Source organism: Vigna umbellata, chromosome 3 (genome assembly GCF_029865625.1).
Source record: "Vigna umbellata cultivar VRB3 chromosome 3, Vumbellata_1.0, whole genome shotgun sequence".
Taxonomy (NCBI): domain Eukaryota; kingdom Viridiplantae; phylum Streptophyta; class Magnoliopsida; order Fabales; family Fabaceae; genus Vigna; species Vigna umbellata.
In genome coordinates, this window is record NC_142167.1 from 45,301,484 (window position 1) to 45,445,662 (window position 144,179).

Consider the following 144,179-nt stretch of genomic DNA (forward strand, 5'->3'; position numbering starts at 1 on the left):
TATTTCAAAATGGATAAATGGATTATTTCAATCTATAATGTTATAACCTGAATTAAAATTATTTATCCATTTTCTATCCCTAGGGACTATAATCGGGTATCTGGGTAAATGCTGTCAGTTCCCTCCCGTTGTATATATTTTTTGAAGTTGTGGTGTTTTACAAATTTATGGATTCATTTATCTTTCATGCTAACATGGCAATAAAAGGCGTTGTCTAGGAATTCCAGACTTGTCCTTTTGTTAGACAGTAGGTCCCTTTGTAGACTTCAGTCAACGGCCATATCCCATCTTTGTTGAAGAAACCTAATGATCAAGTAAAGATTAATTGAATAATATTATAAGTAGCAAGCATTTTGTGCATAATTCGTTTCAATTCTTGGTTGTTTGTAGAACACTTATTGTAATGAACAATAATCCAAAATATGCACAGATTACTTCCTGCATGAGTTATGTCATATCTGTTGGTTTTGTTAATCAATTATTGTGTGATATCTTCATCTTTGGTATTCTGAAATTATAATTTCCATATTTTCCTAACGGATAGGTTCTTTGGTTTTCTATTTCAGAGTTACACGGAACTAACTGGGACTGCGTGGACTTATTTGTACTTCATTAGCTTCTACTTAGTTACTGTTTTGCTGCTTTTGAACTTGGTATGGTTTACTCTGTCCTTATCTGATACCTTGTCAGTTTTATGGAATACGAATTATATCCAGGAATGAGAACATTGAGAAGTTACAATGTTTCTCGTATGGACATGCACAATTGAAATTCTTTACAATAGTTTATTTAACAGAAAGCATTAACAAGGAGTCATTTTTTGTTGAGATCACAGATTAACTATAAATTTGACCAATGAGGCTTTAGACAACCCTTATTGCATGAGATAGTCTTTAGAATTGAGTTAGGCTGAGGATGACATATCATAGATCTTATGTTAGGCCATCTCATCATTTCAAAAATCAACCATGACTTTCTTGGTATTGATCTAGGCACTCCTCATCACAAGAGTTTACCTTTAGAATTGAGTTAGGTCTTAACTCTTATGTGGTTATACTTCAATTAGTGTAATGTATCCATATCCGTCTCCAATATATATGTGACGATACTCTAGGATACTTACGTTTTTATGAAGTATCCAAAGTTATGAAGCTCAAATATTTTTATAGTAACGAAGATTTATAATTTTTATTTTGGCAATATCTAAGAATTGTGATTTAATTTGGATCTCAGGATTGAAATTATATATTTATCATGTTTGAAGATTTTATTTATTTTTAAATATGTATTTGTCACATCTTATTTTTAAAATAAGTGTATATGACGTGTATCGTATCCATCATAGAGTCTAAGTCAAACTAAAAACTGTTAATATTATTATGATTAATTAAAGGAAATACCATTGCTTAAATTGTAGCATATTAACACATTATTTATGCTTAATAAGTTGGAAATGATTTTTCCTTCCCTGCATTTCAGGTTATTGCTTTTGTCTTGGAGGCATTCTTTGCTGAAATGGATCTTGAGTCTTCGGAAAGTTCTGAAGGAACGGACAAGGTTTGTATTTAACAGTGAACTCTTACCAATAAGGAATTATAAATGGCTAAGTCTTTTAAGCAGTTGTGTTTAAGTGTTGACTAATAAATGATAAGTATTTCAGTTAAACGATAAATTGTAAACAGCTGCACCAAATTTTGTAGAGTGATTCATATCAAATGCAATGATTGCAAACAAATAATGCAACTTTTGCCATTCTGTTATTTTAAATCAGTGGTTGGCTACTACTTATTAGTTACTGCTTCTGGAAAATGGCAAACAAACTTATTTGGCATTGTTATTTCTGATCACAAATAATTCCAATGCTAATAAGTAATGGTACTCACTCGATCACAGACTCCTCTGTCTGCCACATGAAAACAAAGTCTCCCTGCAACTTTTTTTTTTAATAGCCGTAATTATCCACACGCCCTACTGTATGCGACAATCATTATCCTAATTTTATCAATGCATCTGTGTAGTAGATGTTTTACTAATTTTAGTGCGTAATGGGTATCATTGAAACTTGATATGAACCTAACACATTTTTATGAGTGATAATAATAAAAAATACATAGACCCCTCATTTTATCAAAGCACCCCAGCAATACTCACTTTAAGTTTTTATATTTATTATTTTTCAGGTTTTTGTTTCTTAGTGTTTTTAGTCACTTAAAAAATAATAAAATTGGAGGGTTAGATGGATGTTGAAACTATGTTGGGTATTTATCCATCTTTTTCCAGTTTTTATTTACCCTCACTTTGGGAGTTGCTTATTACTTGATTCTGAAGTAAACGTCCGCATTACAAACTTTCACAGCTCCATAGATAACTTTGTAACGTCTCTTATTGAATGTAAAAGTGGCTTTCGATTTCTACATGATTTTGTTCTCTTTCTGATGGGATTTGAGAACCAAAGTTTAGTAACGATCCACTGATTGATTGATATAATTATTATTTTGAGTATGACAGGAAATAACTCATTTTGTATTGGTGATTCTGTATTCTCTTAGAAACTAAATGATGGTAGTTATTGGGAGAAAATAACCGATGGCTATTATTCACTAGGATTGTATCTTAATAATAAAAGTATGTTGTTATTTGCTGTTTGTGGGTGAGGCACTATTTGCAGGAGACTTTTGTCTTTAAGACAGCAAGTATACTGCTGTATTGTATGTGATTTCTGTGTTTAGTATTATATTTTATCGAATTACTAATTGGTGTTTTTCATCAGTTACTGATTGTTGTATATTTTTCATCTATATACAGGATGTTGAAGGAGATAAATACCGAAAACGGTCTATTGGGTATGTATAGCTTTCAATTTTTTTGTGGATTCAAAGCACAAAATAAGATGCTCTTTTATATTAATAAGAATTCTGGGAGAACGACACCACAAAAGCTAGTTATTGTAGTTGGAGAATCCAAGGTCTTATAAAGCCCATACTAGAATCCTATAATTCCATGCGACTCTATGTCCCATACGTTGTAATTGGATCCTAACTACCCACCAGACTACACTTCCCTGATCCCGAGGCAGGCTAGCAGTGCGCTTGACCTTTGACTAGCCCTGAGTGAACCCTGCTAATCCGATGTCATCATTTGTGCCTCTTGTTTTTAGCTCTGAGACGTGATGAAAGATTTTGATACCAATTGATAAAAACCTTGGAATAACTACAAAACAAAAGCTACCTTTTGTAGTTTGAGAGCTCAGGGCCTTATACCCCACTAGAATTCCATACTTCCAATGTGGGAATCCTAGACCTCGAAATTAGATCTTTACGTGTATTGAACCAACTCATCCTAAACGCTCTAAGTTGTAAGATGAAGGCATGAGAATAGTTTCATATTCAAAACATGCTTCCTGAAACAAAATCCCTTTGGCTTGAAATGTATATATACACAGGCTCATTATACCTTATGCTTAAATTTAGTTAATTTTGAGGAATGAAACGATAATGATTGAATTTCTTACCACTTAATCACGATCTAATACCTTGTAAAAGACTAATTGAACTTAGAAGCAGATGTTATTTGAAGGTATATTGATGGTGATCTTATACTCTTAACATTATTGCTGCAGCACTAAAACACGAAGCCAGAGGGTTGATACTCTTCTTCATCATATGTTGAGTGCCGAGTTGTGCCAAAATCAGCCTTCCAATACAGCAACTTGATAAAATCTGTCACTGGTAAAAAAATTAAACTTCACAAAATACTTTGAGATTTCAGTATTTCATTTGCTTGGAATAGTTCATTATTAGCCTCTAGTAGATTATCCTCCAATTGAGTGTACGTATTTTTGTTCTTTTTGGAGCATTCCTTTATGTTTTCTGGTTCTTCTATGCAATTTTATATTGTATTTTGCCTCTCCGTAATACTAAATTATCCTCTCTTGGTTTCTCTTTTTTATTAAAACAAACTTTTAAAATGTTTTCCAAGCTGAACTGCTGAAGTATATACTGCAACATGCATGGAGTTTACAAAACGTATGATTTTAGGTGAAGCAAGAAAGCTGCCACGTGTGCTATTTGTGAGTGTGATCATGTTTACGGATTTAGATGTTGACGGTGTCCTTCACGGTTGGGGTAAAACAATAGAGTAAAATAAAGGAAAGAACAAAGATTGAAAAAACATCTGTGTTTAAGATTGCAAGACGCACAACACGCCTTTGTTATTGATTAAATATAGTAATTAGTCCTTCATATATATACAACATCTACCATAGTCACGGAAAATGTTGTCATAACATCAAAACCAATCTCAAGTTATACGTCCAAATAGTTGCTCATTTTATGCGGAGAATCCTATGATTTTGTTGATACTCCCAATATCAACTCAATTGTTGATAACTACAGTAGCTTACATAAATGTGAATCTGTAATCTTTAACTTTTACTTTTGGTACTAAAATATTCAGGTGAATTTGATCTTTGGACTCATGTGATATTTATTGATACAGAATATACAAAGAAGCGCACCTCATTCTGATCTTTCATGTGTTTTATATCATTGCTGTACTCTACGATAGAACCAGAAAGCACGGACGAAGATAGAAAGAATTGCAAACGTGCAGTAATTTGTAGGTAAGGTAGAACTTGATTTTCCCTGATTGGTGGAAAAGGTACTTGAACAATTTGTTAATGAGCATGTGCTAAAGTGTGCTGAATAGGACTAAATCATAATGTAGCCAGATGCTATGTTCCAACGGGCTAGATATCTGTCTTATATGGCAACCTTTTATTTTTTAATTTAATCTACCTGCCTTTGATTTTTGTATTTGTAATATTAATACAGGTTTAGTAGGATTGCAAACTTGTATTTAACCGTTCAAGAAAATAGTACAGCGTGTGCTTGGATTAGATTTGACCTTTTTAGAGTGAGAAAGTAAGTGCTTGTTTATTTCAATGTTCGTTGAAATTTTAAAATGCAGACATTTTTCCCTTTTTCATCACCTTACGCGTTTGCGCACATGCAAAAGTTAATCCGTGTGTTCTCAGAAGAAAAAAAACAGCACAGGATTTGAGTCTTAGAATGCTTGTTTGCGAATGAAAACTCCTTCAGCTACATGTCAAACCTTATCTCAAGTTTCATGCAATACAATGTATGTGTAATTAATTAAAATGGAATATTTAAGTTTTTCTATAATATTTCATATTATTGACATTCATTTTTTTATTGTTAAAGTACCAAAATGGAGTACTTTACTAAATGATTTTAGTAAGTTTCTATGATGTTTTTAATGGCCTATTGTTTACTAAATTGTTAACTGGAGTGAGTAATGTTTTTAAGAAAAAATAGGCATTTTTAAAGTTGATATTATTTAATACATACTAATTCAGAAAATAATTATCTCAAATATAAACTGAGAATTCATGAAGCACATACCTTTGCAAGTGAGAGAGTTCTGCAAGTGAGAGAATTCATGTTCATGTGGGTGAAAGAATCACTTATGAAACCGATTCTAGGCGAGTGATCTAATCGATTATGGATTGATTCTCTGTTTGGTTTATATATATATAATAATTATATATTAATTTATTAAAAAGAATTATTTATCAATTAAATTATTCATAAACCTTATTTCTAAATTTATTTATTCATTAATTCATCCTCTCAAAAGAATACATACAGATAGAAAAGCGGGTGTCAACTGTGTTTGGATCCGCTGATTTGAATTGATTTCAAAATGTTGATTTGCAATTGAGTATAAAGTCTTTGTACTCACTGAAGTGAGGATATCCCTAGGGAAAGCTACGTCATTGTTTTTGAATTTACTTATACCATCCTCACAATTTAACATTTCTATGCATTCTCTGCTTGTTTTTGGATTGGGTCGAGTTTTTGAAGTTTGAAGGACAAAAGTGATGAAGAAGAAGCTAGGGATTGATTCTCCAAGGAAGGAATCAATTATGGGAGTTGAAAAACTGCAAAATGGCTAAGGTGAATCGATTCGCCTCTCCCCTGAAAACCAAAGAATCGATTTTGCAATGTGCTCAAAATCACGTAATAGATTCGATCAGAGAATTGATTCTCCCCTTTTTCACATGCTTCCAGGATCTCTTACTCGCGGTGCTAGTGACTCGGTGATGTTTCTAGTTTCATGCTCATGGTAAAGTCTTATAGAAGAGCTATGCTGGAAGAAAATTGTATGCTGCAATCATGCTTGGTGCCGTAAACGTGCATGGTTATATGTATGGTGAAGAACAGGTTGCTAAACACGAACCTAGGAGCAGAGGAAGAGAAAACATAGAAAAACTGTAAAAGAAAACTTTATGTATATTGCATATACGTTTATTACAGGAGAGCAAGATGTATATATATATATAAGAGAAAAAAGAAACGAAAAACAAAAAGAAGAATAGAAAAACAGAAGCAACAAAAGGTGGTTATAGAGACTGTGAATCAGATTTTAATGTGGTCTGACAGCCCCCTCAAGCTTCGTAGATGTTGATGATGCCAAGCTTGGATGTGATATTGTAAAAATTTGATGGAGGAAGTGGCTCTGATACCACGAAAAATGTATAAGCCAACATGTGATTCAACTGAACCAATCTTGTTGTGTGTTATGGAGTCCTGTAGAAAACATGTTGTGTTAGTAAAGATTATGTGAATGTTATTATGTGCAACTAATTTGATATAGAAATAAGATTATAACAAAAATCTGGAATGAAAAGGACATCTTTCAAAAAGATTTTATCACAAATTTGGACACTCCGTTTTATGGTGGCTTTTGTTATTTTGAGATTAGGTAGGTTGATGGTGACAGGATTAATTTTTTCATAAGAATGTAAATGACCAAGAGAAGAAGCAACATGATCAGTGGCACGAGAATCCGGGATCCAAGAAGCAATACATTTATCAGTATTAAAATTGAAAATACTTTTACCGGTGTCAGGGGGTTAGAAACTGTGGCACTGATTTGGGAATCTGAAATTACCTCTCTGTTAAGTTTGATGAGAGCTGATATTGTTGTTGTGTCAGACGCACTTCAAGATCTGAAGCTTCTCCTGGACTATCATTTCTTAATTCTTGGCTTCTGGATAGGAGACTTTTTCCATTGTGAAATTTATGTTCAGGGGGAAAATCGTGCTTTCTATAGTAAACATCAATGGTGTGACCATTTTTGCCACAATGAGGAACATGATTTTTTATTTGCTCTGGATTTCTGCTGGTAGGGAAGTCATGCTTTTTAAAGCAAACTGAGTTAGTGTGTCTAGTTTTTCCACAATGAGAACACGTTATAGTATGGACAACAACAACATTTTTTATTTCTAGATTATTAAGAAAGTCATTATCCATTCTTGTTGCATAGCATAGGAAAATATCTTTGAAATAGGGTGAATGAGATCCCTTAGAAGAATGTGAGATTGAATATTGTTGTACTATTTGTTCAAGCCACGAAGAAATTATAGGGCGCGATCTTCATGCTTTTTTTGGACAATGGTTGACAACATCTTACAAGAACATTTTATTTCACAAGTGGTCGAAAGGTTTCTAGTTTATCCCATATAATACGAAGGTTGGTAAAAAAACTTTGTAACAATGTGGTCTCCTTGTCTTAAGGAAGGAGCCTTGTTTTGCAGTTCTGAGATACACAGTAAATCGCCTTGGAAGAATCTAGATTTCAGATCATCCCAGATGGCTTGGCCATTCTCAATCCATAGGATGTTGACGTATATCAAGTGAAACAGAGTGAACTAACCATCTTGTTACACCTTTTCCAGGAATTGTAAGACCTTGGATGGTTCAACCATGGACCCATCAATGAACTGCACTTTGTTTTTGGCGCTCAAGGCGGTGGACATGGACTTCTCCATTCATGATAGTTGTTGGATTCAAGAAGAGGAGATACAAGAAATATAGCAGAACTCTCACTAGGATAAAGGTACAAAAAAGACTTGAGGAGTTGTTATATTCTTGAGACATGATGCAATAAACTGAAAGATAACAAAAGAAAAGAAACAGAAAGAAAAGAGAAAAGAAGTCAGAGTTTAGCACAAGAGAGCTCTTCAAAAGAAGAGTTCTGATATCATCGTAAGCCATGCTGGAAGGAAATTGTATGTGCAATCATACTTGGTACCGTAAACGTGTATGGCTATATGTATGGTGAAGAACAGACTGTTAAACACTGTTAAACACGAACCTAGGAGTAGAGGAAGAGAAAACGTAGAAAAAATGTAAAAGAAAACTTTTTGTATATTGCATATATATTTATTACATGAGAGGAAAATATATATAGAGAGAGAGAGAGGAGAAAGAAGAAAGGAAAAACGAAAAAGGAAAACAAAAAAACAGAAGCAACAGAAGGTGATGGTTATGGAGGTTGTCGCGTTCTGACAAAGTCCATAGTAATATGGCTTGATGGTGCCGTTACTGGTTTGGTATGGAGGTGCGGCATAACGGTGCCTTGTAAGATGGGTTCTAATAGGAGTAGTTGGATGGTTCTAATATCAGGAGATGAGATAATAATAATATATTCATAATAAAAAATTATATTTTTGTAATTTTAAATAATAACTGTAATTTCATTTTAGCATAATTTTAACTATTTATATCTAAATTTATATCACACTTATTTTTAAAAAATAAAATAGTAATCATATAATTTTTTATCCATTAAAATATCTTTTAATCACATCATATACAAATATTTAAAAACTTTCATCTCAAACCACATTATTTCTTTTTAATATAAACAATCCACTCTCACCTTCTTTTCTTTTCAAATCATCTTAAATTCACCCCATGAAAATAAATAATAAAGAAAAGTTAATAAATATGTGATTTTGAATTTTTATTTTTTATGTAATGCATTTATGTTAACTGAAGACATTTAAGTTTGAAGATAATTATAGATAGGAAAAGTTCTTATCATGTAAAAAGAAAAAAAAAAGAGAAATGAGTTGTTTAACGTTATACGGTTTAGTTTTTAAAACTTTCACTTTTTAATAAATTTATAGTCCATTCTCACTTAAGATACTTAAATTCGCCTTTTATGAACTAAAAAGTGAGGAAAAATATCAATTTGATGAAAACCCAAAATACATAACATAAACCATGAAAAAACACCAAAAAAAAGTGAACAATATACAAGTGTTTTTCATTTCACAAATGAGTATTTAAATAAATGTTTTGGATATAGAAATGTAAATTGTTCTAAATTGTAACGTATTTGTAGATATAGAAATATGTTTTGGATTGTATAACCCATAAATGTATTTTAAATTGTATAATAATTCAAAAAATTATTTTAAATTATATAATATGAAATATATATTCAGTGTTAAAAAAATATTTTAGATTACGGATTAATTTTTTAAATTGTAACTTATACAATCCAAAAAGAATATTAAACCGAATAATAAAGTGGATAATTTAATATTTACGAAGGTGCAAAAGAAAAGTATGAAAGTGCAAAAAGAAATTACCCAAACTAATGGGCCAGCAAATATAAGGCCCACGAACTAAAGGCTTTGTTCGGAAACCCATAACGAAAAAGGTACCAAACTTTCAACCGCCAAATTGTCCCGCGAAGGAATGTTCCCGCCATCGCAACCTTCTCTTTCTCATTTCGTATTTAACAAACACACCCATTTCTACAATTCTCGCCATCACTATTTTTTCCTCTTCTTATTTCAAATTAGGTTAAACTCAATCGCCAATTTCTCAATTCATTTTCTCACAAAATGATATCTCTTGGCCCTAGCAAGTTCTACGGAACCAGTCTCCCCCGCCCTCGCATTTACACCGACGTCAAGTTTAACGATCACCGTGTGGATCCACCCACTACTGTCAGCGAACCGTTACTATCTTGGGCCGAAGAAGCCCACTGGTCCATGGGTGGCCTCAGCTTCAAGCGCCTCCGTCTACAGGGCAAAATCGAGGGCAACGTCCAAAGACTCCGCTCCCAGCGCGAAAAGGCACAATCACAAAGCCCAATACCTCCGGCCCACTCTGGATCCAAGAGAGACGCTTCTCCTGCGCCACCACCGGCTCCGTTAGTGGCGAAACGTCGGAGGTGCTTGGATCTGATCGAGGAGGAAGTTTGTGAAGGTCGGAAGAATCGGTTAGTGAGGAAGCTTGGTGATGATTTTGATAGGGTGGCGTCTTTGGAGATCGAGAGTTCTAATACGGTGTCGTTTAAAACTCCGAGTCGGAAATTGGTTAAGGGTGGCGAAACTGTGAAGAAGACGGTGGCTGAATCGGCGGAGAAATCAAATACCAAAGCAAAAAAGAGTAGCGATGGAAGTGCGAAGAGTCCTAGGGTTAGAACATCACCCAGATTTGCTAGGCGTGTACCCAATTAGCTTTGTTTTTAATTTAATATTTTTATGAGGATCAAGATGCAAATTTATGTAAATCCTTCGCATTTCAGTTGCTGAGAAAATGTAAATATGATTTCAAGACTCTGTTATAAATTTTTGGAATATTCTTTTTTAATCTTTTCTTATAAAGAACGATTGTTTTTCAAAGAAAAAAGAAATTATATAAAACTTTTGAACATTTATTTAAATTTTTGTATTGACATGCGAAAGGTATTTAACAGGTTTTTGTACGTGGGAAACTATGATTTGGATTTAAATTCACAATTACATTATCATAATATTTATTTTAAAATTTTATTATAATAATTATAAAGTCCAATTGTACATTATTTTATAGTTTATATATAGTTATAAAATCTAAATGTGAATATAACCTTTTTAACTCATTTATAACATATAAATCAAGAAATATTATGTAATAAATTTATTAAGGCTTTGATTATGATCTAATAATTACATATTTTGATCTATATATATATATATATATTGGTTAATTGAATTGAATACAATATATATATATATATATATATATATATATATTTTGTTGAGCTTTTTAGTCATACTACTGACATTGTTATATGATGCAATGAGAAAAGACACGATTTTTGTTTTACTCTACAGCTCGCAATATTTCCTTTACTTACCGTATATTACATTTGTTAGTTTGTTAGGATGGTTATTTAACTTTTCTAGCATCATCTCTTGTATTTACTTTGTTGTATAAATTGAACAACACACACTCTTTTAGTATTGGGTTGAATAATCAGGATTGAGGTTTTCTCTTACTAAATTTCATTCCTACTTTTTATTCTTGGTCATGGTATCATTCCTAACACCTACTGCTTTTTTTGTCAAGCTTTTTTTTTTTTCTTCAGTATTTGACAGTGGCTTTCCTTAGCCAAAACGTACCCAGACACTGGATCACCTAATGAATCCAGCCAACCTCAATACCTACATCCTGGTGAAAATCCAACATTAGTGTTGGTTACGCCTCTTCTCACGGAGAACAATTTTCACCAATAGGAATGTGACATGGTTGTTGCATTGGAAACCAAAAACAAGGAGAGGTTCATTCATGCCACTCTTTCTTGTCCGCCTCTCACAGATCCCCTCCACGAGGCTTGGCAATGGTGATTTCCTGGCTCACTCGCTCCATGACTCCTTCGATCAAGCAATCAGTGATGTGGATGGATACAACGTCAGAGATTTGGAGGGATCTCTGTTGAAGATCTAGAGCAAGGAAAGCATGGATCAAGGTTAGTGATTTTCTTATCTTAATTATGTAATTATGTTTGACGTTGTGAGAATCATAAATTCTTAAGATCCTAAATCAAATGAAGAAACTTACATATCGTATCAGAGCCATAGTTACTAGATTTATGATTCTCCTGGAACGAAGAAATTTGATTCATATTTTTTTTCGTAAAAAATGATGAATGGGGATTTTACATCTTAAACTAATTGAAATAAACAAACCTGATTGAAATTAACAAGTCTTCCGCCGCTGTCTTTCAAATGTCATGAAACTTAGTTTATGTGAATAGTATTTTGGGTAGAAGATGATGAATAGTATTCTGGATGTTTGAAACCTTACGGGAATGCAAATTGAAGTCATGCCAAAATGTTAATTATTAAAGTTTAACTTTATGAATATATGTATTAAAAAATTGTAAGAATGGGACAAACATTGTCTGCACACATAAATGAAAGGCAACTTTCTTGTTTTATATGAATTAATGGTGCAAACTTTGCATTTCTCACGTGGCACACTATAATAAATTATTTGTGCAAATGAAGGAGAATTAAAGTCATTGAATGTTTAGAATTGAAGAAGTTTTTATCACCGTTATGAAATTTTATCTACTTAAATTGAAATTAGGTTTTTCAATTTTAATTATGACACATAATAAATTTTATGTGAATAAATGTATATTGTTAAATTAAAATTAACAAGGATGTTATGTATGATTAATAACGAATTAAAGGTTATTATTATTATTATTATTTGAAATTAATTATGGTAAATTTTGTTAGTCACCAAAATCGACCATAGAGGTCTTAGTGGTTGAAGTTTCGCAAGACAAGGGGGACTTGAGGGTTGACATACGTGCTCTAATGAAGAAACAAGAAGAGGGGGAAAATAAGCATGACAAATTCTAAGAGGATAGCTCGTTACGTCCTTATCGGAGAGGACTTCTATAGGCAAGGTTTCTCCACTCCTCGTTTAAAATGCATTTCAAGGGCGAAGCGGAGTATGTTTTGAATGAGTTGAATGACAGAATTTGCGACCTACATTTTGGAAGACGACCTCTCAAGGTTCGAACCTTGCGAGCAAGGTACGTTTGGCCAACTCTTGAAAAGGACTGTGACACGTTCGTCAAAAGGTGCAAGACCTGTCAAGAGCATGACAATAACACCAACTTGCCGCTCGTAGAGCTACATAATGTTGTTTTCCCTTGGTCGTTCGCTCAATGAGGGATGGACATTGTTGGACCTTTCCTTGTCAACTAGGCCCAGAAAAAGTTTCTCCTTGTCGCTGTGGATTATTTCACTAAGTGGATAGAATCCAAACCGTTAGCCACCATAACAGCTTAGTAGCCACCATAACATCGCATGGTAATAACTGATAATAGATGCCAGTCCATTGACAAAAGGTTGGAGGAGTTCTACAAAGGCTTAGGCATAAAGCATGTCACCAGCTCTGTCGAGCACCCGCAAATGAACGATCAGGCTGAGGTGACCAACAAAGCCATTGTGGCTGAGCTGAAACAACGTCTTGGTGATGTAAAGGGCACTTGGGTGGACGAGCTCCCGGATGTACTAGGGGGATACTAATGCTCACCGCACGACACAACAGGAGAAACCTCGTCCAACCTTACATATAATTAAGACAAACATCATGATACTGGTAGAGGTAGGCGAACCTTCCCTCATAAGACATTTGAAGGACCTGAGCCTCAATAACGAGCAACTCTGGGCAGAGCTTGATACTCTATTGGAAAGGAGGGAAATAGCGGTCGTCAAGGAAAAAGCACATAAAAGATTAGTTGCCCAAAGATATATCACCAAAGTCAAACCGCGCAACTTTTTTTCAGGAAGGGGATTTAGTCTGGAGGAAAACATGTGAAGCCATGAAGAACCAAACGCATGAAAAATTGATTGCCAATTGGGAAGGACCTTTTCGAGTGACTGAAGATGTGAAGAACGGAGTGTATAGAATCGAGCACCCGAATGGGAAGACAATTCCAAACACTTAGAATGCCTCACGCTTGAAGTTTTATTTCAGTTGAAGCCTCATGTAAAAGAGCTCTCATAATCAATAAAATCAGAGGTTTTTCATCACATTTTTTTGTTTTTGTTCGCGTGAAAAAACGTTTGAGACAAACCTAGGAAACATTCTAAGTGAACTCCTAGTTCAAACTGAGCGACGAGGAACGTTCTTAGTGGACTCTCGTTGACTCAGTACAGACCTAGGGAACGTTCTAAGTGAACTCATATTTCAAATCGAACAACGAAGAACGTTCTTAATGAACCCTTGATGACTCAATGCAAACTTAAGGAATATTCCTAAGTGAACTCCTAGTTTTGATCGAACGATGAGAGACTCTTTCAATAAATTAGCGAGCGTAAGCTAAAGGAAGATAACTTAGAAAAAATAAATGTTGAAAGAAAAAAAGAAGTATGCAAAAGACAAGTTGCATTAACAAGGTATATGTCAACAGTCAGTACGTATTGAGCAACCGGTGGGCAAACAACTCCTAACAATTCCTAACGATTGTTTACTGACTTATCGCCATCAAAAAACACATGCATGACAAAAAGAAAAAAAACTTTGAATGAAAAACCTAATCTAACACATTCAGAACTTCTTCAGCCACACCCGCGCCCGTGACTTCTATCACCTCTGCCTTTCTTCTTCCTTCCCCGCCTCCTGACCGCTCGCGCCTATAGCCGCCTCGACCTCTAGGTATTCATCCGGGATTTAATTGATTGGCACCATCTCACCCTTGTAAATATCCTTTATGTATTAAAGCTTAATACTTCAGTAGAGACGTTCAACAAAAAATGGACTTATCTAAGGGCCTTCTTAAAATCGAGGCGGTGTTCTTCGTAGATAGCCTTGTTCATCTCCTTCACCTCCTCAACCAAAACTTCTGCTCGAGTGGTCAGAGCATCCTTCTCGACAGTAATCTTCCTACTGGCTTCCTAAAGGACAACTCAGTTAATCGCGCCTTCAGTAAGCGGTTCTCCTCCGCTATTGTTTTGCTGCTTAAGAGAACGCATAGCATCGACGGTGTCCGTCATGATTTGCCGAGCCTTAACAAGAAATTGAGCAGACTCTTCATGTTTAGCCTCATAACTCAAATGGATTGAGACAGTCTCTTGCAACTTCAACTTTAGCTCGTTGTTCGTCTCTTTGGCCTCGGTTAGTCGCGTTTGAAACTTTAAAACCTTTGAAAGAAAGGGAAAAAAGCTCGAACAAAATCTTGGTGTGTTTTGATATCAAAGACACCCAATCACGTTTGGCAACGGGTTGACTTCGGAAGTAGTGTAAGAAAGTCGCAGAAGTACGCACAAGGTCGAGGGTTTGGAAAATTACCGAGAAGGCTTGCATATAGGCCCAACTGTTCGGGTGCAACTAGGATGGAGCGATGTTGAGGACCCTCAACACATTCATCTGGAACGAGCTGAATGGAAGTCGCACGAACATCTCGTGAAAGAGATATCCATAGGCGAAGAAGTCGTTCTGACTATCTCCCTTCCCGTGAAAAACTCGTTTATTCCCTTTGCATGTTATTAGCTTAAATAAAGAGCCGAACTCTATCGATTTTAGCACGTAATTTCGCTTGACCTAGTCTTCTAGTTGGGTCTTTCTACGGAAGCATGTGGAGAACTCGCTCACGTCGTGCAACGCCCAGTCATAACCCATTATGGCTGGAAGCGTCCCTCCCTAACCCTCATCCTCCTCGACACCCTCAATTATCACCCCGTCATAAACAAAATTTCGCTAACCGCTCTACACAACCTCCTTATTTTCATTTACACTGGTCGCGCTATCAACCAAACCCTCATCCAGCTCGGTTGACTCAGCAAAAGAGGAAGAAGACTTTGGCGCCGCCGAGGATGAAGCACCATCGTCATAGCCTCGTCTACCCCTCCCTGAACATTCCTTAGACGAAGACAAGTTTAGGTAACCATTACTACTTGCGTAAGAATAAGTCGAACAGTTGAAGAGAGATTAAGCTAAAAAAGGTGAAAATGACATGAAAGGCTCACCATATTTATATTTATAGGCGAAGAATCCTGATCCTCACGCTACCCGCGTCGTCAGATCAAATACCCGATTTAAATGACATTAATATATATACACATGTTTTCAATATCTAGAAGTATTTTTATGTTTATATTTACCGCGTGCTTACTTCGTATTCGCTCCCTAACTTTAGGGTAGTGACATTAATTTACTTCCATGACTTTAAAATTAATTTCCTTTTAAAAATATTAAAGAAAAGTTATTTACTTTTGTAATCATATAGTTTCAAGGAAACGTTTTAAATGATATAGAAGTGTAAATTATTTTTTTCATATGTTTATGGACCGTGTGAGTCATAATTCCATGATGTAAAATCGAAATTTATTACTCTAAGAAAGGAAAACAGGACTACTTACTAGGAACTTTATCTAAACATGCTTAAATGCAAAATTTTAAACCATTAGTAACTAAATGATTTTGGAGTTTTGCTAAGAGATTAAAAAAAATCATATTTTTATTCAGGACTTTGATTAACATTTTCTTAAAAACTATATCACATGAACAACTAAAATTTATGATATATATATGATTATATCAATTTCAAAAAATACAAAATTATATAATATTTTCAGTTAATGATAAATAATTTATAACATAATAGATTATTTTTAAGTATGGATAATAGTTTTTAAGAATGCTAAATTTAGTTTATATTTAGAAATAAAAAATGAAAATAATACATCCCTAGCATGATCATTAATACAATCGTGCTATTAAAGTTACAGAGATTGAACTCCAATTGTTTGGTAATCTATTGTTATTGTAATTGGAAAAACTGAAGTTTAATTTTGCTTTAGAATTTAAAAACACGTTTTGCTTTTCTACCAAAGAACAATTCAAATCCCCGCTTAATTTTACAGATTCTATGTTTATTTTTTTTGGGTTAATTTTTATGGTTCTGTGTTTTCCCATCGTGATCTGTGATCTGTGTTTAATTGGATAACTATACTATTATTTAAGTCTAAGAGTGTTAGTAAGAACAAATAAGAGAAAAAAATATTTATATTTTTATTTTGAAAAATTACTATTAAATAATAGATATTTAAATATGCTTTAACGACAACGAACGAAGCTGTTTCGTTCGGACAAAGCCCAAGCCCATCTAGCGAAAAGGCCCAAAATTTTAGACGTTGGAGCGCGAACTTGTCCCGCCAAGGGTTGTGTTCCCGCCATGAACACCTCCTCTCTCGCGTTCCCTATTTAACAAACCTAACCCTTTTATCTTCTTCGCGCCACCACCACCGTCTTCATCTTCCTCTATCTCCGATCACAATGGTTGTTTCTCTCGGCCCCGGCAAGTTCTACGGCACCAGCCTCCCCCGTCCTCGCATCTACACCGACGTCAAGTTCAACGACCACCGCGTCGACCCCCCGGTCCCCGTCACCGATCCACTCATGTCTTGGGCCCAAGAGGCCCACTGGTCCATGGGCGGCCTTAGCTTCAAGCGCCTGCGCCTCCAGGGCAAAATCGAAGGCAACGTCCAAAGACTCCGCTCCCAGCGCGAGAAGGCCCAGGCCCAAAGTCCAACCCCGGCCCATTCCGTCCTCGCCCCATCGGAAAGATCTTCCTCGCCTTCCCCTCCACCGGCCCCGGTGGTGACCAAACGCCGAAGATACATGGATCTCATCGTAGACGAAGAGGAAGAAGAAGAAGAACCAGAAGAGATTGAGCCTCCCCGAACCCGTGTTCGGAAGAGCCGCTTAGTCAAGAAGCTCGGCGATGATTTCGATAGGGTTGCTCAGGAGAACGATGAATCCGATACGATGCCATTGAAGACTCTGACTCGATCTAGGAGATTGGTCAAGAGCACTGAAAAGAGAACAGTGGTTGAAACGGCGCAGAAATCAAAACCTAATGGAAAGAAGAGCACCAGTGAAACTGAGAGCCCTAGGGTTAGAAATTCACCAAGATTGGCTAAGCGTCTATCATATTAGATCCATGTTGTAATTAGAAGAACATTGTTTTTTTATTTTTGTTTTCTTTTCCGCATTATATTTTGTTCATGATGCTCTCTTTTCGCGTGCAAAAAAATGGGTTTTGTCCAAATTCCAAGGTTTAGGATTTGTTCAACAAAATGAAAGTAGATGCCAATGTTTTCATTAATCTCCGCATACAATCCACGGATATTTTGATAATTTAATTTGATTCAGTTACATACAAAGTAATTCTTTTTCCTTGATATCTACATTGTAGATTTTGGTTTTTCTGTATGACACAATTTGAATTATACTTTGTTCAAGCTATAACATGTATTCAACTAATCACTCCTCTCCAGAATTTGGTGATGAAAAGCTGAAACCAGAATAATAATATTGTACAAGACCTCATCCACGACAATCTGTACGGATTTCTATTCCATAATTTTGAACATTGTTTTCCACTGTTTTTGTTAACAATGTTCTTTGAAACTTACATCCAGTTGAGTCCATCCCTTTGCATTGGCCAATCTGCAAGACTGTTCAACAAATACAGAAGCAGTAGATGAACTTTCCCATGGCACCATCCCATATTCATCAGAAAATTCCTTCATACCACTGACCAGGAATTGCCAAACCAAAGCCCCCGCTCCAGATCTGTTTCTCTTGGCAGACTTATAAATTATGTCTAGGACAGCTCTGTGCATTTTTTCCCTGTCTGACACCGAAAAGTTCTGATTTTCTTCTGATAATCCAAATTCAGAGAATAAGACGGGCTTCTTCAAAACTTTGTCACCATCTTCGATGTGGGAAAGCATCCACTTGGAAACAAATTTAAGTTGGTCTTCGAATATTTGCTCATGAAACCTGTGAAAAGGCAATGCACATTAAAACATGAAATAACCACAATCGAAGTTTGGATATACGTGCTTTAAAGGGTGTAAACATAAATTTCAACAGAACTTGCTGTAACAGTTGATCTCCCAGACATAAGAATCTCTTAGATAACCTTGAGACATTCCTTCTGCAGGTTTATTTTTCTTACAACACTAAGCAAACTCAACTAAAGAGCATAGTTTTCAGGAAATGCTTACCAATGATCAGGATAGATATGAACAGAGGCGAAATCAATATTTGATATTTTGGAGTTCCGAATAAAATCAGACCCAAGTCTGGATGCCCAAAGCTCAGGATTGACAGTTGAACTTTTTGGATCATTTGGACCATAAAATCCTTCCAGACCCACAGTCAACAGATGGTTCGTGTCTATCAATTTGACAAAACTTGACATTTCGTCTATCCATCCCTGCAATTCTACCACAATTAAGTGTATACTTAAATATCAAAATATAACTGAAAGAACGCTATCCTTTTCTATAAATTCTACTACAATTATAGTTGCTGCTATGTGAAACTGCAGGTTCACTGCAGGTTCAGGTTGTGGAATCAGCCTCTTGCAAAGGTAAGTTAAGGCCTTCTTATGATAGATCTATAATTGGTCTAACCTTCCAGAGAGAGTAAAAGGGGCTAAAAATTGAATATAGAATCCTTCTTATCAGAGTTTGTCAAATTCAGCCACCGTGTTAAAAATAATTTGATATTGCCACCATACTTTTTCCATTACTAATTCAAGGTGCTAAAGCACAGGTGAAGAACTTACTTGTAGAGTGTCACCAGAAGGATCAGACATGCAACGAGGTTCATTAATCAATTCCCAACCAAAAATGGTGGGGTCATTTCTATACTCAATGCCGGTAATACTATTCTTCCTTGTCAAGACAGTCTGCAAAAAAATATTAAAGGAAACAATTAATTGAGCTAAGACAGATTCAAGGGTTGCAGACCTGCAAAAAATCATGGCAACTACACAAAAGTAAATGTTAGATGTACAATTTAGAAGGTAAAGGAAGATACAATTTTGATCCAGGGAAGCAGGAGATACAAGCTTCATATAAAGTCATGAATCATGGCTGTAGATGAAGCCTCAGAAATAAGGTTATTTATTTGTTATATATATTAAAAAAAATAAAACTTATGATTGGTGGGAAATGGATCTCCTACAATATGAAAAAGAACTGCACAATCTCACAATTCATTCTACCTTTCCCTTACTTTATATATTAAAATTATCAGATATTAAAATCAAGAAACGGCTGAGAACTCATGCAGTTTTTTTTTTTCAGAATTGAGGAGAATCTTAATCCAATTCTACCAATGAGAACCTTTATAGGATGGAAAAATGAGACAGTTAATTGGTAAAATGGTACAACAACATTGTCACAAACCAATTATTCCAAAGCTTAAGCTATGCTATGAAGACACGTGAAAGTTTCATTAGTTTATGTTATATTATACTCTAAACCCCTCGTGCAAGCTCTGTTTCTCTACGTTGATTTGATACCGTGTCATAAACAAATTAGTCAAAAGCTTAAACTATTTGATGAGGACATATTTTATTGCTTTAAAGTTTACATTTATGTTTCTAACAACTTTTAAGTAAAATACTATTTTTCTTCTTTTTAATCAAACTACTGACTCAGAAATTCTATAAATGTTAATTTAACAAGTGGCAATAGTCACTCTCCTTTGTTTATTCTAAAATGCAGGATGCAGGGGGAAATGAAATCAAAAGAAAAGAAAAGAAAGATAGAGATGTGATACCTTGATGTAGTTTTTGAAATAAGTTCTGATAGAAGGATCAAAGAAGAAAGAATCGTTGGAGGAGCTTAAGCCTACCCCTTCTTGCCATGCCCATTTCACATACTGACTCTTCCCACCATATGCTTGCAAATTATTCACTAAGCTAAGAAGGAGCCTAATTCCATGTTGCCTTGCTTCTGCTATCACATAATCCAAGGCCTGTCACCAATCACCCATCAATCCTCACCATGATTTTCATTCACAAATAAAACTACTACTAATCACATGAGCATAAGGAGTTACCGACACAAAGCATTTTCATTTCATCAGGCATAAAGGAAGGACACATTCAACCATCATAACCTTTTAATTGTGGTATGTCCCAATAAATTATTTGTTGTCAAAAGTCAGAAACACCACGGACACCATTTTTGGGACAATTGCAGAAGTGATTGGTTGATTATGAATGGCAAAAGGGTAAAGAAAAATAACACGTATATCACATTGAGTCATCTTCGCAATGAACGTAATTTCAGCAGCATCAAAGAAAAAAAAAGCATTTTTCATTTGATTCTGCTTTATACTAACCACAGAAACACCAAGCACCAGGAAAAAAATGGTATCTCCATTAACAGAACGATAATATTCAGGTCTAAAGACAAAAACTATGTCATGATTCGTTTCATATTTTACGACTATCGCAACCCAATATAATTCCCTCGATACAATTTGAACCAAAGCGAATCCCCAGTTTTGCAAACACCGACATACACAATTGTGTCGGTATCCGACCTGAAGCTTAAAAAACGGCACACTGAAACACAATTATCAAAATTGTCGTAGCAACAAGTTACATAATTAAAAAACAAGGAGGAACATAAACAATTACCTGAAAAGCTTGTTCATCAAAATGACCAGGGGAAGTTTGAAGGGCATTGTAGTCTCCATCGTTGAATGCCCAAGTTCGACACACAGTGAGACCCATCTTAGCACCGGTTTTCATCATTTCTCGAACCTTGGATCTCGAATAAACATCCACCGACTGAACCATTAACCAGTAAGAGTTCCACCCGTTTACGTAAAACGCTTTTCCATCCAACACAAATTGCGTCCCGTTTCTCTCCACAAAGCTCAATTCTGGCCCTTCCTCCAAAAAGCTGAACCTTATGCCCCCAAAAGACATGTAAACGAAAACCACAAACGATGCAAAACCCAGAATGGGATAAAACAGGCTATTCCCAAACACCATTATCTGGTGGCGAAATTCAACCGATTGAGGAGGTTCCCGGGGTACCCTTTTGTCCCTTTGATCAAAGGGTCACTAATTCAGTGACACTTGATGAAGATTGCTGAACCTCACACCCCACTAGTTAGTTTGGTTGTTCTTCACACCCCAAATGGTTAAAATGTCTAGATCTCTCTGTATGAACTGACAACAGTGTGAATGGCTTGAAAGGTATTAACTTTAATGAGTTGCAAAAACAAAACTGAACCCAATGGGAATGCGCAATGAAACTTTAGTGCGTTTTTAATTTGCCGTAATTTGGGGATTTATATAGGGTGAGCTGCGCATGAAATGATGAAATGTTATGGTTATGGTTGTGCTCCCAGTTCAACCCCATAGAAGGAAAGGAACTTGAAAGATAATCACATGTTTATCTTCTTTGAAATATAGTCCAAGTTAACAGCGATGATTAGGTTGAAAATAAACTAGAGTGTGAAGAACGGTGAGTGTGTGGTGAAATGTTTTGCACCGAGTGAAGGAACCTAACGACACTATGTTATGGACCCAACCTTCATTCGGTATCAGTTACATCAACATTAAGGAGAAGCTCCATGCTAATGTCACGTAATGCTCAAGTATTTACCATGTTAATCAATGCAGTCCATAGAATGAACTCAGCAGGGTAAAATACAAAAAAACAAAAATTGTCTCAACTCTCTTTCTTCCCTTGTGTTTATTAAAAGTTTATTTTAGTTTTAATTAAATTTAAGTTGATATAAATATGATTATTTTCAGTTGAGTTTTAATTAAATATTTTTATATTAAATACGTAAAAATTTTATATTTTTTAATTTAATATTTATTGTTTAATTTATTATTTTTTATTATGAATTGTTATTTTATTCGAACGTATTATATATATATATATATATATATATATATATATATATATAATATCTCATTTAATAATATAAAAATAAGATAAAATAAAATAGATAATGAAAATATATAGTATCAATATAATTATCCCAAAATAATAATTATGATATTAAAATATATACAAATAAACTAACGAGAATTAAAGTCTTTAAATATTAATTCTTATATAAAGAAATTACTACAAGTTTTGAAAAGTATAGTCACTTTTCTTCACAGGCATATCACTCGGTAGGTGATAATTGTAAAAAAGACGAACAAAGTACAAAAAAAATAAATTAGTGTATAAAAGAGTTATTTCATATACAAAATAACTTGTTATAGATATAATTTAAACACAAATAAATAATGCATAATCACATAAGACAAATGATTTTAAATTCAATTATTTGAATATATATAGAGACGTGCACTTGTGGTGATCTCTATGTTTTGGAGAGTCATAGTCAAAGAGGTTATCACCCTACCACATACAAGAATAACCTTATCCAACTTTCACCACATAACTCATTCTCTATTTGAGTGTGTATGATTATTAGAGTATTAGGATACTGATTTATTTAGTCTCACACATCAATGCATACACTAAAAGTATCGCTAAAAAGAATTTCTCCTTAAAATTCCTTAAACACCATCATCATCATACATTCATAACACAATTTCACATCAGTTAGATAACAATCAAAATCATAAATATAAATAAGATTCATCATAGATCTATCTCAAACAGTCAAAGAAGAAAACAAAGTCAATAACAAAATCGACACGTAGCGATGACGCTCAACATTAAACCTCTCGCAAAAAGTGGCATTCAACGACATTTTTGACACTCACTGTCCTAGAGTTAAAAGGCTCCAAACCTGCAGTATGAAGTTAGCGCTCAAGAGAACCTTGCAACCACTCAACGCTAAAACATTCACATAACATGATGCTCAACGATACAATCTAGCACTCAATAGTATGGAGTTATAAGGATCAGAGACCTAAACAACGAGACTAGCGTTCAACATAGTTTGCTACCACTCAACATTGCATCAAAAACCAAAATTTTTGTGCAGTGATTGAGAGAATTTAAACCTATATATCCAATTGATAAATTTGGTACTCCTCTTTTAGTATTTTGGGTTAAAACAATTTTTCATGAGATAGAGTTTCTACCAAATGTTCAATTGTTCAAATTTCAATTATCTAATTCACACACCCAAACAATCAAAAACACTTAACATAAATTATCAACTAACTCATATAAGATCAAATAGGTCACACACACCAAAATAGATTAATTAAAAACCAAAGTCATTCCCAACACTCAAAATTGAAAAAAAACACACAAATCATCAAAATTAGTAAAACTCACAACACATATTGACACTAGCTTTTATTACCTTGACAAAACAAACTCAGAGCTTTAAGATAACAACCACACCTTCCAACTCACAGAATATTCTATGTACACATAGGAACATCATAAACATGATTAAACCGTACCATTATGATCAAGGATAAGTACAAGCTCACACATAAGGTTAAAACCTCACATACAACAAGAGAAAGGTTACATGCAAGCCAAATTTGAACCAAGAGAAAATCGAGCAGAAAACGATTAACACAATTGAAGAAATTAGTCGGATAGAATAAAAGTTCACCAAGATGATCACTCAAACAGTTTTTTATCTCCAAACAAATGAACAACAGGTAAGAAATCCTTAAAAGAAGTCAAAGAACTCTAAAAAAAAGTGATTTTTAAAGAGATGGTGTATTTTAAAATAATGAAACTCATTTATAAAACTTTCTATTTACATAATCCTTTTTAATATTAACATAACTGAATTTCATTATCTTTAAACCATTATCAATTCTAAAATATTTTCTAGGTCCTCATATATATATATATATATATATATATATATATATATATATATATATATATATATATATATATATATATATATATATATATATATATATATATATAATTTTGTAATTAATATAAAATAATAATATTATTATTGAGTAAATTTTATTATTTTTATTAAAATTGTATTGAAGAAACAAGTATCTTTGCAATATGTATTAAACTTTTAATTTTAAGCTCTAATAATTTTTTATATTTTCTTGGTATTCTTAAAATGAAAAAACCTTTTTCATTTCTTATATAAAAAAGTTGTTTTTGATCTCTTTGGTTTATTTACACGATTGAAATGATAAGTTGACCATTAAGTTATCATATTAATAATTGAGTAGGATGAGATATGTATTATTTTAAAATTATTTTTAAACCTAATAATTATCACATGTATAGAATTTTTGTTTTGTTTTTTTGTGATATTTTATTTTATCTTATTTGAAATTCACAATCAAATAAAAAAATGTTAAAAGAAAACAAGGATGTAAATCTTAAAGGAAGAGAGCAACTGTGTTTTGTATTATGTTGATTTTTTTAAAATAGAAAAAAAATATAACAAGTGCATGTGTCTTAGTTTTTATGTAATATATGACTCTTTCATAATGTTATGAGTGAACAATGAGATTGAGTCAAAAAAGACTATGTTGTGTAATAGACATTTTATTCTCAATATAAATTATTGACTTGAACAAATGATAATGTTATATGTAAAATGTTTTAATTTCCCTATTTTACTCTATGTATTTTGTTGTGTAATAATTTCCACGTACTATGATTATATGTTATACATAAACATAAAATAATACATGTGTTGATAATAAACCTAAAAAAATTTAGAATGTGATAATATTGTGTATATATGTAAATATTATTGTATCTTTCAGATCCTCTAAAATGCATTGTCTTTTTATTTTTATTTTTTTAAAATTTGACTTACTTTTTAGAAGATATTCATTTAAAGGAGATTAATGTAATAGCTTTTGGCTAGTTCAATATTAAACTAGTGAATATGATTAATCAATGAATACATTTTGGGTTTGTTATCTAGAAGAGAAAACATAATAGATTGGAGTATTTAAGTTTCAACCATAATAAATATAGGTTTTGTACAGAGTTTTATAGAACAATAGCCCACCAATCCAACAAACATGTGTTGCATTTATAACTTTTCTTCAAAACTTTCTTCACATTTATCACCTTCCATTTTACTTTCAAGTAAAAATCTAATTATCGTTTATATTCAGCAAAACTAAGTACTTAGTATTTTTAGAGTGGTTTAAGATCTCATTAGTTGAAGATTAAAATCTCTTATTCAACAAAAATTATTTCAATATTTTGGAAAATATATTCTAGGATATTTGTTTTTCTCATGTATCTTGGATATAGATTATTTTAAGTCTTATTTTATAGATTGAAAATATTTCAAAAAGGTAATTAATTTTTGTAATAGAAAAACTCAATTTATTAATTTGAAATAAACTATATAGTTGAGCTTTTGTGATGCTGATGAAGTCATGATACCAAATTCATAGCTATCTTTTTAAAAGTACATGATTGATATGATGAATTTTCTCCAATTTTCCTTTTTGGAATGACTCTCAAATATTCAATTTGAACACTATTTCGCTTATTGCTTAAAAGGAAAAAGACAAGTATGAAGTAAAGTGTGCACAAAAAGCTTTCATAGATATGAATAATTGGTTGAAAGTTTTGGAGTATAGGCTAATGCTGAAATGTTTTTGAACCACTTATTTAAATATTTGATGAGTTTCTGTGCTAGAAACTATGATTGTGTACCTAAACCCAAAAATACGTGTTAAAGTTTTGAATAATTTATTATTATTATTATTATTATTATTATCATTTAAAGTATATTTAATATAAAAATAAAATGTATATGCGATTTTTTGAAAATAAAGAAATAAAAATTATAATCATCCGAATGTATATGGTTATTTTTAAAAACTAATAGGATAAATTAAAAATTAGAAATCCTAACTTATGAGTCATATTTTACTTCTAATAACCTATTAAATAAAAACTGGCAAACTTATATTTTTTGAAAAGAGAAAAACTTTCAAATCAAAGTCTTGGTAGCTTAATATTCTTATTAAATAAGCTACTTGACTAGCTTCTAAAATACCAAACTTTCATATCATATATGAAACTTTTGTAAATTAAAAGGAACAAGTCTCCCTTTAAATCTTCGTCAATCTATCTTCTTTAATGAAATAAACAAGAAAATTTGTATTGTGTCTTATTTGTAGATTAAAGAAAGAAGTGATTAAACATGAAATAAAAATTGATTGCATCACAAGAAGCGTTAGAAAAAAATATTACAAAAAAGGATAATTAGAAAGCATATTTTAACTTTAAAAAAAATCGGGTTTTATAGATTAAAAGAAATCAGTGCATACAAATTCAATTAGCTGTCCAGGGAGAAACCCAATTGATTGCAACTAATAGTTCTAAACATGTTTAGTATTATAACTTATTGATTACTGATTTGGATTAATCTCTTCAAGTTAGCATGCACAAAACCAATAAATAAGAATTTGAATTTAGGATTTAAGATTTAACGTTTAGAATAATGTGAAGGTGATTACTTAAACCAATACAAATATAATAATTAATTACCAAAATAAGTTAGTAACTAGCATGATGAATAAATAAATAAATAAATTTTCCTTTTATTTCTGTTGCAATCATGATTAGGTTCTAATAATTATAAACATTTAACTAGCATATTTATAGTGGTAAAATTTGAGGGTGATTACTTGTAATATGGTTGAGTTCAAAAGTGATTACAGGATAGTAAAATAAAGGGTTGGAAGAAAAAAAAATCGAAGTTATAAAAAAAATACATCTCACTAACTTAGGAGATAATGTTTTTTTTTCTTTTTGAATCAAAATGAAAACTCAAACAATTATTCTTAATTAACCCTTTTTCATTCATAATATGATGCGTTTGTTTAGAAAAAAAAGTCACTTTTTCTAATATTATTTAAAGATTTTTTAAAACAAGCTAAAAATAAACTCAAAATAACTTATTTTAATTTACAAAAATAAGTTGAGCTAAAAGTCATTATTATTATTAGAAACTAGTGAAAACACATTATTGTATTATTTTTTTATGGTAAAAAATAAAATTATTATTATTTTAATTATAAAAATAAAATTAATTAATTTTTATAATTTTATTGCAAATAATGTATTTTTAAATATTTGTATTATTATAATAATTATTTTAGTTTTAAAATAGTTAAAATTTAGGGAAATAAGTCACTTTAAAAGAATGGTTACATAAAAAAAATATCAAAATAAATTTGATTAAAATAATTATTTTAATTTAAACAATACTTAAAAGATAATATTAGAAACCAATATATACCTCAAAATAGTGATTTTTTTTATAATAATATAGATATTTAATTAAATAACTTAAATGTTTATAATAATTAATTATTAATATATTTTTTAAAAGTATAGGTGTTTCTCTCCCACAACATATTTCTTATTCTATTTTTCTGCATAGTTTATGTTGCTTTCTCTCTTTTTCAAATATCCTTAGTCATTGTATTTTTCTTTATTTTATATATTTTTTTCATTAAGAAATGATTAACTTGTATAGGGGACTTTACCTGATTATTTTTAGTTGAGTCTTCCCTCCTAATTACGGTTTTTCATTCACAAGACATGAACCTTAAGCCTTTTTTAAGGACCAAAATTAGTACCTTTGGATTGGAACCAACAAATCCGTGATTCATTCTCATTATTCTATCATCATTTATTTCAAACTTATTCTCACATTCTGTCAATTGTTTTTATCTTTTTTTTTTTACTTTATTTTATCATTGGTTATTCCAAACTTTTATTCAGCTTTTATTTTTAATGGTTCTTTCACATAGTTGTGTACATGGCGCGTATTGATATGAAATTGCAACATTGAAGTGTGTTATTGTGGCATGTATTAATGACATAGTTGATTATATATATATATATATATATATATATATATATATATATATATATATATATATATATATATATATATATATATATATATATATCACCTAAGTTAGCACACGTTATTTCATCTTTTTTTTATATCTATCTTGTAATTACGTCACTTAGTCAGTGGAGTTGAAAATTTAATTCCTTGCTCAATCGTCCTGTCCTCCTAAGTTTTAGTCTTCAAATTGTTTGTAAAAAGACCTTTTAGTCGTTCGGTTTGCTGGATACCTGCAAAAAAATACTTTGACACTCAAATCAACAAATTTACTCAATAATTTAGTAATAAAACTGGGTTATGAAAAAAAAAATATCTTTTACCTCCTTCTGATTAAAGCAAACCCATTAATTTCCCATGAACGGTCTTTATTATTATTCTTAATCACATGACTTTTATTGCTCTATTAATTACCCATTAAATATTCTTAATTATTGGTTGACCGACTGTCCGGTTCGTTGACCAACTTGGCGGTCATAAAGTACACAGACCCCAAGCCCAAACAACCTCTTCACTTAAAGAGGGGTGCATGGATTATCATGAATATCAAAAGACCGTTCGTGTTGGGGTGGAGATGATTGTCTTCGTGCCAAGCGTTCATGGGAGCTATCGGTGATTGCAATTATAATGGCAGTTATAAAGAAGTGGAACCAGTGTGAGTGGAACACATGAATTTTCGGGATTCGTGTAGCCAGTAAAACGAAAGGTTGCGTGTCTTGGATCGTTGGATTAGGGTAGCATCAATGGCCGAGATTTGCTTGCGAAAACTGCTTTTTCGGCTATAAATAAAGGGTGGGGGTTGCTGTCATTTTCACGTCTGCACTTTTTCTCTCTTCTACAACCGAGCATTGGAATCTTTCTTTTCTTTCAAAGGTAATAATGTCGTAAGCAAAACTCTTGTCCTCTGAGGAGTCCATAGGGAGGGAAAGTAAGGGGTATGCTGATGATGCGACAGAGTTGTCATCATTAGTTGGTCTCCCATTCTAGGGTCGACCGAGCGGGAAGCAGCTTCAGTTGACAACGGAGTGACCATGCACATAATAACAAAGTTGCTCCGATTGTAGAGGGTGTGATTCCGACCGAAGAAGAGTTGGAGGTTGTTATAGAAATAGACACGACTAGGGAATGAGATGGGACATTGGCCCACCCTTGTCCATGCCAGGTTATAATTGGGCTCCTCATGAAGTAGGGCTTTATGTTCCCTACTTTTGTACCAATTTGTCTTTGGAGGAGTTGAAGGACCAAGTGGACTTGGTGACGGGGGCTAATGATGTTGCATGCTTTAAGTTGGCCGTTTGCAAAAGAAATAAGTGTGCTTGGCACGGGAGAAAGGGTTATGCGACTGATTTTTCTATGTGTATTCTACCCTCTTTTGTGACTTGGGCATTTGGTTGCCCTTTTCAGACTTCCAGATAGGCGTTCTACGTGAATTGAATGTAGTGCCCACCCAACTTCATCCAAACGGGTGGACATTTATGCAAACGTTTACGGTCATGTGCAAAGCCCTCGCTCTCACTCCAACTCCCGCCTCCTTCTTGTATTTCTTCTATGCCAACGCGCACCCGAACAAGTCGTGGGTATCACTTGTGTCGGTGAAAGAACAAATGTTATTTACCCTTTTTAACATGTCGTACAAATAGTTCAAAAGGAACCTTTTTAAAGTTGCAATAAGTGAGGTTGGTCGATCACGATTTTACATGAATGATGGTCGGTCCAAATTTCCTTTCTATTAGATCGAACATCCTAAGAGAGTAATATCTTGGACGAAATCTGTGATGACTCCAGGTGAAATGGAGACGATCGACCAACTCAATCAGCTACCTTGAAAGGCTTCCTCCTACACGCTCATTAGTTATATAGGCTTAGACGCTCTATGTACACGCTCATTCATGTAAAATTGTGACTTCGGCATTTGGTTGCCCTTTTCAGACTTCCAGATAGGCGTTCTACGTGAATTGAATGTAGTGCCCACCCAACTTCATCCAAACGGGTGGACATTTATGCAAACGTTTACGGTCATGTGCAAAGCCCTCGCTCTCACTCCAACTCCCGCCTCCTTCTTGTATTTCTTCTATGCCAACGCGCACCCGAACAAGTCGTGGGTATCACTTGTGTCGGTGAAAGAACAAATGTTATTTACCCTTTTTAACATGTCGTACAAATAGTTCAAAAGGAACCTTTTTAAAGTTGCAATAAGTGAGGTTGGTCGATCACGATTTTACATGAATGATGGTCGGTCCAAATTTCCTTTCTATTAGATCGAACATCCTAAGAGAGTAATATCTTGGACGAAATCTGTGATGACTCCAGGTGAAATGGAGACGATCGACCAACTCAATCAGCTACCTTGAAAGGCTTCCTCCTACACGCTCATTAGTTATATAGGCTTAGACGCTCTATGTACACGCTCATTCATGTAAAATTGTGACTTCGGCATTTGGTTGCCCTTTTCAGACTTCCAGATAGGCGTTCTACGTGAATTGAATGTAGTGCCCACCCAACTTCATCCAAACGGGTGGACATTTATGCAAACGTTTACGGTCATGTGCAAAGCCCTCGCTCTCACTCCAACTCCCGCCTCCTTCTTGTATTTCTTCTATGCCAACGCGCACCCGAACAAGTCGTGGGTATCACTTGTGTCGGTGAAAGAACAAATGTTATTTACCCTTTTTAACATGTCGTACAAATAGTTCAAAAGGAACCTTTTTAAAGTTGCAATAAGTGAGGTTGGTCGATCACGATTTTACATGAATGATGGTCGGTCCAAATTTCCTTTCTATTAGATCGAACATCCTAAGAGAGTAATATCTTGGACGAAATCTGCGATTACTCCAGGTGAAATGGAGACGATCGACCAACTCAATCAGCTACCTTGAAAGGCTTCCTCCTACACGCTCATCAGTTATATAGGCTCAGACGCTCTATGTACTAGAGTGTTCGGTAAGCCTTTTGTTATGTACTATGTAAGAACTGTCGTTTGTAACTTATCTAATTTTTTTTTTTTGCGTTTCAGATCTCTTGGCTGAAATGGACAAAGGGAAGTCAAACGCCTTCTCCTTGATGGTCGCTGGGTGTAAAGAAGAGCTAAAGAAATATGGTGATGGCCCCTCTGCACGTCCATCTCATAAAAAGAGTAGGAAGAGCGCTCCTGAGGGACCCCTAAAAAGAGTAGGAAGAGCGCTCCTGACATAGTGAGAGTTCACTGAGAACGTTCCTCACCGATCGACCAGCTCTAGGAATTCACTTGGAACGTTCCCTAGACTTAAAGTTTGTATTTGTTAAGTTTTTTGACAGACTTAAATTAATATTTTAAGTCTCCTAAAAAATAACAAGACTTTAATTTTGTATCTGTTAGTCTTCTAACAGACCTAAATCTATGTTTAACCTAAATCACATTTTTTCTAAAACTGGTTCTCGTTCTTCTTCTACTCAAAACACAAAACACTTCTTTCTTCATTTTCTTCCACTATGAGAAATTTCTTCCTTTCTCTATTTTTCTCATGTCCAAACCCAACGAGCTTCTTTCTATGTTGCTAGTCTTGCGCCTCCGACACTTGCTCGCGTCCTCCACCTTCGTATTCGCGTGGAGAGATCTCCTCCATGTCCGATGGGAAGTGTTGTCTGTTGCTCGCAACCTCCACCTTCATCTACGTGCAAGATCTCCCTGCCTCTGCGTCCAAGGGCGCGTGTGTCGTAGCCGCATCTCCTTGCCCCTTCCCATGCTACTGATGTAGCCTCTCGCGTTGTCGCTACCGCTGTTTCCTCTCGCGGTGCCACTATTGTTGTTGTCGTTGCCTCTCGTGCCACCGTGTTCCGTGACTTCCTTTCACTCTTCTTGTCTCCAATTTTGAGTACAAGTTTCTGGTAGTGTTTAGGGTTAAGAATTTTTAAGGTTTTAGGATTTCTTGTGAGTGATTACTAATGACTTCAATTTCTCTTACCCTGAATTTGATTTGATTATGTTGTGAAAAGAATGTGATTGAATTTATGGGTTCTTGTTGTATTCGATTGATTGATTGTGAAGATGAACTGAAGTGGGAAAGTGATTGGTTGTCAAGATGTATTTATATTATACTATATTCCAATTTTATTTTTATTATGCATGAGAACTTGACATATAAGAAAGATTAATTTTGTGGTGGTTGATTGCTGGTTAATTTTTTGGAGAAGTGTTAACGAAGTATATGGTTGAATTTTTAATTTTGGATGGAAAGTCTAAGTCTGTTGATTCACAACAGAGTTAAAATTTAAATTTGTTGCTTAATAACAAATTTAAAATTTAAGTTTGCCGAATCTAAGTCTATTATAAAACAAACTTAAAAAGTTCAAAATAATAAACTTAAAAAGCATATTTTGTACTAGTGTAAATCACACAATCATAACAAAAAAATAACAATACTACAACAAAAACAAAATAATAGGGTAAATTAGAATTATTAAAATTATACTAGTAATTTTCCATTTTGGCCATAATAAAATATCATACATATAATTATATAAGTTTGCTAAAAATTCCACATTATGACCATAATAAAGAATCATACATATTATTTTATTCACACATTAATTAATAGCTTTCACATTCTTTCATACCCGCACCTATTATACTTAGCCTCACCTTTTAAGGGTCCTCACAATCCCATGACCACATCCCATACCAAGGAATATAACAAAGTAAATCACTCATTTGTAGGTTTAACCCTCAATGCCAAATTTATCGATAAAGACCTCTTTCAACTCTCACTCTAAGCATCTTCCTCTATATGAGTCCAATACTTAGTACAATCAAGATAGTCTCATTTTGAACTCTGACATCAATGCACTCCACACAATATCCAAATAGTAGCATTCTCACCTTGGAAATAACTATACTCTCATTCAAATCATACATATCAATCCAAAGAAAATTTCAACTAAAACAAAGTGTATACATCATTCACACATTTAATACTATTTTTTCCATCTATAATTGATTGATGTTTAATAAAAATTTACTTAAAAGTCATACAATAGAAATACACATGCAAAACAGGGTAGTGCTCAACGGACCTTCCCAAGGCCAACAGTCTTGGAGCTCCTGGACTTCAAATTTGAAGTAGCACCCAAGGGTAGTGGCCTAGTGCCAAAACTCATTTATGCTCTCCATTAATAAAGTGTCCCAACTTGGTGCCTAAAACCCTAGACCAGTGAACCTCATTGTACAAAAAGTGTCTAACGTTTTTGGAGTGGTGTTCGACATTACCTCCACCAGAGCTCATTGACTTGGAATTTTAATCCAATGCCCAACGATATTGGTATGACACCCGACACTGTATCAAAACATAATTTCACCAATTTGGTTCAATCAATCCACAAATTAATTCCATTATTCATTCTTAAATATACTTATTCAATTCAAAACATTTATCAATCAATCTTACATTCAATCTCACTCTACCAACTTGATTTGCATGTAATTTTTAACTTCACAAAGAAGGTTAACAATTTACACAAGATTATAATTATACTACATACTAGCTTCCCTTACCTTAGTTGATCCTAAAGCTCTCAAAATACTCTTTCAACAACTCATCCTTATAGGTAAGTCTATTTACACAAAGGAACATTAAATCAACGTTTTGGACATACTATGAAGTTCATAAACACACAAAGAATCAATTTTAGTATAATTAAGTCACATGCAACCAATTATACTCACATACAAGAAAACATATTTGAACCTATATTAAGAGTAGAAAAAGAATTTATTCTATTCACGATTCTTATCAAATAATACTGTAAAATTCTTTGTTGTAAATCCAACAATGGTCTCTATTGAAAAATAGATAAAGAATGAATTAGATCTCTCAAAAAGAAAGAAGAAAAACATTAGGAGAATTTTTTTAAAAGAAATACTAAAAAATTTATAAAAACAAATTCAATAATAAAAAAAATTATATATAATTTAACTTTTATTAATAAAATATTTAAATATTATTTTTTGAAGTCCTCTTAAGGTCTTCACAATTAAAATCCATTTTTTAAAATAACTCATCTATTTTATAAGAAGATTAGAACACTGCAAATGTATATAGTAGAAAAATATTTTGAGAAGCTTTATATTGGTGTGTATTAGACATACAATTATCAAACACATCCTAAACATAGGTTTTTCCTTTTCAAAAACAAATAAATAAAGAACAGGAAGAAAAGCAAACCGACAAACGAAAATAGAATGAGAAATGACAGGAGGTTGTGAATTGAGAAGGGCCCAGACTTATATGGGAAGTCAGAGATCATTCTCAATACATGTCACTTGTTTAGGTATAATTTATTACATATTTAGTGTTTTATTTTCAGTTTGAGGTTGAATGTGGGGTTCCACTTATGCATCATAAACTAATCACGTTACTTCTTCTAAGCAAAATTATGTTGCATTCAATTCATTAATGTCTTTTCTAATAACAACACAAATACACATACAAATAATTTTGCATTCATCAAAACAATAATCATTCAACTTTTTCTCTTACATATTTTCTTAACCTAGATTAATCATATTCATTCACAACCAACCTTTTATTTTATATATATTCGTACTTTTTTTAATATATATATCGTAATTCTTTATTAATAGATGTTGTATTTTTTAAAATAAATTTGATGAATTAAAACTAAATTTCAGTCAAAAGTGGAAAGTTTGATGAAATGTCATTCAACATCAAATCACATGTTAAACGCTACGGCCATTGCTCTTTGGGTGGTACCACTATGTAATAACTAAACTTATAATAAAAATAATATTAAATAATAGATTCAACTATCTAATAATCTAACTTTTCGCTATAATTCTTGTATATTTCATATTTTACTTTCTATCACATCGTTCAAACAATACATTACAGTTTAAGAAGCAAATATATGAGTTAAAACGTAATTTGAGTTGATCGTTTATTGGTTAAATTGGTTTTAATGCTTTGTTTTTAAATAGATTTATTTCTGAAATTTGGTTGATTAAATTTTAAATCATTCGTAAACTAATTCAAGACCTAAAATTTGTAATTAGATCTATCAACGTGAAAAATTGTTAATTAGATTGCTTGTCATGTTTGTTATTTTCCTTTTAATCTTTCATTTTGTTTTTCTTCTCTTTAAGTGAGTTGGAATTTGATAGTTTTCCTTTGAAAATGGAGTGTGGGTCTTATAAATCGAAAATTTAGGAGTAGACTGCGGTGTGTTCCCTAACTCCTTGTATATTTTATTTTGTTGACTTATTGTGAAATTCACATCTATTTATTCCTTCAAAAATAATATTTTGACCAATTGCATAATTATTTATTCAAAAATAACTATAATATTTAAAGACTATGTATAGATATACTTGCATCGTATATTTTCAAGGAAAGCCACTATGTAGTAGAAATATATGGACTTAATTTATTTCAATTTTGTAGGTATTTGGGTCTAATTATATCTGTACTTATATATTAATATGAAGAAGAAGTTTTCAAATTTAGCCTTTGAAAAAGTATTTTTATAGATATTTATTAAACAGAATATTATCGTTTGACTGAATAGTATAGGATAATATATATAAAAATTATAAAAAAATTAATATACAATTCAATTTTTTTTTTATATTTTATCTGTTTTTTACCTAAATATAATTAACTTTAACATAAAAGAAATTTATAATGATAACAAGTGAAAAAATCGATAATCAAGATAATAATAAAGAATAGACCACTTTCAGGTAAGATTGAATCGAAAAGAAAATAAAAAAAATATATATATTTGAAAACATGAAAGAGTATAAAAAGAAATTAAATTCTTATTTTTCTGTTGAAATATAAAATTATATAATTTAAGTAATCAAATTACTTTAATAAATTCTAATTTTTTTTAACATATACGAGTTTAGTGTAAGGTTTCAATTGTGTTGTTGGGTATGTCTTTTTCACTGAATAATCAAATAACGGGAAAAAGAAATATGAAATGTGGTACGTTGGAGTGCACAAGAAAATGCTCAATTTGAAAGTCCATGTTATTATCAATGCTTTTTATTTTATTTTCACACGAATTCTCCAAGTTTTCCATTAAAGGATTTTATTTTCCTGAAGTGTGTCACTTAATCAGGAGAAAAAATAATTTAGGGTTTGGTATCTTTCAAAACAGGTATTGACCAAATCAGGGAAGAAAAAAATAGGAATGAACTTTGGTGTGCTTATTATTCAATAATTTCCCCATCTAGTGCATAGAAACAGGAGAGATGACATTTTTCTTACAAAATTTAAAAAGTAAACGGTGTTTTTGAAAAAAAAAATATAATAATAGTAATAATTTTATATTAAAAAATGTTGGAGCTAAAATTCACATTTTCTAAGTTAAATAGATATCTTAATTTGGATTTATTTTTATACAATCTATTTTTATATTTCCTTTGATTCATCAAGAGCGACTATTTCTTAATCATCTTATTGATTTGATTTTTGAAGATTGACGCAGTAGCCACATTCCATTGTCAAACTTTGTTTGTAGTTCATTGGTTTTCTTTTTAATGGCGAAAGCTTAAAATTCACAAAAGTAAGAATTTGGTGAATTTCAAACTAAGAAGACCAACCTTCGAAACACCGTTGAATTTGAGACAGTGAAAACGACATAAGGCTTGTAAAATGGATTAATTGATTAATAGATTAGGCTGAGTAAGGAAGATTGTTTAGCAGGTAATTAGCAAATTCATTGAACACACTTTAAGCTAACAGTTCAGTCAACTCTTTTTCCTTTTGTTATTTGTTGAACAAAGTATCAAATCTTGTGAGTGTATTGGATAAGAGAATAGAAATTGTACTATATAAAATAGATCAGAGTTAATGGTTATTTATGCACAATTATCAGGTTATACTTTACAAATATATGGTATTAATAATTGATTATTGGGTTTAATAATTGATTATTGGGTTTGATTGCCTAAAAATATATTACACTAATGGTTAATCAATGGACCTGCCAGAAGCCCTACAAATATAGATTGATGTTCATGTAAAATTATCATTTTCTATCCTAATATAAAATATAGATCTATTTATGAAACATATTTGACTTGAGCGTCGGAGTTTCTTCTGTAAGTCAACAACTCATCGGAGTGGATTGTATTATCGGAGATGGTTGAAGATAAAAAAAGAGCAAAATAAAGAAGAACAATCTACCTTCGAACCAATTCAACCGAAACTGGAATAAAAATTTTTTTTTATTTATTGAAACAATACAAACTAGAGACATTAAATATATAGAAATATTTAAGCCATCTAAAAAGCATAAAAACAGAAATTACTGTGAAAAACTGATGTAACAGAAAAAGATGCTGAAGATTTTAATCTTATCTCTATCAAATCTTCTCTTTTTTCTTTATCTCTATTGAACAAAATATCAAATCTTTCTCTTTTTTTTCTTTATTTATGATATTCTTAAGAAATAAAATTTAGTCTAATCTAATATTATAAAACTAATGTTTAAAATGAAGTTTGCATTTATCAATGTATTACATTTGTTATGGTTCAAATATTAATATATTAAAAGATAAACTTTAAATTTACATGTAAAATAAAATATACATCTACTTACGATAAATGTAATTTACCTTTAATAAATATAAAATCTCTACCATAAAGTAATTGGTTGTATAATCCGAATTGATTATCTTATAATGAGGTAATGTTCATATAAAAATTGAGGTAAAAAACTCTAATTTTATTATACTTTGAAAATTGTTTGAACATTAAATGCATATTGATGGGGACACAAAGCATTTGCAAATGTTTAACTTAATTCTAAAAGAAAAAACCTATGATGATATTTACCTGAATCTAAAATTAAAGGAGAAAAGTACAAGTCACTAAAAAAATTCAGATTAAAATTTATGGAATAAATTTAACTTTTGTCAAACAAAAATAAAAAAAGAAAACTTCAAATTCAACAATAACTCTTTGACAGATTAAAAAAATAGAGTAGATTCACATTGAGAAAGGAAAAAGAAGGCACTGCATGTAGTTATAATTAATGTGATAGAAACATAAATGTAGTGTTATTCTTAGTAACATTTTCTTTTTCTTAACATTAACATGGAGAGTTATAAATGAATGAATAAAACAAACAGGGAGGACAAATAAACAGTGTCATTACTTTCAAATTAATATAAGTTATAAACGTGCAACATTTTTGTTAATATGGAGAAAAAAAAACTAGAAAAGGTATACATATAAAAAAGTAAAATTACATAAAAAAAATTAAAAAAAGGGTAAAACAGTCTTATTTTATAAGAGGGGAATAATATAAATTTGGTTTTTCAGTAAGCATGGTCCCACGCGCTTGGAGAATGAGTGAGTTGCATTAATTTGTACATTTTGTTTTGGGCTTACGGAATAAAGCGGACGTCGTTTATTCCTTTGGCGTTTTGTTTGTCCACTCTTTTTCACTCCATTCTGGCTTTCTTTCTTTTTGCTAAACGACACTCAAAATAATGACATCAAAACCTGTGTGCTCCATAGACTAAAAGAAGAAAGGGTAAAATACTCGAAATGTACTACAAGTAACCTTTTTTAAGGATGTATATATATAAATAGAAGTTTTGATTTATTTAATTATGAAATTAGGGACGTTTCTGACATTTGTGGGTTAGTGGACAAGTTTATTAGGAAGAACATGGTAATTAAGTTCAGGGAAGGGTGAAATTAGTAACTTGGGATAATGGGTATATTGAAATCATAAATGGGCTTAGTTTTGGGCTTTAGTAGAAACGAAAGGAAAACAAGGGTTTAGTTTAGTGTGTGAAGGGGTGCATGATGTTGCTTTCTGTACCCCCATAATTTCTTCCAGCACCTAAAAGAAATGACCTACTAACCTTGATTTTAAAAATATTGAAATTCATAACATTAAAAATGAACCAACTCTAGAGCTGTCAAAATGGGCCACCCGGCCCAGCCCACCACGGGTTGGTCACTTAGTGAGCCAACCCAACCCGACTCATTTATTAGCGAACCAGAAAAATTTGAACTCGGCCCGACCCACCACGGATTGGTGGGTAAATGGGTTGGCTCACTAGCTCACTGACTCACTTAATTACAATTTTTTTAAATAAAAAAAAATTAAAAACTTTCTATAATTCAAATCTAAACAAATTTCACTCCCAACATGAGTGTTTAATTAATTTTGAAAATAAGAAACTTAAATAATTTTTTCAAGCAAAACCAAAATAATAAATATTGTTTTATAAAAATAAAATTAAATTAGGTAGGTGGGTTGGTGGGCCAACCCGGCCCACCACGAGTTCAACCCGTATGAGCCAGGTTTAAATGAGCCGGGTTGAAATCTGACCCGCATAAAAAAATACAATTTTTTCAAACCCAACCCGGTTCAAACCCGTGGTGGGCCGAGTTGACCCGCGAATTGTGACTCATTTTGACAGTTGTACCCAACTCCATCTTTGTAAGAGAAGTTGTTGTTGCACCACCACCATCCGTGCAAGACGAATTCACACCATCGAACATCACCTGTCCAAAACCCATCAAACTCTCATATTGTATAACTTTAGAGCATAAGTATTTTTGGGATTTTAATGAGTATGAGGTATAAGAAGAAAATATTAAGGTGCTGGAAGAAATGGCAAAGGGTGCAAATGGAAATTCTGATTTTTTTCTCTCCTTCCTTTACCAAAAACCGCATCACTCTCTTATTTCCTCAATCTTCTTTTTTTCTTTTCATGGGCTACAAGCTACTAAAAAAGAACAGAAGACCATTTTGAGATTGAAACTTGGGTTAAATATGTTTTTAGTCCCTAAACTATTGGCCGTTTCTGGTTTTCGTCCCTCTTTCAAAGTAAGGTACAATTTGGTCCTCATTCTTTTCGAAACGTTCGTTTTAGTCCTCGGAATTTTGGTTTTAGTCCTCATTTGTTGCTAAATGAGGACCAAATTTTTAAACAGTGTTTAGTTTTCGAGGACTAAAACGAATGTTTTGAAAAGAATGAGGACCAAATTGTACCTTACTTTGAAAGAGGGACGAAAACCAGAAACGACCAATAATTTAGGGACTAAAAACATATTTAACCCTTGAAACTTTGGGTAAGTTCTTTCCTTTTTTTTATTCAAAATATTTCATGTATGTATAAGAAGCTTTGAGATGGTAGAGATATTTGAATTATATTATAATTTTGGAATGGTTAATGCTAATGTTTTCTATTAGATGAAATAAGTGCCCAATGTAAATGTTGGATGTGTATGTTGGATGTCTTAGGGTTTTACATAAAATTTAGACGATAATTATATAATTGTCGCCATACATAAAAAGTTATTTAGCTTTTACGTTTTTTTTATTTCTTATTTTAGAAAACGTTTATGTATCTACGTATTAATGAGACACTTGCTAAAACTTTGTGGGAGAAGATTGAATACTTGTATACTTTTAAGTCAAGAAAAAATACATATTATTTTTTGAATTACTTACATAGAGAGTTCTTCCATTTCAGATTACTTGAATGAGTTTCCAAGACTCTTACATCGATTGTTAGGAATGAGTATCAACTTTGATAAGGAAGTCTTAGGACAATGGCTATTGGATATTGTACTTTAGTTTTCGGAGATATTTTGAATTTAAATTACAAACTCACTCCTTAGTGGCATTGTTTAGGTTTTAGAATTTTAATGAAGAGATGAGAAGGAAAACACAATTCTTCATACCAATTTGATATGCTTGTCACATAAAATAGGAGATATCAAGAAAAAAAAGAGTCGGAAAGTGGTAGAAAGAATAACAAGAGTAAGTTTAAATCAAGATACAATATTACAAGATAACTTCATTAGACAAACAATTTAAACTATTATGTAAAGTATCCTTGTTGTCTAAGTCAAGCTACAATACATTAGTTATCCTAAACGAACATTGACTTCATCTTTTGTCTTTCCTTGAAAGTTGAGTAATGTACAAATTAAGCTATCACACACATTTTTCTCTACATGCATTACATCTATGCAATGCCTAACCTTTAACTTTGATCAATATGGAAGATCAAAGTTTTTTTTTCCAAGGACTCGTTGTAGATGACTTCTTGGATGTTTTTCCAAATACATCATGTATTTTACTAACTTTTTCATGAATTTGATGGCCAGTTAGCGAATTGGTGCATCGTTGATGTTCATTGAATACTTTCTTTAACCTTCAATATAGATGATTAGATTGTAAAAATCTTCGATGGCATATATATATATATATTATCTTCCTTTTGTGTTTCAATTAATTAGTTGTAGTGTTTTCTTCACATATAAGACATTCTTTATGACCCTTCTTATTGTACCCTGGAAAATTACTATAAGCTGGGAAGTCATTAATAGTGCAAAATAACATTGCTTGCATCACAAAAGTTTTAGAACCAAATGTCATAGCAGTGCAACGGATTGATTAGCATGTTAACAATAAACTAAGAGGGGGGGGAGGGGTGAATTGGTTCCCTTTCGCAAATGTGTGCCTTTTATAATTTTCTCCAAATTTTATCTTACTTAGCAGATAATTTAATAAATAAAATAGAGTAAGGAAAGAGAGAAAATTACACAGATGATTTTATACTAGTTTGAATCACAAGAATCCTATGTCCACTTGCTAATCCCATGCTCTTTTCTAAGTTACAGCCCGAAATTTGGATTTGGGGAATATACCATGCAAGCTAAGCGTGTTCCAGGTTATTCTATCTCCATTTTTGAGGTAAATAATCGATTATGGTAGTGGTAATTGATTATCTTAAGTAACCTAACATTGAGCGGTGCTTTCTTGTCGTTGGGCGCTATTCCTCTATGGAATAATCAATTACCAAGGCTGGTAATTGATTATCACAAGCCAAAAACTCCAAAACTGATATTTCTCATTATGATAATCGATTATAAAAGGTGGTAATTGATTATCACAGCTTAGAATCTAAAAAATAAGCCTTTTTCTCATGCTCCAAAGATTCAAATCCTTTCACGATTTCTCTAACTTAATTGCATAATGTTCAAAGGTCTAAAATATATACATTTATAGTCAATTTAAAGTCATTTGAGTCTAGTTTCCAACAATCATCTCATTTGGAGTTTTGTACAAAAGGTTATGAGCAAAATAGTCAACAAATGTTAGAGCTGATTGTATGCTACCTAACACTTGTTTTTGGGATTGACACCACTTGGTATGTCTTGATATTGCTTGGATCTTATGTACTTCAATCTGAATAATTATCGTAGGAGATGATTTCCTTTCTAATGAGGATGATTTGGGTGAAGCAGGCAGATGCAACTATGTAATAGTCTTTGGACATTTGGTGAAGGATGACATAATTTGATACTGAAACCACCCAAATGGCTAGTTGTGTGGTGCATAAAAGTTTTGCAAAGGGGATATTTTCTTATTTCCTCAGTTTCCTATGACCCATAGAGTTGTTTCCACAAAGTACACTATTAAGACCTCGGCAAGTGTACCAAATCGTATCAAGTAATAATAAATGATAAGACCAAGTATCGTTTTCCAAGAGACTCACGACACTAAACAATCATGTAATTACTTAATTAATTGAGACTTTGAAGAATAATTTAGGGTTTTTAAATGTAAAAACAAGAAAGTAAATATGAATGCAATTTTGATCAATTGAAGAGAATGGTGATGTTGGTATTATAAGATGAAGATGTTGTTGGGGTTTAGATTTCACCTAATCACTATCATGCATATAAGAATTTTTCTTCTTTATTAATTGTCAATGTCACTTTCTAAATTACTTAGAACTCGATGTCTCGGCGAAAGAAGCATATCCTTAATTACTACACCATAATGTCTTGCATCCCTAATAATTAATTTTGCATTACAAACGGAAGCTTAAGATAACCAAGCGTTCTATCCCTATGTCTAGACAATAGTTTCCTTCGGAGAAATTCCCCAGTTCTAGGTTTCTAGGTATTTGTCAATAACAAAGAAAACAAAAAATCATGTCATGAATGAGTTAAACGTAACAAGCATAGAGCATAGGAGAATAACCCTAATAATTAATGAAAGAAACATATATAAATCGGAATCAATTCAAATACATGAAAGTTTAGAGGTTACATCTTCCCCAACAACAAATGAATTTAGTTCTCCCTTGTCGGGGAGAAACTAGATGTACAATGGTATGAGAATGAAAGATAAACCCTAGAAACCGAAAAGGAGAGCTTCTGCATCCAATTCTGCCTCCAGAGAGTTGAAAGAATATGAATTTGCGTCCCTTCTGTCAAAAGATACCCCTTCTAGGACGTGCAAGTCCTTATATACAGTTGAAGTGGATCATGGACCAACTTCACCAGCGCTCAACGCCTCCACTTAGGGCGCCCAGGCGAGCTTGCGAGAGAAGTGGCGCTCAACGCCCCAGGAAGGGTGCCCAAGCGTGAAACGGTACTCGAAGACTGGCACTCAGCGTCCCTGAAAGGGCACTCAGCGTCCCTGAAAGGGCACTCAGGCGTGAGTGCGAGACACCTGCATTGAGGGCCCCAAAAAAGGGCCCCTAGGCGTGGGTGCGAGACCCTTGCACTGAGGGCCCTAAAAAAGGGCGCCCAGGCGTGGGTGTGAGACCCCTACGCTGAGGGCCTTAGAAAAAGGCACCCAAGCGTTCTGCGACCTTCTACAACCTTCTCTTCTAGTGCTCTTTCTATCCTTTCTGGGTTCCAACTTCTTGATATTTTAACTCCTCTTCCAATTTATCCTAATTTCCTACAAAATCAAGGGAATTTAGTGATAAAATCCTCAAGTATAACCTCAACTCTCTTATTCACACAAATAAGCTAAAAACAAGAGAACAAACAAGTTTCTAAATCAAAAATGGTTCATTTATCATCCAAATTGAATCCAAAATAACGGTGAAATCAACCGTTATTATACACCCTTAAAAAGACTCAAATTCCATATGGTCAATATTTCACCAACTTTATCTATTGCAGGATTATGTAATCTATATCAAGTATTGTTAGAAGTTCCACATCGGCTAGAGATAAGACCAATTTAGAGTATATAAGTGGGTGCAAACCTCACCTTACAAGTCGGTTTTGTGGGGTTGACTTAGGCTTAAAGTTCACTTCTTAACATGGTATCAGAGCCATGGTTAGAGCCTATCTTAGCGATATTTTCGAAGTGTACTTCTTAAGAAGGGAAAATCTGTCTTATTATTTTTGAATAAAAAATCAGAGATATATACAAGAGAGAATACCTATAATTATGCAATTTTATTCCTATAATTACTCTAATATGTTCCTATAATAATGCAACATTATTCTTGTAAATCAGCTATTTTAATATGGATAATAATAACAATATATTCTCTCAATAATCTTGGGATATGATTTATTTTCTAACACTCCCCCTCAAGTTGGAGAGTGAATATCAAGAACTCCCAACTTGAGCTTCATGATAGAGAACACTTCTTTTTCCAGTGGTTTGGTGAACACATGAGCAAGTTGTTCAGCTGAAGGTACATATTTAGTTGCGACTGAGCCATCTTGAATCTTATCACGAATGAAGTGGCAATCCATCTCTATGTGTCTAGTTCTTTCATGGAAAACCGAGTTAGCTGCAATGTGTAAGGTTGCTTTATTGTCACAATACAACAATGCCGATTTAGGATGAAATATTCATAAATCTTTCAACAATGATCATAACTAAGTCAACTCACAACAAGTATCAGTCAATGCTCTATATTCAGCTTTTGCTGAGGATAGAGAAACCATCTTCTACCTCTTTGTTCGCCAAGAGATAAGGGAAGATCCCAAAAAAACACAATAACCTGTAGTTGATTTTTAGGATATTAGGCAACCTCCCCAATCTGAATCACAGAAAGCACGCAAAGATAATTCATTTTGTGAAGGGAAAAATAAACCTTGACCTGGGTTATTTTTTAAATATCGTAGCACATATATTGCAGCTTTCATATGAGGCTTGCATGGAGCGTGCATGAATCTGCTGAGTATGTGTACCACATAGGTGATATCTGGACGGGTAATTGTCAAATAAATTAAGCGACCAACAAATTGCATGTATATTGATGAGTCCTTTAATAATTCCCCTTCATAAGAAAGCTTTATATTTTGTTCCATGGGAAAATCCACGGGCTTAGCTTCAAGATACCCACCATCTTTAACAATTTCCAAAGCGTATTTCCTTTGTGGTATGAAAATACCTTTCTTAGAATGAGATACCTCGATACTCAGAAAAAATTTAAGATCACCCAAATCTTTTATCCGAAAACGATTGGTAGGAGTTGTTTAAGATTGGATATTGCAATAGGGTCATTACCAGTTATGAGAATATCATCAACATAGATCAACAAAGTTGTAAAAGACTTGCCTTTTGTACATGTAAACAATGAGTAATCTGCTTTTGATTGAATAAAACCAACACTTTGAATAGCTTTAGAGAATTTGGCAAACCATTTACGAGAGGCTTGTTTTAATCCATATAAGGACTTGTTGAGGCGACACACAAGATTCTCCCCTTGTCGCTGAAAACCAGGAGGAAGGGACATATAGATTTCTTCAGAAAGATCACCAAGAAGAAAAGCATTAGGGACATCAAGCTGATGAAGAGACCAATGTTGAGCAACAACCAAAGCTAATAAACAACGTAATGTAACCATTTTAGAAGTAGGTGAAAAAGTGTCATGATAATTGTTGATAGGGGCACCACTGTGATAGCTGAACCCAATCCCTGTGATAGTGGTTTTTGATGATGACAACACATTGATAATAAAAACACATGAATATGTATTGTGGAATATGTCATATGTTGTATGTGCTTATGATTATTGTGAAATATGCACATATTGTGATTGTCACATGTGTTGACCATATAATATGTTGATTGTTGCATACTGCTTTAGTAAAGTGATCATATATGTGTATGCATACTGTATTTTTTGGTGATAAGGAAATCATGTGCACAAAAACATATCTGAATGACTAAATCGATTACAGAGGTGTGATAATCAATTCAGGCCATCAGAAAGCTTGTGTTTTTAAACTGAGGCAAAACAACTTGTTTTGAATCAATTACATTAATTAGTAAATCGATTAAAACATGTGTGTTTGCACATATCTGTTTCAAATGTGTTGTGAATTAGAAAGAAAAAGTTTTCAAAAATGTGCTAAGTGTTGAAGATTAATCGATTACATGGATTGTGTATTTAATTAAGTCTGTTATTGATTTGAAAATTGTTTCATGCTTGTTATAACTGTTTTAACGATCATACTTTTAAATGTGTTGACTAAGCATGCGAACAAGTACATAATTTATGTGATACTTTTAAATGTGTTTCAACGGTCATAATTTATGTGATACTTTGTGTTGCTTATTTCGCAACACTAATATAATATAGCATATGAACAAGTGCAATATGTGCCTAAAATGTCTTTCAATATAGTAGTATATTCACTTTTAAACAAGTCATCTATAAATTCTATCAAAATCATATATGAAATTTTTTATATGATAATTAATTATGATTAAGAATGAAGTTGATAATGGGTGCTTTGCAAATTATGAAAAGAAAAGATGCATAAACATTTATACAAAATGCATGAAACATGAACTTTAGTCTTTTACTGTAATGATGATGACTAAAATTTTGTATATAAATTTTACACCAACACAATGTTAAAAAAGAAAAAAAAATAGTTATTTCTCTTGTGCTTCTTTAATTGAGATATATAGTGACTTAAGCATTTGGATGTCGTGGTTTGTGCTTCATTCATATTTTTTTTGAGAGTAGATTGGAAATTTTGGAGGAGTAATTCTATAAAGTTCTATAGTAGGGAACTTCTTTATTAGGGTAATGGAAAGTCACCTTAGGGATCAAAACTCGTGTGAATTTGAATAAATTTAGTAAGATTTGTGAACATAGATTACTTATTTTATTTTAAATAATTACTTTTGAAATTTTTTTATAATTTTATTATTAATAACTTGTAAAACCCATTTTAGTAAGAGAATTTATTTTGAGCTTTTATCATTTCTGTGTTTTAACTAGAGATATTAAATATGATTTTTTTTTCACATTTTATAATTCCTAAGATAAACAATTTGGGATAAGAAGTGAGAAATATTGTGGTAAAAAAATTAAATTATATATATATATATATATATATATATATATATATATATATATATATATATATATATATATATATATATATATATATACTATTAATCTTAGTGTTACTCTTATGGATTGTTACTTTAATGGTTGAAAGTTTTTTTAATCATTATTTCACTTATTTTTATTTTGTTATAAGTTTATTACTAATTACTAATTATTCTTTTTTATCCTTAAGTACAATGCATCTAAAGTAAGGGGACAAAATTCATAACAAACATAACAACTCTTATACAAGTAATATTGAGTAACTCAATTTGAGTTTTATGCTCTATATTATTTTTTGAAAACATTATTATTTTTAAGGTTTAGAGATTTTTCGTTATGCTCGATTTGATATATTACATCTTGAGACACATTCATTTGTCTTATCATGTGGATTGAGATTTTTTTCAATGACAATGTTCTGCATGTTTCAAGTTATATTTTTTTAACAATTACAATAATAATAGGAATAATAATATAATAATTTACTATATAATAATTATATCTCTTTGGTGTCTTTTTTTGTTGAGAATCATATAGATTCTCTACTGTAAAATGGACCAAAATCCATACTCTTTTAGGTCTTATATTTTTTTATTATTTTTGCTGCTTTCAGTTTATCAGAGCTCTATAAATAGAACTCCCCTTTATGTTTTCCATTGATTGTAACACAACAACAAATAACAGAATACAGTTAATCAAAAGCAAGAAAGGTTTCGTTTTACTTACTCTTCTCCTTGCCCTCTTCATTTTTCTCTTCTGCGCCATTGCTGTCCGACGCCTCTAAGACCACCGGACCGCCGCACCGTCGCCAGCCTTCTCAGCATCCAGGGAAGAACTCTCTGGATCCTTCGTTCTCTCTCCTCTCTTGCATAGAAGCTTTTGACACGTTTACTCGAGTCTCCCACTGAGATGGCTTTACCCACATCACGTGCCTTTAGCTATTGGGCCATCCTCCTGTGCACACCATTTTGGGCCTCAACTTAATATGGTATCAGAGCAGGTCTAGTACCTGCTCTGCTTCCGCTACCTCTGCTGATATTCTTGATACCTTCTTAGGCTATTTCTTACATCTTTAGCCTTCATGGAACAGGCGGGTCAATCACCAGTACTTACTACTTGCAACAGGCTGAGTTCAACAACCCATCCAGCCCTTACTATTTACACTCGGGTGAGAACCCGGGTCTCACTCTCATCACACAAACTTTGAGCGAGAACAACTACTCCTCTTGGAGCAGAAGCATGAGAAGGGCTTTGCTTTCCAAGAACAAAGTAAAATTCATTGATGGGTCCATAAAGAAAGCCCAGAAAAATGACACCCTGTATGATGCATGGGAAAGATGCAACATGATGATATTATCTTGGATAACAAAGACTCTTTCCCCACAAATTGCAGAGAGTGTTATATACGTGGAAGAAGTAAAAGAATTATGGGATGAGTTGAAAGAAAGATTTTCCAAGGGTGACCATTTCAAGATTTCGGACTTACTTCAAGACATACACTCCATTAGACAAGGGGAAAGAGGAGTGAGTCAATTCTTCACTTATTTAAAGATCTTGTGGGAGGAATTGGAGTTCTTGAGACCCATACCCACCTGCACATGCAAGATACCAAACAGTTGTGATCTTTCAAGAGTTTTCTTGAAGTATAGAGAAATGGAGCATGTGATATGTTTTCTAAAGGGATTGAATGACTCTTACAATACTGTTAGAACACAGATTCTTTTAATGGATCCCCTTCCAAACATCAATCGGGTTTTCTCTCTTATTATGCAACAAGAGAGACAGGAGAAGCATGGCTCAGATGATGCTAAAGTTTTGGCCAGTACTGCTGACAGAAACAATCAGTGGAAAGGCCAAGGACGGGGCTCTGGGTTCCGTGGTCAAGGAAGAGGAAGAGGTAGAAATCCTAACTATGGCAAACAATGTTCCTATTGCAACAAGATTAACCACACAGTTGATGAGTGCTACTCTAAGCACGGGTATCCACCTTGGTACAAGATAACAGAGGGCAGTCAAGACAGAAAGAATGAATGGAGTTCTGCCAATGCTTGCCAGAATACCATTGAACCAGATGGGAATCAGAGAACACAGCCTACTAATAACAGCAATATTTTTAACTCTATCACTGCAGAACAGATGCAGAAGCTTCTCCGAATGATAGACAAAGATGATGAGCCAACTCACAAAGTCAATCAAGTTCAGAGGACTGACACTGAAAATAAACAAGGTAATTTTTCCTGGATAATAGATACTGGTGCCACAGATCATGTGACACATGATAAAATGAACTTTATCACGTTTTATCAAATTAAGCCTATTTCTATAAGATTACCCAACAATACTACCCTCACTGCTAAACATGCTGGTACTGTACAATTCTCTGAGGACTTTGTCATTTTCAATGTTTTATATATTCCTGAGTTTTATTTCAATTTGATCTCGGTTCAAAGTCTTATTAAAGACTTGAATTGCAGTCTGACTTTCTCCTCTAAGACTTGCCAGATAAAGGAGAACCATACATTGAAGATGATTGGATATGCTAATTGTTGGAGAGGGCTCTATTATCTGCAGGCTTTTCCTAAACCAGACCAAAGATATATTGCCAAGACTGCTTTTTCCTTTAAGAATGTTGATGTAAACCTGTGGCACTATAGATTAGGCCATCCAGGGGACAGGGTTATAAAACAAATATGCGATAATTTTCCCTATGTTAGATTAGGTACTAATACTGTTTGTGATACCTGCCATTATGCTAAACAACGAAAATTGTCTTTTCTTAAAAGTACTTCTACTACTGCTGAATGTTTTGATATTGTGCACTGTGATATATGGGATCCTTTTAGTACTATCTTTGTTCATGGTCATAAATACTTTCTCACCATAGTTGATGACTATAGTAGACACACATGGATTTTTTTGATGAATAATAAAGGCCAAACTAGAGATTTACTATATAGTTTTGTTGCTAAAATTAAAAATCAGTTCAACAAAGGGATTAAGACTATTAGGTCTGATAATGGTCCTGAATTTAAGTGTGTGGATTTCTATAAATTACATGGCATCAATCATCAAAGGAGCTGTGTTGAGACTCCTGAGCAAAACTCTATTGTTGAAAGGAAACACCAACACATTCTAAATGTTACTCATGGCCTCCTTTTTCAAGCTAATGTACCCAATGCTTACTGGTCCTATGCGGTTAGTCATGCTGTCTACCTTATAAATAGGTTGCCTACTCCCATTCTTAATAACAAAACCCCTCATGATCTACTTTATAATTTACCCCCTACCTATTTAAACCTCAAAATCTTTGGATGTTTATGTTTTGTCTCTACTCTTGAGCATAATAGAAGCAAACTTGACCCAAGAGCTAGAAAGGCTATTTTTCTAGGCTACAAAACTGGTGTGAAAGGTTATCTTGTACTTGACATAAACACCAAGGAACTTCTTATAAGCAGAAACGTTATTTTCCATGAAGACATTTTTCCTAACAAAAATTTGCAAGACAACAGTACGGATACAAATGGTGGAAGGGACAAAACTGACTCTCTCAGTGATCTTCTAAAAGATCACTATCACACTGATGATGACATACATGTCGAACTGGATGCTGCTGACCAGGAAGAGGCACAACAACTCATTGCTGATGAAGACAACAGTGACAGTACAGGAGACAGTCAGGATGTACAATTGCAAAGAAGATCTAACAGATCCAGAAAAATCCCTGACTACCTAAAAGACTATGTTCATCAGGTCAATTAATCCCTATCTTTGAAGAATGGTCTTAAAACTCCTTACCCGATATCTAATCTGTTATGTTGTGATAATCTTTCAGAAAAGCATCTAAAATACACCATGGCTGTCACTGTAAACAAGGAGCCTAGATCTTACAGTGAGGCAAGAGGCATGAATGAATGGGTAGAGGCCATGCAGAGAGAGATCAAAGCTCTGCAAGACAATGACACATGGGTTCTAACTCAGCTACCTCCAGGAAAGGCTGCTATAGGATGTAAGTGGGTGTATAAGACGAAATACAAAGCTGATGGTAGCATTGAGAGGTTTAAGGCTCGCCTGGTGGCAAAAGGTTACACACAGTAGGAGGGAATAGACTATCTTGACACTTTTTCCCCTGTTGCTAAACTGACCACGGTCAGGTTACTCATTGCCCTAGCTGCTTCAAATAATTGGTTCCTACATCAACTAGATGCAGACAATGCTTTCCTACATGGAGATCTTAATGAAGAGGTGTACATGGAGCCACCTCCAGGTTTGACTGACCACAATGAAGGGCAGGTTTGCAGGTTAACAAAATCCTTATATGGCTTAAAGCAAGCCAGTAGGCAGTGGTTTGAAAAATTATCTTCCTTCCTAATATCTGTAAACTATACTCAATCTAAGTCTGACCACTCCTTGTTCACTAGAACAACCCCTACCATTTTCACTGCTCTACTTGTATATGTGGATGACATTGTTTTGACAGGAAACTCTATGATGGAGATCGACTGCATAAAAGAGCTCCTACACAAGAAATTCCGAATAAAGAACCTTGGAGAACTCAAGTACTTCCTAGGTTTTGAAGTAGCTAGGTCAAAGAAAGGTATTCATTTATGCCAAAGGAAGTATGCTTTGGACATATTGGAGGAGACAGGGATGTTAGGATGTAAACCTTCCTCTACCCCTTTCCTCAACGATACAACCTCATTATACAAGATGGACAGCTACCTGGATGATCCAGGCCCATATAGAAGACTAATAGGGAAGGTACTCTATCTTACAAATACAAGACCTGATTTATGCTTTTCAGTTAATTTACTTAGTCAATTCATGCAATCACCCACTGACTATCACTATCGTGCCATTCAACACATTCTTAGGTACATTAAATCTAAGCCCTCTGAAGGGCTATTTTTCGCTGCTGACTCTCCTATGCAGTTAAAGGCCTTTAGTGACTCTGACTGGGCTACTTGTCCTAATACTAGAAGATCCACAACAGGATTCTGTATCTTTCTCGGATCCTCTCTCATTTCCTGGAAATCTAAAAAGCAGAAGACCGTTTCCAGATCATCCACAGAAGCTGAGTACATAGCACTCGCTGCCACTGTATGTGAGATACAATGGCTCTGCTATCTCCTACAGGACTTCCAAATTGAAGAGTCAGGGACCCCTGCCTTGTACTGCGACAACAAGTCTGCGAGACACATAGCTCACAACCAGAGCTTTCACGAACGCACCAAGCATATTGAGCTCGATTGCCATGTTGTTCGTGAAAAAATTCAGGAACATCTCCTCACCCTTCTTCCCGTGCGATTCGACGAGCAGCTTGCCGACATCTTCACCAAATTCCCTCATCGCGTCAAATTCAAGTATATTGTTCCCAAACTTGGACTGGTGACCATACACCGCCCAGTTTGAGGGGAGGCTGTTGAGAATCATATAGATTCTCTACTGTAAAATGGACCGAAATCCATACTCTTTTAGGTCTTATTTTCTTTTATTACTTTTGTTGTTTTCAGTTTATCAGAGCTATATAAATAGAGCTCCCCTTTACGTTTTCCATTAATTGTAACACAACAACAAATAACAGAATACAGTTAATCAAAAGCAAGAAAGGTTTCGTTTTACTTACTCTTCTCCTTACCCTCTTCATTTTTCTCTTCTGCGCCATTGCCGTCCGACGCCTCTAAGACCACCGGACTGCCGCACCATCGCCAGCCTTCTCAGCATCCAGGGAAGAACTCTCTGGATCCTTCGTTCTCTCTCCTCTCTCGCGTAGAAGCTTTTGACACGTTTACTCGAGTCTCCCACTGAGATGGCTTTACCCACATCATGTGCCTTTAGCTATTGGGTCATCCTCCTGTGCACACCATTTTGGGCCTCAGCTTAATATTTTTCTTTTCAATTTTACCCTCTTAATTACTATTTTAAAATTTAAACAATTATTCATAATCTATAACTATATATAAAGATGATACACCTCTTTTGTTTTCTAATTTTATTCTTTTAATTATTACTTTCAAAATTTTAAGAATTATTCATAATAAAAAATTTGGTTTTAAGTGTTTCAATGTTTATTCATTCCCTGTTAGAACAAAGTTCACTAATAAAAACCTATATATATAGCTCAAAGTAATAAAAATATTTACATCACTAAACTCTTACTTGATGTTGATCTCAATCAACAACTCATATATTTCTTTTTCGGAATCATATTGTTAAAAATGAAATGACAGAGGAATCAAAATAAAAGACAAATGAGAGAAGAATAGATGAAAAAAATAGTGGAGACGAATGGTAAATTCCAAGAAAAATAAATTATCAAGAATAAAACAAAAGCTAGTAAAGAAAATCAATAAAAGTGATTATTCAAATTTCCAATTTTCCAAGTGCTTCTTTTTGACTAAATGTGATGATTGGATTTTGTTTAATAAAACTCCCAAAATAAAAAAAATCATTTTTTTATTAAGAAAATTATTTGATTATAATAAAAAAGACTTTAATAATAAAAGTCATAATTAAATAATTTGATACTAAAATTAAATATTATGATACAATATATACAAGAGGATTCCTAGTTTCGGTGTACACATTTCTTTTCTATTTTTACCCTTTAAATCACTAGTTTTAAATTAAAATAATTAATTTTTCAATTTTATTATTTAAGTGATATTTTTAAAATTGATATTTTAAAATTGTAAAATTTTTTATATTTATTTTTATAATTATAATAATGATAATTTTATTAAGTTTTATTATCATTAAGAAAAACAAATACACGTACCACATGTATTTTTACTAGTAATCATAATGAAAATTAATATTATGCTATTAATATTACTTATTAATCATTCAATATAAATTTATTAATTATAAAAATAAAAATAATTTTATCATATGATATTTTTATATTTTAGAATAATTAGTTGTGACATGTATATTTTATCACTTTTGAAGAAATTTTTGTGACAAATTAGAAATAGTCACAAATGATATATAAATATGCTAATTACATTTTCATAAAAATTATTTTGACTTCCAATAATATAGATACAGTAGACTTTCTATTGAATATATAATAAGAAATTCATGACACATTATTATAGTCACATATATATTTTAGTTTTGTACTAACTCATAATTTAATTATAACAAATAATTTATAAATTTTTTATTAATCATATTTTGATGTCATAAAAATAATTTCATTCATAATATTTTTAATAAATAATTATGATATATATTTTAATTTTTTAATATAATTATTGTGAATCGTTTTTAATTTTGTTCCTATTATGAATAATATTTGTAACAAATGAAAAATTAGTCACAAATAATGATAAATATCACTAAATTTTTGTCAAAAAAAATTATATTTGTTGTAGTGATTGTAAATTCTCAACTTGATGCATTAATATGTAACACTTGTTAACTTGATCCTTGTAAGTTTAAACATTATTAATTTAGTGTCTGTCACGATTAATATCCTTACAATTTTTTTTATATGATGATTATACATTTAGTTAATTCTTAATTTATGTTACAGGGCATTCTGAATTTAATCCTTATATTGTATCATATTTTTAATTTTATATATATATATATATATATATATATATATATATATATATATGTTTATTTATTTAATAATAAGTTTTTACTATATTAACAAAATTGAGATTCACAATACACACCAAATTATATAATCTTAAATACTTGTTTTTGTTTTTACTAGATTTGGAGGAGTAGTATTTGAGGTGAAGTACGAGCCTCTTAAAATTTTAAAAGATATGTATGATATGAGTAATACTGAATGAGAATTGTATAAGAACATTTGAAAATTCAGTGTCCACTCCATATGGTAAGGCACTCTGTTTAGTTGCTTGTAATGTTTTTGAAATAATTTTCAAAGGTTTTTCATTCGAGCTTGTGCGTTCCTTTTAACGTTTTTTAAATAGTTTTTGGATAATTTTTCTTTCGAGTTTTTGCATGCTTTTAAAATAGTTGTTAGACGACTTTTTATTTGAGCTTATTATATATGGTGTTTAAAGGTTGAAGAGATTTTAGTCTTTTTAGATGTTTGCAATCGAGTCTATTATGCGTTGTGTCAAAATGTTGAATAGGTTTTATTTGTCTCAATGTGTGTCAATATGAGTTTATGTAGCGCTTTTAGACACTTTTAAGTAGTTCTCGGATATACTTCAATCTAAACAATTGTCGTAGAAGAATATGATTTCCTTTCTAGTGAGGATGATTTGGGTGAAGTAAGAAGATGCAGATATATAATAGTCTTTGGATGTTTGGTGAAGGATTACATAAATTGATACTGATATCACCCAAATTATCAGTTGTGAGATGCATAATAGTTTCGAAAAGGAAATATTTTCTTATTTCCTCAGTTCCTATTATGCATAAAATCGTTTCCACAAAATACACTCTTAAGAAGACTCATATTCCATATGTTAATATTCCGCAAACTCTATTTGTTGCAGAATTATGCATACAATCTATATCAGGTATAGAGATTGGAACTTCGTTTTGAAGCGTGTTTGGAAGATGTTCTAGGAACAAGTTGTCTGTTTGTTATTCTTTTACAAACAAACCATATGTATATAACAATATATTTTCCTAATCGTGTGTTATAGTGATTGGAAAACTGGATTCCACTTGAGTCTGATCCTTTATGAAAAAAACATATGGATTGATTTGTTTTGTTTATTTGAGTATTAATGTCATGTTTTACTCCAATATTTGGACTTGTTAATGCTTAGAAAATGAAAAATGTATCTGAAATTATATATGAATTCTTGAAAGTCCCTTATTATGGTGATTAAAAACATCTTCACAGTCAATTAAGAAACACATGTGTTTCTCGTGGATTAGATTTAATGTTTGTATAGTGTCTTTTAATGAGTCAAATCTACACGATACATGTTCGTTTATAGTTGATTAATAAACTTAATAATGGTTTTCAATTTGGTTTTAAGTGTTTTAGTACTTATTCATCCAAAATTATATATTAGATCAAAGTCATAAAATCTTTTAAATTGTTAGGCTCTTGGGTGATATTGACTTCAATCAACAACTCATGCATTTTGTTTTGTGAATCATATTTTTGTATTTTTCTCATTAAAAATGAAATGATATAGGAATCAAAATAAAAAAAATGGGAGAATGATAGATGATGAAAGTAGTGGAGACATAGACCTTTTTAAGCGTTGTGTTTGTAATAAAATATAAATTATCATGCATTTTAATAATATATTCATACTTTTCTCCTAATTCAAACTTTGGTATGAGATATATTATTTAGTTAAATGTATTTCTAAATTTGCCACATTTTCGATTTTTCGAGAACAGTAGACGTACGAAAAATAAAATAGAATGTACAAAACTATATTAAAAGTAATTGACAATACACTACGTATGTGACATCCCAAAATATATAGCAATGTATATACGTAGAATGCATCGATTATAATAATAGAAAGCAGTTAAGGGTACACAATAGATGGAATTAAGGAGTACAGTTATCCAAGTCTGGCTGGAAAACTTTAAAACTTAAGTACAAGTTCATAATTCTCCAAAATACAAGATTGAATAAAGATTCAATGGGACCTAAAGAGTTTTTCCAAAATACAGGTCATGATAAAATGAAGTCTAGAAGTCTTTCAAAATGAAGAGCTATTTAACATAAGAGCTGGTAGAAATCCTAAGCACTAGGTGCTGGGTCTTCCTCAACTTCCAAAGCTTGCTCCAAAGGTACATCATCACCTACTGCTCACATCCAAAGGATTGGATGATCATCGCAAGGGGAAAGCAAACACATGCAACACATACAAATGCAAGGGTGAGCTAGGTCTCAAACAATCATACAATTCATTTTCAACCAATCTAGCATTTACCAGAATATCCATACACATAAGTCATCATAAACATTAGCATTTATTTCATAAAACTCATCAAGACAAGCATCCTATCATGTTAAGACTCTAGACACGTCCGGACATAGAATGTATGTAGAGCTGGGGCGGGTTGTGCACTTGTGATGGCCTCTACTGCTTTGCAAAGCCATTGCCGAGGGGTTCCACCCGACCATACACAAGGCTAATCCGTTACCGCGGAATAGACCTCCAGTGATAGCGTCTACCCTAGGACCTCCCACTACTCCCACCACACGCGTCAATCCTCTCTAAGTGAGAATGAAAGACCGTTGGAGTGTTAGGGATAACCCCCCATATGGAAGCCTCTTACATTCATTCAATACACTAACTGATCCCACCGAGGGATCTAAATTTCCGATTCCATCCGACCATTTTAAATCTCATAATATTCCTTTTGGATCATAAACCACTTATAACCATACACTTTCAACCAATCTGAATCACATGAAGATGCATTCATAAATTGTAACCGAAATATTTAAATAGCATCACTTACTGGAATAAGAGAAAACATAACAGAAAATATCACCACTGGACGAACACTATATGGACGAGCGCCAAAAGCCCTTGGATGGACACTGTTTGGACGAACGTCCTAACCCATTGGACGAACTACTTGGACGAACGTCAAAAGCACTTGGACGAACCCTATTTAGACGAACGCTTCAATATCAAGCCTCATCATGACCGAACGCTACCCATGACCAGTCCCAAGGACGAACCTCATCGAGAACGAACGCTAATATAACTAGGACGAACGCTTCAATACCAAGCCTCATCATGACCGAACGCTAACACTTGCTACCTAAGAGTATAAGACCGAACGCTATTATCACTTAACACATGATCCAGACCGAACGCTAACATCACTAGGACGAACGCTAACTGATTACTAACACTGGCTCAAGGACGAACGCTAACTATCACTAACACATTCCAATGGACGAACGTTAAGTGTCTTAACGCTATAGCAACATCTGAACGAACGGTCAGTTCAGTCGGTGCATGACCGATCGTCCAAATCAGGCATGGACGAACGGTCAGTTCTTGTCTCTGCAGAATTCTGCAGAATGAGGCCAGAGTTTCCCCTTACCATTTCCAACCATTTTTATCAACTTCTAACACCCTTAATTCTTGTTTTATCCGTGATTGGACTTACCTAATTGATTATAAACATTCCTAATTCCATTCTAAAGTGATTCATACTCAAATTCAACCCTAAAACACCAATTTTCACAACTTAGGTACCCAAATCCAATTCTACTACTTGGAACCTGTTTTCAACTACTGTTATGCTTCTAACAAGTCACAATGGACTTGTCTAGGCTGCCCAAACAGTCCAGGAACACTGCAGCCTTCATTTACTCAAAATCCCTACCTCACTTCCTCTAAAATGGCCTAAAATTGACTCTAAAGACACTTTATTTCCTTTCTAACAGTACTACCACAGAATTTTCACGCCAAAACAGTTCCAACATACACAATTCCATCATTCTAAGTCATTCCAAACAGTTTATAGACATCAATCACCAAAATCACATAACACACACTTCCATACATGCATTTCAAGTTTACTAGAACCAAGTTCATGCTTCCACAACATACCATTTCAAAATTTTATCATGCATTCACTCCACACAGTAAAATCAAAAATAGAACTAGCTCCCCTTACCTTAAAGTTGAGTCGTCTAGCACACCACAACTTTCAACAGTATCCTACCCCGGGAAGAACTTAAGCAGTGCCCTACAACCATCACATTGGTGATGAGAACAACCCTTAGAGCTCAAACTTGACAGGAATTGAAAAGAGGGCAGTTCTAATTGCACAAAAACAGTAGAACCATAAGCCCTAAATTTCGAAAATAGCGGAGAAAAGAGGAAGCCACTTACCGGTTGAAGAACGTAAAATCAATCGGATGGTTTTGAAGCTCTCTACGAGGCGATCGCTAGGGTACCACCTAACAGAACATGCAATGGCTAAATCAGTGTGGAGGCTAGAGAGAAGGCAGAAAAGAATTTGGGAAAAGAGTTTTAGAGAGAGAAAGGAGAATTGGCAAATGAACTTCAGCCTTTTCTTTTTAGGAGAGCCCCCCCTTTACCAAGGTCATGAGCCCAAATTGCTAAAGGTCTGGCTGCCACAATTAAGGCCCAATAACCCTGGGTTCAAATTTTTAGGTCCTTACATTCTCCCCAACAACAAAAATTTTCGTCCTCGAAAATTAGGACTTTCCAGAAAACAAGTGAGGATATGACTTCTTCATCTCTTCCTCCTTCTCCCAGGTAGAATCGCCGGTTCTACTGTCCCAAATGACTTTGATCAGTCTGGTAGCTTTCCCATCTGGTCGTTTGGTTAGCCTCTCATCTACTTTGACCGGTTGCATCTCTATAGAGAGATCTTCCTTGACTTGTACAATGTCAGCTTCCAACACGTGAGAAGGGTCGGGGACATACTTCCGAAGCTGAGAAACATGAAAGACTGGATGGAGATTAGCTAGCTGGGGCGGCATAGCTATCTCATATGCGACTGGTCCGATGCGTCTAGAAATCTGATACGGCCCAAGGTATCTGGGAGAAAGCTTCTTAGCTCGAATAGCCTTTCCTACTCCAGTAGTAGGCGTCACACGAAGAAACACATGATCACCGGCCTCAAACTCCAAAGGCCTGCGTCTCCTGTCAGCATATGATTTCTGCCTACTTTGTGAGGCTCTCATCCTCTCTTGAATCACTCTCACTTTCTCAGTCGTTTGTTGCACTATTTTTGGCCCAGTCAACACAAACTCCCCATCCTGGAACCAACATAAAGGTGTCCTGCAGCGCCTCCCATACAGAGCTTCGAACGGTGCCATTCCAATACTGGTTTGAAAGCTGTTATTATATGTGAACTCCACCAATGGCAACACTTCATCCCAGACTCCCAGATGATCAAGTACACACGTCCTAAGCAGATCCTCCAATGACTGTATAGTCCGTTCTGACTGACCATCAGTCTGAGGATGGTAAGCAGAACTCATCAGGAGTTTACTGCCCATCTCATTCTGTAAAGTCTGCCAGAAGCGCGAAGTGAAGCGGGGGTCTTTGTCCGATATGATGCTGGAAGGCACACCATGCAATCTAACTATTTCCTTGATGTACAACTGAGCTAACTTCTGCATAGACATCTTCAAATTAATTGCCAAGAAGTGGGCACTCTTGGTCAATCTATCAACTATTACCCAGATGGCATCATGCTTTCTGACAGTGTGTGGCAAATGGGTTACGAAATCCATTGCAATGCTGTCCCATTTCCACTCAGGAACATCAGGTTGTTGTAACATACCACCTGGCCTCTGGTGTTCTATCTTAGCCTTCTGACAGGTAAGGCAAGAGGAAACAAATCTAGCTATATCACCTTTCATACCCGACCACCAAAATGATTTCTTAAGATCTTGGTACATTTTAGTCATGCCGGGATGCATGCTAAAACGACTACGATGACCTTCTTCTAAAATTACTCTTTTCAACTCTCCATCATTTGGTATACATGTTCTTCCTTTGAATCGTAGAAGACCATCTGTCCCAGTGCTAAAATCTCTTCCTTGTTCTCTACCAATTAAAGCCCTTGACTTCTGAAGCTCGGGGTCTACTAGTTGTCCCTCTTTAATTCTTTCAAAGATACGACTTGATATAACCAATTTGCAACATTTAATGCCATCAGGTTCAAATTCTACATCCAGCTTTAAATCACTGAAGCTCTCAACTAGCTCCAACTCTTTAACCATCAACGCAAAAATATGTACTGCCTTTCTGCTTAAGGCATCCACAACTACATTTGCCTTCCCTGGATGATAAAGAAGGTCAAAATCATAATCCTTCAAGAATTCCATCCACCTTCTCTGCCTCATATTAAGTTCCTTCTGATCAAAGAGATACTTCAGGCTCTTGTGATCACTGAACACCTGAAATTGAGCTCCATACAAATAATGTCTCCATATCTTAAGAGCAAACACCACTGCAGCTAATTCCAGATCATGTGTAGGGTAGTTTCTCTCATGAATCTTTAGTTGTCTTGAGGCATATGCAACAACTCTTCTTTCTTGCATCAAGACACTTCCTAGTCCCTGATAGGAAGCATCACAGAAAACCTCAAAAGGTTTACCTGTGTCAGGAATGGCCAATACTGGAGCGCTAGTCAATCTCTGCTTCAACTCCTGAAAGCTAGTCTCACAACGATCGGTCCAAGCAAATGGAGTGTCTTTTCTCGTCAGTTGCGTCAAAGGGGCTACAATCTTAGAGAAATCTTCAATGAAGCGACGATAGTAGCCTGCTAACCCAACAAAGCTTCTGACCTCAGTGACTGACTTTGGTCTTTCCCAGTGTAACACGGCTTGAACCTTGGCCGGATCTACAGAAATCCCATCAGCTGATATAATATGACCAAGGAACTGCACGTCTCTCATCCAGAACTCACATTTTGAGAGCTTGGCATACAACTTTCTTTCTCTCAATATCCTCAACACCGTTCTAAGATGGTCGACGTGTTCTTCTTCACTCCTAGAATAAATTAGAATGTCATCTATGAAGACGGCAACGAATTTATCTAAGAAAGGTCGGAAAATCCTATTCATGTAATCCATGAATATGGCAGGGGCGTTAGTCACACCAAAGGGCATGACCACATACTCGTAATGGCCATATCTGGATCTAAAAGCTGTCTTCTGAACATCATCAGCCTTAACTAATATTTGGTGATAGCCGGACCGTAGATCAATCTTGGAAAACACAACTGCCCCATATAGTTGGTCCATCAAATCATCAATTCTAGGCAAAGGGTACTTATTCTTGATGGTTAATTTGTTAAGTTGCCTGTAATCCACACACAATCTTGAACTTCCATCTTTCTTCTTTACAAGTAATACAGGCGCACCCCAAGGAGAAACACTGGGTCGGATGAACTGTTTCTCCAACAACTCTTCAATCTGCTTTTTCAATTCGGCCAATTCGGCTGGCGCCATGCGATATGGGGCTATAGAGATAGGCCCTGCTCCAGATACAAGGTCTATGGAAAACTCTACCTCTCTTGGAGGAGGTAAGCCAGGAATCTCCTCAGGAAACACATCTAAAAATTCACTGACTACCGAGAGGTCTACGGCAGAATCTCCTTGCTTTACTTCCATGTGTGATAGTATCAGGAAACAACATGCACCTTCTATTAGGTCTTGTCTCAACACACCAAGAGTCAGAGGTGTGTAATCCTCCCCATTGGGAAATACTAGCTTCTTCTCTCCACAATCAATAAGAATACGATTGGCAGACAGCCAATCCATCCCTAGGATGACATCCAAACCCTGCAAAGGCAAACATATCAAGTTTACCTTGTACTGACGCCCCTCAACCACTACTGAACATCTAACATAAACTGTAGATGTCTTCATTATCCCAGAAGTAGGAGTAGATACAGTCAAGTCATACTGTAGCTCTCTCACTGGTAACCCCAACTCTCTAGCACAAGTCTCAGACACAAATGAGTGTGTCGCTCCAGAGTCAAACAAAACCATGCAAGATCTACCACCCAATACACATGTACCGAAAATCAAATCACCTGAGCTAGCTGCTTCTGTCCCTGTCAGTGCATAAACACGTCCAGTGGCCTGAGGTCTGACGCCACCTCCGTGCTGAGATCTCCCTACATGCTGCGGCCGGGAAGTAGCTCTCCTACCCATAGGGCAATCCCGCTCATAGTGGCCCTCCTTGTGGCATCGGTTACCTCCAAAAATTAGTCCTCTGGGGACATGAAGATAAGTAGTGCGAACCGCCACATCCATAGCATCTCACGCCACTCATAGATGAGGACTGGCTCGGCTGAACGGAAGGTTGAGAAGATCCTCCAGAACTACGAGAAGAAGAAGAAGATCTGGAGTATGGTGCCTTCCTGGAGCTGGACCCGCCTCTAGACACGGCTGGTCCCCCAACCCTCAGTGGCTGGACCTGACGGCTCGGGTATCCCTCAGTTTCTCTCTTTGTCTTCTCCATATCCCTAGCCATCTCCACAAGAGCTGGAAACTCCCTCAGACGGTGACCTCTCACCAAGAGCTTGATGTCACCACGCAACCCGTTTTCAAACTTGCGGCATTGCCACTCTTCATCCATTGTCATGGTATTAAATCGGAGGAGATGTTTGAAACGATCAGTATACTCAGATACTGACATGTTTCCTTGTACTAGCTCCAAGAACTCCACTTCTTTAGCATATCTAAGAGTGTCAGGGAAGTATTCCCTATAGAACTTCTTCTTGAATAGGTCCCATGTGATAGGGGTTCTAGTTCCCTCCAAGATCACCCGTGCACTGCTCCACCAGTGGCTTGCCTCTCCAGTCAACAGGTACTCAGTATAAGACAACCTGTTCTCATCAGGGCACCTCTTGGCGTTGTAGACTCTCTCCATATCACGAAGCCACTGATCGGCTTCATCTGGTGAGCATTTGCCATCAAACTTGGCGGGATGATGCTGCAAGAAATTCTCCAAACTCCATTCTTGAGTTGGAGCAGCCGAAGAAGAAGAAGGACCGGTGGGAATCCTGCCACTAGTCATCACCTCCAAGAACTGTCTTTGGGTGGCCTCAGCTGCCACCCTAGCACTTTCCGAGGCTACTCTAGCGGCTTCTAAGTTTTGTAGTGCCATGGTATTTTGTTGGACTAGTGAATTATTTTGTTGTTGCATGGAGTTCATCAGTGATTCCATCATCCGCATCATTTCCGTCTGATCGGGTTGTGGAGGTGGAGGAGGAGGAGGTCTAGGCGCCATATTCTGTTTAGGATCAAGCAGCAAAACAATTAGTCTTACTCAAGAATTTAGAATGCTTCCGTACATTTAAGGCACATAAGCACAAACAAAGGATGCACATAACCTACAGGTTCTCTAAGGATAAAAACTGCTCTGATACCATAAATGTGACATCCCAAAATATATAGCAATGTATATACGTAGAATGCATCGATTATAATAATAGAAAGCAGTTAAGGGTACACAATAGATGGAATTAAGCAGTACAGTTATCCAAGTCTGGCTGGAAAACTTTAAAACTTAAGTACAAGTTCATAATTCTCCAAAATACAAGATTGAATAAAGATTCAATGGGACCTAAAGAGTTTTTCCAAAATACAGGTCATGATAAAATGAAGTCTAGAAGTCTTTCAAAATGAAGAGCTATTTAACATAAGAGCTGGTAGAAATCCTAAGCACTAGGTGCTGGGTCTTCCTCAACTTCCAAAGCTTGCTCCAAAGGTACATCATCACCTACTGCTCACATCCAAAGGATTGGATGATCATCGCAAGGGGAAAGCAAACACATGCAACACATACAAATGCAAGGGTGAGCTAGGTCTCAAACAATCATACAATTCATTTTCAACCAATCTAGCATTTACCAGAATATCCATACACATAAGTCATCATAAACATTAGCATTTATTTCATAAAACTCATCAAGACAAGCATCCTATCATGTTAAGACTCTAGACACGTCCGGACATAGAATGTATGTAGAGCTGGGGCGGGTTGTGCACTTGTGATGGCCTCTACTGCTTTGCAAAGCCATTGCCGAGGGGTTCCACCCGACCATACACAAGGCTAATCCGTTACCGCGGAATAGACCTCCAGTGATAGCGTCTACCCTAGGACCTCCCACTACTCCCACCACACGCGTCAATCCTCTCTAAGTGAGAATGAAAGACCGTTGGAGTGTTAGGGATAACCCCCCATATGGAAGCCTCTTACATTCATTCAATACACTAACTGATCCCACCGAGGGATCTAAATTTCCGATTCCATCCGACCATTTTAAATCTCATAATATTCCTTTTGGATCATAAACCACTTATAACCATACACTTTCAACCAATCTGAATCACATGAAGATGCATTCATAAATTGTAACCGAAATATTTAAATAGCATCACTTACTGGAATAAGAGAAAACATAACAGAAAATATCACCACTGGACGAACACTATATGGACGAGCGCCAAAAGCCCTTGGATGGACACTGTTTGGACGAACGTCCTAACCCATTGGACAAACTACTTGGACGAACGTCAAAAGCACTTGGACGAACCCTATTTAGACGAACGCTTCAATATCAAGCCTCATCATGATCGAACGCTACCCATGACCAGTCCCAAGGACGAACCTCATCGAGAACGAACGCTAATATAACTAGGACGAACGCTTCAATACCAAGCCTCATCATGACCGAACGCTAACACTTGCTACCTAAGAGTATAAGACCGAACGCTATTATCACTTAACACATGATCCAGACCGAACGCTAACATCACTAGGACGAACGCTAACTGATTACTAACACTGGCTCAAGGACGAACGCTAACTATCACTAACACATTCCAATGGACGAACGTTAAGTGTCTTAACGCTATAGCAACATCTGAACGAACGGTCAGTTCAGTCGGTGCATGACCGATCGTCCAAATCAGGCATGGACGAACGATCAGTTCTTGTCTCTGCAGAATTCTGCAGAATTATGCAGAATGAGGCCAGAGTTTCCCCTTACCATTTCCAACCATTTTTATCAACTTCTAACACCCTTAATTCTTGTTTTATCCGTGATTGGACTTACCTAATTGATTATAAACATTCCTAATTCCATTCTAAAGTGATTCATACTCAAATTCAACCCTAAAACACCAATTTTCACAACTTAGGTACCCAAATCCAATTCTACTACTTGGAACCTGTTTTCAACTACTGTTATGCTTCTAACAAGTCACAATGGACTTGTCTAGGCTGCCCAAACAGTCCAGGAACACTGCAGCCTTCATTTACTCAAAATCCCTACCTCACTTCCTCTAAAATGGCCTAAAATTGACTCTAAAGACACTTTATTTCCTTTCTAACAGTACTACCACAGAATTTTCACGCCAAAACAGTTCCAACATACACAATTCCATCATTCTAAGTCATTCCAAACAGTTTATAGACATCAATCACCAAAATCACATAACACACACTTCCATACATGCATTTCAAGTTTACTAGAACCAAGTTCATGCTTCCACAACATACCATTTCAAAATTTTATCATGCATTCACTCCACACAGTAAAATCAAAAATAGAACTAGCTCCCCTTACCTTAAAGTTGAGTCGTCTAGCACACCACAACTTTCAACAGTATCCTACCCCGGGAAGAACTTAAGCAGTGCCCTACAACCATCACATTGGTGATGAGAACAACCCTTAGAGCTCAAACTTGACAGGAATTGAAAAGAGGGCAGTTCTAATTGCACAAAAACAGTAGAACCATAAGCCCTAAATTTCGAAAATAGCGGAGAAAAGAGGAAGCCACTTACCGGTTGAAGAACGTAAAATCAATCGGATGGTTTTGAAGCTCTCTACGAGGCGATCGCTAGGGTACCACCTAACAGAACATGCAATGGCTAAATCAGTGTGGAGGCTAGAGAGAAGGCAGAAAAGAATTTGGGAAAAGAGTTTTAGAGAGAGAAAGGAGAATTGGCAAATGAACTTCAGCCTTTTCTTTTTAGGAGAGCCCCCCCTTACCAAGGTCATGAGCCCAAATTGCTAAAGGTCTGGCTGCCACAATTAAGGCCCAATAACCCTGGGTTCAAATTTTTAGGTCCTTACAACGTAAGGTTTAAAAAAAACATATTTTATCCAAATTATTAGTTTATTTAATATTTAGTTATAAGATAACTAAATATTAAATAATCCTAGCCACTAATCCCTTCTTTTTTATTCTTTTTTGCATTTTACAATCTTGGCGTGGTGGAGATCTATAATAGTTTACTGGTGCAGTAAAGATCTAAATTCGTGATCTAATCCAGTAATTGGTCGTGTTGGGTTCGAATCCAACTTAATCGTTGTTCAACTTTAATAGAGACTATAAATAAGAACAATCTTATTTTCAAAAATAAAAGATAGAGTTTGATAAAAAAATCTAAAAAATAAATTTCGTTAATACTTTACATGGAATATCTGAAAAATAAATTTCATTATTCATATATTCTATAATATTTTGCACACACTTCAACACTCAACCATATTTTCCCTCTATCTTTATCAACAACTCAATGATAAATCTTCAAAAGTGATTTACGTTTTACTTTCCAAAACTACCACTTTTCTCACGTCAAGAACACTCATTATTTGTAAGAACAAATGAAAACTATGGTTTATTTATTTTGAAAGTTCTATTAATGTTAACGACTTCCGAAAAGAAACAAGGAAACACATTATACAGCAAGTTCAAAGAATAAAATAAATAGAAAAACAATCAAGTTTTATGAGGTACTAGACGATATTAAACAAGAATTATATCTTGATTTCAAATTTCTCCAAATCATCGTTTATTATTCAATTATTGAATATCAAATGTTTATTTGGCTTGAATACAATGATGTCATACTTTATTAAAAAAAACAAAAGGATGTTGACGACACTTTATATTTTATATGTTCATTTAATTTGAAGGGGATATGTTATTTTGTTGATGTCATAACATAAATTGATAGGTATAATTTAGCATAAAAAAATTGAAATTATAAAATGGTATAATGGGAGTAGAGTATTCCTATAAATGAGAAGACTTGAGTTAAATTCTAAAATGTGTGGAAGGATATCGTTCTAGGAACACGTTGTTTGTTTGTTTTTCTTTCACAAACAAACCGTATGTATATATATAACACTATCTTTTCCCAATCGTGTGTTACAATGCCAAACTGAATTCCATTTGAGTTTGATTCTTTATTAAAAAAAACAAATGAATTGATTTTTTATTTTTTTATTTGAGTGTTATAAAGTCATGCTGGACTCCAATATTTTAACTTGTTAAGCTATGTAATAAGTATGAAAATTATATATGAATTCTTAAAAGACTCGATTGTGGCAATTAAAAACATTTTCACCGTTAATTAGAAAACACATGTTGTATCGTATGATCAAATGGTACGTGACAAAACCGACTAAATGAGAGCATTAGAGGAACTCGATCGACCAAGTAGTCCACAAGCCGCAAGTTAAGGATAAACAATCCATCGATCGAGCGACCGAGAAGGAGAGAAAGCCGAGTGAACATTCCTTAGCATCAACCACTCTTAAATACCACGTCAACTCAAGATTACGGGTAAGCACTACTTAGTGATTTTGGCCCATGATTAGGGTTTTACTAATCTTAGGACTATCTCAAAACATAAATAAAGGTTAAAGGTAAGAAGGTAGGTGAATTCATTTATCGTGAATTTAAGACTTTTTTCTGACTCTCCGATTGGACCAATTACTCTTAAGTGTTGAAATGTCTTTAGCAAGTACTCCTGAACGACTTGGAGCATAAACAAGAAAAGATTTTGATTAAGATACACATGATTACCTAAATTAACTCAGAACAAAGAGTGAAAGTGTATTTTGTGGTATTCTATACCCAAAACACATGTGTTTTTCATGGATTAAAATTCGATGTTCATATAGTATCTTTTAATAAATTCAATTTACTCGATACAGATTCGTTTGACTAACAAACTTATAATGTTTTTTAATTTGGTTTTAAGTGTTTCAATGTTTATTTTTCCATTGGAACAAAGTCATAAAAATCTTTAAATTAATAGACTCTCGTTATGATGTTCAATCAACAACTCACGTATAGAATCATATTTTTGGTATTTTTATTGTTAGAAATGAAATGATAGAGAAATCAAAATAAAAAACAAATGAAGAGAAGAATAGTAGAGACGAAAGATTTACATAAAAGTAAATTCCAGAGAAAGTAAGTTATCAAAAATAGAAAAACACTAGTAAACTAAATCAACAAAGTGATGATTCAAATTATTACGATCAATAATTTATTAGTTTATTTAATATTTAGTTAAAAGATAACACGAAATTTTGAAGGTAAGATTAGTTTTAGTATGATAGAGATATGATTTGAATGACATAGTTAAGTGGGGAAGAGAGGACAGAGTTGCCTTGAAGTTCAGCGTGCTCATACGGAGACAGTTAATTGATGGTCATTTTCTCTTTTTTGTAGAACTTATCGTTTTACACATTGCATAACCAATATTTTCTTTGACTAAATGTGATTATTGGATTATTTTCTAACGTTTTCCTGTTGAAGTCATAGATATGAGGGACAGACAGGTGTCCACATTCACTCATAACTCGTGTTATTGTTCTCTCCCAACAAAGTCGTGTTTGGCTTTTTCGAAACATTAAAAAATAGATATACACAACGTTTTGCATACGGCCGCTGTTTTGCAGAACCGCGTGATCTTGGTACAGTTTGGGTGGCTGCAGCACTGAAAACATATTTGAAAACACACCAAATCGACAGTCATGAATCACGCGCTCTGCCTTTTCTGAGAACAACAGTAGACAAAACACAGCACAACCTTCAAAAGATCTAAAGCATGAGCAGTTCTTATATTTCTCAAAAATATCTTTACCGGAGTTCAAAAACCGTTCAGTAATTTACTTAATTGATATTCGAAAATCGATTAACAAATTCACTTAAGAAAATTTTTTTAATCAGTTTTCGAATGCGGATAAAGGTATTATTAGTTAGTATTTGGAGATGCAGATGAAACACTCTTAAAGCATTACACCACTTCACTTTTTGACTAATATAAAATAAAAATAATAATAAACAACCATTACACTATAATCATATCATATAAATCAAAGTCATCCTGAAATATATAAACACAGCACAACCTTCAATGTCTAACTTTTATTTTTTAGAATCAGTAAATATAAAAAGTTAATTACATTCGTATTATGATTTTTTATAAAATAGTATTTAAATATAACTCGAAAATAATAACTAATGAAAACAAAAGAATAAGATACTACAAAAATGCCTACTTTTACCATGTTTTAATTTGACATTCCTGTCTGAATACATTTTTGGTGATTAAGAAAATGGTCAGAAAAAATCAGCGTTGGTAATTTAAATATTCAAATATAATACGAAAACAATTTGAGCCAATGCAAAGGGAGGTTGAAGAAAAATAGAAAATAGTTTAAACTATTTTTTATGAGTACTTTATGTGATAATTATAAGAAATATGCATTTTTCAATATGAACTTTTTATATTTTCTGATAAAGTCTGTGAATTTAGATTTATTGACGATTGATGTCTGTTAAAAACTATAAAATAAAAAATATATCCATCGATAAACTGTGTGATCTATACAAAACATTAATATATCAATAAATGACATAACAGATTTAAGTATAGTAGATTATATTTTTTTATCACACATTAAATTCTAGATATACACTAATAAGCTAATTAGACAAGAAAAAGGACAATCAAATTCAAAATGACACAACATAAACATGTTTATAATGTAATTCAAACAAACATAAAATTTTTAAAAATATATATTTATAACTAACATAGTTCTAATAATTTATACAGTTGTCAGAATTGTTTTTTTTTTGGTTATCGTCTTGTTACTATTATGAAAATGAATGAACTAAGATGAATTGAACTAGAATTAATGAGTCATTGCTAAGATGGTGCTAGATTCGACTAGGACTGTTGAAGAGAAGTTTGAACAAGTGGTGTAAAAACCATCCCATTATCATATCTAAAACCATAGTTCAATGTCTAAATCTTAAATCATAATCGCTAATTATAAATCATATATATATATATATATATATATATATATATATATATATATATTTATTTATTTATTTATTTTAAATACAGTAAACAACTGAAATAAATTTTGAAGTCAAGATACAAATTCCTAGAGAATTTGTATTACCTTTGAAACAGCATAAAAGTAAAATTGATAGAGTTAATATTAATTTATAGTGGTATCTGTTAGTAAGATTTATGTTTCTTCAATTGAGATATAGAGTGCCATATGTATGGGGATATTGTGATTTGTGCTTTCATCATTTTTAAATGTTGAAGTATATGTGAATCTTGGAAAGACTGTTTATGCAATATTATATCCTTACATTTAGACATATCAACTTAGTCATTTCCCTCTCAATCCTATGTCTACAAACCTACACTAAGCATAATATATTTCAAATAAACTAGTTACAAAAAACTTAAATAAACTAGTTATATGCACTAAACTTAAAGTTTTATCAGATATAAAAACTATAAAAAATAAATTAAACTTTTACTTAAGAAAAAAAATTAAATGTTAATATATTTTTTAAAAACATAACATAATATTAAATAGTTTAAGAATTCAATATTATTTTAAAAATATATAATATATTATATCATAATTAATTTCTAATGTGTGACATGTTTTATTTCTTATATTTAAATAAATTAGCTTCTATTAGATTACCTTATTTGATTTTTACATTGAAGTAAAGTTTTTATATTTAATTTATTTTTATCATAAGAAACTAAGATAAATATATCTAATTACATGAGATCAATATTTTTGTTGGAAGTCCCACGTCGACTAGAGATAAGGTCAATTCTTAGTTTATAAGTGGATGCAAACCTCACCTTACAAGCCGGTTTTGTGGGGATGAGTTAGGCCTCAAGTCCACTTCTAATATTGGACCACCCAATTTCTACTATAAGTGGATGCAAACCTCACCCTACAAGCCGGTTTTGTGGGGATGAGTTAGGCTTAAAAACCCACTTTCTAATAATTTTATATTTAATTTATTATAAATTTTTCTCTTTGTTTTTTAAAATTATGAAATATAATTGATACATATATATATATATAATTGTCTCATGTGTATTATATTTTTGAATTCAGATGATTTCGCGTGTTCGGATATGTGTCACATGGATCCGTGTGTGTCGTATATATTTACAAATGTCTTGTTGTTCAAACTTCACCACGTGTTTGACGAAAAGAATGTAAGAATGGTTAGAATTGAGGTTCACATAGAATTTACGAACCGATATGAGATTTGAAATTAAACGAAGATTTGAGAATGAATCGTGATCGGAAATGATCAGTTTAGGATTTAGGTTTAACACATAAATGAAATAGGGTTTAGTGCAATACGTTTTGGGTACAAGAAAGAAAGAAAATTTGTAAACACATTGATATTCGAGTTACAGTTATTATAAAGATAAAATAAAAAAATAAAAAAAGAAGATAAAAGTAATGAAAACCAGTATCATTAAAAAATTAAATAGAGTTTAGTGAATATGTGCCTTAAGGAAAAATTACTAACAAGGTCAATTGTGGCAATCATAGAACTCTTTTGTTATATATATGTGGTTATGGAAAGTGCTTTAACTCAACAACAGCAATCTAGTTTTGATACTCACAGAATTCTATCCATCAGTTTTTGTGTGTGATGATAACACCCTCAACAACCTCAATGAAGAATCCAGTTCGTTTCAGATTCATAATGTTTGTGCTGTGTGTGGTGTCGCAGGTTGTTCATGGTGAAGAGAAGATTAGATGCATTCCAGAGGAGAGGGAAGCACTCCTCCAATTCAAGGCAGCCATTATCGTTCACAACGGCATGCTATCATCTTGGACCACTCCTCACTGCTGCCAATGGGAGGGGATTCGCTGCAGCAACCTCACCTCCCATATTGTAAGCCTCGACCTTCATGGAGATATATACGAAGAACGTTATATTGTAAGCTACGACTTTCATGGAAATATATATGAAGAACGTTATATGAGCGGAGAGATCCACAAGTCGTTGATGGAGTTGCCACAATTACAGTATTTGAACCTCAGTCATAATGATTTTCCAGACAGTCACATCCCAGAGTTTCTTGGTTCTCTCAAAAACTTGAAATACCTTGATCTCTCTTCATGTTATTTTGGCGGAAGAATTCCAAGTCAATTAGGCTCTCTTTCTCATTTGGAATACTTAAATCTTGCTTATAATTCTCTGAACGGATCAATCCCTTATCAGCTTGGAAATCTCTCCCAATTGCAGCATCTTGATCTCAGAAGCAATTATTTCGAAGGAAATATACCTCCTCAACTTGGAAATCTCTCCCAATTGCATGAGCTCTATCTTGGAGAAAATTTGGACAATCTCAAAATTAGTGACGGAGGTCAGTGGCTCTCAAATCTCATTTCTTTAACCCATCTTTACTTGTACTCTGTATCAAATCTTAATACTTCTCATACTTGGTTGAAACTGATTGCGGAGCTACCTGAACTAAGAGAACTAAGTTTAGTTGATTGTAGCCTTTCCGACCATTTCATTCTTTCATCCAAACATTTGAAGTTCAATTTCTCTACTTCCTTCTCTGTCCTTGATCTTTCTCAAAACATCTTCACATCACCAATGGTATTCCAGTGGGTGTCAAACATCACTTCCAACCTTGTTGAGCTTGACCTTAGTGGCAACCACTTGGAGGGTTCCACATCAAGTGATTTTGGCATCGTCATGAATTCGCTTAGGCATCTTGACCTCTCACTTAATAATTTAAAGGTCAGGGATTTGAAATCCTTCATTAATATATGCACTTTACATTCTTTAAACCTATTCTCAAACCATTTGGCTGAAGACCTTCCCTCCATTCTCGGTAATTTGTCCAGTGGATGCGTTAGACACTCATTGCAAGAATTGGATCTGTCATGGAATCACATCACTGGCACTTTGTCTGACATTTCAGTATTCTCCTCTTTGAAAACATTGTTTCTTCAAATAAATCGGTTAACTGGAAGGATACCGGAAGGTGTGAAGTTACCGTCCACTTTGGAGTATTTGTCAGTTGGGTCAAATTTCTTACAAGGTGGAATTCCAAAATCATTTGGCAATGCATGTTCTTTGTTTTTATTGGACATCTCTATGAATGGCCTGACTGATGAGCTTCCGATGATAATTTCTCACTTGTCTGGATGTGCTAGATATTCATTGCAAGAATTATATCTAGAAGGGAATCAAATCAATGGCACACTACCTGACTTCTCAACATTCACATCCTTAAAAATATTATCTCTTCAGAACAATAAGCTAAATGGAGAGATTCATAAGAACATTCAATTTCCACCTAAATTGGAGGAGCTCTACATCTATTCAAACTCTTTAACGGGTATGCTTACTGACTACCACTTTGCTAATATGTCTAAGTTAGAGCGCTTGGATTTATCTGACAACTCATTGGACTTGGCATTTACTCAAAACTGGGTTCCACCTTTTCAATTGTTATCTATATACTTGAGATCTTGCCAGTTAGGTCCAACATTTCCCATGTGGTTGCGGACACAAAATAAATTTGTCTATATTGACATTTCAAATGCTACAATATCAGGTATTATTCCTGAATGGTTTTGGGCTAAATTACCTCTACAAAAAGTGATGACAATGAATATTTCATACAACAGTCTACAAGGTACAATTCCAAATGTTTCATCAACGTATGTTTCTACTTCCATGCATCTTGGATCAAATCAATTTGAAGGTTCTATTCCTCTATTTTTACGAAACTCTCAAATTCTTGATTTATCAAAAAATAAATTCTCAAATCCTCTTTCATTTTTGTGTGAAGATTATGCAACTTCAGTTCATATTCATTTAGACATTTCGTATAATCACTTATCCGGAGATATCCCAGATTGTTGGAAACAAATTAACTCATTAGTTTATTTAGATTTGAGTTACAATAACTTTTCAGGAAAAATTCCAACTTCAATAGGATGGCTTCTTGATCTTCAAGTATTATTGTTGAGAAACAACAATTTAGTAGAAGGAATCCCTTTCTCCATAAGAAATTGCACAAAGCTAGTAATGTTTGATTTGTCAGAAAACAAATTATCAAGATCTATCCCTGATTGGATTGGGACAAAAAAAGAGTTGCAAATATTAAATCTGAGAAAGAATCAATTCTTTGGGAGTTTACCATTAACGGTTTGTTGTCTAAGAAACCTTCATCTCTTGGATCTCTCACTAAACAACTTATCTGGAAAAATTCCGAAATGCATAAACAACCTTACTTCAATGGCTCAAACGACATCTTCAATATTTGATGAAAGGCATGAGTATGTGTTGAAAAATGGTTATTTTAGGGACTTCAAACAATACTATTTGAATACATGGTTGACATGAAAGGTTCGAAACAAATGTTTATGAATAATGGTTTGTCACTTCTAAAAAACATTGATATCTCAAGTAATCAGTTCTCAGGAGAAATTCCTATAGAAATAGAGAAATTATCTAGACTGATTTCATTGAACTTATCAAGAAACAATTTGATTGGAAAAATTCCTTCAAACATTGGAAACATAACATTACTTGATTCTCTTGATTTGTCAAGAAATCGACTTGTTGGTTCAATTCCTCGAAGTCTCGCTCAAATTTATGGACTTGGTGTATTAGATTTGTCTCATAATCATCTAAGTGGAGAAATTCCTTCAAGCACACAATTGCAAAGTTTCAATAAATCTAGTTATGAAGATAATCTTGATCTTTGTGGACCACCACTTGAAAAATTGTGTATTATTGATGGGGAGCTAACACAAAAACCAAATGTCAATGTTTGTAAAGATGATTATTCATTTTTCAATAATGAATTTTTCATAAGTATGGCAATTGGATTTGTTCTAAGTTTTTGGACAGTGTTTGGCTCAATCTTATTCAAACGTTCTTGGCAACTGTCTTATTTCAACTTCTTGAACAACTTAGAAGACAATGTTCATGTCAAAATAGCAATTTTTGTCAGAGCACTTAAGCAGGACAAAGATTACAAGGTAATAATATCATATGTTTTATACAACTTTGTTTTCTCTATGTATTAAATGCACATTACCATATATCCCTTTTTCCATATTTCTGTAGCATTTTATTAATTAAAATAAAATTATCAAATTATTATTATGCTAAATATTGAACCAATTTTTACAATTCAATTAGTTGCTTTTGAAACTAATTATGTCAAATATATAAGATTGAATGCACAAGAGCCATTAAATGTGTAAATATAGCATGTTAAGTAATCAAGAAAATGACTTCTTGCTCGTTTGAATGTTGAGTGCCTTTAGTGTTTATTTACTTCAGTTTTTTTAATAAAATTATGCCCTTGACAACCTTTTGCAAATTTAGATGAAAAGTTTGCATGACCACAAAATAAAATAGCAACAAAATAATTTATGTTCAATACTGGATAGTCTTATAAAAAAAGAAAAAACAATTGTTTCCTTGTTACCATGAAATCATGTTTTTTTCCCTACTAAACTTCGGAGATCTTTATCTATCTTTAGTTTTTTCCCTTGCTACCATGAAATCATGTTTTGAATTTAACCAAATAACATCGAAACAAGATAATAATCCGAAAATAACTTAGGGTGAAAACACAAAAACTTAGAACCTAAATTCTCAACATAGAAAACCTACATAAAACTTAGAATCTAATCCCCAACATAGAAAACCTTAAGAAAACACTTAGGTTCTTAGGAAATAGAAAAAACATCTAGGTCAAAAACACTGATAATGACATATTTTACAATGATTTCAATATTGAATTAAGAGAAAATGTCAACTCTTTCTTAACTTTTTGCCTTGTAAATCCTGGTTTTCATTTAGTTTCTTAAGTGAGCTTTAATGAGATAATTTAATGACTAATCCATGCTCTCATGTTCTTAAAGTAGTTGGAAGAAATCTATGCATCAAATGAAGGCACCAGAACCCAAGAAAAACAAGAAAAACAACAAAAAATGAAGAACTAGAATTTTGTTGAAACTGCGTCCGAACGCCCTTTTTCCATGGGCGCTTGAGTGCCAGTGCACCAACTTCTGAGCTTGACTGGGTCACACCCGCGCGCCCACTGCATAGGGGTGCTTAAGTGCGTCTTTGCTGACCGATGCGCGTTGGAGCGCAAACTTAAGCGCAACTTTCGCTAATTTGGCAGATTAGGCCTATTTAACCCTAAAACACGAAGGGGTCTGCATCTTTGGGCACCTAAATGCGATTTCTCTCTACTGCAGCACTTGAAGGCGAACTAGGAGCTGTGGGAACAATCCTTCTTCTTCCTTGGGTTCTCTCCCTTCTTCCATTTCCACCATTGTTGTAAGCTTAAGCTCTCCATTCATGGAGAACTAGTTTCATTTATTGTTGGGGATTGATGTAACCACAAATTTCTTATGTAAACTATAATGTTTTGAATGATTATATGCCTCTTTCATTGATTATTAGTGTTTACTTCCTTTACTTAAAGTTTGTTATGATTTAATCAACCATGACATGATTTTAGGGTTTGCTTAATATTATAAAATATTGTGAGTATGGAACTGGATTAAACACCTAAAGAAAATTGTATCTAGGAATAGAACTAGGACCTTTGGTTGTCGTTAATGTCAATTCTTAATGCGAAAATAATTGTTAGGTTTTCCAAGAGATTGGAATCTAATAAGGAAGTTTAGGCTCTCTCTACCAAGGGATTGTGTTTGTGTAAATTTGTAGATTGACATTAGCATTTTAATGAAGAGGAAGTGAATTACCATGCATAAGAGTGAAGTAGGTGAAATCATACCCCCAACAATATCATTTCATATAATTTCTAATCTTTCCATTCCTAAGTTTTTGAGTTACCAAAGTTCACTTTTACTATTCTTGTCTTATATTTATCTTAATTGCATTAAAATCTAAATTATGGAATCATTCTTTAGTCTAAGTTAGAAATTATACAATTGTTTGATGACACGGGTCTCTTTTGAAACGATATCCGGTTTTATCGGTTTATTACTTGATACGAATTGGTACACTTGCCAAAGTCTCAACAAGTTTCCGACGCCACTGTTGGGGACCCGTGTTTAAAACTAGACTTTTGTGTGATTTTTAACCAATTTAGACTCTATTCTTTTGTGTTTAATTTTCTGTTTCATTATAATTACTATCTCTATATTTTTGGGCTAACTTGTGGCTCGAGTTTGGTTATTCTTTAGTGTATGCAGGGAAATATCTGTACAAAGAGGATTGTGTCATCAGAACCACTGCTTGTCGATCCTGCGATCGAGAAAATAGCTCGTAGAACCAATAGTGACACAAGGAGACGACGAGCTATAAGTCAACAAACTACCCTTGAATCTTCATCTTCTTTCAACAATCAAAACAATGAGCTTCTTGATACTTCTTTAGTGAACGAAATGGATAGCAATGGATCACCTCTAAGGAGAACCATAGGGGACTCTATTACTTACACAAGCCCGAGAAATTTCTCAAGCATTGTGAAGCCCATTATGAGTGACAAGTTGGTAAAAATGAAACCTACTCTACTCCAACTCATCAATTCAAATCAATTTTCTGGCCTGGACAATGAAGAACTTCATGCTCATCTACTCACTTTCTACGAATTATGTGGTTCTGTGGGTGTAATGGGAGAGGAGGAAGAAGCGTTGTACATGAGACTATTTCCATTTTCTTTGAGTGGCAAAGCAAAGGCCTGGCTTCAGTCACAACCTAATCAAAGTCTAACTAGCTGGGAGGATGTGGAACACAAATTTCTGGCTCGCTTCTTTCCACCATCAAAAAGCATAGAAATAAAGGTTGCAATTTCTACTTTCGTCTAAGGAGTGGATGAACCATTATGTGAAGCCTAGGAAATATTTAAAGCTTTATTTAGAAAGTGTCTCAATCATGGATTTAGCCTAGAAATGCAAGCGCAAACCTTCTGCAATGGTTTTCAACCTCATACAAAGATGATACTCGATGCATCCTTTGGTGGTTCAGTTCTATTCAAAACTTTTGATAAAGCCATGGCTGTTATTGAAAATATGGGGTTGGGAGAGAGCATCATTGAAGGGGCTGATTTCTTCATTGTGGTTTACTAATGCTTAACAATGTATCTTTTGGTTTTGTGAATTATGTTTGATGCAGGGATGACCTCCTCATCGGGCAAAAAGAATCAAGACTAGAAGATCCAAGAAGAGGAAGATACAGAGGACAACTCAGATTGATGAGGAGCTGAGATAGCATTTACAGATGAATGCTATCATATGCTTATGCTTTTGTTGGTTTAAGTTTTCTAAACTTATTTATTTTTTGTTTTAGATTAGGGTTTGATGTACTCTATTGGAAACCTGGTTTCTTGTGATGGTTTGCTATTAACTGTGATTGTGTGATAAGTAATGCTGAATGATGCTTATTGATTGATTGATGTTGAGATGATGTGCACATTAAAATGCTTATAAAGGTGATTCACAAGCTTTGTGAACAAATACAGGATATTATGATTGTGGTTGTGAGATTAAGCAGGATGTGTATGTCAAATGTGAATGAGCTTATATGTGAGGTTTTGAGCTCCAGAGTTGTTATGTTTGAATGCTATTACTTTGAAAGCATGAATGATTTTGCCCAGGTTTTCTATGATTGAATCAATTGCTTGTTTTGCATCATGTGATCAAGGCCGTTTGTTGGAACCCTTTTTATTGGCCAAATTCATAAAGTTAGCCCACTAAAAGAGAACACTTTGTGTTCTATCCTTTGAACCCTTAGCCTTGAACATACACTGAAAACCCTTGATTGAAAATCTTTACCTTGAGTTAAGTAGAAGATCTTGTGTGGTATTGATAAATGTTCAAGTTTGGGGTTGTTGGAAAAACATGAAAAAGGAAAAGCATTGAGCTAAGAGCTAAAAAGTAAGAATATGCAAAGAAAAAAAGAAAAAGAAAAGAAAAGAAAAAGAAGCAAAGCTCAATGCAAATGCAAAGGCAAGTTGGGAAAAATAAGAATAATTGTGTTGTTATGATTATCTTAACTCAAGGATTTTGTGATCCAGAAAAACCAATTTTCTTGTTAGCCCAGCCACATTATAAGCCATTGAAAAGTACTTGTGATGATGCATGCTTGTGAATGTTTTTGATTGTGGTAAAATGAAAGGCAAAGTTGATTCATGTAACATTGTGATAGTGGAGTGAATGAGTGAAACACTTTACCTCTTATACACTTGTGTGTTGAGTGAAACACTTTACCTAGTGAGGAAATATTCCATAAGCACATGAACATCCATGCTTAATTGATTGATCATTCATGAAAAATAGCATTTGTTGGAATTTAAATGACTTTGTGAATACTAAAGCATGTGCACATCTTGATTGAACTCTTGGTCATAAGTTTGAGTGAAGTTGTTACTTATCTTGAAAAAGAGGATTTTTGAATGAGTGAACCATCATATGAATTGGTTGAAGATTGAGTTACATCTTGTTTGCTTGAGGACAAGCAAAGTTCTAAGTTTGGGGTTGTGATAACAGTTGAAAAACTGTTATTTTCATGCTTAAAATTGACACAAAAAGCAACCTTTACACTTAGAAACTAGCTTGAAACCAGTCAACCAGAATACGGAAAAAGTCAACCATACGAGTTTTGGGCCAGTTTTCTGCGATTTTATGATCTGTTTGGGCTTGGACCCGTTTTCTATTATTTTTATGTCCTATTTAAAGACCTAGATGTCTTAGGGTTTGGTATCTTTGGCAGAAACGAAGCAAACACTCTCTCTTCCACCCCTTTGAAGGAGGATCTTAGATGCTCAGGCTACCTCTTCACCTTTCTAGGGTTTTATCCTTCATTCTTTCATTATTGTTCATCTAGGTTCACCATGAATATGGTGAACTAAACCTTGTATGTTTGTTGGGGAATCAATGTAATCTTTTGAAGATCTCATATATGGAATTTGTGCTTGCATCTTAATCTAAGATTTATGCTTGCTTTCATCATTAGTTAGGGTTTTTCCTCTTTGCTTAATGCTTGCTTTGTTTAACTCATTCAATGCATGATTATTGATTTTGTCGATACGGGAACGTACGGGGAAGTCTAGATCCGGGGAATCTCTCCCAATATTATATTGGTTGTCGTTAAGCTCCTGCACTTGATGAACTAATTATTAGGAATGTTAGGAATTGTATGAACTCGTAATTAGGGAGAAGCCTTCTTGAAAGGTACTTTAGAGAGTGACATTAACAATGATGATTTGAATGTTGAATTCCTAAAATATATGAGAGTGGATAAGATGAAATTGACCCCCAACAACATATTCATATATATATTTCATTGAAAGTGTTTGTCTTTTACTTTTGCCATTGATCAAAACCTCATGCATACATGTTTATTTTCTGTTTTGCATATTAAACTTCAAATATTTCGTTCTTAAGTCTTAGCTAATCAACGAACCACACAACTAAACTAGGCCGTGAGTCCTTTGGGAGAACGATACTTGGTCTTACCGAGTTTATTACTTGAAACGATTCGGTCATACTTGCCGATTGTTCAACAAGTTTGTGACATCATATTTTGGTGATCATAAATTTGTCCATCAAGTTTTTGGCGCCGTTGCCGGGGAGTCTGGTTTAACTGGTTAATTTGTGTGATTATTGATTATCTTTGACTTTAATTTTGAATTTCTGTTTTTATTTTCTGTTTTTATTTTTTCGGTTTTTATTTGATTTGGTTTTATTTTATTTGATTTTATTTGATTTGATTTGATTTTATTTGATTTTATTTGATTTGATTTTATTTTATTTTATCTTATTTGATTTGATTTTATTTTATTTTATTTTATTTGATTAGATTAGATTTTATTTGATTTGATTAGATTAGATTTTATTTTATTTTATATTATTTTATTTTGTTTTCTGTTTTTATTTTTTTTTCATTTTCTGTTTTTATTTTTTTTTTCTGTTTTCTGTTTTCATTTTTCTATTTTATGTTTTTATCTTCTATCTTGCTATCTTTTATCTTCTTATCATTTATTCTTTGTATCTTCTCTATCTTTTTGTGCTAACAAATATTTTCTAGAGTTTTGTGCCTAATGCTTGCAGGATGCAATTCGGTCAGGAATTTGACTATATGGGCACTCAATTCTTCCAAGGTCAACAAAGAAAGCAAGAGATCTCATCTTTCAGGCAAGGCATGGAAGAATCACTAGGTCATGCATGGGACAGATATAAAAGCCTATTAAAAAAGACTCTCACGCATGGATTTGACGAAGTGGAAGTAGTCCTTACCTTCCTTGGAGGTCTTGGTTCACAAACCAAGATGATGCTTGATGCCTCAGCAGGAGGAAACATTAAATGGAAAACTCCAGAGGAAGCAACAGAAATTATTGAAAATATGGCTACTAGTGATAATGAGCTGAACAGTGAAAGAGGAGCTCCTATGCAACAGAAAGGAGTTCTACAATTACAGACACATGATGCCTTGCTAGCACAAAATAAAATTCTAACTCAACAGCTGGAGACTCTTACTAAAACACTTGCACAATTGCCTAAAGAGTTGAAAACTGCTGCACAGGTACAATCTCAGTTGTGTGAATTATGTGGAGGCGACCATATCAATGGTCAATGTGCCTTTCCAGCAGAAGCCGTGGAGGATGTGAATTACATGACCAATCAATACCGTCAAGGGAACTACAATCAAGGGTGGAAACCACACCCAAGCATTGGTCAAGGGCAAACTGGGCAAGCTGGTCAATTTAATAAGCAGCAGCAGCAACCCACCTTATGGCAACAGATTTCTATGCTTAATGAAAGGTCCATGAGGATGGAAGACACTCTTAATAATTTCATACAGAAAACTGAGTCTACCCAAAAGAGCACTGAAGCTGCTATCAAGAATTTGGAGATTCAGATGGGTCAGACTACCAAGCAATTGGAAGAAAGGCCGGACAAAAATTTTGGGGCTAATACTGAGGTTAACCCTAAGGAAGAGTGTGAAGTGCTAGTGAGTGTAAATGTTGAAAAAGTTGAGTTGGAAAAAGAAGAGAGAGAAGAGAGAAAAGAGAGAGAAGAGAAAGAAGAAGAGAAAATTTGTGTGAATATTGAGAAAGTGAGTAGAAAAAGAAAAGAAAAAAAGAAAGTGAGAGAAAAGAAAAAGAGGACGAGAGAAAAAAAGAAAGAATCATATGAAAAACCTCTTCCTCATCCAAAGAAGTATCATAGGAAGGAAAAGAAATTTAAGTGCCTCATGGAAATCTTCAAGAAATTGGAGATTAAAGTTCCTATGATTAAGACATTGCAACAAGTTCCTGGTTTGATCAAATTTCTGAAGAAGTTCAGTAGAAAGAAGAAAAAGAAGATGGAACATGAGCTTTATTGGGTCAAGCTAGTGACGTTAAAAGAGCGCTTGCTGGGAGGCAACCCAGTGATTTAAGAACTTTTAATTTTTGGTTTGGTGATGTAATTTTGAACTTTTGGGTATTTTTGTTTTTGTTATAAGTTTGTTACAGGGTTTACATCTACTGATGGATGTTAGGCGAAAGAGTATCTACTAAAGGATACTATGTTTGTATACACCTACTGATGGGTGTTGGTAAGAAAGATTTGCATCTACTGAAGGGTGCTGGTGGATTTTGGGTCAGGCTCGTGACGTTAAACAAGCGCTACCTGGGAGGCAACCCAGTTGATTGATTGTTTTTGTTTGTTTTATTTTAGTTAGGGTTTGCATAAGTATTTTAAGCATTGAATTGCAGGGAACCAGTGAGGGGCATGTCTAGGAGGCACGTAGGATAAGAAAAGAAGGAGAAGAGCACATCACGAAAGTGCCGCTGAGCGGCAACTTACCGCTGAGCGGTACTCTCGCAGATGGGCTTTGGTTACCCTTTAGCGGAACCCGAGCCCATTAGGGTATTTTTATACCCTAAACTGCGCAAATGCTTTTTTTTTTCAGGCTCTTCTCTGCACTCACACTCCTACATACCTTTTCAAAGGTTCTCTACAACTTTTCCCTCATCCCTCTTTAGAAAATCTCCCTTCCACTCACTTGCTCACTAGTTTTCCATCTAAGTTTGGGGTTGGGAGAGAGCATCATTGAAGGGGCTGATTTCTTCATTGTGGTTTACTAATGCTTAACAATGTATCTTTTGGTTTTGTGAATTATGTTTGATGCAGGGATGGCCTCCTCATCGGGCAAAAAGAATCAAGACTAGAAGATCCAAGAAGAGGAAGATACAGAGGACAACTCAGATTGATGAGGAGCTGAGATAGCATTTACAGATGAATGCTATCATATGCTTATGCTTTTGTTGGTTTAAGTTTTCTAAACTTATTTATTTTTTGTTTTAGATTAGGGTTTGATGTACTCTATTGGAAACCTGGTTTCTTGTGATGGTTTGCTATTAACTGTGATTGTGTGATAAGTAATGCTGAATGATGCTTATTGATTGATTGATGTTGAGATGATGTGCACATTAAAATGCTTATAAAGGTGATTCACAAGCTTTGTGAACAAATACAGGATATTATGATTGTGGTTGTGAGATTAAGCAGGATGTGTATGTCAAATGTGAATGAGCTTATATGTGAGGTTTTGAGCTCCAGAGTTGTTATGTTTGAATGCTATTACTTTGAAAGCATGAATGATTTTGCCCAGGTTTTCTATGATTGAATCAATTGCTTGTTTTTGCATCATGTGATCAAGGCCGTTTGTTGGAACCCTTTTTATTGGCCAAATTCATAAAGTTAGCCCACTAAAAGAGAACACTTTGTGTTCTATCCTTTGAACCCTTAGCCTTGAACATACACTGAAAACCCTTGATTGAAAATCTTTACCTTGAGTTAAGTAGAAGATCTTGTGTGGTATTGATAAATGTTCAAGTTTGGGGTTGTTGGAAAAACATGAAAAAGGAAAAGCATTGAGCTAAGAGCTAAAAAGTAAGAATATGCAAAGAAAAAAAGAAAAAGAAAAGAAAAGAAAAAGAAGCAAAGCTCAATGCAAATGCAAAGGCAAGTTGGGAAAAATAAGAATAATTGTGTTGTTATGATTATCTTAACTCAAGGATTTTGTGATCCAGAAAAACCAATTTTCTTGTTAGCCCAGCCACATTATAAGCCATTGAAAAGTCCTTGTGATGATGCATGCTTGTGAATGTTTTTGATTGTGGTAAAATGAAAGGCAAAGTTGATTCATGTAACATTGTGATAGTGGAGTGAATGAGTGAAACACTTTACCTCTTATACACTTGTGTGTTGAGTGAAACACTTTACCTAGTGAGGAAATATTCCATAAGCACATGAACATCCATGCTTAATTGATTGATCATTCATGAAAAATAGCATTTGTTGGAATTTAAATGACTTTGTGAATACTAAAGCATGTGCACATCTTGATTGAACTCTTGGTCATAAGTTTGAGTGAAGTTGTTACTTATCTTGAAAAGAGGATTTTTGAATGAGTGAACCATCATATGAATTGGTTGAAGATTGAGTTATATCTTGTTTGCTTGAGGACAAGCAAAGTTCTAAGTTTGGGGTTGTGATAACAGTTGAAAAACTGTTATTTTCATGCTTAAAATTGACACAAAAAGCAACCTTTACACTTAGAAACTAGCTTGAAACCAGTCAACCAGAATACGGAAAAAGTCAACCATACGAGTTTTGGGCCAGTTTTCTGCGATTTTATGATCTGTTTGGGCTTGGACCCGTTTTCTATTATTTTTATGTCCTATTTAAAGACCTAGATGTCTTAGGGTTTGGTATCTTTGGCAGAAACGAAGCAAACACTCTCTCTTCCACCCCTTTGAAGGAGGATCTTAGATGCTCAGGCTACCTCTTCACCTTTCTAGGGTTTTATCCTTCATTCTTTCATTATTGTTCATCTAGGTTCACCATGAATATGGTGAACTAAACCTTGTATGTTTGTTGGGGAATCAATGTAATCTTTTGAAGCTCTCATATATGGAATTTGTGCTTGCATCTTAATCTAAGATTTATGCTTTCTTTCATCATTAGTTAGGGTTTTTCCTCTTTGCTTAATGCTTGCTTTGTTTAACTCATTCAATGCATGATTATTCATTTTGTCGATACGGGAACGTACGGGGAAGTCTAGATCCGGGGAATCTCTCCCAATATTATATTGGTTGTCGTTAAGCTCCTGCACTTGATGAACTAATTATTAGGAATGCTAGGAATTGTATGAACTCGTAATTAGGGAGAAGCCTTCTTGAAAGGTACTTTAGAGAGTGGCATTAACAATGATGATTTGAATGTTGAATTCCTAAAATATATGAGAGTGGATAAGATGAAATTGACCCCCAACAACATATTCATATATATATTTCATTGAAAGTGTTTGTCTTTTACTTTTGCCATTGATCAAAACCTCATGCATACATGTTTATTTTCTGTTTTGCATATTAAACTTCAAATATTTCGTTCTTAAGTCTTAGCTAATCAACGAACCACACAACTAAACTAGGCCGTGAGTCCTTTGGGAGAACGATACTTGGTCTTACCGAGTTTATTACTTGAAACGATTCGGTCATACTTGCCGATTGTTCAACAAGTTTGTGACATCATATTTTGGTGATCATAAATTTGTCCATCAACGGGCCATGAATCTTCTCCGAGTCCCAACGACGTAGCAATGCATCTATATCCATAGTGACCATCAGCCACAACATCAACAACGTCTACAATGAAGGGGTGAGTAATAGATTGAAACTGGTCTATAATTGGAACTCTCGTTTTCTTCACTGCATTTGGATTTGATTGTAATTTACTTTTCACAGATGAAGATTCATAGGTTGAATGAAAGGCGTCCACATGCTCAAAATATGATGGATCCCGCGTAGTAGACCTTTCTCTTCGTTGGACTTTACTTTTTTGTGCACCCTCTGTCTTGACTTTATGTAATGGAGGGACCATTGATGTCATTGTAGGACAAGTAATGTCAAGTAACTTCTGCTTGATGGTGACTTTACCTCTAATGTCAACCTTATTGAATCGTTCTTCTACTTGTTTCAACTCATCTTTAATGGATAACTAGGGTTCGGTTTCATTTAATTCAACATTTGAGAAATGCAATCTTCGCCACATGATATGAAATTCACCGAGAGGGATCATCCCAGGATCATAGCGTTATAATTCATATGCACAGGGGACACCAAATATACGTCTCAATATGCATCCACATTTTGATGAGTTCAATCCTATATGTTACACTATTTCCAATTCCTCAACAATGAGATCTAATGCATATCGAGATACACGCCCAATAAGTTTTCTATATTTGTATCCTTTAAAAGAGTCGCTCATGAGCAACAGACTTCTTTCAAATGACGCCTTAATCTTGTTGTGTATTATCCCAACAAGAACACAAATCACACATACTATTCCCCAGAACTTTCTTCAGGTTCCAATGAGCAGACTCAACCCTGAAATAAAAAAAAACATCAACAAGTGCAAAAAAATACTTATCTAGAAAAAAAAAGTAAAATAACATTACAACATACCTATTTGTGGTTGTGTTCCCTAAATGCATTACTATGTTCGTCCAGAACTTTACAAAGTATGTATTGTACGGAATAATCCATGTCTGATTCACATATTCAAAGAACAGAGGCAATGAGTCGCTGCATATTGAAGACCATTCACATACTCAGCAAACAAGCTTTGATCAGCACAATCCATCACATTTTCCTATGCATCTATCAACACATCCCAAGCCTCAGTAGAAGCAACTAACATTTTGCATTTAGCTTTAACATTTTTAAGGATGTGGAACCGACATAACATCTTATATGACTCAGGAAATACATTTGCAGTGACAATGACTTTAGGACCACCCTCAGATGTTAAAAATAAAACCTTTCAGCTTTTCCAAAGCCCATGTGAAATTGCTTTTCCTTTCAGTAGACAAGAAACCAAATGCGGCTGAGAAGGTTAATTATGTAGACGTCATGTCCACAATCTCAAACAACAGAAGTCTATATTTTTTTGTTTTATAAGTGGAATCCATCAAAAATACAACATTAAATGAGTTTAACAATTTCAATGCATCAAGATGTGTCCAAAACAGGTCAGTAAGCCCCTTTGAATCATCGGCACACCTGCTCCAATGAATGTACTTATCCTGGTCCAACAACATCATAAGTTGTTGTAGTTCAGTTCTGGATCCTCTCAATGATCATTTATATGTTTGCCTTGCGTTGTAGCTTTGTTTAATCATTGTGACATTTCAATCATTATTTTCTTTGAGGGTTAATAAAATATTTGTAGGTGTAACTTTACTCTTTGTCATATCAACCAATAATGACTGTTCACTCATATTTAACTTGTCAGCATAATGGTGACCAACTAAAGTTTCAGCCAACTCATGGTTGTGATGTCCACACATCACCTTTAACACCCATTCGTCCCCATCTGAACATGATTTACCCTTTAATCTAAACAGACACTCACATTTACGAGTGTCGTATACACTAGTCACCGCATCAGCTTTGTATTTCCGATATTTACCCCCTCTTTCACATCCAAGTATGACGAACGTTTTTCTTCCCCGTACACCAGTAGCTATGTCAAATCTTACTATTACCACAACAAATCTTAAATCATAAGTCATCCTTCTTACTCATTCAATTAAGTGTTCCGTGACCGAAAAATTTCATTTGTGATAAATTTATTTGTCAAATCTCCCTCTACAACTTCGTTGAAGAATGAAGAGAAATCGGATATGAAACTAGAATCAATTTGAGAATCTATACGAAGATATTCATCCATTTTAAATAATAATCACCTATAACATTATAATGACTCTCATTAACATAATTAATAATTAATCAAATAAATATAAAAATATTAATATAATTAAATTATATATTTCATATACTTAAACTAATAAGTAATTTTTTATATAATTATAAAATTGTTAAACAATTAAAAAATACAAAAATCACATATAAAAGTATATATCTAGATTGTTAAACTATCATAATGAATAACAAAAAACTAATATATTATACAAAAAACATGAAGTCTAAAAACTAATTACACGTGCTAAATACAAAAATATAAATATAAACTAATAACAATAATGATCTTTAAAAATACATTATTAAAATACATCAAAAATATATTAAAAAATAATACATCAAAACATATAAATTACATTATTAAAATATCTTCAAAAATAACAATAACAATATACTAATAAAAAAAAGAAAAAAATTTATTAACCTATCCGTCAACGGATGTAAGTATCCGTCAGCGGATTTCAACATCCGTTTAAGGTAAAACAGATGTCAACATCTGTTTTACCTTTAACGGATGTTGACATACGCTGACAGATACTCACATTTGTTTAAGGTTAATATTTCAACATGTAATTTATTTGAAGATCGGAATTGACTACAAACTTTGCCTTCAAAGCAATTTTTAATAAAAATTAACAACAATTTCCCAAAAACTGAATTGTAAATTGAAAAATTACATTACTTACTTGAATGATATTCTATATTATGTCTTCTTTGTATTCTTTAGGAATCTTCTTCCAAGTAAAGTAGCAAATAGGGAATGCCTTGAAGTTTCTAACCATACTCCCCAAGAACTAATTCAACAATGCTCCATCATCTCAAATTGATTGACACTCATCATTATAACGTACAACAATCCTTTCATTCTGAGGCAAATTCCAAACATCATTTGTTTTTAAGTGTTTTTTTGTCATCTTCATTGGTCATCTGTAAAGAAATCAAAATTGTGTCAAATATCCTTGTTTCAAACCCATTCAGCAATAAATATTGATATACGATATAATGCAAGCATTTATACGTGTAGAGTGTCTTACCAATAAAGTCAACCAACCATGATCTCTTGTATGTTGCTAGCCTTTCTTGTTGCACTTCCAACAAAATATCCTTACTTTCATCTTCATGTTGAGACTTAACATGTGAAGTTCCTCAAACTTCAGGTGGTAAATGAAGAATAGCTTCATTTGGTATTTTTGTATATGTATGGAAAGTTAGAAGAATATTAAACAAATATCAACAAAATATTATATAGAGTTTCTAATGGAAGATGCATTTACAATTTAGACAAGTCTGAGTTTGCAATGCATATATAGAGCCTTGAAAGCAAGCATTATTTTTATGTTTATTTTACACGTATAATTAGTACATACTTGTGATATTGTGAATGATGCTTATAAATGCCAGATGAATAATTCCATAACATTGAATTACAGGTTCCATAACACCTCTCATTTAAAGCAGTGATAGAAAGTGACATCGTTACATTTTCTATATAAAACAATAAAAGTAATATTACAAGCAGACGCCTCATTTTCCATATTTGAAATGATGATCCCCAAACTCAGGGCAATTCTTCTGAACAAAAAAAATAAAAAAGGAATTAAATTAAACTGGCTTTTATGGAAGCCTAGACCATGATGGCACACAGATGTCTACCTCCAACTAATGGAGACACTGCTAAAATCTCTTTAACACATTCTTACATACATCTTTTCTTTTCTCTATATCTCCATTACCAAATCTATATCCTTTTAACCATCACATTTTACTCAAATAAAATTCAAATTTACTAGTACTAATCACTGAATTTTAAGTAACACATTATTCACACTGTTCCATTTCAATCTCAAGAATATTAATTTTAAGTTTGATCACCATCTAAATTTTGGTTTGTTAGGGGACAAGGGAAGAACAATACAACAACAAAGAACCACTCCACAGGAAATGGTTTTAGTAATATTTGTGTGAATCAGTAGCTCAAAGAAAGGAGATTTAAATGAACTTTCAGGGGAGTCATGCAGCCTGAAGTCAAATCAAGTCACATATTTATGAAGACAACACAATTAGAGACAAATGCCTTGTTCAAACTTCTGTTTTAGTTCTTCATTCATTTTTTGTGCTAAAAAAGAACCAACAAAATGGGTGCTCTCTATTTCCTTTCTGACTAGTCCTCAGTTTCCACCCCAAAAAAGAAATGCAAACCAATGCAGGTTTTCATGAGCTCCTAAATCGTATGTGTGTATCTTTCTTCTTTATAATCACTCTCAGTTTCAAATTTTTCAAGGAATTATGAAAAATATACCTTACTGTTCTTACTATTTTCACCTTTTATCGTGGTAAATCAGCATATACACTATATCATAAGTACTTTTTTAAGTTTATTACAGTTTTATCTGAATAAACAATACTAATATTTACTTTTTTAAGTTTATTACAGTAGTACATATCTAAATTTTGTCTTGTGTCATAAAAAGAGCTTAGTTTTGGCCTTATATTTAGTACAACTTGGTGGCATATCCCAACATGGCACAAGCAGATGACAAGAAGGCACCATCTGGGTATGTGAAAAACATTGAACAGGCACTCCCCAACCCAAATGATGACAAACTCACCTCTTTCTTCAGTGATGACAAACCCAATGCATGTTTAATCATGTAAACCATTTTCAGTACAACATCAGAGCTACCTTGCAAGTTCATATGCTTCATTGCTTCATCTGTGCATATATATAGTTTCTTGAAGATTATTTTTTTAGCTTCTTCTTAGCTGTGTTGTCTTTCTTTAATGGCTAGAATTTTGGTGCGGCTTATAATGTAGTATAGAACTTGGAGAAATACATGGAAATTTTGCATTCATGGCTCTGTACTTGTGTTTAAATTTTAGTGACTAATCTTATATTTCTTACTTGTATCTTAAACAATGTTACATCCACCACAAAAACTTCCAACTCACACTTACCTAATTGTATCTAATTTATATAAAATAACAAATATCTCAAAGTTCTCTTTTAATCTGTACTATACAGAGGATCATAACACTTACTCCAACTTGAACAGGTGAATGAACGACAGCTTCATTTGGGGGCTGAAGAAACCAATCATTTGCAGTTGGATTTGGGAGCTGGAGAAATGCAAGAGTGGATAGGGTTTGGCTCGTCGAAGGTAGCTTGAGTTTTAATGTTCCTACAAATAAATTAATGACATAAAATTACAACAACATGAAAAAACTATAATCAAACATGCAATAAAGGAAACTTACTTCTTTGAGAGACAGATAGAGAGGAAGAGGATTGGACTTGAAAAACTTCACTTTAAGGTGGTGGTAGATGATTAACTACATGACCCATGTACAAGAGACACTTTGGAATGTATTCAATTGTGTGTCCTTGTTGTTAATTGTCATTCTCTCCATCTTTCGGTGCTCTACAAACAATTACATAAACAAAACATAAACCACCTGTATAACGTAATGAATAAGTAAATAAATATAATAAGAAAATATATAATAACTAACAATTAAAATTAAAACCTTGTTTTTTAAAATTAAAACCTTGTTAATGGTATATTTCTTTCATCTGCAAATAATATTTCTAAGTTTTGTTGTTGAAATGGTTCGCATTCAAAAAAATTGTCAACATTATCTTCACCTATGTTGTATAATTTTAGGCTTTATTATAGGGATGCACCAATTTTTATCAAACTCACCTTTTATCGTAGTATACCATTTGTGCTATGTATGGTTCATGATCATCATCATCACTGGTATGAATCAAGTGTCCAAAACATACATTTGTAAATCCCAACTCATCAATCACAATCCCTCTAAAAGTAGTTGTATTAGCCCACATACATTTGAACAAGACAACTGAGAAACGACCATGGTAGTTTATTTCAATTATTTCAATGTTATGTCCAAATTGCATTTGATTATCACAACTACTTGTATAACTCTTTGTCCTAAATGTATCAAACACTCCACTATTTTTGTGTTTTAAGCCATAAGTCACGTTCCAATATCCTAAACTTGAATATGTTAACATTGTAAGCATTATATCGCTTTGCACAGTCAATCAGACTCATGGCTAAGAATTTTAAATTAGTTGATTTGAAGCTAGTTGAGTCATTCCTTATCTAAAAGGAAAGAAAAATGTTCATGTCAATTATCAATTATAACAGAAAGAAATCAATGTTGAATGGTATAAATATACCTACATGACATGAAAACCAATATGCAAATTCCTTATGAACTCTCTTGTTTATCAAAGATGAGGATCGTGTCCAATGAACCATCACAATGAAAAAAGGAGGGAATAACATCTCTATGTGACACAATGTGAGGACAACTCTATCTTATAATTAGACAAGTTCATCTATCTTCAAAACTTTATTACATAATTTTCTAAAAAATAGCATAGATCAATCAAAATAGAGGACACTTCAAAATAGAGGACACTTCTTTAGGGAGTGTCTTTCTCATTGCCAAAGGAAGAAGTTGCTCAATCAACACATGTGAGTCATGGCTTTTGAGTAACCATTAGGTACAATTATTTTCTTCAAAGTTTTGAGAAACATATTCTTAGTTACATTTGACAATGTATATATAGGAAGAAGATATCTACCATTCTCATCAGGCCATAAATCTGGTCTAATACCCAAAAGTTGTAAGTCCTTTATTGTCTTTAGATTGTCTTTGCATTTATAATTTGTACTATCATTCAATAATGTAAACATTATATTGTCACAAACATTTTTTTTAACGTGCATAACATCTAGATTGTGGTGCAATAAGTTATCTACCCAATAAGGAAGCTCAAAAAAAAAATATTTTTCTTCTGTCATTGTAGAGTGTCTACCTTAGGATAATCAACTCTCCATTGTCTTTTTGTCCTTTCTTCAACTATAGGTTCTTCTCCAAACTCAACATGAACATTATCAATTTGTTGTAAATTATGGTTTAAAATATTTTATATCGTATAATCTATTTATTTTAGATTATATAATTTAAAAATATATTTTAGATCATACAATTTAAAATATATCTTTTAAATTTAAAAATATATTTTTGAATTTCATAGATTTCTTTTGAATTTTGTAATTCTAAGATACTTATGCAATCTTAAAATTTTGAAATATAGTTTTAAATTGTATAATCAAATTCAAAATATGTTTCCATACAAATTGTATAATTGAATTCAAAATTGTAAAACTTTAAGGAAACTATTTTTCATATTAAGACGGAAAATAATTTCTGTTGTAGATTTATGGTGAAAGATAAAGGCAAAAAAAGTCAATTTAAACTTTACTTTTGTTCAGTGTTTATTTTTGTTAAATAGTTTAACATTTTTATAAGTGGAATAAATGTCCAAATAAAATACTCACATGAATGCATTGAATTTAGTTGACTTTGACGCTCAATTTTTATTTGTTTTAAATAATTTTAATAGTTCAATAACTAAATAAATAAATTATAATGTGAGAAATAATACACAAATCAAACATCTCAAAACTCCTAAAATATAACCTACAAAAAAAAGGAAATTAACACGAATAAATACCATAAAAGTTTGATTGCAAAATTATGAAGTTATTTAAAATAAATTAGTTACTTTCAAACTCCGTCATTTGATGTCAAAATCCTTCTCACAAGCATAAACAAAAGTGGGAATTTTTTGTTTCCTTTTTGGAGTAATTTTTTGAAAAATTATCAAAATGAAAATATTTAAAATAAGTTAAGATAGATATATCTAACAATAAACCGGACTTTGAATGACAGTAAAACCTTTAAGCATGAAACAGATGTCAAGTGGGAAAAATATTTGAATTCTATGTATATTAGAACAGCCAAAATAAGGTAAAACACAATCAAGAGAAAAACTTTATCAATATGCTAAAACTCAATCTTTACTTGAACCAATAGTCTTTGAATGAGGAAACCTCAACCTCTGAAGACATCATTTATTCTTTTGTTTTGATTGTGTTTCATTCTATCCTTTTGCAATACAAAATAACATCTCAAATTTCCTTTTCTATAGCACTTTCCAGCTACTTACAAAGCCAACCGTATCATACACAGATTGATTGACCTCTCTCTTAGTGAACTACTAAACTAAAATTCTTTACCTGCTATAGAAGAATGATAATATAAAAGGTAATGAAGGAGGCAGCATTCTACCAACTGAATTGAAAATGATAGTGTCATAATATATACTATTCCAAAACTAAGTTCAGCTGCTGCATCTCCCAAGTATATTGCAGAAAGCAGAGCAGAAATAGCTAAACCAATCATGGATATTTGAAAGGCCTACGCAAGCAAAGCTGCTCAATGATCCCTTCTTCAATTGGTTTCTTTACAGGAGAAACCTTTATTTCATACAGCTTTGGCCATAGTTTCCCAGTCACTGCAAGCAAAGACATGTTACATGATCTTATTTGAGTTGTAAATGGAAAAAAGGGAAGAGGCAAAAGCTTCAACTTTCATTCATTGATGCATACTAGACAACTCTTACATGGAAAAAGAACATGGCATTTGACCTATTAAAATTAGCACAAATATAAAATGGAAAATTATTATTTAAATTTAATGGCGAAGATATTGTCATTAAAAAATCTAAAGGAAAAAAATACACCATGTAATGAACAAATAATTTATCTATAAACAGATATAAAATGCTAAGATAAAAACATAAGAGTGTTGAGAATTATATCCCAATACGAAAATCGATATTCTGATCACATTGGAATGAGTATTTTATATTAATTTTAGCATAAAAACTTGTCATCTTCTAAGTGGTTTAGATAACACTTTACAGAATATATCACTTTAAACTAGGATAGACAAGAAATAGTTAAGTTCAGTTTTAGTTCTTCTAAAAATTTTGTTCGTTCTTAGTTCTCTAATTTTGAAATATCATTTTTAGTCCTTTAAGTAGTTTATATTACACTTCATATAGGAGAAAAAAATTATTTAGATAAATTTTGGAAAACTAAAAGTGGTGCATTTCAAAATAAGAAGGAATAAAGAGACGAGAATTTAGAGGGATTAAAACTGAACTTTAAATATTTTAGAGAAACAAAAAATATATTATACCCTTTCAACTCATCACAAAAAAAAATGTGTGTGAAAACAGAGAAGAAATTAAAGGGATTAAAACTGAACTTTAGATATTTTAGATAGAGGAACAAAAAATATATTATGCACTTTCAGCTAATAACAAAAGGTGAATTAAAAAACGTGTAGTTAGCATCTCTTTGAGTTGATAAAAGATAACTACAAAACCATGGTATGAACCTTTTCTAGTTGAAATCCAAACACACGACTAACAGGTGGATTTTACGATAAAATCATTTCTTTTTCAGCATATGCCATGCCTGATAGTACTAATATTTAAAAAGGAAAAAGTCTCAGATGGGTTGAAATGGAAATAATATGCAGGAATGACAAATTTCAAATTGAAAATTTAATTAATAAGACAAGAACTTACCAAAAATACGTTTTTGTTCATCATCCCATGCTATCCCATTCAAAACATCAATATTCTAAAATATAAAAGATAACATTAGTGCAACAGCTACTTCTAATGGCTATAATCACAAAAGAGTAACTAAGGAAGATTAGCAGTTTAAAGAGGGTTTTTATTTTTTGCTGTTCTTAAATCATAGCTGAGGCATAAAAATGTAATATTTGCACTGAATAACAGGACAAAAATCTTATCTCCTGATATCAAAAGGTACAGACTCCTTACATTATTTCCAGCTTCCATAAGTCCTTTCCTGCACATGATATAGACTAAATGTAACTTCATGTAAGTGGACAAAAATACTAGAGTACAGTATCAGTTTGCTTCTCAAAAGGATTATTAATCAATGACCCTCGGATAATAACTTTGGCATCAAAATAATGCCAAAAGTTAACCATTTAGTAGCACCAATTTGATGTCATGAAATGAATAATCATTGAGGTCCAATTTGACGTCAACTAATCTTTAACCACCTTGGGATTTAATTCACAAATTATATTATCAACATACACAATAGCAGTAAGAAATTATTTTTCAACTGAGAAAGAAAAAGACACCTTAAATTTTGGAGAAGAACCCATCCAAGAACACTGCCATCATTGGGAGAGATTCTCGCAATGCAGTCAGTCTACACAAAAAGAAGGGTCAACTTCAAACCATTAGGCCAAACATAGAATCTTGGGCCATAGACATCATGATTGATTAGACAAAGATATACCATAAAAACATTTGCCCAAATTTCACCATTAATGTATTCCAATTCATTGAGATTGTATACTTCATGACTCTTATAGTGGACAACTTGTTTTGATAAAGCTACAACAAGGAGGGGAATGTAAGTTCCATGAAAATGCAAAGCAAACAAAAAAGTACTGTCAAGTTTGAAAGATGAACATAAAACAGTTTGAGAAAGGGGTTATGCACTTAATTGGTGAAAGGAAAGGAATATAACTTTATTGAACGGACAAACCTTTAAACGTTTGAGGATCAATTTGATACAATGTTGAACTGCCATCACTTCCAAACAAGACTTTTCCATCAGTTGCCAGACCCCAACCATCTTTCATACCATGATTAAATGTCCCTGTCTACAGAAATTGTAAAGATATACTATTTGAATCTGGCTAGCTATGATAACAGGCAATTTGGGGCATTCGTCTATAGCTGATGATAGCATCTCAGGAAAAATTTTGAAACAACAAATACAAGATTGATATTCACAAATTTCATGTAAACAACACCATGGGGACCAACTCAGCATTATACTGTTTCAGATAAAACCCAACCAGCTTGTACATATAGTAAGCTAAAATCACTTATATAACCATGCAATCACTTATATTACTTCTAACATAAATGTTAATAAAATTTCACGTCGTAGCTGCCAAGAAGCAAATCAGTTTAAGATTGTAATAAATTTAAAATGGAAATGGTATGTGAGGTTATACAGTATAAACTTTTAGGCGAAATATTTACAAAATAATGCAGAATAAAAAAAATGCTTTCAAATCTCCTATAGTTTGATAGTGCAGTCCTTTTCCTCCAGAATCTAGTAGAATCAAAACAGAGAATGATTCAGAAAGGATTAGAAGAGACGGAAGGTGAAGCAACAAACTTGGCTTAAATTTTTTGGGTCGTAAATGAAACCAGCTTTCTGCAACCAAGTTACTTGGAACAGCCTACAAAAAGTGCAACAAATAAATATACTGGGAACCAATCCAAACATCAAATGTCAGGGTGAGAATAACTTAATGTCTTAATCACAGCCAAAAAAAAATTTGTTAAGATATAATTGAAGTAAACATCCTCTACGACATCTAGAAGCAATGAGAATAATTGCAACATAGCAGTAAAGAGAAAATTTGGCAGTCACTATGAAGTTTTCATGTCTATCACAAAAATACATGGCGCTTAAGATGCATAACAAAGTCCTATCCTTTTAAAGGAAACAGCTGAGACTATTATATTCAAGAAACACTTCATAAGATATGCGGACATTTTCCCCCTCTTTCTTTTCCACCTCCTAAAACTCATTGGCAACAGAATCACTATAAGCCTAGTAGACTACATAAAAAGAAAGTGTGTATATACATACATACATATATACATACATACACACACACACACACACACACACACACACACACATATATATATATATATACATATATATATATATATATATACATACATAAATATATATATATATATATACACACACACACATATATAGAACCATATATGACTGGAATATATGACATGAACAATGGCATCTCAACAAAAGTGGAAATACCCAAGTCCAATAATAATACAGCTAGCCCTGAAATAAAAAAGAAAAGAAAAGATACATACAAACAAATCATGAGGGGACATCAACCAAACCTCATGGCATTCTCCACTAGGAGAATCTGAGAAAAGGAAACCCAAATTTGATTCCTAAAAACATCAGTACCAATAATACTCAGTGTCATGTCCCACTAGACAAAATCCTGCCTAGTATCAACTCCAAAGTTAGCTAATCTATCAGCACAACTAAAAAACAAAGTAAAATGCAACAAAATTTGCCTTTCGCACCTATTATTGAGGAGAGTTAAACCTTCACCAAATATAGAACTATCCATCTTCTGTATGTCCTCAACCTGCAAAAATAATGAGTCTACAAAATTTAGAATAATCTCAATAGTTTCCAACACTTATAAAACATAATGAGCATGGTACATAGATATCAATAACATATTTTACCATGATCAATAAGTCAAATATCCTTTTTTTCATCAGAAAGATGAGTATCAATTATCACCATGATTTTTGTGTTTTGTGTCACAAGCACACTATAGTTTCTAAATCCTTGATGCACAATTATAGTCATCTACTCTGAAGCCAACTCATGCATATATTTGTATTAGTTTAGTTAATAATGAGCATGCTACATTGATACCAATAACATATATTTTACCATGATTAATAAGTCAAATATCCTTTTTTCATCAGAAAGGCACGTATCAATCATCACCATAATTTTTGTGTTTTATGTCACAAGCAGACTATAGTTTATAAATCCTTGATGCACAATTATAGTCATCTACTTTGAAGCCAACTCATGCATATATTTGTATTAGTGTGGTTAATCCCTCTGACCTCTATAAATGTACCTTATCCACATAACATGTACATCCAAACCTACAGGTAAGTTAACAGAGTACATGTTTATCCTTCTTTTCATATGATATAACAAGTGCAATATTTCTTGTCGGAGAAACTGTCTCTCGTCCCAAAATACAAGTAGACTCACATAAGAACTTGTCTCATACTGCACAAACTAACTGCATAGCTTGTTTTCCACCAATTTTTATTCATACAAGTGTAGAGTAATTAGAAAACCAAATAACCTAGGCATTGGAAAAGGTACATCAGAGTTCAAGAAATGGATCAATTCGTACCTTCCCAGTGTGAAGGGAAACTTTGCGGACAGAGGACTGAAACAAGAAATAATTAAAATGTTAAAATACAAGATTTCACAGAATAAGCAATATTAGTTGTAGGCATATAAAACAAAGATTAGAATGTAATTAGAAAATAAACTTAATCGTGATAAATTTTAGGATAAATAGAACTTGAAAAAATGTTGGTCTTATCCAATAGATGGCAATTGTACTGTATTACTATTATCTGGAGTTCTAATGCTGGGACAACCAACAACCACTGAGAGGTCTGTGCTTCAGTAAAGAGTCATTAGTGTTAATCGTGTTAAGAGTAAGGGTCCAGACAAAGGATTTGAGTCATTTGACCCCAGGGGAGATATGAATTTCCAGATGGTTTATAAATGAGAAATATCAAATATGTGTTTACACTCTACCAGGAGAATGAGTAACCAAAAATAAGACTTGCAAGAGAAAATATCCAGAGTAAAGAGTCCTTATTATTTTATCAGTATCTCAAGACAGATGAGCAAAAATTAAAAAAGGCAACAGAGACGCTACTCTAGTTCACTAACCTAACTAATATACACAGAAAGGTCAAACGCTCAATTTTACATTAATATTATCCATTCCAAACCAAATCTTATGATCATTAAGGGGTGTCCCAGTGCACGAGTCTCCTATCATTGTTGGGTATGGGGAGGACCGGATGTGCAAAGTCATCCAGCACCAAGTAGTTTATTTTGTGGAAACCCATGACCACCACCAGGTCACAAGGTAGCAACCTAGAGCAGTGCCCAAGATTAACCCTCAAATAAATTATATAACGATTTTTTGAGCAAATTGAGGTAAAGATGGCTGGTGAGAGATTTACAATAAAAAAATACACAATTTCTTATCCCACTGCAAATTTAAAAAGGAAAAGAGTGAGGCAAAAATCTAATTAGAAAAGGTCATGAAGAAAGCAGGGAGAAAGAGAAAGGAAATGTAGGGAAAGATGAGTACTATTACCCTCCCATAGAGACCAGTTGACTCAAATAAGGTGTCATTTCTATCGTAAACAAGGCCCTGAAATCAAAACATGAGACAGCCATTTTTGAGTAACAAAACAAATACTAGTCAAATCAACATGCATTTCATTAACAAAGCAGTGTGCACTTCAACTAATAATTTCAAAAAATGTCTCCTCAGCATAAAGCTCAACATTCATTTTTACCAGGAAGACAATGTGCTCCATATGTTCTTGCATCCAACACTGAATTCAGTTTTTCTTTTATATCATTTCTTATCTTCGTTTTGTGCAGAAGCCAACAGTTTCTTCGAAATTAACTGAAATCCACTATACTTAAAAGTATCCCTTTAAGGAACTTATGTTAAAATATCCCTTCAAGAGTCCTTGTGACAGCTTCTTTTATGTAAACATTCTTCACAGAATAAATACATGGTTTTAATAATAAGATATTTAACCAAGGGCTAATTCTTTCCAACAAATCTCTTACTTTTCCCAACTAAAATACCTAGATTTCTCATTGCATTCACTCTCCAAATGAGCTAGTTGCCTGAGAAATAACTACTTGAAAATAAAACTACAGAAGAAAACACAGTATGATCTTTACACAGTCATCCAATCATAGATTACCGTCCATGATAAAATTGTTGACTTATGTAACTGTGTAGCGAAAGTTATATATATAAAGCAAGGTTTAGCCACATTTCTTGATATTACCAAATATTACAGACAAATGCATTCAAGTCCGGTACAACTAGTTGTTGTAGTCGGAGAACCGAAGGCCTAATAAACCCCACACTACAATCTTAAATTTCCAATGTGGAACTCCAGTCCTATAGCTTGCAATTCAATCCTAGCAGTAGCGGACTGTTTTCAAAAACCTTGATCGTAAGTTCTGATTGATCAAACACTACAACAATTTTTACACAGAAAATGCACCAAAATCGAAGTCATCAGATTAGAGTATCAAGTTCATCTCTCAAAGGGCTAATTTGTATAGATAAACACACAAGTCATCAAGTTGTAAACTAACTCAAACAACGAAAGAAAAAGGTTGACCTGAGTGAAGGCCTCTGGATCATGAGGAAACACATTGACGACGGTGACCGTTCCATAGGAAGGCCTGCTTTGGAACGCGCGCCAATTGTTCGACGAAAGGACCAAGAGAGCGATGACGGAAACAATGAGGACAGCGGAGAGAAGCATGGAGAGCGTGACGTAGGACCGAGGCTTGCGCCGCGGAGGAACCGCGGCGGCCATGGGAGGGTTCTGCGACTCACGGAGTCTCCGCTTCAGTAATTTGGTTCCCATGGAGGCAATGGCTCCTCATGTAAGAGAGAGAGACAGCGCACGATAACAGGGGTGGTCGTGGCAGGTCAGCGATGTTTCTAACATGCGCTAGTAGTTTCTCTGTCTGTGTTTGGGGTTGTAAGATCAAAGGACAGTGACAGGGTTAACGTAAATCAGATCTGTCGCATATTGACCTTATTTAATTATTTATAATTTTATATATTATTATTTTATTTTATTTTTCTGTTAAAAATGAAGAATAAGTATTTTTTAGTCTCCAATTTCATTCGAAATTAAAATTTGTTTTTTTCAACATAGATTTTGATCTTTAAATTCTAAAAAAAAAAATATTTTTTTAATTTAATTATATTATATCTTTTAACGTATCAAACATAAAATATTTTATGTTAATTATAATATCGTGTAACACATTTGTTTTTAATATCAACTGGAAAATAGGCTTGATATGTTAAAAAAAAATAATATAATTGAGTTTAAAAAATTATATTGATTTATTTTTAAAAATTAAAAAAATAAAAACAAGTATTCTTCATTATTTTTTCACCGTTTTCCCTTCTCTACTATTGAAAAGATAGGTGAATTTTACTTTTAACTCGAGTTTTCTGCACTTTTGTCATTTTCAAAACTTTTGACTTGATTAAGCGACGAGAATTCTCGTTTACTCAATTGCATATATATTTACATTAATTTTCATGTATATCAATAACAACCTTAAATACAATTAATAAACTAATTTTTAATCAATTTTAACGAAATAATTGTATTCTTTAAATAAATTTATTGTTCTAAATAAGAAATAGTAAAATAGTAATTTGAGAACAATTTTGAATGAAAAACAGTCACTGATTTATTGAAAAATGAGAAAATAAGTCGATTTGTAATTACTTTTTTCTTTTAAATGACTATTCCTATTTTGAGTCAAATGACTAAATTTTCGACCACACACTAAAGTTCATTTCTCATTTAATATATTATGATATAAGGAAAAAAGATATTAATAAATTTATTTTATGATTTATGTTTATTTTAATGATAAGTATTTTAAAAATTAGTATTTTATTCGTTTGATATTTGTAACATTCTAAAAATACAGTCTAAAACTATATAATAGAATAATTACATTGAATAATAATACAGATCAGTCTTACACTAAAGTAGAGCGCACGTTTATGGCCGAACGGCCTTACAAAGCAGTACGAGAAATTAAAGTCGTACAGAGGTACAATTCTGACCGAACGGTTTACAAAAACCTATACCGAACGGTCACTCAAAACAAAAGGAGAAGGTGATCGAACGACCACCTTACAATCAAACTAAACTACTGACCAAACGTTCTACTATTCGGTCTTAACTTCTACCTCGACCAGGTTTTCTTCTTCCAGCGCCTCTTCCAACAGTTCGTCTCCTTCTGCTCACATCCACATGGATGATCATTGCAATGACAAAGACGAACGTACAAAACAGACAAGACATGAAACACAGGGTAAGCTTATGTAACTTAATTCATGTATAAATATACATTTCACACAATCAAACACACAAGATAAATTTCATCATACATTTCATGCAAAGCCTAACACTAGACTGACTGTCCAGACGGTATAAAATCTGTGTAGCTACGACGTTCGTGCACCCGGGTGATGTAGTAACTGGGATACCCTCAACAGTTGTCACCCGAGGTTAATCCTATCTGTCAAAATCAACCATAAGGACTAGGACCTCCTACCGTTCCCACACATGACCTATCCTCCTCTACGTGAGGACGAGTACTCACGGAACATCAGGATGAATCATCAGCTTATCATGCCCACATTCATACTTTACCAATTCCAATATTCATTCATGAGTCATTCCTCTCCGGAACGCTCGTCCATAATTCACACATTTCATCCATATCATATTCTCTTCATCTTTCATTATCAATCATCTCACTTTAACCATTTGTACAAGCTCACTAAGGGTACCAAATACCTAACGTTCAACTTTCACCTTTAAATAGACCGAACACTTTTGAGCGAGACCGAGAGGTCTCCAGTTCCATAATGGATTAAGACCAAGAGGGTTACTATCGAGTTGAGAAAGAAACCGAGGGCAATAAATATCACAAGAAAAGAATGGAACGAACATTAATTACAAAGTGAGCCAATTAGATGAACTGACTCTTGAGAGCTTCAACCGAACACCGAAAAACCATGTCAAGTACTAAGACTCTAGGCTGTAACCAATGGATGCAGACACTTCAAGATATTCAAAGAATAATACTTAAAAGGATTCACATGAAGAAACCGAACGCTTATAAATACTGAGATTATTTGAGTTTACCATCAAGAAAAATCGAATGTCAGTCAATGACCGAACACGGTAGAGAAAGAAGGGCAATAAATATCACAAGAAAAGAATGGAACGAACATTAATTACAAAGTGAGCCAATTAGATGAACTGACTCTTGAGAGCTTCAACCGAACACTGAAAAACCATGCCAAGTACTAAGACTCTAGGCTGTAACCAATGGATGCAGACATTTCAAGATATTCAAAGAATAATATTTAAAAGGATTCACATGAAGAAACCGAACGCTTATAAATACTGAGATTATTTGAGTTTACCATCAAGAAAAACCGAATGTCAGTCAATGACCGAACACGGTAGAGAAAGAACTCTATTGAAGTTGGACGAACGTTATTTTCATCAAGATAGATTATAGGAAAGAGAATGAGCGCTTGGTGTAAGACCGAGCACTACTCAGTAAGAGCGCTTGGTATAAGACCGAGCACTAATAACATTGTCTTAGAAGGCTTGATAAATATAATAAGATACTATTGGAGTAGTGTTTAAGAATAAACGAAAATATGCAAATACATATATATACTTAAGTTTATAACCGAACGCTAAGAACCAACTATGCTTGGCCGAACGCTCATGCATAGTATTTCGAAACGAAGACGCTCGTCCTCAATTAGGATTCTTCCTAAATGAAAGACTCCAATTTTATTAGAAAAACCGAACGATCAAGGACCGTTCAATTACGAACGTACATTCTCATAGGGGAAATTTCATATTCAGAAATCATTTATCTTAAAACTCATTTCTCAACATATATTTTCATAATTTCATACATTCATATCATAGGCAATTTTCATACTTCATACAATCCAAACATATCAACCATCATATATCATATTAATTCAGTCAATCCAACGAACGTTCATGCAATGCAATTAATCATACAAATTAAATTAATAAGCTTCCCTTACCTCTGAGCATGAACGAACGTTCCTAGAGGCAGAAATAAGGTTCGCCTGACTACAATTCCTTCTACCCTCAACGCTCAACAATTCTTCAAACTAAACCAAACAACAGACCAAAATGGTTCAGAACGAGACTATGAACTCATGCAACCAGAACTTGGTTTGCATGTGTCAGAGAACGAACGACTAAAGGAGAATGAGAACTTAGCAGTTCAGAACTCGAAACCGATCGGTTCAAACTGAAGCTCTTGACGCCGAAAGTGCTTCTACAGTGCCTGAACGGAGATCGGAGAAGAGAAATGGTGAGATTTCGTAAAGAGAAGCGAGATCTTTTAGTGAGAAGGAGGAGAAATGAGATTTTTCAGAGTTTGGGGAAGAAGGGTGCATGCAGAGAGTGTGACGTGAATTTCTGAAAAATCAGTTTTGCTTCCCACGTCAAAACGAGCGTCCGCTCATCTGCCGACACCTGCCTTCCACTATCTGATTTCTGGATCCCCTTCGCTTGAAACCTGGCGTCCGTTCAGAGGGTTTTTGGGTGCGTTTTAAATGAGGTCTGACATTCCCCCTAACTACAAAAATTTTTGTCCTCGAAAATTAATGCTTACCCGAAAATAGATGAGGATATAAATCTCTCATGGCATCTTCCATTTTCCATGTAGAGTCGCTAGTCTTCTCGTCCCAGACCACTCTCACCAATCTAATGGCTTTCCTCTTGTAGTACTTGGTGCGACTATCTTCAATACGAACTGGTTGCATCTCAACCGTTCGGTCTTGACGAAGACGAACGTCTTCTAACTCCAGTACATGAGAAGGGTCTGCTATGTACTTCCGAAGTTGAGAAACGTGGAAGACTGGATGAAGATTGGATAGTTGAGGAGGCAAGGATAACTTGTACGCCACTGGTCTGATTCTCCTTAGGATTTGATAAGGGCCAACGAACTTGGGAGACAGCTTCTTAGGATGAACGACTCTGCCCACTCCAGTGGTTGGATTCAGTCTAAGAAAAACATGCTCTCCTATAGTGAACTCCAAAGGCCTTCTTCTCTTATTTTGCATGAGGTTTGGACACCTAAATTTTAGACATCTACATGATCTAAGCCAACAAAAATGGGTTGTTGGATTGCCTCATGTGCGCAGTGCAAACAAATAAGAAATCGTTTCTATAAAATTGTGACACAAAAGGTAACCAAGAAGCTAGAGATGGTGCATTCAGGCATATGTGGACCATTGCAAGTTGAAACTCTTGGTTGAAGTAAATACTTCATCATTTTTGTTGATGATCTAACAAGAAAGATGTGGACATATCTGCTCAATGCATTTGCTGTTTTCAAGAAGTTTAGGAGTATGGTTGAAAATCAGAGTGGACAATGTCTGAAGATCTTGAAAACTGATGGTGGTGGAGAGTATACCTCTAACGAATTCAAGAAATTTTTTGAAGAGGTTGGTATCACTCATGAGATAACTCCTCCATATACACTACAACACAATGGTATTGCTCAAAGGAGAAACAAAACTCTCCTCGACATGGTGTGGTGCATATTAAAAAGCAAAGGTTTACCTATGATTTTTTGGGAAGAAGTTGTGCTGACAGCCACCTATATTTTGAACTGATCACCCATCAAACCTCTTGAGGGAATAACTCCAGAAGAAGCCTGGACCGAGAGGAAAATACACACTTGAGAAATTTTGGCTCAACGTGTTACCAACATGTACCAAACCAACTGTTGCAAAAAATGGACGACAAAGGTACCTCTTGTCCTAATAAGGTATCACTCAATTGGCAGCTACAAGTTATTTGATCTTGAAACAAGAAGAGTCTCAATCAGTATGGATGTTGTAGTTGATGAGACATCATGTTAGAGTTGAAAATCAAGTAATCAAAGAAATGATTTGGAGATATGTCACAACCTAACATCATACTAGATGACAATTCTACTATAGGGGGGACAAACAACGAAGTGGTCAAAAAGTAAGAAGATCTCACAGGATCACTCAATTGCCATCACATTTCTAGGATTATGAGATGTTCAATGTCTCAGCAATCACATTTGAAGAAAATCTAGTGCACTTTGCATTAGTTGCAGAAGTTGAACCTGTAGAATTCGAAGATGCCATCACGGATGCAAATTGGTTGAAGGCAATGCATGAAGAAATCAACTTTATAGAAAAGAATCAAACTTGGGCGTTAGTTGATCTGCCTCTCAACAAAAGACGTATAACATTAAAATGGATTTACAAAGTAAAGATGAATCCAAAGGGGGAAGTAGTGAGACATAAAGTCAGACTAGTGCCAAAAGGTCCTTTTGCAGAAGGATGGGCTTCATTATGGTGTGATATGCGTTCTAGTAGGAAGAATTGAAACTGTTCGTGTCGTTGTCTCAATATATGAGAATTGGTATACACACCAATTAGATGTGAAATTAGCCTTCTTGAATAGGCCAATTGATGAAGCAGTATACGTTATGCAGCCTCAAGGTTTTGAAATTAAGGGACAATTACACAAAGTGTACAAGCTAAACAAGGCTTTATATGGCCTCAAACAAGCTCCAAGAGCTTAGAATCTTCGTATTGATAGTTTTCTCAATTAGATTGGTTTTGAGAGGTACGTTACAGAACATGGTGTGTACGTGAAGTATTTTCACAATGACAAAAGGAAAGAAAAACTAACTGCAAACGTTCAAATCATTTATTATTTTTATTTTCTTGATTCTTCCCTAGCTCTATAAATAGAGAACTCTTCCTCCATTCCAAAACACACCAAAATCAATATTCTCCTTTCCTTCCTAGTTTCATCCTCTTTTCTTCTTCTAAAAATATTCTAGGTTATTTTATACTCTTTTTAGTGATCCTTGGTAGTTTTGAGATTGTCAGATATTATGAGAAGTTCCTGTTGTATCCTGGGGCACTTGCGCAATACACTATGGATAAGTCCTTAAGGACAATGACTCTACACGCCTAAAATTATTTTGTGACCTTTTTACAACTATCTTAAGGACTTATGGTTGACATCAACAACATGCCTTCGGAGAGCCAAACCATTGTTTCCAGAACCTAGACTGTCTTTGCAAAATCAATTCCGGACGTGTCAAAAATCGAGGTTTTCTCTAGACAAAATTTTCGGCGCTGACAAGAACGCGTGCCACCCTTTTAGACATGTATGGAGTTGTTGTTGCTCTTTCATCTTCGAAGCCCGACTACACTATTCCTTCAAACTCAAAACTAGTTGAAGAGTGGACTTACGCAAACAAGGTATGCCGACACACTCTGCTTAATGCACTTTCTAATTATTTGTTCGATGTGTATTGTTCCTACAAGGAAGCAAAGGACATTTGGGACTCGTTGATTCTCAAATACATTGCCGAAGATGTCGTCAGACAAAGATTCGTCATAGGAAACTACTACCATTGGGAGATGATTGAAGACAAGGACATAAAAACCCAAATCAATGAGTATCATAAGCTGTTGGAAGATATCAAAGCAGAAAATATTCTTCTACCGGATGAATTTGTTTCAAACTTCTGATCGAGAAACTGTCGCCATCTTGGACAGATTACAAACAACATTTGAAACACATGCACAAACAGATGTCTCTACCAGAACTCATTACACGCATAATAATTGAAGATACCAACAGGAAGGAGTTTGCTACTGCAACGGCCAAAGGTTTATCTGCAAAAGCAAATATGGTAGAAGTAAAACTGCTCCAAAAAGGTACAAATACAAACATGATCACAAAAAGAAAAATAATTTTCTTAAATCACGTCCCAATGAATCTAAACTCACCTTTAAGAAGAAAGAAAATTGCTTCATATGTGTGAAGTCGGGCCATCATGCACCACAATGCAGGAGCAGGGCGAACGACAATCCTTCTAGAGCCAATATAGCGAAGGAGATGACATTATTATTGCGGTTGTTTCTCAAGTAAACCTGATGACCAATGTGAGCAAGTAGGTGGTAGACTCTGATGCTGCCAGACATATTTGTGCAAACATAAGTGCCTTTACCTTTTACACTAGTGTTGGGGATGGAAAAGAATACGTTTACCTCGGTGATTCCAGAACCACTCCTGTTCTGGGAAAAGGAAAAGTTCTTCTCAAATTCACATCTGGAAAGATTTTGGCCTTGAGTGATGTGTTACATGTGCCATCAATCAGAGTTAATTTAATCTCTGTAGCACTATTGGGAAAGGTGGGGGTTAAAGTGTCATTTGAGTCATACAATATCATTATGACAAAAAATAATGTTTTCATGGGGAAGGGATATTGTGATCAAGGACTCTTCATTCTAAATGTTTCTGAAAATATTAATGAATCAAGTTCTTCTGCTTATATTGTTGACTCGTATGATATATGGCATGTTAGATTAGGACATGTGAATTTCTCGTATGTTTTGAAATTACAACTACCAGAATTGATTAATATGCATGATAAACAGAGTAGTAAGTGTGATATATGTGTAAAATCTAAAATAACAAAGAAAACATATTTTTCTGTAAAACGCCAAACTGAACTGTTAGGGTTAATTCATATTGATCTAGCTGAATTGAAACAAACCATGTCTAGAGGAGGTAAAAATTATTTTGTGACCTTTATAAATTATTTTAGTATTTTAAATTGGAAAAGATATATTTATACTTCCTTATTAATAAATTAGAAACATTAAAATAATTTATAAAATTATCGTTAGTTCAAAAGACGGTAAAAAACAGTATTTCCAAATTCAAGAAACTAAAATAGCTTTTACAAATTTGAAAATATAATATAATGGAGTAAAAAACATTTTCTCCTTAATATTTTTGTGGGACCCTATTTTAGTCATTGTGCATGAGAGAGAAAGAACATTCTAGTGCCTCAAACACAACCATTGCCATGGAAAGTTCCGGATACTTTGCTGCTAAACTCAAAAAACAAAACGACAACGTTTCTTCTGGTTCAGTTTACTAATAAAAATGTCGAGAGAGAGGTAGAACACTCCAGAACCTGTTTGTTTCACGCATGTTCTCATTCCTATATAAACCTCTTCCATTTCTTCTACCTTCAACAATATATTTCTCTGCGAGTCGCTCTTATAACTTGTGCATTCTGCTCTGTGCAATTCGCTCATTTTCCTTCTTGCGTTTCCTTCTCTTCTCTGATAAATCGGTGATTTTCTGCGGGTATCATCTGATATTCAATGGCGGACGCTGAAACCTTTGCTTTCCAGGCTGAGATCAACCAACTTCTGAGCCTCATTATCAACACGTTCTACAGCAACAAGGAGATTTTCTTGCGAGAACTCATCAGCAACTCTTCTGATGTAAGCCTCTTCTATCCTTCACTCTTGGTTTCAGATTTTTCATTGAATGCATGAAATCCCATCGACTATGTATAATATAGGTTGTATTTTGTTGTTCTTACATTGCTCGTTCTATTTAGTTGTTTTTCAGATTAAATTGTGTGTATAATAATGTATGCTATTAGTGTAATGAACAAAGTATACGTTGGAATTTTGTTGGAACAATTTTGTTTTAGGTTAGTTGCAAATTTAAGATGATAGATTGTAAATGTCATGGGTACTGTGTCATTAGAGATATTCGTCATCTGGCTATTATCCAGATATTTTGCTACAATTTCAACATTGTGACATAGAGATTCTTAATTCTTATGGTTACTTTAACTGATTGAAATATTTTATTTAGAGACTCTTTGTTTTGAAGAAATTACTTGTCCGTGTAAATTACATAGTTTTAATCATTATAGTGATACGTTAACAGTTGTACACTGCATCATTGAGCAAACGAAACGAAATTGCAGCAATGTTAATGTTAGTTTTTTAACCGTAAATGTTTGAATATAACGGTGTTTGATTTATTTCATTTTTGTTCAAATGTAGGCTTTAGATAAGATTCGATTCGAGAGTTTAACCGATAAGAGCAAACTCGATGCTCAGCCAGAGCTCTTCATTCGACTCGTGCCCGACAAGGCCAACAACACCCTTTCCATTATTGACAGTGGCATTGGAATGACTAAAGCAGGTAATACATTAGTCATGCATGAGATGGAATGAATGTGTTTGGAGTTTCGACTGTTGATTTGGAAGGAAATTTTGTTGACCGTGCTTTTATGTTGTGTTGTTTGTAGATTTGGTGAACAACCTGGGTACCATTGCGAGGTCTGGAACCAAGGAATTCATGGAGGCGCTGCAGGCTGGTGCTGATGTAAGCATGATTGGGCAGTTTGGTGTGGGGTTCTACTCTGCATACCTTGTCGCGGAGAAAGTCATTGTTACCACCAAGCATAATGACGATGAACAGTACATTTGGGAATCTCAAGCTGGTGGCTCTTTCACTGTTACTAGGGACACTGAGGGCGAGCAACTCGGAAGGGGAACTAAGATTACTCTCTTCCTCAAGGAAGATCAGGTACTGTTAATTTATCAATCTGAACCCATGTTGTTGTTGAGAAGCTGGATTTTTTATGTTGTTTTGGTTTATATTACTCGTGTTCTGACTGATTAACCTCTTTGATTGTCAACAGTTGGAGTACTTGGAGGAAAGGAGGATCAAGGATCTTGTAAAGAAGCACTCTGAATTCATTAGCTATCCTATCTACCTTTGGACGGAGAAGACAACCGAGAAAGAAATTAGCGATGACGAAGATGATGAGCCCAAGAAGGAGGAAGAAGGGGATATCGAGGAGGTAGACGAGGAAAAGGAGAAAGATTCTAAGAAAAAGAAGAAGATCAAGGAGGTTTCTCACGAGTGGCAACTGATCAACAAGCAGAAACCAATTTGGCTGCGGAAGCCAGAAGAGATCACCAAAGATGAGTACGCTTCTTTCTACAAGAGCCTGACCAACGACTGGGAGGAGCACTTGGCAGTGAAGCATTTCTCTGTGGAGGGTCAGCTTGAGTTCAAGGCCATTCTCTTCGTTCCGAAGAGAGCACCCTTTGATCTGTTTGACACCCGGAAAAAGATGAACAATATCAAGCTTTACGTCAGGAGGGTGTTCATCATGGACAATTGTGAAGAGCTCATTCCTGAGTACCTTGGATTTGTGAAAGGTGTTGTTGACTCCGATGACTTGCCCCTCAACATCTCTCGTGAGATGTTGCAACAGAACAAGATCTTGAAGGTGATCAGAAAGAATCTTGTGAAGAAGTGTATTGAGATGTTCAACGAAATTGCAGAGAACAAGGAAGACTACAATAAGTTCTATGATGCTTTTTCAAAGAACTTGAAACTGGGTATCCACGAGGATAGCCAGAACAGGTCCAAATTGGCTGACTTGCTGAGGTACCACTCAACAAAAAGTGGCGATGAAATGACAAGCTTGAAGGATTACGTTACGAGAATGAAGGAGGGACAGAAGGACATTTACTACATCACTGGAGAGAGCAAAAAGGCTGTGGAGAATTCACCCTTCTTGGAGAGACTGAAGAAGAAGGGCTATGAAGTTCTGTACATGGTGGATGCTATTGATGAGTATGCAGTCGGACAACTAAAGGAGTATGATGGGAAGAAATTGGTTTCAGCTACAAAGGAGGGGTTGAAACTGGATGATGAAACTGAGGAAGAGAAGAAGAAGAAAGAAGAGAAGAAGAAATCCTTTGAGGAGCTCTGCAAGGTCATCAAGGACATTCTGGGAGACAAAGTGGAGAAGGTTGTTGTCTCGGACAGGATTGTTGATTCCCCTTGCTGTTTGGTTACTGGTGAGTATGGATGGACCGCAAACATGGAAAGAATTATGAAGGCTCAGGCTCTGAGAGACAGCAGCATGAGTGGCTACATGTCTAGCAAGAAGACCATGGAAATCAACCCTGACAATGGTATAATGGAGGAGTTGAGGAAGAGAGCTGAAGCTGATAAGAATGACAAGTCTGTGAAGGACCTTGTGTTGCTTCTGTTTGAGACAGCCCTTTTGACTTCAGGTTTCAGCCTTGATGATCCAAACACATTTGCTTCGAGGATTCACAGGATGTTGAAGCTGGGTCTGAGCATTGATGAAGATGAGACTGGTGGCGATGATGTTGACATGCCCCCATTGGAAGAGGAAGGTGCTGAGGAGAGCAAGATGGAAGAAGTGGACTAAATGCTTGTTTTTTATAGTTTTATGTTCAGTTATGGTCTCGCGTCTGTTTGTCTGTCTGTCAACAAAACGATCGTGGATGGCGAAATTTTTTTTTTTTAGCTTCATAGGTTTTTAGTTTTGTAATGAGAGAATGTGTCTGTTCTGTGATGCGAAAATGTGTCTGTCTGTTGCATCTATCTTACTTTGTCAAATCTAAGATATATCAATTAAAGAAAGGAACCGTGTTTTTGCTAACCTATGTTACGCCACTTTTCTGCATCACTGTCTCCCCTTGGTTTGCTTCCTTCATTAAGTAATTCTATTCTACGTTTCTATGTTTAGGTTTGTGGGTGAGTGGGGAGGGTATAGCATGCAGATTTGACAAGCTTTTCTGTTATTTTTTGTGTTGTTATCTGCAACTGCTTGCTTTCAATCATTTGATTTCTATCCTTTGAATTGAAATGTTTTAACTTCAAACAACATTGGACATTCAAATAGATAAATCAATTGTGGAAAAGTAAATATTAAACGGTGTTTCTTTTTATTGGGTCTTAGTGTTTCTTTTTATTGGGTCTTAGTATTCGTAGTTCTTAGGATATTTTATTTTGAATCCTGATGCATTAAGAAAGAGAATAGTTAAGCAGGACTATCTTCCATTTCAAGTAATTTGTTAATAAGTATTTTAGGGTTATTGTGTTGAAGTAAATTGAAAGTTAAGTACAAAACTTCTCAACTTTGGTTAAATACTTCTATCTCACTCTAAGTCAAGTTATATAAGAAGACAAGTAAATTTTTGCAAGGAGATTTTAGAAAATTAACCTTTTATTGTCATTTTATGGTACTGCAACTTTAATTTATATTAATTATTTTCTTTTTTTAATGGACTTTTAAGTTTATCATAAATCAGGATACTTCTTCTTTTAATATTTAAAATATTTATACTTTTCAGTTAAGTTTAGTTTTTATTTCATTTTTTTTTAATTTTACTTTTAAAATTATGTGATTAGCATAAAATTATATTAATGATGAAAAAATTATTTATCTTGATAGTTATTATTATTATTATTAATATAGGTGACTATTATTGTCATGAGAAAAAATCAGAGGTAGTGGAAGACATGTGGGTGCATGCGATTGGGTTGATCGGTTTTTGACGATAGTATATAATTGAGTTTTTCAAAAATTTCGTGTCACTCTTTTGCATGCACTCATTCTTTTCAAATCTTTTGAGTTCTTCTTTTTCTCCTCCTTCTTTCTACCATCCTCTTCCTTCTTTTTACAAATTCTCACTTTCTTCTTCTTCCGATCATCAATCAAGCAACGCTTGAGTCTTCCTGGTGTCAAGAGCTTCACTTTGCACCGATCAAGTTATCGTTTTGACCTGGTAAGTTTATCCTCTTCTTAGAACGTTTGTTTTTCGGCACATGCAAACCAAGTTTCTGGTTGCATGAGTTTATTACCTCTTTCTATTAAATTCTGATCACATTTCTGGTCTTATGGTTGGTTTATTCTTATGGTTGGTTTATTTTCACAAATCAATGAACTTTAGGTTTCTAAGACTTTTGGTGGTGAGCAAATTTCTGTACTGAAAGATCTCTGTCCAGTTAAAGAGGTAAGGGAAGCTAGTAATTTAATTGTTTTCTGTGGTTGTGGTTGGAATCTTTGTTTGAAAGTTTGAATGTATGAACAATTGTATGTTTGATTGAATTGTATGCAATATTTTGTGTTTGGAAGAAATCTGTGTAGCAGTTATGAAGTTCTGCAAGTTTTGTAGAAAATCGAACATCGGTATAGAACGCTTGGTCGTTCATGTCATCAGGCTTAGCGATATTAGGTTTCGTAGTATTAATCTGGTTAAGTGTTGTTCGATTTAATGTTGATGTTCAGTTTTAAAAGTATTCGTTTTTTTCTCGACAGTCTCATGGTGGGTATTATTATTTGCTACTAGTCGTAATAGGTTTAGTGTTCGTTATTAATAGTACTCGGTTTGTATTGGTGCTCGGTCTTAACTGAGTTCTACTTTTGTGGATCCTTAGTTAATGACCGATCGGTCTTGTATTGATATTCAGGTAAATATAGCAGTCGGTCTAGACATAACATTTGAGTATAAACAGCATTCGATCTATCATAGGTTTTAATTGTTATTGATCGCTCGGTCATGTGCTGTCTTGGTAGTGCTCGGTATTGTACTAGCGCTCTTTCTTGGTAAGTGCTCGGTTTTGGACCAACTCTCGTTCGATATAGTGTTCGGTTTTGTACTAGCATTTATGGTAGTGTTAGCGATCAATATTATTGGGTTGTGTGGTCTCTTATGAGCACTCGTTCTTATACTAGTGCTCAATATCGTATTTGTTCTAAGTTAATAGTGTTCGGCCTAAGCCAATATTGTTCTACTCCTGTTTGGGTCTTACCATTTAAATGACCATTCGGTCATGTTCTCATTTGGGGATTAATTTACCGTCTGGTCTGGTCCATAAGATTTGTTGATCTTTCGTTCGGTCGTACTCGTTATTTGTGTTGTTGACGTTCGGTTTTCTGCTATGAATGAATATTTGGTCTTTAAATGATATTATCACTCTTTGACTTTGGTGGGTTGAGATAGTTGTATTGATCTGCTGAGTATGGGGAATTGTATTGATATTTCAAACAAGGCATATGTTTCAAGTAATGTGGAAGAGAATTTCAAGGAAGAATGTCTCAGTGAAAAGTGTATTGAAGTGGTAAATGTCTCAAGTGAAAAGTGTATCAAAGTTGTGTTATAGTATGAATATGGATAGTGAAATTCACGGAGTTCATCCTGATGTTCTGATGATTACCAATTCTCAAGTAGAGATGGGTAAGGCATTGTGTGAAAATGGCAGGAGGTCATAGCCCATAGGTTCTTGGGTGAGTTATAACGGACTAACCTTGGGTGGAAGCTGATGGTTTTCCAGTTACTACACCACCCGAGTGCATGAACGACCTCAAGCTACATATTCATACAATCCGGATGGTCAAGTCAGGTGTACGGTTTAAGCATGAAGTATAGTGTTCATTTGTATATGTATATACGTATTATTTTGGGAGGTTGGAGTATTCGGTTCTGCATTAGTTGTACTTGTACGAATTGTATGTATGTTTGCATAACTAAATTACATTAGCTTACCCTTATTTCCTGTTTTGTCCATGTTCCTGTTCGCTTTTTCCCTTGCGATTATCACCTCTTGGGTGTGATCAGAGGATGTGGAATGTACGCTGGAGCAGGAGTTGGAGAGCGGGAATCCTGCAGTTTAAAATATGACCGTTTAGTCATATTACTGTTTTTAGTTTTTGGATTGAACCGTTCGGTTGAATTTTGTAATACTGAATTACCGATCGGTTAAGTTTATAGCTTTGGGATTGTGTAGAACTTCTTTAAAGTTTTAAATTTTATGGTTATCTTAGGATAATTGTAATCTTATTATAACATCTTTAAGTGTCTTACAATATTATTATATGATAACTCCTTTATATGGTTTATGCTATATATTTTGGGATGTTACAGTTATTCAAAATATTTTAACTAAAATAATAAATGTTGGTTATTCATAGTTATATAATATATTTTTTTATATTAATAAGTAAAAATAACCGTAAAAAATTTATTAAAAAATATAAAAAGTTAATGAGAGATTTTAGTAAAAAAGATATAAACTTATGAGAATTTAAATTTTAGTTAAATTCAATCAAATATAAAATAACTAGCTTCATTTCTAGCTTTTCATTGTATTAGGAATTAAAGAAAATACAAGTTTCAAACTCTTTAAAATTAAAAGAAATTTGATAAGTATTTAAACAAACTAACATTGTATCCTAATTTTATAAAACATATGGATAGTTTTATTATTGTGAAAGATTAGTAGTCGACATTTTTCATATCTTTTGTAAATGATTAAATTATGTGAAAGAGTAACAACTAACATTTTTTTTATACTTTTCTTCACAACGTCCTTTTGAATTTAATGAAGATGTATTCAATTCAAAGAACGTTATGTTTTACCATCCAGAAAAAGCATAAATAAACATTAAATAAGGAAAAATTAAAAAAAAAATTTAGGGTGAATATGTTACCTATCATTTTTTTTTCAAAAACAAATATAATAATGATTCTCAATATGAGAATATAAGGTAAAAAACATTATATTTTCAAAATACTAAAATTAATCATATTTTATAGATTCTAAAATTCTTACGAAATTTACTAATTTTATTTGTGTAACATCCTAAATTTAGTAATATAAACTACTAAACTGAACATTACATGTATAATGATAGAACAACAACTACAAATTTGGTGAATACAAAAAATTTCACCTGAAAAACAAAATAATTACCTATACTATAAGTTTCACTTCCCACCTCAGCTGCTCCAATTGAAAAGACTGTATTCCTAAGCTCATACCATTAAGGTGATTGCAAAAGAGAAACAACATACAAAGACATACCACAGAAAAACAAGGGTAAGCTAGAGTATCAAAAGATTTTACATACTATTTAAAACAATAACAATATACATGCATATTATGAATCAAACAACACATTAACTTGTCCAATCCACTTGAAACACTTTTTACTATCCGGATAGATGCATTGATATCGGACTCATGGGGAACTGCACCCGTGTATGGTGGAGCAACCTAACTCAGAAATAATAATAACCGCATCCTCAACCACCACCAATAATACCCTACACCAAGGTTAATCTGTCAAACATCTATAACCTTAACCAATGACCATAGACTAGGACCTCCTACTACTCTTCACGACATAATCACCCATCTCTACATGAAATGAGGTTATTGAGAGTGTCAGGATCATTCCCCAATCTAGAAGCCCCTACATCAATACATAACACCACATAACCAACTTAGGATACTCCTCCTTGGAATTCCTTTCTCACATGGTACTTGAAATTCACACTTCACACATAACTTGAACATCATCATCACACCACCTCTTTGATCATAAAATCTCATACATATTTATACATCATTCACAATGAATAGAAATGTAACTCCACTCCATAAGAAAACAAGAAAAGAAAGAATAAGACACCCTCTGAACTAGTCGCTCAACGACCAAGCTCGCTGAGCGACCACAGAGTTCTCTCGCTCAGCGACCACACTTGCTGAGCGAATACAAAGATAGTGATCCCAGACCTCAACCCACTCGCTTAGCGACCCTCTCGCTTGCGAGATCAGAGACAGTGGTCTAGACTCCCAACTCACTCGCTTAGCGACCTAGTCCGTTGAGCAAAAGCCCTGAAACAGTGACCCAGACCTCATGTCCTCTCGTTGAGCGACTCTACTCGCTCAACGAGTCTGCATAATTCTGCAGCACAAAAATTGCAGAATTATCACCTCAAACCACTCTTGACCAAATGAATATATTTTTCCCAACTTCTAATCCTCCTAGATCATGTTATATACTCAATTATACTTAACTAAGTGTGTCTAAACCTTTCTAAACTTATTTTTAACAAATGACTACAAGATCTCAACCAAAAACTCAACTTAGAGACTCAAATTGAATTCTACCACTTGTGGCACAATTTCAAGCAACTTAGGAACTCAAACAAGTCCCAAATGACTTACTAAGACTTCTCAAACTGACCATATGCACACAAAACCCCTAACTCACATTTTCACTAGTTACTTCCTCCATTTGAGTTCTAAACCACGTTGAACTCTACACAAACACCACCACTCGCTCCAAACAAATTCTCTACCATCTAAAGTGTTGAACATGACCCCAAACCAGTTCATAAACAACTCCAACTTCATCCCATCAGTTTACCAACCATTTCTCACTATTTCACTACCTTAAACTATATTTTAGACCAAATAACCAAAAACCAAAATTACTCTTTTTTCCTTTAATAGTTCAATTAGCACAATTCACTTCATCAACATCAATTTCAACATCATAAACATACACACAACAGATTACACCTGTTTACAACATCCATCAACATTCAAAGCATGAATTTCACCCAATTACTTAAATTATTACTAACACTAAACAACACTTTTCTAGCTAAACAGTTTAATCCTTATATACCATCAACTCACACCACATACTTCAATTAAAACAATTATCTAGCTTCCCTTACCTGAACTCAACATCTCAAGATCCTCTAAACGCTCCGCCGATTACTTGCGGCAGAAGGAATTTCTAGAAAACCTACGATTTTACCGATTGATGATATGAAACCAACCTTAGAATCACTAACTAACCAAGAATCAAGGAAGAAGATTACTTAATACATGCAAAACAGAATTGTCGTGCATGATCAAAAACCCTAGAAACCAAGGAAAATAGGTTTTTTACTTACTTGCTCTAATTAACAAATTGATCGATTAAGGAGATAGCCTTCAACGCCAGGATCACATAGACACCTCCTAAGCATCGAACATATGACTTGAGATCAAGAACTCTTAGAGAGAAGTGAGAGAGAGAACGAAGTGAAAAGGTTTTAGAGAGATAAAGTGTTCTTAAAGTAATGAGACAAGCTTAAAAAATTCTATTAATAATAAATACTCGATCTCATTATTTTAATACACTTATCAAGTATTCTATTTTCTAGGTTTTTACAATTTGAGTACAAAAGTGGAACTTTTTACTTATAGACGTAGAAGGGTTAAAAAATCATTAAAAAAAGTGTTAAAAAAAATAATCAATGCGGTATATTCAGCTTTACATAACCAAAATTCTGAGTATAATGTGAAACTTCAGCAGCTGATAATTGAATTCAGGTACATTTTTACTTCATTCTTTATTTTAATAATTTGTAAGTTCCTAGAATTTTCTAAAAGCTTCTAAAATATTTCATCACATTTTTTAAAATAATTTTGAATATTACGAATTTTTTATGTTTCTTGTTTCTTCTTTTAAACTTTTTTCCTCAAATCTTCTTCTCTTTGTTCTTCCTTCTTCAAATATTTCAATATAGTTAATTTTAATGAGGTATCTGTTAGTAAGGATTTATAAAGTATCTTATTATTATAATTGCTTTAGCATTGATGTTTTCTTTCAATAAATAAAATAGTTACTTTTCTGAAAATGTAGATCAATTATTCATAATTTTAATTGAAAGTATAACTTTGTGATCAATTTATAATTTATAATATACAATTTATAATTTATAAGTTGGCTTTATAAGATTAAATGAAGTTTAAAACTTAAATTACAAAAAAAAAGTTTTGAAAATTAGTCTAGAAGCACTTTAAATAATCTTGAAATAGAAGGAGTTTAAAGTGGAGGGTTGTGTGATCTTTATTTTTTCACTATCGTATGTTGAATATGATTTTATTTATGTTTTATTTGATTTTAACTTTATAAGTGCAATGCTGTTTGTTTGAAGAAGAAATAGAATTTCTTTAAATTTATGAATATGGTGTAATTTTCCTAAAGAACTATTAAAATTGACAACTATTAAAAAAATATTAATGAGTAAATTTTGTCAAAGTGAAACAATTTTATTGTGGAGATGTTGTCTTCTCCCAACACGATTTCTAACTTTCCAATATAAAAGTTGTGTGGATCAAATTATCAATATTTCACTTTATATTTTTCCGGCTATACATTTATGAAAATATGTAATATTTATTAAAACAAACAGAACCTGAAAGGTTAAGCCAGTATAAAAGAAGGAACTAAGTTGACTTTTTTTTATATACAAATAAAATGAAAACTTAATTGAAAATAAAAAGATCGAAATTGTTAAATCAAATTTAAATAATTGAATTATATTTTTAAGATAAATTTATTCATGCTTTTAAATCTTTAAAATATAATAAATTAAAATAAAACATTAATCATTATTACTATATTATAGTATTAAAAATTCAATAAAAATATTATTTAATAAAGAAAGTAAAAAAATTAAAGCAGACTACATTTCGCGACAGTAGTAACAATATGCAGACCGTTGCTATAAAGGAGAGTTTAAAGTCATATTTATCAAATTAGAAATGTATTGGTCGTTTTAACAAATTTTTAACGTTATCTTTTAAAATTTTAAAAAAAAATATTTTTAACCACCCTTAGATCTAGAGACAAATAAATGTATTTTTGGGATTAAAAAACTTCATTTTAAATTTGAGAGACTTAAGTTATCATTTTTATATTTAAGAGACTAAAAAACTAACTTTTACTAATGAAAAACTAAAATAAAACTTATCCAAATTTTAATAATTATAAACATTTTATTCAAAACATTATAAAAAGTAAAATTCATTTACACGTACTATTTTCATGACACATTTTTCTTACATAAATAACCAGTCCAACACTGATAATGAAAAGAGACGAAAAGAACAACTTCGAAGTTTAAAAATTAGAGTCAATCCTTTTTAATTTAAAACACTAAGAAGAAGAATATCACATTTAAAGAATAAAAAGTATGTTCAAGTCTTTTTATTTTAACCATTAGATTTCAGCAGTTTTAACTAATGCAATGGAATTGGAATGTAATACTCTTGCTTATTATAATCATTTCCATATATAACATTTAGATAGGTAAATTTAATATTCTTGGTTCCAAGTATTCAATGTTTGGTTGAACCTAACAGAAATATTAGGAGCTGTACAGACATTCACAAAACTAGAATATAACATTCTTGTTTCCAAATATTTGATATTTGGTTAAATTTAATACACTATTGGTGCTATAAAACTAAGAAATAGCTATATACATTCTCACATTATTGTTTTCTTTTTGAAAGGTTGATTCATATATACGCAAAGTCATGATTGAATTATGAGAATTAACGATTTCCTTAGCTACAATGATGAGCAACAGCAATAAGAACCAAGAGCAGGGTAAAAATTTAGCTGTTACTCCAACATCTCCACCTTGTGCCTTTCCATGAGCTCTTACCAAATCATGGAAGATAGTAACACCATGACTGCATCCAATTGATGGGAGAAGAAGCCACTTTCTGCCTCCATCTCATTAGAACTCTTCAACTTGTTATTGTGCATGCTCTATCCACATTGATAGTTATTTCTCTCTGGTTCAACCTCATATGATGAAAGCAACTTCCTCTGTATGAATGAAAAATTATGGATGCACATTAGTAAATCCAGCTCCTTACTGTTCTTTCTTTCCTCTAAGAGATTCCATTCAGCCAATTAATTCAATCATTCATTTTAGTCCTAATACATACTATTTTTATTTTCTTTAGTCCATATGAATTTATACTTTAAAGACTAAAATAAATGATTTTAAAGTATAAAGACCAACAGGAAAATATTTTCAGCTCTAAAAGACCAAATCATAGGGACTAAAGGGATAAAACTGGTATATACAGGAACTAAAATGGACGCTTTTAAAGGATAAGGACAGGTAAAGTTTGTACAATTATAAGGATTAAATGAATAATTAAACTCGTTACTAATAGGCTCCCAGTTTTATGTTTCTTGAACTAGCTCAAGTACAAAAAGAATAAGGATAGTACAGATAGTACAATGAGACTATAGACGCATGCCTGGTATTTTATAAGTTCCATGACAACATATGAAACATTGGTATCCAGAAGAAGGCTATAACAAAGTTTCATTTTTCTTGCCAAAAAGTATACAGTTTACAGAATATCAACCACTTGATTAGTTGACATAATGGAGTTAACAAGTAACTGGTATTGATAATGGTTTCTAAATTAACATGTTCTTATAAATACTCTTTTGCTTCCTTTGATAAGATGACAAGAAATACCTTATTAGGAGAGAGAGAGAGAGAAATACATACGATAAAATGATAAGAAGATCACTTGCAACACCAAGTGAAAATCTTATTCAAACTTACACGGCAGTAAAAAATGAAGGAAAAAAGAAGACAACACTTACAAAAATGAACTCACATGATAGTTATATTATAAAGACAAACGGTACTTATATAATTATTCATCATACATACATATTTATAGCAATCTAAATATCAGGGACATAAATACTTACATGATCCTCAAAATCTGGGCTAGTTAAATTGATAGACAGGTTTCTCATTAGCAGTAGCACCTAAAAATATCCATGAAAATTTATTTGTAAGTACTTTTGAACAAACATAAATTCATTTATATAACTGTAGTAGACATGAGCTAATAAAAAGTCAGATTCAAATAAATCTTCAATGTCAACTTAGTTGTATGTCTGGATGAATGATGACAAAACTGATTTTGGTTAAAATTGCCTTTATGTGATGTGATCATGTGATTTATGTTTGGATGTTTTTATTGTAAAGGCATGTTAGTAACTAAAGTCAGCATACAACTTTTTATCCAATGCAAAAGCTAATCAAGTAGTTTCAATTCTGAATCAATTCTATATCCAGCATGAATTATTTAGTGTGAAACCAAACATATGGAAATTAATTTAAAATCAAATTAACTGGTATTTCAAAGTGATTCTAGAAAACCCAGTCTGAGACCAAAATACACTTAAGGAGTAGTAATTAATTGCCTGAATCATATTAAAAACCAATTTGATAAGTATCTATAACACAGTCCAACCTAGCTGAAAAGAATAACAAATACTAGATGGAGGAACGTAAACATACTGTCTCAACGTCTATACGGTCCATCTTTTTTAGCTTCTGCAGATGTTCAGTTGCATTTGGATCAAATACACTGCCTATGAAACCATATACCTGAGTAAAATCTGGAAGAACTGCATAACAAAAATTAAAAACTGTCAATTTGAAAATCAAGACAATAATGAATATAAAAATCAATATTACTGTAAAAGTAAAACTTGCATGACAAGAAAAGTTATATTTGTATAAGGAAATTTTAAGTCTGTCCGTATGAGGGTTAAAGTGGGAGTTTGTATAAATAAAGCTATTCAAACAGCTTTGGAGACATGACATGATGAATATGAGATGAAATGAGTCCCAAAAACATCATACTTGTTGAATTCAAATAAAAGCTGAAAGCTTATAATTTTCAGCATTCCAGTTATATCACAGTTCAAGTGAAATTTTTGTGCATAAGACAATCCGTATCCAAGATTGAAAATTAAGTTACTTCAATCCCATTTAATTAGTTTTTAGCATAAAATTCACGTAAAGCACACACTGAATGTACATTATACGCCACTATCAGACAAACATTTCCTATAACAATATTCCGTGAACTCATGATGCATGCATGTAACCATAAAAAAATCAACTTCAAACTATAAAGGAAAACTACTAAACCCTTGCCTCTCAATGGATGGATTTTATTCCCTTGATGAGGTCCTTGACCATGAGATTCAACAGCTGGGCGCACTTTAGGAGTGCTTTCACCACTACTGCAAGGATTGTTCACTTTTGTCACTGCAATACACATATAATGTAGCAAACATAAGTAGTTAGTTAGTATATCTAAAAAAAATTCTCAACAAGTATCTTCAATAATAAGTCTACTTTTCATGAACAAAATCCCAGGATCAATAAAATAAAGAAGGTACAGAAAGTTGTAGCATTTAGTACCAGGGGATAAATTGACAGTTTGCAAGGTGTTGTTTGACCAGGATGACACCACAGTGTTCATAGGAATTTTAAGCATTGCTGGGGAATCATTTTTCAGGATATATCCAGGTTCAAGCAAAGAAGATGAAGATTGAAAAGATCCTGATACTTGTGGGAGTACAGGAGCTGCCAGATATCAATTTTGAATTATTAGATGTAAATCAACTTAAATTGTCTACAAAAAACATGGCAAAAGATTATTACCATTTCTGGAAGCTTTTTGGGGATATGGATGTGCTGCTTTTCTTTTAGGTCTGGGTGGCGGAAGATGTTCACTTGCTCCACTCTTCTGAACTTTGAGAAAGTATTTCTGTGCATGACTACGTATCTACAAACCCAGTAGAAATTATAATTAGTCCTTAAGCTAAATTATAGTGAATTTGGATGAGGAATTGAAAGAGGCATTCAAGTTTTAAATGGATTTAAAACCATATAGCATATCAAAATGAGTTACTTGGATATCAAATGCAAATAAAATTCATAATGCTGGGAATTTTAAAGAGGTTTTATTTTCAAGTAAAATGAAGGGATTTCAAATTGTTATAATTATAGAAATTATAGAAATAAGGAGTTGGTCTTATATAATCAGGAATATAGATTATATATGTATTATTAGGAATATTTTTATTTATTTACACATCATATCTTTGTTATTAGAGGATATCAAAGCTCCTCTATTTATTGTATTGAATTACTCTTTTCTCAATATAAATAAAGCACCTACGATGTCTTAGAAACACAAGGTTTCAGCTTAATGTTTCTCTTTCCCTAGAGTTTCACACGAATAACATCTAAAATAAAAGCATTTTGTAGTTCCTCTCTTCTCTATCAGTGTCACTGCAAACTCTCATCTCTGACCTTTCTTTCGTATGTGCTATCCACGCTGCTCCTCCCTTTCTATCCCTTTTCTAAGCATCTCTCTTTCACACCTCCCCCAATCATTTTATCACTTCTCTTCTCGCCCTCACTCTGCCCTCTCTTCCGCACCTCTTTCTATCCATTAGCAAATATATATACTTTTTAGTTTATATGAAACAAAATTACACTTTATTTATTAAAATGTTAACAATATTTACTTTCCCCCTCCTTGCTAAACAATACATTTTTAGTTACAAAATTACATTAAAATCAGATCACAAACTGCTTAATATTTGACTTTGTAGTTAAAGATTACCTATGAAAAAATTATATAATTACTCATTTAATTTCACATATGATGGATATTAAATAATTTTATCTGCACAAAGAATTGAAAATATAATATGAATTTGAATTGTTTATCCAAAATAAAGAATTACGAAAATGAAAGGAATGTAATTAAAGTAAGTAAATTCCCATGCAATTCAAATTCCTTAGAACTTTTAAGATTCTCTATCCAGAAACTACCTTAAGGAATGGAAATTGAAATCTAAAGTCGAAAAAAAAAAATAACACAAGCCCTAACAACTCAAACATTCATTTATATTCAGATTTTCAAGCCAGCTCAGCTCCATACTTCTGTCTCAACCAAAACAACAAAAAGCATTTTCCCACTAAGCGTGGTCAGTGGCATGGATCAAATTACACTTTAAATGTTCTGTCATAAATAATATCTAACATAAAATACTGCTCCTTGTCACACTTGCTTTTCTTTCAGTCAAAAGAATCAGCATGTCATCAAAAGCAATTTTTCATTATTTCTTTCAGAGGAAAAACCATTCCCTACCCACATGTGTAGCTAAGTTAAAGATTACAAAACCATGCTGAATCTGCATCTAACACCTAAGCTTTTAGGTACATGACATTTTTTAAGAGAGTAACAAGTTATGATATGAATGATGGGTATAAACTGTAACAATAATTTAATGATAAAGGATTAAAATTCAAAAGGTTAAAACGATGCATATATTAACATATATCACAAAGTGACCACAATTAGAATACCTATACTACTAATCTAGTTTATGGAATAAACAATTTGTTTGACAATGAAGTAATAGAAAGCTCAATAACACTATAATGCAATAACTTGCATTGAATAGAAAGAAAGAACAGGAAATTCACGTTATACCTCAAATTTTAAATTAAAGTATCTTGCCTCAAAAACAGGAGTAAAATGGGTATTAGGTTTAACATTTTTTTGACTCATATAACCTTCCTTAAATGGACTGCAAGTCAACAAACCAACCTTACTATAGCAGCGAGCACAATATGACAGTGAGAAATACATGGTGAATCAAGGAGAATATGGTTGAATAAAGAGCATTTCTTTGGGGTGGGTGGGAATAAGACCTATTGATAGAAACCAAACAATTACTGAATATCAAAGTTGTATTATTTAGAGTATTATGCAGTAAAAAGATGATTGAGCTGAAAGCTCTACAGCCACAAGGAAAACCCCAGAGTCCTAGACTCCTCCAGAGGATTATTCTCCTCCTAACCAACCTAACCAACTCACAACCTCCTACTCCCGTACCCCCACACTCTCCCTACTCTCTCTTATAACAGAATTTCCCCCCCTTGGATTCTTGACACGTCATTCCCCATCCTAACTAACTTCTCCCTATTTCTTTTCCTAACCCCATTTTCTTTCTTCTTACATACACATTCCATATTTTGGGCCTATCTATTCCTTCTATAATTTTTCCTTGCTGAGTAACAAGCCCATGTGCACTTCCCATGATCCTTATTAGGAGTCCTATCACCTATCTTTTGACATTTAATTTCCAACAAGATATAGTTCCTTCGGGAAAATTTGAAAACTACATAATCAATTAACGACATTCCAACACCAAGGATTTCAAATTATTTTTACGTAATGTTCACACTTAACATGATACCCTGGCCCAAATTTTTAACTGTGCATAAGCCTTTTCTAGCCTAGGATCTATTGAATCTCATCCCAAAAAATTGAGAACAGAAAATTTAACAAGAAAATGAGAGATGGCATACTTTAACTGTACAAGCTAAAATGAAATATCTATACTTAACTCCAGAAATGTTAAAGAAAATTATGCACTTCTAGCAAAAAGGGATTTTTGCTCATTAGAATTACCTGTATAACAGTCTTTGATCCAACAAATGCTTCAATCTTTTTCCAGTCACGGTCAAACCTGTAAACAAATGAAGGAGCAAAGCAATGTGAGGGCAGAAACAAATACTAGCTTTAAATTGCAACACTAGGGAATGGTATTAAGTATGACCTCTCAATGAAGCTGTCCACCACAATAATCCAATGATTTACAACATTATCAAGTTTTTCCAAAATTTAAAATAAAGAGAAAGATAATTTGAACAGTATTTTTATTTTCAATAATATTTTATTGGATAGCAGTGTATATGGTTTCTCTCTGGTGCCCTAATATATGTTTCAATGGAAGTTCTATTACTGAAAGACAAAAAACTCACATAACTACGCCTTTTTAGTCACTTTGGCCCATTAGATCCTTTTTTTTTTCTTTTAAGGTAGAGTTCTTATCTTTCACTTATATATATCTCTTATTTGTACTTAATAATATTTTCCTCAACCAAAAGAGGTAATAATCTTCCTAATATGATCATATAAATTAAACTAAGGAATCTACATTAATGCAGCTTCAGGTAATTCTGTGTCCTATCATGAACTAATAACACACATTAATACAATCCCAAGAAGAAACATCATGTCAAAATATAGGCATTATGTGCAGGAAAAAGAAATCTTAAATATATTAAAATGTTCTTAAGATTACTTAGTGCAGTAATCCTTTTCTTTTGTCTGATCTATTTTGTTAACGTTGTGATTGCCAATGTCTTTGGGCTCAAATGCACCTATTCTTCCTAGCTTATTTATCATTGTAAGGAAAAATCAGCTTTCGTTATAATTACAAGTGGAAAGATCAGAACGGAAATAGTAAAAGGTTCAAACAACTAATTCCAATTATTCCGGCTAGTCCATATTTGGAGCCAAGCAAGCACTGGTCAGAAGGGAAGACGACAGCCATCTTCAACTGGTTAAACCCCAGCCAACAATAGTAATAGAAGCAATCGGAGGATTACAAGGTACGTTGAATAGAACTTTTATTGTTTTGCTTTAGTATCAACTAAAATATTGAGTATTGTCCAGATGTCCCCAATCCCCACTCTCTGTCCTTGGTATGGACATTCAAACTTTGCTTAAGATCCCGAATCTACCACTTATCCAATTGATATCTCAAATTAAACTCCTTCACCATGGTTTGCGTGCCAGACAGGGTTTCAACCAGCAATGATAATTAGACACCATAAAGAATAAGTAACTATGTCAATGCCAGCATGTAACAAAACATTTTGAAAGAAACTAGCTTCGGTTTCCAATACTCTCTTTTAAAGCATCCCATCACATTATTCACCATTTCTAAGTTCTAACGAGAATCCATGCTAATATTAGCAATACCACACCCGTGGACCAGTTTGGTTTGAGATAACGTGTTCTACCTGTTTTCCCTGTGTTTTTAATTTTTCTCCTATTTTCATTCACAATTAAATAAATCCTACTTTGTTTTCCAACCATTTTTTCTTATTTTTAAATATTTCTACATTAAAAAATTTAAAAATGAAAGAAAAAACAATACCCATTTCTTTAGGGAAAAGATAAATTAAAAACATAAAACATTTTATCACACCAAATACGCCCTTAATTCAGCACTGCTTTGACAATGTTAAAGCAGCATAAAAAACCAAGCTTTACCCTATCCATTTTAACACACTCACCGTCATAAAACACAAACCCCAATTCTTCCTCCGCCAAACCCACCCCAAAACCCTAATTCCCACACCCTCACACACAACTCAGCACATGCAACTCAGAAAACCATCCCCGAGCACTAAAATTCAACTACTCAATACCTCAACCGAGCTTTAAACCTCAATCACTGAATAATTCTCAGAAGCAAAACCAGAATTGAACAACAATAAAAGGAGCGAACTTTATTACAGTTGAAGGGCTTCGAGGAACTTGTCGTGTTCTGGTTCGGTCCAGTTCTCCCGCGACTTGGTGATTGTGTAGGGCTTACGGATCTTCTTGGCTGCATCTTCCGAGGAGTTGGAGGCGGAGACGGCGGCAGCAGCAGCAGCAGAGACGGAGGCGAAGGGAGGCATCCCTGGGAGAGCCATGACAGTCGGATCCAAGTAGAATCCCTCCGGCGGGTTCGGGTTTTTGGATACCATTCAAAGATTCTAGAGAGAGAAAGAGGAGAGAGAGATTTAACGTTGAATTTGTGGCGAAACGTATGGCAAATTTATGTAAGAACAATTGTTAGGTATGGTGTACGACTGGCGCTATTTCTACACAGAGAAATATTAAAAAAAACTATTTATTTAGGTATAAATGTTAAAATAGTTAATAATTTGTATTATTTTTCTAAAGTTATATTTTCAAACTTTTAGATGCCTAAATTTTGTTAAAAGGAATTTAACAGAAAATCAAATGTGTTCTCTCTTCACTTAATCACTTTCTACTCAATTAATTAATAGTTATATTTTCTATTTCTCCTAAGAGAGAACAAAAATTTATTTTATTAATTCATAATACTTGTTATAAATGCTCTCAAAATGTTTTTTTTTTAATTTTTTGTGTGTGCTATTATTGCTTCTACTTTGTTCTAGATGGGAACTTAACATGATAATAGATAGTTGGCAAATTTCATCTATAGATTACCTAACTTCACATAAAATATTTAAAATATGAGTTCGATCATAATATTGAAGAATATAAGAACCATAGGCCAATCCAAATAGCAATAAAAGGCAAACATTAAATAGACATGTTTTTGCCATATATTAAAAAAATAATAGACCTTTATATTTTTATGAAAATTATAATATCCAATATATATAAAAAGTATATTAGATATTAAAATTATTAGTGAAGAATTAAATTCTAGATCCATACCTATGATTGTAATTTACACAATATAGTATAATGTAGTGAAAACTTTAGCTCCAAAATTATAATGTTTCTTGACAATGAAACTACTATTTTAATAACAAATCTTGAAAAGGTAAAATGTTTTGGTCTTAAAAATGTAATAGTACATCGAAATAATAAGTGGATTAAAATGTTTATTAGAATAAAAAATGTAATGAGATACTATAATTAAATATTATTCAAGAGCTCTGGAAGTTTCTTTCGTTACATTAAGAAAAAGTTCGGTATCAAGAGTTCAATAAATATAGAGTTTTTCTTCATCTCAAAAATATTATAACAATTTACAAGATCTCGGAAAGAATGGCCATAAAAGATTTTAAAAAAAAAGAAAAAAGAAATTAAACTAAAATTGAAAAGATTAAAAGAATATGAAGTCATAAATAATTCAAGATTCATATAATTATAAAAAAAATTAGGATAACCAAGAAGACTTAATTTCAACCAGACACGGCTCTAATTAATAGGATTAAAACCTTGCAACAAGAATTACAAGTAAAATTAATTAAGAATATTCCATAACTTTCATAACTCTAATCAATTCCGACGCAAATATAAATTGCGTAAGAGACACCTATTAGTATAGTAAAAAGAAACTCTTCAAAAGTTATTTACAGAAAATAATACCAATTTAAAAATACAATTTAAATTAACTAATCCTGGTAAATGTAGCAAATAAAAAAAATATTCTTACGGAATATATTACCGGGAAAATAATCCTCTTACTCAATTTTACCCTTTTAAAATATCTAAAATAGGAATTAAGAAAATAAATCTACAGAAAATCGGATACATTTATTATTATTAATTTATAGTGTTTATACCACATGGTCTTTCATTAATTGAGTCTAAGTTTGTGTAAACTGGACGACTTACGCACCAACATTACAAATTCAACATAATTATGAGCAAAACATATTTATTGACTTTTGAACTGTGATTAAACCAACTCTAATGAAAAATCCACTTCGAAATCCATAAATATGGAAGTAATTTAAAAAAGCAAGTGATTTCATTTATTATGAAGTTAAGACTTTGTTGTGATAATCGATCAAACACATATAACTGACTTGAGCGTTAGAGTGTCTTTGACAGGTATTCACTCACTCGACTTGGAGTTTGAAGACGAAGAATTAAGGATAACTTTGTAACGAAGACTTAAGACACTGTCAAAGGATTGGAAGGAAAGTGTGAAGTGTTAATTAGGATTCTTGATCCCACATCCAAAAAATGTTTAAGATGTATATGAGTAACTAACGTTCTCATTCACGAGGTTGACATAATGTATTTTAACTCATTGTGATTTTTTACCCATCAATATATTTATTTCCCATTATTCTTGTGTTATATTCTCAATCTTAATGTCATGAATTAATTGATTGTATATTTATGGGTATATGATCATTGAACACAATATTAAAACCTAGACTAGGATAAAACTACTAATTGATTAAGGATCTAGACATAGAATTTCATCATTGGTTTCATAGAATCCAAATTTAATGCTTAATGTAAACTTTTAATAAGAAAAGATCTAAGACATTAGGGTTCTTATTAATAAGTTTAGACTTATCTCTAAGACATTAAGACTTGTTAAATAGTAGTGTGAATGTTAAAGTAGAAATTAGACGTATTTTGTCTAGTGTTTTTCATATTGATTTTATGCATAAAATTCAACTTTAGTGAAACTTTTACCATATAGTAATTTCATAAATTTTATTGTTTTCTTAGTTTTAGATTTATTTCATACACATTAACAATTTTCATTTTTTTTAGCCTTAATTAGTGAATAAACATAATTTTTTTGAACAACGCAAGTCTCTATGGGGAAAACAATATCTAAACTTAATCACTTTATTACTTGTACGATTTGATACACTTACTAATATTCATAACATATATCTATGTTGTTTTATGAACATGATGTTATGCTTAGAACTCTAATAGACATTTTTGATTGGTTGTTTAGGTGATCCTCTACATTTTGAACTTTAGAGAGTAGTATATGAAAGGGAAACTCTCTTCGTCTTAGGTGAAAGAAGCTAAAATTTTAGTTATTTCATGTGAATTTAATTTTAATTATTGGTTGTTAAATGAAGATATGTTTTTGAATGTGGAATTGTATTATTTCTTTGAATAAGTGTTTGGGTTGCATAAAACATGTTAATAGTGAAATTAGTTAAATTAGTATATGTTGATGGTTTAAATTTTTTGGAATTTCTTTCTTTGGTTGAGAATTTGGGGTTTCCAATGGAATACTATAAATGTCTCTGTATAGATTAGTTTGAATAGTTTTCAATGTGAAGTTAATTGACTTGTAACTTGTATGATGTATGGAATGATATTTTTTGTGGGTTGCACTGCCTGATTTTAGGATTTTGTTGTTTGTGTTATGCAGACTCGCTGGACGAGCTCCATTCTCATTAGGCAACAACTAAAAGTGAATTTGGCAGAGAGTCAAGGAGGTCTTCTTGCTAGGAGAGGAGACTCTTGCTCAGTGAATGCTGAATTTGATTTTGGTCGAGAGTCACGAGGATGAGGATTCATTGAACGAGTCTATCTCGTTAGGCGAATTAATCTGAAATTAATTCCAGCGTCGGACTCGCTAGGTGAGCTATTCAGTCATTGGGCAAGTAAACCTCCAAGGATCACTAACTGAGTGTATGCATGTGCTCACAGGGAAAGTCTATGCATTTCAGGTATAATTCATTGAGGAGAAATATGAAATGAAATGTGATTGATTTTGATTCAAGAAGAGTATTACAAGGTTAAGTAGAATGTGATATGTGATTAAGTATTGTAGTTGATTTTTTGGTCCATATCATTCCTAATAAGGATGATATGACATTTCAGTTTAGTGTTATTCATTCTATAGACACCTATTTAGAAACTATTCTTATACTCTACAAGATTTTAAACTCATTTAAGAAATAGTTTAGGTGGTGAAAAGCGAAGAGGTTCTTATAATTGGTCTTGGGTCATGGATTCCATTTCTTTTAGACTATAAGTGACTCACTTTGTCATGAGAGAAGAAACTGGTACTACTACTAGAATTGTAACAATGATGATTTCATTTTACATGACAAAGAAAATTTCTAATGGATGCATAAATCCAAATAATCGAGTCTAGTTATATATTTGTGAATGATTAATAATTGGTTTATGATAAATGAGGTAATGATTCACTAAGTTGGTTCTAATTTATCTCTATATAATAATTGTAATTTTTAAATTATCATTTACTTACCCTTTCTCTATTTGTTAGTTACTGTATCTATTTTGCAATGATTATTTTGTGAAATGTGAACAAATGGGAATGCAGGATTGTTTTATGAAATCTTTTCTAGAATATATATATATATATATATATATATATATATATATATATATATATATATATATATTATATATATATTATTACAGTATGGTGTAATTAAAGTGTGGGTTAAATATTTTTAGTCCCTTAACTATTAAGCGTTTTTATTTTTAGTCCATCTCGCAACTTTTATACACTTTGATCCTTGTCCTTAAGGAAACTGTCAATTTCCGTCCTCCATGAGTAAAGGCGTTAATTTTTTCCTGACGTGGCTAACGGTGTGCCACGTGGAAGGTCAATTCAAATTTTGTTTCTCACTCTAATTAAAATTAAAAGGAAAACATTAAATTATAGGGTCAAACTGGAATCTCTTTTTTTTTCTTCGTTCAAGGTTCTCCGGACACTCTTTCTTCTCTCATCTCCATCAGCCATGGTCCCCTCTTCTTCCCAGTTTCTGCAAGAATCCTCTCATCATCATCCTCTCTATCCTAAATTTTTCCAACCAACCTTCAATATAGGAGATTTCAACTCCTCTCCAGTTCCAAATTTTATTCAAACCCATTTCTCACAATCCATAGAAAACATATTTCCCTAAAATATCGTCGTAATTTTATTCATAATTGTTCTTTTACTTTGTTTTTCGAAAAAGAACAAGAGAAACATTCGAAAAAAGCTACATGCGTATTGATGGCTTTGTACCAACCTTGTATGTACCTTCACCCAGAGTCTCACGCTTGAGATACCCATTGCTACTTTCTTGAACAAATCGAGTTCTGACATTTTTTCTCCAAAATTGGCGAAGAAGATGCAAAGAAACTATCAAACACAACTGAAATTCAGCAACAAAATTGCAAATTTACAAGTGGGTTATCTAGAAATGGCTAGGCTTTCTGGTGGGGAAATCGCAATTTACCTATTGTAGTTAAATTCACAGGAAAATAGAGAATAAACAAATGGGTTATTGGAAAAAGCTATACTAAAAGAGTGTTTAGTTGACACTGTTTTACTCAGTGGTGTGTGTAAGGAGAGAGAGAAATTGGGAGGAGGGGGAAAAAGTATTACCAGTGTTGAACATGGCTGATTGAGATGAGAAGAGAAGAGTGCCCAGAAACCCTTGAACGAAGAAAAAAAAAATTCCAGTTTTGACCCTACAATTTAATGTTTTTCCTTTTAATTTTAATTAGAATCAGAAACAAGATTTAAATTGGCCTTTCACGTGGCACACCGTTAGTCACGTCAGAAAAAAATTAACTCGTTAGTCATGGAGGACGAAATTTAGAGTTTCCTAAGGACAAGAACAAAGTGTACCAAAATTGGGAAGGAACTAAAAATAAAAATATCGGACTAAAACATATTTAACCCTTAAATAGTTAAAATTTTGTAGTCATTTGATGTATCATGAAAAACTTTATTGTTGTTACAACACTATATTATACTTTATTATCATTATTTTTCATTCGGTTGTCAAATTTTCCAACTTAGTTGAAAAATTGTAAGAACTGTTTAGAAAAATATAGTTAACAAATAATTTCCATGTTCTATGCCATTCAAGTAAGTACGTATGACGTCATTTGTCTATTTATAGTATTATTGTTAAGAATACACTCAACATGTTTAGTTTTAATTTTTCTACGCCATTATTACTTCTACTATGGCCCGGATTGGGACTTAACAAGGTATAGATAGACAGGCCAATTACATCAAACCTATTACCAAATATTAAAAATATGGTTTAGATGACTCTTGGTGCTTATAATTTTCAGATGTAAAATTTTAGGCTTTACAAACATTCAATTCCACGTTTAATCCATCAAACTTTTAAATTGTGCAATTTTATCTAATATAATGTACTTTTTAATTACCAATAAAAGTGATGACGGTCCCATAATAACAATATTATATACTAATTTATAAAACTATTAATACTATATTTTATCATAAATTTTAACATTTACAAAAAAAAATCATTCTAATTTTTTAATGATTAGATGATGTATATTAAATTGATTATAATTACTTAATTTTGGACATTTAAAAAGATAAATATATGTTGTTATTCTTTTATATTATAAATTGACTGGTCTATATGAACTAAAAGTGAATTTAATAGTTACATATATATCATTTTTGTAAGGACATGTAAATTATATAAATTTTATTATTTTATTATTAAAAGTCAGTTTATAATAAAAATATATATTTAATTGAGTTTTATTTTATAAAAAATATCACTTCACTAAAACATTTTTTTAAACCTTTTTTATTCCTCATCTTTATATTTTTTACTTCATCAATCATTTGTTTGAATATTGGAGTACGTAATATGATTCTTACTAGCAAGATCTATCTTTCTATTCAATGAGTTTGTCAAACATAGTAAGTTCATTTTTTTGCTTTTTCTAAAGTCTTTTTGGTTTTTCATATTGTATGTGTGGGCTTTAGGGTTTGCATGTCTTCAAGCTCTAAATGAATCTCTATTCAATTATAATTGTTAGGATATGATCAAATCACTTATCTCAGCCTTATTTGAGCATATGTAGTCTTTTCTGTGGTTAGGAATGCTTAAAGGCAAAGAAGATTGTGGTTTGTACTAAATCAGGTAAGTGAAGCTAGATATTTAAAAAGTTTTCGTTGAAATTGACAAATGAATTTATTAGTGAATCTATTGTTATGGTAAATTCAATTTCACATGTCTTGTTTTTTTAACGGTTGAATACAATTCTTTAATGTAGTAAATTTTTTGGTAAAGAGTTTAAGGGTATCTAAAAAAGAGTAAGAGAAGTTAATTATTTAAAATTGATTGTGCCTTCGTATGGAATTGTGGTTTAATTTTGATTTTGGTTAACTGGATTTGATGTATGGCATGAATTGATTTGTTGAGAAGGTGAATGTAATTGATGAATTGGGGAAAATGTTATTGTGTGAAATATGTGAATTTAAGATGATTTTGTTTTAGAATTGGTAATTTAGGTTTTTGTTATTGATGAGGGATTCCTTTATGAGACATTCAATTGATTAAATTGATGCTTCTTAAGCTACGAGTTATTTAATTTGTAATCTTATAAGTTTTAGTAGTGAATAAATCAAGAAGAGTCAAATTAACTAATTAAAGCTTATGAAGAAATCTCAAACTTATGGTACAACATCGGACACGCTTGTAGTGTTGTTGGGCACCAATCAGGTTAAGCTTGCCTTGGCGGAACTTTATCATTGGGTGCTACGAGTCAGTGAGTTCACTTACTTGTTAATGTTGGATGCCACTAAAGGACTATTGGGTGCTATTCTCGGGTTAAAATCTTGGGAGCTCGAAGGGATCTGATGTAAGGCACTAGAAGTTGGGCACTGGACGCTACCTTGTTTTGGGTCTTGGCTGTTTTGACAAACTTTCGATTCTCGCTTGATTAATTGTTGGATTGGGTTGAAATTTTGGCAAACAGTTCCTAACATATGGTTTTTCATTTTAATTGTTAGGATCTTTGTTTTGAAGGATGTGATGATGATTTAATTGAAATAAATATGTATAAAATGGTGTAATGATTTAATTTTACGTGAGAATTTAGTGATGTTAAATATTGTATGAGATATCAAATGTATTTTTTTAGAAAGGTAATGTAGATATATAAAGTTGTGATTGTAGAAAATGCAATGTAATAATTAGAGCATACACAAAACCAAGAGGGAGGTGAATAAGTTCATGTTAAAAATCGCTTCTTTTTAACATATTTTTTTCTTTTAAAAATTTCTTTAATAAAACTGAAAAATTACTTTAGTAAAAGAAAATAAACAAAAAAGAAGGGAAGAGAAAAATTATATAGGTAATTTTTATACTGGTTTAGATCAAAAGACCCTACGTCTAGTTGTTAATCTCTCTAAAAGAGGGATTAACCTTTCTACTAAAATAAATAATAGTTTACAATAGAGAAATAAAGATTGAGACTGGAAATAATCTCTCTTAACATATAAGAGATTAAATACACCTTCTTTTGATGCACAAAAAAGGTTGAACAACTTGACTATGCTTTGTAGGTATACTCCACCACATAGATAACTAAGAAAGAACACTTCCTCCTACAAGCACCAAGTAACACAAGCTCTCTTCTCACAAACACAGAGAGTTTTCCTTAGGCACATAGCTCTAATACTGTTAGTGAAAAGTTCATTTAAGTTAGGTATAAGTTAAGTATTTTTAGACTTTTACATTTGAAAATTAGGTCAGAAAACTAAGAGTCATGTTCAGAATTGTCACTAATAATCGATTACCCTAGAAACGTTTTCAAATAACAATTTCTTATTGTGATAATCGATTATCTTAAGTGATAATCGATTATCACATAGGCATTTATGAAATTCTTGATTTTAATTGGATAATCGATTATCATTAGTGATGATCGATTATCACAGAGACTTTTATGAAAAATAAAACATTTTCTGAGTGCTCTACTACTTGGGTTCTACCTATTGACTCTCGAACTACTAAAATAAATACAATACACAAATCACAAGTCTTTAAAAACTAAATTATTAAGTCTTCAAAGTATCTCTTGAAACCAACACTTCTTTAATTCTTCAACACTTTTCCATGAAACATCGTTGTCGCAACCAGGATCGCGACGGGACGGCGAGCCGAAAAACAAAACGAGTTGGAGAAAATATTTTGGGAGTCGCCACCATAGTTTTTATGGAAAAACTATAGAAAACCATAGAATAAGACATGATCTGCGAAAACTAGATTGTAGGTTAGGGAATCGGTTACGCGTAAGGAAGATGTTAGCACCCTACCGCGCCTGCCCAAAGGCAGTACCTTTAATTAAATGTGTAAAGTTGACGTGGTTTTTCAAAATGTTTAATTTTCCCTAATAAAAAAATACAAAGAAACAAAAATATTTTTTTGTTTTATGAACCCGACAAGGATTGACCTTGCTCCTACGTATATCCATTTAATGGAAAATCAGGGATCACATAGTTCTTTATCTAGAAAAAATGTTTGTGAGTTTTTTGAAAATTATTATGGATTATTTTGGATTTTTGAAAAGTGAACTCGATTAGAATTGACATCGTTTTTTTTTATTTTGAAAAAATTGTTTTATTTTGAAAATGGTGGGAAAAAGGAAAGAAGTCGGCCATAGGTCGACGAGTACTTATAGAATTTATTTTATGACTTATTATTATTTTTTTTATAGGAAAATACGTTATAAGAAATATTGTTTTATTTATTTTTAAAAAAATAAATATCACGTGATGCAGAAGATATAACCAATATCAAAAGAGATGAGAGAAGATATTCTTTTTTTTTTATAAAAACATTATTGGTATGTAGTAAAAAAAATAATACCTTTAGAAAGACATTCAACGAAAAGAGAAAAAGAAGGGTGCATAGATGACATACCTTTTCAGCTTTCAATAGTCCTCTAGTTCTTCCTTGATAGTTTCTGTTGACAGAGTCCCTCTAGCGTGAGAACTTACTTTTCTCTATACTCTCTCATACTCTTTCTATCTCTATGATTTTAGAGTGTCTCTCTCTATTTTTCATCCCTCTTTTTCCATGACAGTGTGCGTATTTATATACACACATTATAATATTATGATAATTTTGCCCTTAATTGTGAATTAATTGACAATGAACAAAATAGGGAAAGAAAATGTCTTGGTTCCAAGAAAAAGAAATCAAATAATATTCAAGACATTGATTATAATTATTGTCAGAAAATTTGTCCATTTTTAAAATCATTTGTTCCTCTTTAAAAGCAATTGACGCAACAAAATATACTATTTTAATTACTGCTCATAATTATTGGCATAATATTGATTCAAATTATTACCATATCAAACTAATATTTCAAAAATATTTTTTAGTGATGTGTCCTGCATTAAGGAAATTTATTTTATTATTATCTTTTTCCTTTTTTTTACCCACCATTAATTATTATTCTCTTATTCTCTATTTTTATTTTTTACCTACCCGGACGAAATTGGGTGTTGACAGTTGCCCCTCTTTATTTAGATTTTGCTAGATAACACGAACCTTAGAGTTTTTGTGTTATCATAGTAAAAGCTAAATAAAGATAAAGACACTAATTTCGTTCGGGTCCAAAGAAAAGGAAAGAGATTACCTCATCATCATCAAAATCCTTTATTGAAGCAAGATGTTCATCTTCTTCTTTTTGCTAACAGTGATGTTTGTTGTGATTTAATATGAGAATATGATGATATAGTTTGGGATTCGATGAAAGTGGAAAGATTTTCAATGTTGAAAGCAATTTGTTACCAATGTGGAGCATTGGTGTCTTGAAGTTAATGATTTTGATGATGCTACAAAGTGAAGTATATGAAGAATCTTGCATTATGAAGTTTAAAATCATTTTTGTATAAGAGAAGACACCAGGACCGAGCAGATGAAGACCGAACGACTACAATCAGATAAAGGCCGAGTACTATTTATGGCCGGACACTTTTGGCCCAACACAGCTTAAGACCGAACGGTAGAAGGCATGACCAAGATCAACTGGGGCATGAACGAGACCAAGCGGGTGGATGCTGAAGTTTAGAGCAAAGGCATAACTGAGACCGAACGGTGTTGAACATAGTTGAAGGCTGAACACTGATGAAAGGCTGAATGGAGCATAACAGTAAAAGACCGAACAATTTGTAACACTTCAAGGCATGACTGAACGATTAAGACTTGATTGAGACCAAGTAGTTCGGACCGAGCGGTAGCGAGGAATGACTAAGACTGAGCAGCTAGCATCGAATGTTAGAAAGATATAAGTAACCAAGCCGAATGACAAAAGGTGATAAGGGCTCAGGCCAAACATAGTTGAAGACCGAACGACAGGAGGCTGTGACAAATCAAATCGAGCGGCAGAAGATGAAGAACTCGAGCCGATCGGTTGAAGAGTTAAAAATCCAAAATGTTCCAAGTCTCGCATATAATCGATTATCACTTACAATAATCGATTGACAGTTGTAATGCGTCTTTTCATTTTCAGACCAGTAGGCTTTTACACCTTTGCCAAACACTTTAGCAAGTGACTCTGAGCTTTTTAAGAATACAGTGAAACTGAGGAAGTTCTAAAAAGCTGGTTCATTGCATTGCCTGGTCTCGTGAATAGGAGAAACTCGCGCTTTGTGTGTCAAAGGTCGGAGCGGTTCTCTTCGAGTTGGCAACGCTGCTATCTTCCGGTTCGTTGGTTGAAGGAAGATTCTGACTGCACTGTTCCAGTTCGTTGTTCGAAGGAAAGTGTGGTTGCTCGCTTCCGGTTCGTTGGTCGAAGGAAGCACCCTTCCGGTTCGTTCGTCGAAGGAAGGTTTTATCATTATAGTTATCTTTCACTCTATTGTAATGTGTTGAACTGTTTGTAGTGAAAAACGTTAATAACTTTTTATAGTGATTAACAACTGGACGTAGAATCTCTTTTAATTCGAACCAGGATAAAAATTTTGTGTGTGAATTTTTCTACTCCCTACACTCTTTATAATTTTCGCACATCAACTGTTCGATAAATTTTCTCTAAGAAAATAAATTTTCTAAAACGGACTATCGTAACTTGAGTTGTAACCGTAACACGCTTTCCGCTATTCGCTAATTTTTTATTCCGCTGCGCGACTCTACGATACCAGTTGTTTTTAAACCAACACAATTCACTCTTGTGTTAAATGTATTTAGTAGGGGCTCAGAAGGAGATTATCCAAATTCTACTGGGCATCCCAACACACATGGAGTTAAGATACTTAGTTAGTGAGAGTCAATGAAGATTTTAATGGAAATGAATATGTTTGAATGAGAACCTTTTATAGCTAATATAGGTGAACTAACCTTGTCATGTAGGAAGGTTGGTAAAGTCATGGCTTGTAAGCCAAAATGCTATCGGGATCCTTATAACAAGTGTAAAATCTTTGGGCTCTATTTCATGCACAATCTTTTGGATGTAGTTATCTCATATAGGTTGATCATATGATGTGTTTTGATTGAATGAAATAGTTGTACATGAGTTTACTTGGTTTTAATCTTTGGATTTAATTATGCTCTCTTTTTTCCTTTTTAAATATACTAGTTTACCTTGTTTTTTGGTTATGGTTTATCTATCAACAATGATCATATATTTCATGAGCAGATGATACTGTAAGTAAAAGGGTTGGCAAGCACTGAGACTGTTTGATGGTCGGATAAGTATGAATGATAGACAAGTATATAATTTTGTATTTTGTAGATCCTCCATTGTTGAAAAACTTTATATACTATAAAAGATGTATAATTGAGATTCATGGAAGATTATAAATGCATATTATATGCTTATATGATGGTCTATTTCTTAATACCTAAATTGTAATAGTTCAAGTTAGTAGTGTAAATCTACTAATTTGGTATGTCACAATTTCCATAAGATAAATTGTTTTTTTCTCTCTTAAATCAACATTACAAATTTATAATTACTATTAATTAGCAATTAACAAATTTTTGTGTGAATATGAAAGACAAGTTGTCCAAGAAATGGATCATAGTAAATTTTTATACATGAACCTTGAGCATCGTTAGAACTGTCAAGTAAGCCCTTTTAATAAGATTTGGCCCTAGCCCACGTGGGTTGGGGCCAAAAAAGCCATAGGGCCAAAAACAATCATTCACTAAAAAATCCCACAGGGCTGAAAGCCCCTAAAGCCCTATGGGTCAGGGTCAGCCCATGGGTTTTCTTTTTTACAAAATTTTATATACAGAAACATAAAGTTATTGAAAGATACTGTGAAAGAATCTTCTAAAACAATCTCACCTATTTGAACTATTTTAACATTAGATACTGTGAAAGAATTCATTGAAAAGTAACTTCCATTTTGAACCTCCTGGACACCATAATTGACAGGGAGAAGAATCACCAACCCAACAAAAGAACCCATTGAAAAACCTTAATGCTGCAAACACAAAAATAATAGTAAATATAAACATAAGAATAAAGTAAAATTAAGCAAAATACAATAATGGCAGCGTTTTTATTACAGTGCATCATCATGAATGTTAAACATTGGATAATGTACAAAACTACTTTAAGAAAATTAAGATAGTAATTTGTTATTCTATAAGATAACCTTTGCCCAAAGATTAAACCTGTTTTGACCAAAGATAAAACTTTCACCTTTGCCTGATGTTTGTTCCACTCCATCACAGTTTTGCATGTATAGAAATGAAGCAAATCAAATCTATAATAAAACTTGCATGTAGATTTCGCTACAAGTAATCACAATAACCAAATCATGCAATAACAGATGAATTGTAGTTTTAAAAATAGCTAATAGAAACTCAATCAATGTACCATTAAGAAGTATGTGCATTGCAACGCCACAATAATATTCACATCCATGCAAGTAAACTTTCAATTTTATTCTTTTGCATTTTCAACTTCTTTAGAGATTTTTTGAGGGCATCATAAAATATAAATATTTGCATTAGCCATAGAATCTGAATAATACACCAAATGCTGGGATATCTATCTTAGAGCCAAAACCCGCCCAACCATTCTCACTTCGAAAACAATCAAACGCAGTTAATCATAGAGTGACCCATTGATTCTGGAAAGCCCAAACAGTGACAATATGGAGAAAAGGAAATGAGTGAAAGGGAAGTACCTGAGACAAAGCCAAATGAAACATCTTTTATTCAATGTTGAAGACTTTCAACATCTTCTAAAAGTTTAGACTCATCACTTCTCTCATGAGCAAAAATATCTTCAACAATTTCATCTATCACAAGCAATTGAAATACAATCAACAACTAGTCTATAATTAATAATTTAATGTAAAGTAATTTTAAAAATAATAACATATACACTCACCGCTAGGATTTTCAGAAAATCCATATAGCCAATTTTGAGTACAAATCAACATTTGCACGTGCCCAGGAAGAATGGAGCTTCTATATTTCGAAGTACACGCCCACCTTTGCTAAAAGCTGACTCTGATGCCACTGTAGTAATGGGAATACTAAACACATCTCGAGCCATTATAGACAATATGGCAAATTTTTGGAGTGCACAATCTCCTTCTTCAA

At 33.3% G+C, this 144,179-nt stretch overlaps 8 protein-coding genes, 2 long non-coding RNA genes and 3 pseudogenes across 13 annotated transcripts in view; 6 read left to right on the forward strand and 7 right to left on the reverse strand.

Moving 5' to 3' along the window:
• The window catches only part of LOC148202658 (two pore calcium channel protein 1B-like), a 33,011-nt gene extending 28,114 nt beyond the window's left edge, over positions 1–4,897 (forward strand). For both annotated transcript variants that reach the window (XM_088110557.1, XM_088110558.1), the window contains 5 exons: positions 567–653; positions 1,480–1,557; positions 2,806–2,843; positions 3,620–3,728; positions 4,498–4,897. In XM_088110557.1, coding sequence (XP_087966683.1) covers positions 567–653; positions 1,480–1,557; positions 2,806–2,843; positions 3,620–3,713 — 297 coding nt within the window. In that variant the 3' untranslated portion in view covers positions 3,714–3,728; positions 4,498–4,897. The remainder of the gene's footprint in view (positions 1–566; positions 654–1,479; positions 1,558–2,805; positions 2,844–3,619; positions 3,729–4,497) is intronic.
• Positions 4,898–9,660: 4,763 nt separating this feature from the next.
• On the forward strand, positions 9,661–10,446 carry LOC148202659 (uncharacterized). The gene has a single exon (XM_088110950.1). It carries the CDS (start codon positions 9,725–9,727, stop codon positions 10,343–10,345), a length of 621 nt encoding a protein of 206 aa, XP_087967076.1. The 5' UTR covers positions 9,661–9,724; the 3' UTR covers positions 10,346–10,446.
• A 6,267-nt stretch (positions 10,447–16,713) lies between these two features.
• On the forward strand, positions 16,714–17,781 carry LOC148202660 (uncharacterized). Its single transcript, XM_088110562.1, has one exon. The coding sequence runs from the start codon at positions 16,950–16,952 to the stop codon at positions 17,610–17,612; it is 663 nt and encodes a 220-aa protein (XP_087966688.1). The 5' UTR covers positions 16,714–16,949; the 3' UTR covers positions 17,613–17,781.
• Positions 17,782–17,966: 185 nt separating this feature from the next.
• LOC148202661 (mannan endo-1,4-beta-mannosidase 2-like) lies at positions 17,967–22,031 on the reverse strand. Its single transcript, XM_088110560.1, has 5 exons — positions 21,124–22,031; positions 20,256–20,453; positions 19,255–19,377; positions 18,689–18,900; positions 17,967–18,461 (listed from the first exon to the last, which is right to left on the reverse strand). Exons 1-5 carry the CDS (start codon positions 21,481–21,483, stop codon positions 18,068–18,070), a joined length of 1,287 nt encoding a protein of 428 aa, XP_087966686.1. The 5' UTR covers positions 21,484–22,031; the 3' UTR covers positions 17,967–18,067.
• Positions 22,032–57,094: 35,063 nt separating this feature from the next.
• Positions 57,095–59,562, reverse strand: LOC148202662 (uncharacterized). Its single transcript, XR_015784699.1, has 3 exons — positions 59,286–59,562; positions 59,068–59,139; positions 57,095–57,228 (listed from the first exon to the last, which is right to left on the reverse strand). It is a non-coding gene; the product is annotated as an uncharacterized LOC148202662 (long non-coding RNA).
• A 4,974-nt stretch (positions 59,563–64,536) lies between these two features.
• LOC148202663 (uncharacterized) lies at positions 64,537–66,929 on the reverse strand. The gene is made up of 3 exons (XR_015784879.1): positions 66,738–66,929; positions 66,520–66,591; positions 64,537–64,670 (listed from the first exon to the last, which is right to left on the reverse strand). It is a non-coding gene; the product is annotated as an uncharacterized LOC148202663 (long non-coding RNA).
• A 5,705-nt stretch (positions 66,930–72,634) lies between these two features.
• On the forward strand, positions 72,635–77,647 carry LOC148202664 (receptor-like protein EIX2; annotated as a pseudogene). Its single transcript, XR_015784698.1, has 2 exons — positions 72,635–76,062; positions 76,960–77,647. The product of XR_015784698.1 is annotated as a receptor-like protein EIX2 (transcript).
• A 511-nt stretch (positions 77,648–78,158) lies between these two features.
• On the forward strand, positions 78,159–91,993 carry LOC148202665 (uncharacterized; annotated as a pseudogene).
• A 372-nt stretch (positions 91,994–92,365) lies between these two features.
• Positions 92,366–92,902, reverse strand: LOC148202666 (uncharacterized; annotated as a pseudogene).
• Positions 92,903–94,707: 1,805 nt separating this feature from the next.
• Positions 94,708–102,224, reverse strand: LOC148202667 (glutaminyl-peptide cyclotransferase-like). Of its 2 annotated transcripts, XM_088110626.1 has the most exons (11): positions 101,827–102,221; positions 100,770–100,826; positions 99,780–99,815; positions 98,914–98,978; positions 97,955–98,018; positions 97,310–97,427; positions 97,058–97,155; positions 96,897–96,967; positions 96,565–96,592; positions 96,304–96,358; positions 94,708–95,220 (listed from the first exon to the last, which is right to left on the reverse strand). In XM_088110626.1, the coding sequence occupies exons 1-11, from the start codon at positions 102,076–102,078 to the stop codon at positions 95,105–95,107; spliced, it is 960 nt and encodes a 319-aa protein (XP_087966752.1). In that variant the 5' UTR covers positions 102,079–102,221; the 3' UTR covers positions 94,708–95,104. The 2 variants fall into 2 exon arrangements, with proteins under 2 accessions (XP_087966752.1, XP_087966753.1); XM_088110627.1 differs by lacking the exon at positions 96,304–96,358 and having other exon boundaries at positions 101,827–102,224.
• A 3,696-nt stretch (positions 102,225–105,920) lies between these two features.
• LOC124840470 (uncharacterized) lies at positions 105,921–106,382 on the reverse strand. Its single transcript, XM_047316532.2, has one exon. The coding sequence runs from the start codon at positions 106,380–106,382 to the stop codon at positions 105,921–105,923; it is 462 nt and encodes a 153-aa protein (XP_047172488.2).
• A 3,935-nt stretch (positions 106,383–110,317) lies between these two features.
• LOC124840468 (heat shock protein 83) lies at positions 110,318–113,629 on the forward strand. Its single transcript, XM_088110571.1, has 4 exons — positions 110,318–110,621; positions 111,198–111,339; positions 111,446–111,726; positions 111,842–113,629. Exons 1-4 carry the CDS (start codon positions 110,499–110,501, stop codon positions 113,393–113,395), a joined length of 2,100 nt encoding a protein of 699 aa, XP_087966697.1. The 5' UTR covers positions 110,318–110,498; the 3' UTR covers positions 113,396–113,629.
• Positions 113,630–121,940: 8,311 nt separating this feature from the next.
• On the reverse strand, positions 121,941–130,156 carry LOC124832036 (protein REVEILLE 6-like). The gene is made up of 8 exons (XM_088110572.1): positions 129,838–130,156; positions 127,939–127,996; positions 125,109–125,232; positions 124,866–125,030; positions 124,596–124,709; positions 123,951–124,060; positions 123,353–123,412; positions 121,941–122,440 (listed from the first exon to the last, which is right to left on the reverse strand). The coding sequence occupies exons 1-8, from the start codon at positions 130,068–130,070 to the stop codon at positions 122,381–122,383; spliced, it is 924 nt and encodes a 307-aa protein (XP_087966698.1). The 5' UTR covers positions 130,071–130,156; the 3' UTR covers positions 121,941–122,380.
• Positions 130,157–144,179: the final 14,023 nt, after the last annotated feature.

Bases quoted from the DNA above. Each gene is read 5' to 3' on its own strand.
- LOC148202661 (XM_088110560.1), bottom strand. From the start codon at position 21,483: ATGGTGTTTGGGAATAGCCTGTTTTATCCCATTCTGGGTTTTGCATCG. The intron at 18,901-19,254 runs GTAAGTTCTTCA...GTAGAATTGCAG, and splicing joins CTTCTGGTGACACTCTACAA to GGATGGATAGACGAAATGTC. The intron at 18,462-18,688 runs GTAAGCATTTCC...GCCTTTTCACAG, and splicing joins CATATCTATCCTGATCATTG to GTTTCATGAGCAAATATTCG.
- LOC124840468 (XM_088110571.1), top strand. From the start codon at position 110,499: ATGGCGGACGCTGAAACCTTTGCTTTCCAGGCTGAGATCAACCAACTT. The intron at 111,340-111,445 runs GTAATACATTAG...TGTTGTTTGTAG, and splicing joins CATTGGAATGACTAAAGCAG to ATTTGGTGAACAACCTGGGT. The intron at 111,727-111,841 runs GTACTGTTAATT...GATTGTCAACAG, and splicing joins TCTTCCTCAAGGAAGATCAG to TTGGAGTACTTGGAGGAAAG.
- LOC148202667 (XM_088110626.1), bottom strand. From the start codon at position 102,078: ATGGGAACCAAATTACTGAAGCGGAGACTCCGTGAGTCGCAGAACCCT. The intron at 98,979-99,779 runs GTACGAATTGAT...TTATTTTTGCAG, and splicing joins TTTCCCTTCACACTGGGAAG to GTTGAGGACATACAGAAGAT. The intron at 97,428-97,954 runs GTTTGTTGCTTC...CAATTTCTGTAG, and splicing joins ACCCAAAAAATTTAAGCCAA to ACAGGGACATTTAATCATGG.
- LOC148202659 (XM_088110950.1), top strand. From the start codon at position 9,725: ATGATATCTCTTGGCCCTAGCAAGTTCTACGGAACCAGTCTCCCCCGC.
- LOC148202660 (XM_088110562.1), top strand. From the start codon at position 16,950: ATGGTTGTTTCTCTCGGCCCCGGCAAGTTCTACGGCACCAGCCTCCCC.
- LOC124832036 (XM_088110572.1), bottom strand. From the start codon at position 130,070: ATGGTATCCAAAAACCCGAACCCGCCGGAGGGATTCTACTTGGATCCG. The intron at 127,997-129,837 runs GTAATAAAGTTC...ATTTGTTTACAG, and splicing joins TTCCTCGAAGCCCTTCAACT to GTTTGACCGTGACTGGAAAA. The intron at 123,413-123,950 runs GTATGTTTACGT...GGATATTTTTAG, and splicing joins ACCGTATAGACGTTGAGACA to GTGCTACTGCTAATGAGAAA.
- LOC124840470 (XM_047316532.2), bottom strand. From the start codon at position 106,382: ATGCAAAATAAGAGAAGAAGGCCTTTGGAGTTCACTATAGGAGAGCAT.